Genomic DNA, 118643 nt, shown 5'->3' with positions numbered 1-118643 from the left:
TAGATAAATCATTAGTTTTTATACCGACAAATATGATAGCTTTTGTATTGATGACTATTTTTCTTTTTAGTCGCTTTTGACATGGTTATTTCTTTTCCTAGGGCTAGGCCAACTCGGTCACAACATCCACGACCCCCCCCCCCACCTCAGATGCTTCATATAAGAAGTATTTCCACCGTGGCTATAGACATATTTATTCCAGTTGGCTTTTCAGGGTTGAGGGGTGACCTAGTCATATTTTTTGTTGCTTTTGGTTTTTTATGATTGCTTTAAGACGGCTGCTTTCATTCTGCTGTTTTATTTTCAGCAGTTATATTGCTGTTGTACTCTGCTCAGCCTTTCCAGAGGATTATGGGGTTGGTGCTTTGCTGTTTTCTGTTTTCAAATTTTATGGATTAATTGTCGTAGATGCCCAACCCTTTCTACTTCTGAGACAATAGTGCCTGCACAGAGCAGGGGGGTTGGTTTAGAAGACCTCCAAAGGTGTCTTCCAACTCTAGTATTCTAGATCAAGCATTTAAAATGCACACCTTCAATTGCTTTGTTTTTCTTCCTGTTTGATCTGCACCAGATTCCCCTGCAACTATATTGTATTGTATTGGCAACCTTCAGTCTCGAAAGACTATGGTATCGCGCTCTGAAAGGTGGTTCTGGCACAGCGTCTAGTGTGGCTGAAAAGGCCAATCCGGGAGTGACAATCCCTTCCACACCGGGAGCAAGTGCAGTCTGTCCCTGCTCTGTCTCCCTGGCTATGGGCCTTCCTTCTTTGCCTCTTAGCCTCAGACTGTTGGCAAAGTGTCTCTTCAAACTGGGAAAGGCCATGCTGCACAGCCTGCCTCCAAGCGGGCCGCTCAGAGGCCAGGGTTTCCCACTTGTTGAGGTCCATCCCTAAGGCCTTCAGATCCCTCTTGCAGATGTCCTTGTATCGCAGCTGTGGTCTACCTGTAGGGCGCTTTCCTTGCACGAGTTCTCCATAGAGGAGATCCTTTGGGATCCGGCCATCATCCATTCTCACGACATGACCAAGCCAACGCAGGCGTCTCTGTTTCAGCAGTGAATACATGCTAGGGATTCCAGCACGTTCCAGGACTGTGTTGTTTGGAACTTTGTCCTGCCAGGTGATGCCGAGGATGCGTCGGAGGCAGCGCATGTGGAAAGCGCTCAGTTTCCTCTCCTGTTGTGAGCGAAGAGTCCATGACTCGCTGCAGTACAGAAGTGTACTCAGGACGCAAGCTCTGTAGACCTGGATCTTGGTATGTTCCGTCAGCTTCTTGTTGGACCAGACTCTCTTTGTGAGTCTGGAAAACGTGGTAGCTGCTTTACCGATGCGCTTGTTTAGCTCGGTATCGAGAGAATGTGTGTCGGAGATCGTTGAGCCAAGGTACACAAAGTCATGGACAACCTCCAGTTCATGCTCAGAGATTGTAATGCAGGGAGGTGAGTCCACATCCTGAACCATGACCTGTGTTTTCTTCAGGCTGATTGTCAGACCAAAATCTTGGCAGGCCTTGCTAAAACGATCCATGAGCTGCTGGAGATCTTTGGCAGAGTGGGTAGTGACAGCTGCATCGTCGGCAAAGAGGAAGTCACGCAGACATTTCAGCTGGACTTTGGATTTTGCTCTCAGTCTGGAGAGGTTGAAGAGCTTTCCGTCTGATCTGGTCCGGAGATAGATGCCTTCTGTTGCAGTTCCAAAGGCCTGCTTCAGCAGGACAGCGAAGAAAATCCCAAACAAGGTTGGTGCAAGAACACAGCCCTGCTTCACTCCGCTTCGGATGTCAAAAGGGTCTGATGTGGAGCCATCGAAGACAACAGTGCCCTTCATGTCCTTGTGGAAAGATCTGATGATGCTGAGGAGCCTGGGTGGACATCCAATCTTGGGGAGAATCTTGAAGAGGCCGTCTCTGCTGACCAGGTCGAAAGCCTTTGTGAGATCTATGAAGGCTATAAAGAGTGGCTGTCGTTGTTCCCTGCATTTCTCCTGCAGTTGTCTAAGGGAGAATACCATATCAGTGGTGGACCTGTTGGCTCGGAATCCACACTGCGATTCTGGATAGACGCTCTCTGCAAGTACCTGGAGCCTCTTTAGTACAACTCGGGCAAACAGCTTTCCTACAACGCTAAGGAGAGAGATGCCGCGGTAGTTGTTGCAGTCACCCCTGTCACCTTTGTTCTTGTACAGCGTGATGATGTTTGCATCCCTCATGTCTTGAGGTACTCCACCTTCTCTCCAGCAGAGACAGAGGATTTCATGCAGCTCAGTGACGATGATCTCTTTGCAGCATTTTAGGACTTCAGCAGGGATGCTGTCTTTTCCAGGTGCCTTGCCAAAGGCAAGGGAGTCCAGGGCCACGTGAAGTTCTTCTAGGGTTGGTTCACTGTCAAGCTCTTCCAGCACAGGCAGGCACTCAATGTTGTTCAGTGCTTCTTCGGTGACTACATTTTCTCTGGAATATAGCTCAGAGTAGTGCTGCACCCAGCGTTCCATCTGCTGCGCCCGATCCTGGATGACCTCGCCTGTGGCAGACTTCAGAGGGGCAATTTTCTTCTGTGTTGGACCTAGGGCCTGCTTGATACCATCATACATCCCCTTGATGTTGCCCGTGTCAGCTGCTATCTGTATCTCGGAACAGAACAACCACCAAACGAAACCAGGGAACATGGCGTTGGCTTTGCGGTCAGAAATACCCTGCTGAAATCCATCATCCCACCTACTGTGGGAAGTGAAAGAATTTTGTCCCTGCAGCTCCAGTCATCAGCAGGACCTATCACTCTCATCAGTGCTTATGCACCGACTCTGTCGTCTCCAGCAGAAGCCAAAGACAAATTCTATGATGACCTGGCCACCACTGTCAAGAAAATCCCTGTAAAAGAGCCATTGTTCATCCTCGGCGATTTCAATGCTAGAGTTGGTGCTGATAACAGTTCATGGCCCACTTGCTTAGGTCAGTTTGGCACTGGGAGGATGAACGAAAATGGCCAACGCCTGCTAGAGTTTTGCTGTCATCACGGTCTCTGTGTCAGCAACACATTCTTCAACACAAAGCCCCAACATAGAGTCTCTTGGAGACATCCAAGATCAAAGCACTGGCACCAGCTCGACCTGATCCTCACCAGACGCTCCAGCCTTCCCAGCATCAAGATCACACGCAGTTATCATGGTGCTGCCTGCGACACTGACCACTCCCTGGTGTGCAGCAGAGTGAAACTGCAAACAAAGCGACTGTATCACACGAAAAAGGAAGGAAGACCTCGCATTGATACCAGCAAGACCCGGGATCAGAGAAAAGTGGAGGAATTTGCACAAGCGCTTGAGGAATCTCTTCCAGGCCCGGCCGACGCAAACGCATCCAACAGATGGGAACATTTCAAGAATACCGTTTACAACACCGCCTTGTCCATATTCGGCAAGAAGACCAACAAGGCGGCAGACTGGTTTGAAGCCCACTCTGAGGAGTTGACACCAGTCATTGAGGAAAAGAGGAGAGCTCAAGCAGCATACAAGGCCTGTCCCAGTGAGCGCAACCTGCAGGTCCTCCGAACTGCTCGCAGCAAAGTCCAACAGACTGCCAGGAGATGTGCTAACGACTACTGGCCTGCAACTACTACTTATAATAAAGCAAACACCCAGACAGGGCCAAACAATGTGATGACCCCATTTCTGCCCAGCCCACAGGTGTACACATTTTGTTCCTGTTGCGTATATGCTGGGGGGAAATGGCTGTCACATCTAGTTGGACCCTAAAAGTCTTACCTATTCATACAGGTGTCACCACCACCCCACAACCTCTGCAAGGCTGTTCAGGATACACCTTCCAGGGCTGAGTGGCACCATTCTGGGGTGCTGTCCAGAGCCAGGGCTGTCCGGCCTGCACCCCGCTCACCTGTCAGTCATTCCAAGTCCAGAAACGGGCGCCCGTCCCACCAGTCCCCTTCCCCAGCTGGAGGGCTTTGCAGGACATGGAATCAGAGGGCTCAGGGATGCGACCCACTTTTGCCAGCCCCCTGCTGGGAGAAGGGGGAGCTCCACAAGCACAGACTTCACTTCTCCCCCGAGGGGGGGCTTGTCTTCAGGGCAGGGGGGCTCTTCAGGGGGGCTTCTTGTTCCCCACTTGGGCAAAGACCCAAAGCCCCCCAGTGTCGCCCCTTCCCCCAGCCAGCCTGCAGCCCCCGACGGTCCCAGGGAGGCGCCTCCTGCTGCCAGGTCCAGTGCGGAGACCCGGGGCGAGCCACCTACCGTTCGAGCAGGGGGTCGGGCTCCCGGCTCTGCCCTGCGGGTACCGAGGCGCCAGCAAGCGGCTCTCGCTCTGCTCCTGCCCTGCACTGCGGGATGCAGTCCCCCGGCGCTCTGCCGTCCCTCCTTCCCTGCTTGGCGGTCTCCCTGGTCCCTGCCTCGGCTCGGACTCCATCCCTCCGCCTTCTCGGCCACTCCCCGGCGCCTTTCGGGAGAGCCGCGCTCCCGCCCCGCCTGGTGCTGCCCGTTCCCACCCCAGGCGCCTGGACCCTCCCCAAGAGCAGCGCAGTCCGGACCCGCCCGCCCGCCCGCTGCTTTCCCACGCGGAGCCTGCCAGCCTCTTTCGCGCGCCCAGCCCCGCAGGCACGTCCCTTCCCTGGCCTGGCCTGCGGCGGGGTGACCCGGCCATTGCTTCGCTCAGTAGCCCCACACTGGGTGCAGGAGGGCACAGCCCGTGGCCACCTGCAGAGGAAGAGCAGCAGCAGCATTGCCTGCCTTTTGCAGACACAGCCAGGCTCCATCCTCGTCCTGTCTACTCAGAAGTCAGTTCCATCAGAGTCAATGGAGCTGACTCCCAGGAAAGCGAGGAAAGGATTGCAGTCTTATAGTTCCTGGCAATGTGAGACACACCCGTTTTTCTATGATCCTCCTGCCAGGAGGGATTTTATCCGGGGGTACAAAGATTCTTCTGGCCCCTTTGCAAAGGGGGAGGGGTGAAACAGTGGGGGAGGGTGGTGATGGGCTAGCAGAATGGGGGCAGGGAAGGGCAAAACAGGATTGGGGGGTGCAGAGGGCTGGAAAAGTCTTCGGAGCCCAGGTCTACCCACCCATGTGGCATTGGCAGCTAGATACATTAATATGGAAAACCAAGCACACTCCTAAGTCTCTCTAAAACCTTATAAATATAGAAAATCATGCAGAAAATGAGCGTCATATTTAGGCTCGCACTAGCATCAGTGGCGTAGCTAAGCCGTTTGCTACCCAGTGCAAAGAACATTTTGCCCCCTCCCTGAACTGCAAGGACATCAAATTAATTAAATTGGGTCTTTTTTATTTGTTAGAGTGAGTGAGAAATGTTAGCTAATATTTTGAAAAAGCAAGCGCTTGTTGAAAGTTAGGATTGGACCATAAGTTGTATGAATTAAAACTAAGTTGTGTTATCCCACTTTTTTTCTGAGGGCTTACAGCAAGTGGCTTACAATTTACATATGTATTCATCTAGAATAAAACTGTAAAATGCAATGTAAAAAAAAGCAAACAATTGCAGGCAGGTCCATTGATTAACACACCAGCGCATAAAATACAATAATAAATCATAAACGCATCAATAAAAGCAGCAGGTGTCAGGTGCTAAAGAGGACCAAAATCAGAAGGCTTGCTGAAATAGAAATGTTCTTAGAGCTCACTGGAGACTTCTACCACCACTACTCTTACTTCTGTAAGAGACCACAAATCTAAAAGGCATATCTAATTTAGAGCCCAATCCTGTGCCTGTCTACTCAGAAGTAAATCCCATTATAGTCAATGGAGCTTACTCCCAGGAAAGTGTGTATATACAAATTGAGAGGTGCAGGGGGCTGGAGACAATCATAATAGCCTGTGGCTTACGTTTAGGAACTGGAATAGAATAGGGATCCATGAATTACAAATAAATGATGAGATGATGATTACTACTACAAGGCCAGGCTAGGCCTGTACTGCTCAGTACTGCTCGTCTCACATGCCTTGCCTTGCCTTATGTGCTCTCCTCTTCAGCTTCCTGCCCAGGGAACCCATCACAGCCAGCCAGCCAGCCAGCCAGCCAGCCAACTGAGAGCCCAAGCCTATGCCTGTCTACTCAGAAGTAAATCCCATTATAGTCAATAGGTCTTACTCCAGGAAAGTGTGCATAGGAATGCAGCTTTGGAGCCCAGTCCTATGGGTGCCTACTTGGAAGTAAGTCCCATTATAGTTAATAGAGCTTACTCCCAGGTAAGTGTGGATAGGACTGCAGCCTTGGAGCCCAATCCTGTGCCTACCTACTCAGAAGTATGTCCCATTAGAGTCAATAGGGCTTACTCCCAGGTAAGTGTGGAAAGGCTTGTAACCCCAGTGAGCAACTTAGATTCAGCTGCAGTTATAGGCACACAAACTGTTGCCCCCTTCCCCAGCGGATTTGTGTGTCTGTCCCAGCGTTGTGTACGGTTTGCTAGCTTGTCTCTGACAATGTTTGGAGGGGAGGATCTTGGCGCACAAGCCCACCGAGGCAAGAGCGCAGCCAGGAAGGCAGGGAGGAGGGAAGGTGAGGGAGCAACATGCAGTTCCATCTCAGTTGCAAACTGGAGGGGATGGGGTGACATAGCCACACACCTGCAAGCAAACCTCAGGACAATCCTATCCACGCTTGCCTGGGAGTAAACTCCATTGACTATAATGGGACTAACTTCTGAGTAGACACGCATAGGGCTGGGCTTGTAAGTCTCTCCTCTGTCCTGTGTGCCTCCTTCCTGTGCGTGCCTCTGGAGGAGCTAAACTGTTTTTGGGAGGCTGCATTCATTGGATAGGGAGCATTCTGGTGTCATTGGATTCCTCTCCAACTGCCCTTTCTGACTGACTAAGGCAAGTCCACCTATTCGGGAGTAACCGCGCGCTATGGCTCGGTTTCACTTTCCATAGAGCTTCGTGCATTTTTGTTGTTCCAGTTTTTTGGCCATAACTTTTGATGAAAAGGAGATTTCCTTCGAGTTTGTCGCATTGCGTTCTGCTGGAAATTATGCACCCAATGGTATATGGCATGATGGGGTTACTTGTAACCTCCGCGAAGTTAGCGATGTTTATGTCATTTGTGGTGTCACCCCTCCCAAAGCTGGTACCTGAGATGAACTGCCCCCCCCGCCCCTCCCTAGCTATGCCACTGCCTAGGCCCTGTCTCCTGCTTCTTCTCCAGGTGAAAGAACATAGAAAAACAAACTTTCACTGCTGGGAGAAGTGAGAGTTCTCACGGGCATGCTGTAGTAGATGGAGGGCACACCACAAATGCCAACTATTGTTTTGAGGTTTAAATGTTACAGTTGCTGCTGGGTGCAGTGGGGCATTTCTAAGTACTTTCAGTGGTATCTGCAATGCAGCCATAATGCTTGAAGTGCCTTCCTAGTCTGGTGGTTCTGATGACTCTTAGGTAGGGTGACCAGATGCAAAGGGAGACAGAGTGACTCGACCTTTAACAATTGTATTGAAGAGGGAATGATGGCAAGTGCAGCTTTTGTCTCTGCACAAAGTCCTAACCCCCTTCCAAGCAATTCTAAAATTCCAGTTGTGATCGGTGGTAGTCCCATTTCACAGATTTTCTTTCATTTTCATGAGTCCTGGTAGCAAGCAAATCCAACTAAAGGTAGTTTGAAATGCCAACTTCAACCTGTGTGCTCTTTTCTCTCTTGTTCTAGTTGGATATCTTGCATTTTATTTATCATGCAATATCTCACACCCACAACATAAAAACTTTGCAGGCTTTCAGGAGAATGTCTTGGAAGTGTCTGAACTTTGGAATACGGTGTCCAGTTCTTGGCTCCACAGTTTAAGAAGGCTATTGATAAAATGGAGTGGGTCTAGAGGAGAGTTAGGGTTGGGGGTGTTAGACTCAAATCCCCACTCATCCACAAAGCTCCCTAGGTGGCCTTAATCACATGAAACACATTTAAAAATAAATATACAAATGAGATCAGAAGCCTTTTTACTGGGATTGACAGAGGAATGTGTGGAGAAAAAAATTGAAATTTTATTTCTATATGTAGTGTTTATGTGGAGGCGCTAGCTCCAAATAATATACTGGAACAAATATTTCCTCAATATTATTTATTATTATATAGTAAATATATTACTTTTAGTATATTAATATTAGAGCAGCCATTTTCAACCACTGTGCCATGGCACATTGGTGTGCTGCGAGTGGTCCACAGGTGTGCCACAGAAATTTGTGGGAAGGTCATTTATTAGTAGGGCCAATGGGGGATGTGAGCCCCCCTCTGGTAGCATGGTGTACCTTCTAAATGGTCAAAAATCTGATGGGTGTGGCTTGACAATTTTAATGCCATGAGATGAAAAAGGATGAAAATCACTGTATTAGAGGAACAAAACAAGTTCCCAGCCATTCTAGTGTCAGCTTTATATACATCAGTATTTGTTTATACAAATATTGATATGAACATAAACTAGAAGATAACCACAAATATTTAATCATGTAGATGAATAAATAATCATGTCTGATCATGTTTCTATATCAAATCAGAAGCTTTAAACCTCCCTGCTAGCCAAGCAGAAGGGAAGAGGGAGCCTCTGAGTCCAAGGTTTGCATCTAATCAAGCATATAACCATGTTTTAGCATTGTGCGTTCTATTTATGGGCTTCTGTGTTGCATCCAAATCTGTGTCACATTTTGTAATGTGAAGCCCTGCTATTAATTTGTCAGAAGGCACAGTCAAATCACATGTAATCAACATGTGTGTCATGGCATGGGAGACAAGTTCAGGCGAGGGGAAGTTATTGCTTTGTTTCATATTTATGCTCTCATTAGATACGGAGAGATACAAAGAGAATAGTGAGCCACAGGTGAACTTCAGCAAATACTTAGTTCAAGTCAGTTTGGGATTGCTTTCCAAAAAAAGATAGAAATAATTAAAAATACAATGACAGATATTTATTTAAAAGATTTATATACCACTGTTCTCGTACTCAACATCAAAGTAAAACATGTAGAAGATAAAACATCTGAATAAAAATATTTAACAATTAAACACTTAAAATTAAAAATATAAGAGTAGATTCAAATATAAAACAGCTATTTCATAATATAAAAGCAGCAACAGAAATTTAAAAAGAGGAACTCTAGATACAAGGAAACTAGTAGGCAGAGATTTAATCAGTAGGTGGAAATTAACATTTTGTGAGGAAACAAAGAACCCACACTGTAATCTTAAGTACAGGGTGGCCAACCCGCAGCACAAGATGTGCCACTTTTTATGTAGAAAATCTTGAACATGTCACTCCACTTTAATGTCTTTTTTTAGTGATTATCAAGCTAGCTAAATAGAGCCTCCAAGTTCAAGAGCAGTATGTCTCCAAGTACCAGATGGTACGGAGCAAAAAACATGAGAATGCTGATGCTTATTTGGGGCTTTCCAAAGACACCTGGCTGACTGCTGATGAGGCCAGAAAGACAGCTTGCATGGACCTTTAGTCTGGCCTTGTGGAACCCATTCCGAAGTCTATATAACATGTGTTCACTCCCCTTCTGCACAGCCCAGCCCCCCTCTGCTTGCTCACTTTCTTGTTATCAAAGATGATAACTTAGCCAGGACCTCTTTGTGACTGATTTTCTCAAAGATAGTATCTCCACACAGCTGGGCCATCTGGCCTTTGCTGATCTCATTGGTCATCTCTGCGCTGTCCCGCTTGTCCCCTGCTGCCTTCCACAGCCCACCCCAAGACTTCTTGGGTAAGCAAGTGACATGCCTGTTAGTGAAATGCAGCTCTCTAGCATTTGCCCTATTGACTTTCTCTCCTATTCAAAATTCTTTTCTTACCTTACTGCCTGTTTTTCAGTCAAAGCAAGTCAAGCACAGTAGGTGTGGCCACCCTTAGTGTGCACACTGCAGCATTAGAAACTTGAAGGTTTGTTGTGTAAGAAGTAGCAAAGAAAGCAAGCAAACTGTAAACTGCAGTTTTCTATCTTTGCTATTTTTTGTAATAATTCTTTGTTATCATTTAAAAGTTTTTCAAAATATATGGCAACTTCATGCATGCCAATCAGAAAGAGTCAGTGTGCCACTAGTAGCATTTGTGCTGCAGGTTGGCCACCCTTGCTTTAGAACATTATTTTTTCCCACCTGGGGGTCAAATTCTAACCTGTAACTACTGCCACAATTTCCATTAGTTTCAAAGCTGAAGAAAACATCATGCATACTAAAATAATATTTATAAGGTTGAGACTACCACAATATCTGCCCCTTACAAGTAATAATAAAATATTCAGGTAAATCTGATCAACATAAATTGCAATTATTTCATTTGCCTGGATAAATCTGAAGTGTTGTGATGATGGGAGGAGGGGCCACAGCTCAGCAGTACAGTACAAGGTTCATCCCTGTCCATACCTGTCAGGACTGAGAACCCTGAGGACTGAAACCCTAGAAAGCCAAAGCAAGCCACAGTGGACAATACTGGACTAATGGTCTGACTGAGTATAAGACAGTTTAATATGTTGGATGGGGACACATTATTTATTAGCTGCTGCTATTACTTTACAACACCTTGCCATTTAGTATTTTAACAGAATATTATACACCCATTTTCCAGTTATACTTAATGCTGCTTTGAACTTCAGAGCTGTCTTCACCTGTCAGTGAATAAGATGATGTAATCATGAGAGCACCTTTATGGTTAGATTTCAGTTGGGTCATGGCAATTGATGACATTTAGAAGGTGTTCCACATTCTGTGGTTTACTTTCAGACATAGGTTTTGTAACGTTTTGAAAGCGTCCTTCTTTGGAATAGCCTACAGAAAAAAAAAAACACAAATAAGTATTTTTTTGATTTTTACATTTCAGGCAACACACTCACGTATGCACTCAAGCACAATAATTTACCTCTCCTTCAGGTTCTCTAGGTACAGGTGGTTCTTCCATTGCAAATTGGTAAACCAGGTTCAAAGATGGAAACGGTAACACGTCATCCTCCTCCTCCTCCTCGTAACGCCTACATTTTTGCTTCTTCTTCATAGGTGCCTGTGGTAGGCTTTGAGAATCAGTGGGACTGTCTGGGGTCTCCGGCTAATCGCAGCTCTCCATCTTGAACAGCTTGCGAATGTAGTTTTGAGAATCCGCGGGGTCTGACCAGGGTCTCCCCCCCCCCTCAGAAGGCGGCACGTTCTCCTTCTCTTCTTCGGGGCTCTCCATCTTGGTCAATTCCCTAGCAGGGGATTCGCACTCCAACTGGGGAGTCTCGGTCCCAGAAGGCAAAGCGGGTGAGCTTTTCAGAGGGGAGGCCATGGCTGCATCAGGCTGATCGGCTTTCTCCCTCCCCACGAAGGCCAGGGCCTTAAAATACAGAGGGCATGCCCAGGCCTGTTCCCATTTCCTATTGGTCCCTGCGGTGGTCCGAGAACTACAAATTCCATTCCTATTGGTCATCAGTGATGGAACAAGCTGCTTGAGGGGTCACATGAATCCCTTTCCAACACTTTATTGGGAGGCTCCTTTTCCCACCTAACCAAATGTCGGGGTGCTACAAAACCCCTCTCTGGTGGTCGGTGGTAATGGGGCAAGTTGTTTGAGGGGTCACATGAACCCCTTTCCAAAACTTTATTGGGGGGCTCCCTTTCCCACCAAACCAAATGTCGGGGTGCTACAAAACCCTTCCCTAGTGGTCAGTGGTAATGGGGAAAGTTGTTTGAGGGGTCACATGAACCCCCTTTCCCACACTTCATTGGGGGGCTCCTTTTCCCACCAAACCAAACTTCGGGGTGCTACAAAACCCCTCTCTAGTGGTCGAGGGGAACGGGAGAAGTTGTTTGAGGGGTCACATGAACCCCTTTCCAACACTTTATTGGGGGGCTCCTTTTCCCACCAAACCAAATGTCAGGGTGCTAAAAAACCCTTCCCTAGTGGTCGGTGGTAATGGGGAAAGTTGTTTGAGGGGTCACATGAACCCCTTTCCAACACTTTTTGGGGGGCTCCTTTTCCCACCAAACCAAACTTCGGGGAGCTACAAAACCCCTCCCTAGTGGTTGACGGTCTTGGGAAGAGTTGTTTGAGGGGTCACTTGAACCCCCTTAGGGGGCAGGATTTCCAGTAAAAAGGGGCGGGACCAGCTATCAAAGATAGTTTTGACATAAGGTATGTACTTCCTACTACTACTGTTGGGATCAAGGACTTGATGGCTCTGTGGATCCTGAACATAGACTGCAGCAACCTGAGATCCTTTGCTTTTGTAATATTAAAATAACACAACTTTTACAAATATTTTAATTTTTTATATTAAAAAATCTAGCTCTTGTTATGGTTACAAAGGCAGATTTGGGTGTGCCTGAAAGGGCCTGGCATGCTTTTAACCAGAAAGGAACTAAGTCGGATTTTCAGGAGTCAGTGCCTAGGCTCTAATGTCTCTCATCTTGACAATCAGTGGAAGACCAAATTGGTAAAATGAGCAAATGTAAACAAACACACAGAATTAACATACATCATGCAGGTTGCAGACTTACACTTTTCTTGGTGCAGAATTTGGGTTACTCTGACAGGAAGTTTTATTTTGTTTTTGAAGCATAATACACAGCCATGACTAGACTCCTCAATTAAGAGTGTGAGCATGTGCTATGCAAATTTCAGAGATGGGAATCAAATATCAAGGAATAAGTATCATCTTCTTGCTTTGTGGAGGACAGCTAATTGGCCTCTGCTGAAAACTGTTGAACTAGAGCAGGTGTCTCCAAATGTTTTGGACAGAGGGCCACATCCAATATCTGACACCGTGTCAAGGGTTGGAAAAATTAATAAAGTTTAAATATAAAATTTAAATAAATAGATTAGAGATGGAACTTAGATGAATGAATAAGTGAAAGAACGGACTCCGTTCCAGGATTTTTCCAAGCACCACCACAGAAATAAAGCACTCACTCATGTGGACTCCCCAGCCCACAAGCAGGTTACTTACATGTACAGGAGTAAATACCTCAGAATCAGCACATCACAGAAAACATCTAAAGCTCTTCTGAGGGCCGGGGAGGCCTCCCCAACCCTCAGAAAGCCTTCTAAGGCCTCCAGAGGGTTCAAAAACACCAGAAAAGCTTTTTCAGAATAGCCAGGAAGAGATATTTTTATGCATTCTGAGTGCCGGACAGGCTGCACACATCCTCCCCAGCCCACAGAACACCCCTGATTGCATTCCTTTGAGAAGACCAGAGGCCCACAGGAGACAAGAGTCTTGCTACGGCCGGAGAGAAGATTGCCGTGTGCAGCGTCTGGCCCCTGGGCTACAGTTTGGAGACACCTGAACACAGGTGGATAATTTGGATAACACAGGAGGATAATTGACACCGCATGGCAGTGGTGAACAAAGACTCACGTACACCATTTGGCACCCGGGGCCCATAAATTTTTGGCAATCTCCCCATGACAAAATTATTTTTCGTAACAGTCATGATATGAAATGAATAATAATAACAGCCAGAGAACAAGCACAGACAGTGAACACTTCCTTTTACTGAACTCATATATAACACATTTCACATATGCAGTGAATATGAGAGATCATAACCCAAATCAGAACAGGGAAGAAACACCCATCAGGATAATATGCAGTGGGCTTGTGGTCTATCATACGTACAAAAGCAGTTGTGTTATAGAAGAAAGGAAAACATACGTACATTTATGAAGAATACTTTTGGTTTTCTGGAATGCTTGTAACAAGCTACGTATTCTAGTGGTAATCTCAGTGTAATCCACTTTTGTTACAGAACACACCTTTTGTTACATAAATCCCAGTGCAACCCACTTTTTGTTACATAAGGCAGTCAGTCAACAGTCAACAAAACCTTTATTAGGCATAACCATTTGATAGGTGAGGACTCTGTACAAAAATCGTAGGGAGTATAAATCGAAGTAGTACACAAATATATGCATATGTGCACATCTATGTGTACACACAGATACAACGTACATTACATTTTACAAACAAACATGAATTATTTAAAAGACAGAAACAATCAGTTACTCTGCGGATCTTGCCAGAACGTAGCCTACTCAGTGATTACAGAAAGCTTGGCTCGATTCAGAATACTCAAATTTAGGAACTGTGTGACTGAGAGGGTTGTATGTTCTACATCACCTGCAAGAAGAAATTGAATTATATCTTTCTCAGAATGCCCTGTTTTAGAATGGAGCAAAGGAGAGAGAAATTGCTGCCTTAGTACTTGATATTTGGGACAGTGCAACATGATGTGTGTGTATGACTCTACTTCGCCTAAATTGCAGCTACATAGACAATCTTCCCTGGCATACATAAGGCAGTTGTGTTTTCTTTTTCCTGCTTTTTGGCTGTAACATTTGATAGAATAGAGATATTTCCACACGGTTTGTTTCATTGCATTCTGCATGAAATTGCGCATGGAATGATATACTACGATGGTATCAAAAATACCAAGATTTTAAGAAGTGGGAGGTGGCCTCTGTCACCCCTCTGCAGCTTGGCTCCCAGGGCCTACGGCCTCCCATTTGTACACCACTGCAACATGGAACATCTTCTGATTTTTTTTACTCTTTCAGGCACACTGACTGCCTGTTTCTCATCTTTGCATCCTATTCAAGGCCAGATATAAAAACTGAAAATATTTCCTTTCAGCTAGTTTCTGGTTTGTTATAAAATAAGGTCTAGCTCAAAGAAAATATTTTCAAGTGTGCCTTTTGACAAACTGAAGGGAGGAGGTTCCAGGGCCACTGAGGATTCTTTTGGCAAGGAACGAGACACTGTTGTAGAAGAGCTGGAAAGAATCACCAAAGGCATCTGCCAAGAAGGTCTTTTGGAGCAAAGTGGGACTAGTTGGATTTCCAAAAGTGCCAGCAGTGGTGGTTTAGGTGTGGCAGGACCAGAATTGTGGGGTCACTATCCCCCAGAAAGTCCTCTGAAAGAAAAGGGGAAGCGGGTTAAATGAAACCAGAGAGAATCAGTGAGGGGAAAAATTCCTGTGGGTCAAAGGCTGTAGGAAGTCATGCTTATCCAATGTCCCTTGGGTTAGAGATAACCTAAGAATTGGGTCCAGAGAACAGCTAGGCAGTAGGCCCCCCAAAACAGTGAAGGGCCCACCTCCTCAAAAGCACCACCATCCTCACCCTATACAGAGAGGAGTCCTGAAGGTCAAACACAATGCGAGTGAATTTCGGTTTGCACACCTAGCCTCAGTCAGGTTAAGAGAGCCTGCTGTGAGTGCCTGACCGCAAAAGGGCTTTCAAAACCAGGGGGCTGGAAAACAAGTCCAATGAGTAAACTTTGAGAGAACTTGGTTATTTTAGCCTGGAAATGAAAATACTGAAGGGGGACATGCCTTTAAATACCTGCAGGGCTGTCAGGTGGAAGAGGGCAAAAATTTGTTCTGTTGCCCCAGAGAGCAGCTTGACCTAATAGGCTTAGGCTGAAGGGGAGATTTAAGTTGAATATCATGAACAAATCCTGAATGGTAAGAGCAGTTCAGCAATGCAACTTCTTACCAAGGGAACTGGTGGGTTTTCCTTTGCTGGAAGTCTTCAGGTGGAGGCTTGACAGGCACTTTTTGGAGTTGCTCTACAGGGAATTTTCCTGCACCTGGCAGGGGGTTAGCCCCTTCCCATCCCAATTGCTTGGACCCCCTCCCCAAGAGCAGGCACAAACCTTGCAAGCTGCAGCCCAGGCAGCCAGCAGAGCCAGGGCCACTGCCTTCCAATGCGGGGTGTGCAGCATCTCACTTGCAGCCAACAGGCACACCGCTCCTTTGAGCCGCCTGCATGTGGCAAGAAGGGAGGGAGTGCCTGGTCTGCCAGTAGGCACTGTTGGGTAACCAAGCCATTGCTTCACTCAGGCGACTGCTGGGTAGCCACACACTCAGTGCAGGAGGGAACAGCCCGTGGCCACCTGCAGAGGAAGAGCAGCAGCAACATTACCTGCCTTTTGAAGACACACCCAGGCCCATCCTAGGTCTGTCTACTCAGAAGTAAGTTCCATCAGAGTCAATGAAACTCCCAGGAAAGTGAGGATGGGATTGCAGCCTTAGGGTCCAGTCCTATCCAACTTTTCAACAGCGATGTAGCCATGCTAATGGGATACGTGCTGCATCCTGTGGTCGGGGAGCAATCACAGAGGCCTCCTCAAGGTAAGGGAGCATGTATTCTCTTACCTCGAGGCTGCATTGTGGTTACATAAGAACATAAGAACAGCCCCACTGGTTCAGGCCATAGGCCCATCTAGTCCAGCTTCCTGTATCTCACAGCGGCCCACCAAATGCCCCAGGGAGCACCCCAGATAACAAGATACCTCATCCTGGTGCCCTCCCTTGCATCTGGCATTCTGACATAGCCCATTTCTAAAATCAGGAGGTTGCGCATACACATCATGGCTTGTACCCCATAATGGATTTTTCCTCCAGAAACTTGTCCAATCCCTTTTAAAGGCGTCTAGGCTAGACGCCAGCACCACATCCTGTGGCAAGGAGTTCCACAGACCGACCACACGCTGAGTAAAGAAATATTTTCTTTTGTCTGTCCTAACCCGCCCACCACTCAATTTTAGTGGATGTCCCCTGGTTCTGGTATTATGTGAGAGTGTAAAGAGCATCTCCCTATCCACTCTGTCCATCCCCTGCATATTTTGTATGTCTCAATCATGTCTCAGGCATCTCTTTTCTAGGCTGAAGAGGCCCAAACGCCGTAGCCTTTCCTCATAAGGAAGGTGCCCCAGCCCCGAAATCATCTTAGTAGCTGTCTTTTGCACCTTTTCCATTTCCACTATGTCTTTTTTGAGATGCGGCGACCAGAACTGGACACAATACTCCAGGTGTGGCCTTACCATAGATTTGTACAACGGCATTACAATACTAGCCGTTTTGTTCTCAATACCCTTCCTAATGATCCCCAGCATAGAATTGGCCTTCTTCACTGCCGCCGCACATTGGGTCGACACTTTCATCGACCTGTCCACCACCACCCCAAGATCTCTCTCCTGATCTGTAACAGACAGCTCAGAACCCATCAGCCTATATCTAAAGTTTTGATTTTTTGCCCCAATGTGCATGACTTTACACTTACTGACATTGAAGCGCATCTGCCATTTTGCTGCCCATTCTGCCAGTCTGGAGAGATCCTTCTGGAGCTCCTCACAATCACTTCTGGTCTTCACCACTCAGAAAAGTTTGGTGTCATCTGCAAACTTAGCCATCTCACTGCTCAACCCTGTATCCAGGTCATTTATGAAGAGGTTGAAAAGCACCGGTCCCAGGACAGATCCTTGAGGCACACCGCTTTTCACCTCTCTCCATTGTGAAAACTGCCCATTGACTTCCACTCTCTGTTTCCTGGTCTTCAACCAGGTCTCAGTCCAGGAGAGTACCTGCCCTCTAATTCCCTGACTGTGGAGCTTTTTCAGTAGCCTTTGGTGAGGGACCTTGTTGAACGCCTTCTGAAAATCCAGATATTTAATGTCCACGGGTTCTCCCGCATCCACATGCCTGTTGACCTTTTCAAAGAATTCTAAGTGAGGCAAGACCTACCCTTACAGATGCCATGCTGATTCTCCCTCAGCAAGGCTTGTTTGTCTATGTGTTTTGAGATTCTGTCTTTGATGAGGCATTCCACCATCTTACCCAGTATAGATGTTAGACTGACCAGCCCATAGTTTCCCGGGTCCCCCCTCTTTCCCTTTTTAAAAATAGGCATGACATTTGCTATCCTCCAATCCTCTGGCACTGTGGCCGTTATGAGGGACAAGTTGCATATTTTAGTCAAGAGATCAGCAACTTCATTCTTCAATTCCTTAATAACTCTTGGGTGGATGCCATCAGGGCCCGGTGACTTATTGATCTTTAATTTATCAATGAGGTCTGAAACATCTTCTCTTTTAACCTCTATCTGACTTAATTCCTCGGTCAGGAGGAGCCGTTCGGGCAGCGGTATCTCCCCGAAGTCTTCTGCCGTGAAGACAGATGCAAAGAACTCATTTAATTTCTCTGCCATCTCTAAGTCTCCTTTTATTTCCCCTTTCCCTCCCTCACCATCCAGAGAGCCAACTGCTTCTCCGGTGGGTTTCCTGCTTCTAACATATTTGAAGAAGCTTTTATTATTCCCCTTAATGCTGCTGACCATGTGTTCCTCATAGTCTCTCTTGGCCTCCCGTATCACCTTCTTACATTTCTTTTCCCACAGTTTGTGTTCCTTTTTATTCTCCTCATTGGGGAAAGACTTCCATTTACGGAAGGAAGCTTCCTTTCCCTTTACAACCTTTCTATCTTGGCTTGTTAGCCATGCAGGCACCCTCCTGGACTTAGTCAAGCCCTTCTTCCTTTGCGGTATACACTTCCACTGCGCCTCTATTACTGTTGATTTGAGCAACCTCCATGCTCTCTGTAGAGACTGGACTCTTTTTGCCTTCCCTTTCAACCTCCTTCTAACCAGCCTCCTCATTTGAGGGAAGTCCACTCGTTGGAAGTCAAGGGTTTTTGTGAGAGATTTGCCTGGTATTCTTCCCCCAACGTGCATGTCAAAGCGGATCGCAGCATGATCACTGTTCCCCAATGGCTCAGTAACATTGACATCTCTAACCAGATCCTGAGTACCACACAATATTAAATCTAGAGTCACCTGTCCTCTGGTGGGCTCCATGACTAGCTGCTCTAAGGCACAGTCATTTAGCATGTCAAGGAATCCTGTCTTCTTTTCATGACCAGAACACAAATTGACCCAGTCAATATGAGGATAATTGAAGTCCCCCATGATTACAACCCTGTCCCTCCTTGTCACCTCGCTGATCTATTTCCTCATACTCTTGTTTGTGGGTTTCCTGGAGGGACCTGGGTGGCCATAGTTTGAATTGGGATGATGGACTTGTTGGACCTTGGGCTGGTGTAACCCTGCAGAGCTCTTCTTATGTTCTTAGCCTTAATTCTGGCAATTGTAAAAGGCAGTGGCATAGCTAAGGGGTTGGCAAATGCATTGGGCAACAAGCTTTGGGGGGGAGGTAACAAGCTGAGCTTGACACTAGTGGCCAAAATTGTGAAAACCTTGATATGTATGAATACCATAATCTTATATATCATTGGAAGGGTAATTCAATGCAGAATGCAGTGAAACAAACCACATTGGAATATCTGATTCTTTCAAAAGATAAGGCCAATTAACTGGAAGACTTTGTATTTACATACTTAATAAATTTCATCTTGAGGGACGGTTACAGTATCTTCTTTGATCCCAGGTAGCAGATGCCTTAGTTATGCCACTAGTGAAAGGCATTGGAGCAGAGGCAGTAAAAACAACAACCATAGCAACCTTCTTCAGAGTTGCAACTGTTGAGTGAACAAGACAGGGAAAATATGATTACCTATCCTGAATTTTAAGGCAAGTAGGCGATTGGAATACATGAAAAGATACTTATTGCTGGGATTGTACGTTGCTCCTTACCTGATTGAGCAAGTGATCTTCTTGTTCAGTAGGGGATAAGATGCTCTTTTTCTGACTCCTGCTCACCCCTTGCCCAGAAGCAAACCAGGTCTGAGAATTAACACTAATCATTACCTTCGGTGGATCCTTGCAGAGAAAAAGGCCAGTTGCGGGAAAAACCGGAAAAGAAAGTGTTCATTGCCCAACAGTCTTTGCTTGAGTGAGTATTTCTTGTGCCATCTTGCCAGCTGTGACAGGAAAGGTGGATGCTAAGAGAGAGAAGGTGGGAAATGGTGCCCAGTGATGTCAAAAGTACACCATATAAAAGTATGCTTATTGATATGACAGTGCAGATTGCTGCTCACCCAGGCAGGGCCATCCCAAGACTTCCTGACACAGGAGGTGGCTTGGCAAATGCTGCTTCCCCTCCTTAACTGATAATGTGCCAACCTCCTATTCTCCGATGTTCTAGCGAAGCACTCTCCTCCTGTCCACATTTCCTCTCTGACCCTCTCTTCCTTTTCTAGTCCAGGGAATGGAAGGAGAAGGAGGAGCAGCGGAGGCAAGTAGGTGGCCAGAGATGGGAACCTCCAGCAATCTGCTGAGTGAGGACCCAATTCTATCCTATTTTCCAGCATTGGTGCAGCTGTAATACAGCCCCAAGGTAAAGGAACACATGTTCCCATATCTTGAGGAGGCCTCAGTGACTGCCCCTCCATGGCAAGATGCAGCGCACGCCCCATTGGTACAATTGCACCAGCACAGGAAAATTGGATAGGATTGGGCCCTGAGGCAACCACTTCTGTTGGCCTGATGAATGGGCCGGCCCTGCACCTAGATCATCAAAGGGGCTTCTAGGATGAATTATCTTCTCATTTCTGACATGTGAGATGCTTGTTAAACAGGCCAGGCTGTTCAGCATCTTCTCTCAGAGGCAAGTAGCTTAGACTAGGGAGCTGAGCCCAGGAGAGTTCATAAATAGAGATAGAAAGTACCCCATTGGCTCCTTTGTCACCTGATTCATCTTGAGCTGGACTGCTGCATTTTCTCTTCCTATCACTGGTGGGAACTGGTGTGTCCTGTAGCACAGCAAAACTAAAGTCAGCCAGTTCTGCTCCCTGTGAGCTCTCTTGGTAGTGCAAAGAGTGAGTCCTTCTACCAGAATTGCTCCGTGGTTCAAGACCCCTAACACCACAGAGTGTGGCCCACAACCCTGCTGCTTGTGGCAACAATTCTGCATTCTGAGAAGGGGAGTAATCTGTATTCTAGGTTATTAGTCAAATCCCTTACCCGATGTCATGTTTTAGAATACTGTTGGTGCCACAAAGCAACATATAATATACATACTGTATGTTCACTTTGCACATTTACACAGTTTACATATTTAAAAACTTATTTTTTAAAAAATGGAGTATCTTTATTTCAAGCTGATTAAAGAGATATCCACCCCCCCCCCCCAGTTCTGGATAATGATGGGAACATGCAATGGCTTCTAGAGATAACATATAATAGCTCTGTGACCAGATCCAATTTGCCATCCATCCCGTCTTACAGCTTACCTGATGCCAACCCTGTCTCTTTTCTTTTTTCAGTGAGCTGCTGGAAATCAAACATTTCCGTTCCATCTACTACATATTTGTAGCCTTTCTTTGTGTGTTTGCTCTCAGCACAATCATAGTGGATTCCAGCGATGAAGGACGGTACGGTTCGGATGTGGAGCTGAGGGCTGGGAGACTTTCCATTTTTGGGTGGCAGACAGACATGGGCTTGCAACACTAAGGAGAGGTTTGGGTTGTTTCTTTTAAAGCACTAAGGGGCATGGAAATCACCATATGAGCATCACTTTCCAATCTCATGACCCTGTTGTCCAGCCTCTTGCTCTTTTCTTGCCCACTGTAGTATTTTGTTTCAATAGTGTGCTGATGACACAGTGTCAGTAGTATTCAGCACCCCTGAGAAAGCGCAAGTGAAGGCAATTGTTGATGGCACCAGAATAAATATTAGCAGGGGACACCAATGCGCAAAGTACATTTGTGGGGGTGATGAACTTCTTGTAGCTTAGAGTTTAGAAAGGAAAAATAAACAGTGTCTTTTACATCAGTGTTCCCATCCTACAAATACAAAAGTTAGCCCCTGGGGAATTACATATATATATCAATGGAGAAAAAGTATCCATGCGTTTCCACCCATGCAAGATTTGCAACCCTGTGTTCACTCCAATCTGGGGATTTCCTTATGGCACAAGCTGCGCTAGGCCTGCCTCTGGTGCCGCCAGTCATCCTTCAGCAGACATCCTGTAACTGCAGGTATCCCAGCAACAGTTGCTTACCAAAAGGGGTTAACATCTCCCCTGATGGGCTTCCTGAAAACTTCCGGGTTCAGGCAGGCCCAGACCAAACTAGCAAAAACCTATGTAGAAATCAGTATTTGCTGATCAGCCACTAGATCAGAGAGTAAAGTATCTGGGTGAGGTTATCAATAACCCCAGTTCAAGACCACCGGTACTTTACAGTCCCTTGTTAATGGTCCATTAATGATCCTCCGCTTAGAGATTATGTTCATATTGCCTATTTTTGTCTTCATGGCTGCCTGTCTTTCTTCCACAGGCTTGTCCTGGACTTCATCTCTTCAGCTCTTCATCTTTGCTTTTGGGAATCTGCCCAGGGCACTCTTTACCTGGCTCTGCATGTTCCTCTATACCTTGCTTGTGCCCTACAAGTTCCTGCAGATGTGGGCCAGCGCCTTGAGGACTGCAGTACACCCTAGGCTCTTCACAGCCACCACAGTTGTTGTTCTGCTGGTCTGCCATGCTGTTATGTTGGGCTTCTACCCCATCTATGCTATGGGCCACTACCACCTGGGACCTGCCTCCTGTTTGATTGTCATCCTTGAACAGGTGCAGCACCTTGACCGTCCTGGACCACGAACATAGCTCATTGTGTGGGAAAGAAGTTCCTAAGCAGTTTGGGTGGGGGAGGGGCATGATCTTAAGGGAGAACCAAATCAGATCTGTCGAGTTTTCTTTTGACATGGTATATCCACGTGTCCAAAAAATAGCTATACTTGGAGATCTACTAAAACAAAATCCAGATTCAGCACAGAGGTGGCCCAAATTGTTCAATCAGAATGTATTTTGTGTATTAAGCAAAACACCTTAATATTGCCATTCTCCTGCTGATTGATGATCGGCTGGGGAAGCACACATGCATCATCAGTGAACCTAAACAGGATCCAGTCTCTTGCAGCATGGCAGAGGGCACAGTTCTTTGTTCTGTATGTGCTCCATGCTGGTAGTACTGTGGCAGCTGGAGTGAAAACAGAGGTTTCCCAGACTGCATTGATGTCCTTGCTGTCCTTGCCCAGCTTTACAGGACCAGGTCGAATCTTTGTGACACACAATCTCTGCTGAGCTGGTAGTTAATAGCTTAACTAGAATTGGATCACAGCACCATTCAAAGGAATGTCCTCTGTTTTGCTCTAGCCATCCAGAATGACTCTGAAGGGGAGGAGAAAAGACATCTTGCATGGCATGTTCTGGTGCCTTCAAAACTTGATGCTGTGACCTCTCTCTAGCTATGCTACTGCTGGTAGCTGCAATACCACCCTCTAGTCATTTGCAGCAAACTGCAGGCCAGGAACACAGGCAAGGTACCATGATAGAGAGTGATATCTGAGTCTCTCTGCCCAAATGCCAGGTCAAGATCACCAAATAAGAAATTTTTTATTTTCATCTTGCATCAATGTTTGCTTTCCTTCCCCATTTAGGTCCGTTTCCTCATGAAAAGCCACTCATTTCTGCGGGAGTCAGTGCCTCCTATCCTATATGCCAAGTCAAAAGATGGTGAGTTTCATTTTGGACTCTTCTGCGTGGCTCTTTCCATGGCTCTCAACAATGGTGCAATTCTCCAGTGGTGCAATTCATCCGATTTCCAGTGCTTACCAATCCTGCTTCCCACTCTTTACTGGTCCTCCAAAAGCCAGGGCTGGTTCAAGACTTCCTAATGCATGAGACATGTGCCACAAGCTGCCCCTGCTTACAAGGTGATGTGCCAACATTTCCCACTCTCTGGAATGGATATGGAAAAGGATGGAGCAGAACAGGAAGTGGGGAGGAAAGATGGGCTAGAGCATTGGAGACACTCCTTCACACTTCCTCTTCTGCTCCACTCCCTCTTCATTTCCCAAACCAGGGAGTGGGTGGACAGAGATGGGTACCCCACCAAGCTGCTGTGTGAACTAAGTAACTCAGTCTCATGGATGGACCGGCCTTGTGAATGGCTACCAGAAATGAATTCCTCCTCTGCTTCTCAATCTTGCATAAAGCACAAGAAAAGACAACATCTTTCAGTACAAACTGAATTGATGCACTGTTTTTTCAATAAATGCATTCTTTCTCTTAGGGCCAAACTACAGGTCCAGTCTTGTTATATACGGATTTTTTATACACGGATTTGACTCAACACGAATGGCCCCTGCAAATGAGAAGGAATGTGCTGATCTCTGGAGAAGGGAAAAAAATGCATCCCTTTAAAATCAGTTTAAAACACTGAACAGTCCTTTAACAATAGCCTCCTTAATGAGGGGGGGGGGCAACCGGCTGACAATCCATCAGTCCTTCTCTTTCCAGCGGACCCCTCCCTTCCCCCTGAGCACATGAAAGAAAGGTGATCACTTTGCATTGGTGAAGGAAGGGGCTGAGTGAAGCACCATTGTAAGCGCTTGCAGGATGACTGATTGATGGATTGTCTTCCTAATGACTCTTATTTTACATCGCAAAGGTCAGCAAAGCTGTTTTTAAATCACTGGAGCAAAGAAACTTTGTTTTTTAAATTGATTTGCTATAGTACGTTTTTTGCCATCCAGGAGAGTGCTTGGAATGGAACTCACGTGAATAATGAGGCTCAACCTGTACATGTTCCATCAAGCATATCAATGTGCCCAGCATGTTTTGGGGTTTTTATCTACCTACTGGCAGCCAACATGTGTTGGGGAGGAGTGTTCAGTACAGATTAGGCCAGGGGTGTGAAAGCCCAGGGGCCAGATGTGGAAGCTTTTTATCTGGCCCTCAGGCTCTCAGCTGCTGAGTAGTGCTGAGGCGTTACTGCTAAAAGGGCAGCCCCCATGAAAACTGGGATCTCCAATATCTTGAAATATGATCAAGATTTGCATATTTTATCTTCTGTAATTTGCAGCTAATGAGTTCCTAAGTAAGTGAGAGAAAGTGTTTATTTTTGGTTATGACCTGTTTAATGCCATCACTTCCTGCCTAATGACATCTCTTCCTGACACCACTTCTGGCCCTTACCAGGCATCATGAATGCTGTTCAGCCCTTGATATGAAACAAGTTTGACACCCTTGGATTAGGCCATAGCATGACAGACTTCAGTTCCATCCCTATCCTACTTAGCTCACCGCATGCACAGAGCCGGGATAGTTTTTGATGAAACTATACAACTGCCAGGGCACAGGGTGCTGCCTGAACCTACACACCATGCTACTGTGTGCTCATATGCAGTCAATCCCTTTTCTTAGAATGCAGCACAAACTCGTGTCTCTCTGCTTCTCCCTCTGTGCTCTCAGCTGCTTCTTTGATTTTTATCTTCCAGGGAAGGTGCATCCACCTGAATTCTCAACTTACCTGTATTTTCTCTTCTGCCCCACACTGATCTACAGGGAGAGTTACCCAAGGTGGGTCTTCTCTATACCCCTGTTGGTTCTTTGGAAACTTCCTTTATCCCCAGCCCTAGTGCAGTTATTCTGTAAGCCAGGAAGTGGGCATGAAATTGAGAAGTGGGTCCATAGGGTTCCCAAATACTTACAGTGTAAGAACCCATCCTGTACACCAGGGCTTCTCAAACTAGGGCATCACAACCCCCCAGCCAGAGGGCCCTGGCCTCTGCCTGCTTAAGGGGTGGGGGTGGGGGGGAGGCATGACGCAATCCCCAGAATTGCATCACTAAGGGGGACACAGGGACTAGCATGCACTTACCAGTCCCTGCTGCAGCCTCCCCGGGGAGCGGGGAGCCCTACGGGACCTTCCGCAGAGCTCCCTAGCCTTCTAAAAGTGAAAGCGGAGCGATTGCGCTCCACTTCCGGTTTTGCAGAGGCAAAGCGTGATCACTCTGCTTTCACTTTCTGGAGGCTGGGAAGCCCTGCAGTGGGTCGCGCAGGGCTCCCCGCACCTCCAGGAGGCTACAGCAGGGACCAGTAAGTGCATGCCAGTCCCTGCACCCCCATTAGTTATGCGATCCTGGGGATCACGTTGCTGCCTCCCCCTGCCCCCGCAAAGAGTTAGTGTGGCTCAAACTCTCCCAGTACACTCACCCAATGTCTGCTCCTTTGTCTGCTGATCAAGTTCTTGGCAGATTTGGTGCTTCCCCCTCCCTACATTAACCTTATCCATCTATTCCCCAGGGACATTGCTGCTGCTGTTGGGTTTTTTTGGCTTCCTGCACTGTTGGCAAAATGCTTTTGCTGAGATGCTGCGCTTTGCCGACCGCGCCTTCTACAAGGTGATGGTGGGGCTGGGGGAGAGGGCAGGGAAGGGATGGGGTTGTGTCTGTGCTGTTCGTTCTAGGCGGACCCAGTGGCATACGAAGCCCATTTGGCACCCAATGACAAAATTTAATGATAAATAATAAAATTATAAAATAATTATTTAATCCAGATTCACCATTCCCAACATATCAGAGCATCCCCCAGCACATTTCCCCCTCACAAAAACAGCATCCTGCACTTAGCAGCCCCCCAACACATATCCAACAGTTTTTGTTCCACTCCTCCTGAGACACCCCCCCCCCCCAAATCTCAGTTCCACAATCGCCAAAGCACAGGCAAGCAGCCTGAGTAACCCGACTCTCCCTTGTTCCTCCTTACAGTCACAGAACCAGGCAAGCAGCCCCCAGCAGGCACTGGCTTCTTCTCCTTTCTCTGGTGCTGCACGAGGTTCCCTCCTTGCAGGAGCCACCAGGAGGAGAGGGAGAACAAGCGCAAGCTCCTTGCTCCTCCTTCCAACTTCAGACTGAGAACAGCACCAACCAATTAGGGGGTGTCACAAAAGGCCTAGCTGTGAGGGAGTAGGATTTCCCAGCTCCCACCCCCTTCCCCTTTGGCCAGGCCAATAATGTTGTTGGTGCTGGCCAGGGTCGCTCACCATATTGGCCCGCATCCTTTCTTACCTTCACGCTGGCTGGCTGGCTGGCTGGCTGGCTGGCTCATCCCTGGATCAGGGCCACCGCTGGCTGGCTCAGTGCCAAATTTTGTGCATGTCTACTCAGAAGTAAGCCCCATAATAGTCAAAGGGGCTTACTCCCAGGAAAGTGAGGATAGGATTGTAGCCTCAGCCACCTGCCCTTGGTGCTTCCAAGATCACTCCAAGAGTAGTTCCCACACTATTCAGCCCCCCCCCCCCGCATTGCTGTTTGTTGTGGGTGGGCATTTGCACCATTGCCAGAAGAACTGGCTGTGCTGTGGCTGCCGCATGGCTCAGCCTCTTCTTCCAGCTCCTCCACCAATCGGAGCTAGGACATGTACTGCCACACTACCTGGGAGCTCAGCTGCATTCTGTAGCAGCTTTCAGAAGCCGCACAGTTGCAGCAGGTGCCTGCTGCGCTGCTGCCACCATATAGGGAGGTGCGGAGGGGCTGGGGGCAGTTTGTCACCCTCTCAGAAGGTGGCACCTGGGGCCGACAGCCCCCTTTGCCCCCCCTTTGTAGGCCAGTGGCTGGACCTGGTAGGACACTTGTTTTCCTGTGTCAGCTTTCAAATGTTTCAAAGAAGTTTGTAGCCTTTGTGGTTGCAAAGAACACAGCTGAGCACACAAGCGTCATGAGTTCAGAAGGCTCTGAGATTAAAGGTGGAGTGTGTGACTAAGCAATGGTGCGGCAACATCTGTAGCTATGCAGAAGTATAGAGAGTGTTGTCCTTTCCTTTGAATGAAGGCATTCCTGTTGCAGACCTATCTGAACGCATGCAGCCAGCTCCTGCCGTGTCAGGCCCTTGGTCCATTTCGCTCCATATTGTCTGAACTGAGTGGCAGCTGCTGCTGCCCAGAGTTTCAGACAGGGGTGTTTCGCCTACATGGAATGTCAGAGATGGAAACTATCATTTATTTATTGATTTATATTTATTTATATTTATTTATATTTATTTATTTATTTATTACTACTACTACTACTACTACTACTACTACTACTACTACTACCCCGCCTTTCTCCCCAGAGGGACTCAAGGCGGCTTACAAACAAGGTTAAAACAAATTAAAAAACATATTTTAAAAACTGATAAAAACATAACGACATATAAAAACAGTATTCAGATAAAAAAAAGTAGTTAAGTAAAAGAGCATAGCGCAGCAAGTTATAAAAGGATCAGGTCTGTAACCAGATGTTAAAAAAGATATTAAAAGATGTTTAAAAGATATTTAAAAGGCCAGGAAGGCTTGAACTAGAAGCTGCTGCATTGAAACTACTGAACTGCAGCCCCCAAAAGTTCTGTGTGTTTTGCCAATGAAACCCATGTCAAGTGAACACTTTGCAGAAGACTGAATTTGAACTCTCTTGACTTGAAAAAACTGCTGGTCTGGGGCAAGGTGGAAGGAAGATAGCTGTGGGGGTCTTGGCAGATGTTTTGCAAAGAAACATCTGTACATTGAGTTGCAGAGAATGAACACAGCACCAGGGGATGCAGCTTATGATCTCGGCCCCCCTAAATAGATGAGGGTGACAGGTCTCAAGCCCACTGCAGAATTCCTTCCTAGTGTCAAAAGTGGTTTCCCCTTGGCACAAACTATGCTCTGATGGAACTGGCTATTGGTACTGGGCTGAGAGGACTGGTGGCAGAAGAAACTGGCCATACAGTACACAGTAAAGAGCCTCTCTTGCATGTTACAAGGTCCCAAATATGCAGCAAGATGGGCCAGGTGCTTTATGCAATTGTGGTTCCTCCCCTGTCCAAGCTCAACACTGTGTCTCTTGCTCTAGGACTGGTGGAATTCCACTGGATTCCCTTCATACTTTCGGACATGGAATGTGGTTGTGCATGACTGGCTCTACTGCTACATCTATCGGGAACTCCTGTGGGTAGGTAACCACACATGTGGGTAGTCAATGTGAGGCCCTGAGTACTTAATTCCCCCCCCCCCACAGGGCTTTCTATGCAGCCCCAGCATGTATAGCTCTCACTCTCAAGGAGCCCCTTATAATTATAAGGAGCCTTCTTATCTATTTTGAATGTTTATTTTTAAATAAATCCATGTTTTTATTTTATTAAATACAAACAGAAAAAAATAAAGATATTACAGATTGTGTGGCAAATGCGGAAATCTCAAACTACATTTCTCTGTTCTACTATAAAATCATACAAAAGTTTAGTTATCAATTCCTAAACAATCTACACTTATTGAAAAATACATTTTCAACACACAAAAAATGAGAAAAACATAAAAGTTAAATCCCCTGTCTATTCACCAAATCCATAGACTATTTGGCCTATTATGTCGAACTACATTTCTTTATTCTACTACAAAAGCATACAAAAGATTAACTATCAGATCTTAAACAGTCTAGATTTATTTAAAATTACATTGCATAAAGTCTCTGCATTTCTGCATAAATTTCTACATAAAGTCTCTTGCCTTTTGAACTGTATCCAGCCAGTAGATTTTTTGTTGTCTATAAACCTGCTCAACTTCTGAGCCAATGATTTGTTCATCTGTTTGCAAATACCGAGCTAGAACCTGTACCATTCGTTGTCTCAGATCTTCTCCAGCTTCTCCAAAATTCTTTGGTACGGTGCTTAGTCTCAATGTTTTTTCTTTATTTGCTTGTCCCATCAAAGATATCATGTCCAATATTTTCTCTTGTTCTGAACTCAGGACTTCCATTCTACAATCAGTGATATTGACTCTGTTCTGGATCTCCTGTGTCTCTTGTTTAATATGTTTGACAGATTCTTCCAGCTGAGCCATATCTTGTCTCAATTCGAATTTCAGGTCTTTAAGCTCTTGTTCAACTGACAGCCCAATCCTGAGCTGCCCAGGGCGCCCAGGCTTGGCGGCACTGAGAAGGGCTGCCGCCGGATCCTGTGCACCCTGGGCTACTGTGGGAGGCGCCTCGGGAGAAGGGGACGAAAGTCCCCTTCTCCCAGATAAGGTAAGCAGCCCCTCAATGGGGTTACTCACTTTACTGCCAACCAAAAGGTCGGTGGTAAAGTAAAGGCACGTGTAGGGCACGGAGCCCTCCATGAGCGCTTTGGATCCTGCGGAGCAGAGCTCTGCAGACCCACCTCCCTCCCTCTCCCCGGCACGCCTTCCCCCACCCCTTCTCCGCCCTCCGCCAGCCCCCCCCTCCCCAGAACGCCTCCTGCTTACTGTGCTATGGCTCGGTGGTCCGGGAGACCGCCCCGCGCTAGCACAGCCGCTGGTCTAGCATAAGCGGGAGCCCGGCGGTGAGGCTAGCAAATGTGCTTTACAGCACGGGCGGCACAGAGTCATGCTGCCACGCACAGGATTGGGCTCTTAGTCTATTTTTAACTCAATTTTAACCTGAAACTGCTGAAACAGGTGTTCCAGAAATTCCACATTAAGGTTTCTCTTCGGAGTCTGTATTAGTAACCTTGGCCGTTTTGTTTGTTCTTTTGCTTGCTCCGTAGTATTGGCTCTTGGTTCCAGTTTACACCAGCAGATGTAACTTCTAATTCAAACAATTCAAAAACTATCGTTTTGAAATAAATTTCTTCTGTTCTATAGTTCATATACCCAAATTTCTTAAGCTATGACTTATCACATAAAAGTAAAATATAAACACCCTTGATATCGTAATCATTAAAGTCAATAAAAAGTCATTAATCAGTAGAAAAGCATCCTAATAAAGCATCTGGAGACCATTTGACCATAAAAAACTTTTGAAACACATCTCCTCGTCACCACGCCTGCTGTGCACATCCCCAACATTCCATTCCTTCAGTAAGAGTTTCATCTCATTAAAATTGTTTCAGGTTCCTTTAATTAGCAGTCTTATCTTGAACGTCTTATCTAACAATTTTTATAAATACAGGCATGTAGAGCCACATGAGAGCTGTGAACTGTTTGCCACACACCTCTTGCACAGTGAAAACATACAGACCAAGCCAGAAACACATGGAGACATAAGTCGTTCAGAGGCAATTGGAGGGGGGGGGGGTGTTAAATAATGCCCAGGGAAAAGCAGAAAACACTTGAAGAGTATGAAAGGCCATGTTCTAACTTGGCCCACAACACATGTCTGGCAGTTGCAAATGGCAATCTTGGGCCAATGCGGACTCCAACAGTCTCCAAGGGGCTAGAGGCTCATTGGAGACTAGGGGATCCCTTTGGGCTGGTTGGGGGTCCCCGAAGGCCACAAATGGCCCCCAGTCTCAGGTTTGCCCATCCCTGAGATAGGACATAGTCTACCTTATGATAAGTTAATTGGTGTTTAAACCCCCCCTCCCTGTAGCCCCATTCTTACAGAACTTTGTTGTTCAAAAGCAGTATATAAATGTTCTCAACAATAACAAACCAACCATTGTGTTCCTCTGAACTTTTTTAAAAGGAAAAGAGTCCACCTGACCCAGTGATAGATGGGGCAAGAGCGCAGCCTGATCCAACATTTGGATCTATAGGTTCAGAATGCAAGCTGTCACCTTGGGTTGAAGTCTGAAGACCCCATTGTGAATTCTCTTTAAACACTAAACTCTTAAGCACTCTTTAAACACTACAGTGGACAGGTACTTTGGTGCAAAGCCTGTAACTCACCTGTGCTCTTTGCCTTCCAGCTCCTCCAAGGGAAGGCCCGGGTTGCAGCTATTCTGTCTACCTTCTTCACTTCGGCTGCTGTCCATGAGTATGCCTACAGCATGAGCTTAGGCTTCTTCTATCCAGTCATGTTCTTGGCCATCTTTGGAGGTCAGTGCTGTGGGGTTGAGATTCATTACAGCAGCCAAATTGTCTCCAGTTTTTGTAACTGCCTGGCTGATCTCTACTCCACTCTCCAAATACACAAGCTCTTCAAGGCTTTGTAAAAGCACACAATAAAACAATTTTTAAAATCCAAATGCAACCAGCCATAACCACCCCAATCACCTCTTTACTTGTATAAGATGCTGGATGGGCAGCAACACAGCCCACACTTTGGCCTGGTTCACATGTTCACCAGCTGAGGATCTGTCAGCAGTTGCCAGAGCTAGATCCATGGATCGGTGGCTCTGTATGGTTGCCTAGGTTGAATTGTGTCTCAAGGCAATTGAAGGAGAATTTTAAGGTATACCTTCAGGGATAATAAAGTATGATTAATCTTCAAATAAAAAGGCATTTGATTCCTTCCTCTGTGGCATGTAACAGCATATCCTTTCCCTGTAATCAGCAGATGCCTTGCCAAGTTATATATGCCTTTCCATTTTTGGACAGTTGTTTTCTCCTGCTTATTCACCATCTATAGGATCAAACTAGAGAGAACGGGCACAGTGTGGTTCTTTCAAACACCCCACTTCTATGCCTCTCTCCATGTGAATTGGGGTTCCCAAGCACTGGAGCATCACTACCCACATCCATGCAGGCTGGTCATTGGCTGTTGTCAGCAGGAGGGGTATTTTTCCATTGGGACTTTGCCTGGGCAATGGAATTGTTGCTTGCTCTGTTGTGACCCTCTTGGCTCTGACCTGTAGCATGGCTCTTGGCTCAGCCCTGAAAGAACAGACCTTGTGGCAGAGTGAGTGTGCACCCCTCAAACAAAATAACATGCAACATGAGCACTACATATGTATAGTCTTACATACAGGCATAACCTAATAATCCACGGATTTTTCTCCTGTGGTTTTATCTCAAGGCAATGAGAAGAACCCTTTAAATTAAAGGGGGAAAGTTGTTTAACAATAGACTTGTCAATGCAGGACAGGGCAGCCAGCTGACAATCCATCAATCATTCACTTTCCAGGTACTTAGAACAACTTCTCTTCAAGACAAGCAACCCCTTCCTTCCTCCTGAGCATGTGAAAGAATGCTCAGTGGCAGTGATTTTCACCTCCTCCATTCTCCCCCTCCCCCCCACACTGTGGCTCCTTTGTTCTTGTTTTTTTCCCCACACTGTGGCTCCTTTGTGAAGGGAGGGATTGCTATCTCAGAGTGAAGCCGTTCTGAGTGCCTGGAGAGAGACTGATAGTCTGCTTGATGAATTACAAAGGTCAGCAAGGCTGTTTTAAAATTGCTGAGCAAAGGGACATTGTTTTTTAAATGGATTTGCTTTAATGTGAGATTTGCCATCCACATCCATTCTGGTAATGGAGCCCTCATGGATAACAAGACTCTACCTGTACATAAGCCTGATTTGTGTTTTCTTTCCTCCCCCACCAGTTTTTGTGATGGAAAGGAACCCATGAATTAGTTCTCTGTGAGGGTAGAAATTGCTTCATGAATGAAATGAAAGGGAAACTGCTTTTCCTCCAGGAAAGAATGTGGATTGGGTTGGGTTGCTTCACTGTAAGGCAGGCTTTTGGAAATGTATAACTAAGAAGTTCTTTTGGTTCACAAGGGTCTGCCAGGGGTGCTCAATACGTCGATCGCGATCGACTGGTGGATCGCGAGGCAAAATGAGTCGATCACAGGCTTCTCTCCCGTCCATGCATCCCTGGGAGTGAGCCCCGTTGACTCTACTGGGACTGACTCGTGAGTAGACCTGGAGAGGAGCCGCTCGAAGGCTTCTCTCCTGTCCACACATCCCTGGGAGTGAGCCCCTGGCAGGCTTGTGAGCCCAGGGAGTGAGCCCAGGGAGTGAGCCCCTGGCAGGCTCGTCTCTGGGAGAGGAGCTGCTGGCAGGCTTCTCTCCTGTCCACGCATCCCTGGGAGTGAGCTCCGTTGACTCTACTGGGGCTGACTCGTGAGTAGACCTGGAGAGGAGCCACTGGCAGGCTTCTCTCCTGTCCACGCATCCCTGGGAGTGAGCCCCGTTGACTCTACTGGGGCTGACTTACCTTTCCCCTGTTTTTGCACTGGTATGTATGGAGATCTGCCCCCCCAACTTCCATCTGTTGGTTCTTTGTGCAAGGGGTTTTGCACTGGTCTTGCTGTGATGTCTATATAGAGATCTTCCCTCTCCCACACCTTTCCCCTGTTTTTGCACTGGTCTGTATAGAGATCTGCTCCCCCCACCACCACCACTTGTATTGGACTCGAGGAAGATCTGGTGAGGAGGTAGATGTGGTGTCAGCAGTGGCCCCTTTAAGGGTAAGGCCTGGGCATCCAGCAGAGTGTGCTGCATAGCTGCAGCCACTTGAAGGCAATAGGGCCCTCAGGGATATAAGAGCACCTGAGGCAGGAAGGGCTCCACTTATTTATGTGAGTCAGCCTTTTCCTACATGAAGATCATTAAGTCCAAGTACTTAATCAGTTCCACCATGACTGATGAACATTTGGAAGTGTGCTTGAGGCTGGCTGTCAGCAGCTACTGTCCAGACTATGCATCCTTGGCTGATTCACTTCAGTGCAAGTCATCAAAGTAAACTCAAGTAATTACAAAAAATGTTTATAGTTAATTATGTTGTGTTGTGCAATATTGGCTCATGCGGTTATGCAAGGTACACCAACATACATTCTACACATAAATGTTATATGTTATGATGGCGTGAACATTGTAAAAAAACTCTGGTAGATCTCCGGGCCTTGCTGGGTTTCAAAGTAGCTCTCGAGCCAAAAAAGTGTGAGCACTCCTGGTCTGGACCATACACAGCTAACCTCCTCCTATTTTCCATTTCTCCCCCCAGTGATCCTTGGTTTTATCATCCATGATAAGAGAACAAGCCCTGTCTGGAATGTGCTCTTTTGGGCCCTCATCCTTGTGGGCCAAGGATTCCAGGTTTGCTTGTACAGCCAGGAGTGGTTTGCTCGAATCCACTGTCCACTCCAGGAGGTGAGAATCACAAAATAATACAGTTGACAGGGACTTCAAAGCCATCTGGCCCAACCCCCTGCTAGGCGTAGGAAAATCCTCTCTAGAGCAGCTCCAGAAAGTGCCTGAAGCCTCTACCTGAAGACCTCCAGCAAGGGAGAACCCACCATTTCCCTTGGTAATCAGTTGCATTGTTGAACAGCTCTTATCATTCAGAATTTGTTCATAATATCCATGATATCTTCCATCCTGCAGCCTAAGACTGTTAGGTCTAGTTGCTCTCTGGGGCAGCAGAGAACAAATCTTCCACAAGACAGTCCTGCAGGTATTTGAAGGGCGCTATTATGTCTCTCCTCAGTATTTTCTTCTCCAGGCTAAACATACCAAGTTCTTGGAACCTTTCCTCATTAGTCTTGTTTTCCAGCCCCCTGATTTTGAAAGCTCTTTTGAGGTCACATAGCAGGCTCTCTTAGGGTGTGAAAAATTTTGTTTCACCTCCAGGACTCCTCTGTATAGAGTGAGAATAGTGGTGCTTTTGAGGAGGTGGGTCCCTCACTGTCTTTGGGGGTCTACTGCCTAACTATTCTCCGCACTTAGTCCTACAGTTATCACTAACCCTAGGTATAGTGGATAGTCATGACTTCCTACATTCTTTTTCCCACAGGAATTTTTCCCCTTCCTGATTCTCTCTGGCTTCATTTCACCCTCCCCCCTTTCTTTCAGAGGACTTTCTGGGGGATAGTGAGGCCACGCTCTTGGTCCTGCCACGTCTAGACCACTACTGGTGGCACTACCTTACCTGTGGAAATCCAACTTGTCCCACTTTGCTCCAGAAGACCCTCCTGGCAGATGCCTTTGGTGATTCTTTCCAGCTCTTCTACAACAGTGTCTCGTTCCTTGCCAAAAGAATCCTCAGTAGCCCTGGAACCTCCTTCCTTCAGTTTGTCAAAAGTTAAATTTGAAAATATTTTGTTTGAACTAGACCTTATTTGATAACAAAACTAGAAACTAAGGTCTAGGTGAAAGGAAATATTTTTAGTATTTTATATCTGGCCTTGAATAGGATGCAAAGATGAGACACCAGCAGTCAATGTGCCCCAAACAGTAAAAAAAATCAGAAGATAACGTTCCATGCTGCAGTGCTGTACAAATGGGGTTCGTAGGCCCTTTATGTCAAGCTGCAGAGGAGTGACAGAGGCCACCTCCCACTTCTTAAAATCTTGGTATTGTCAAGTAATACCATCATGGCGTATCATTCCATGCGCAATTTCATGCAGAATGCAATGAAACAAACCGTGTGGAAATATCTCTATTCTATCAAATATTATAGCCAAAGAGCAGGAAAAGGAAAACACAACTGCCTTATGTAACAAAAAGTGGGTTGCACTGGGATTTATGTAACAAAAGGTGTGTTCTGTAACAAAAGTGGATTACACTGAGATTACCACTGGAATACGTAGCTTGTTGCAAGCATTCCAGAAAACCAAAAGTATTCTTCATAAGTGTACGTATGTTTTCCTTTCTTCTATAACACAACTGCTTTTGTACGTATGATAGACCACAAGCCCACTGCATATTATCCTGATGGGTGTTCCTTCCCTGTTCTGATTTGGGTTATGATCTCTCATATTCACTGCATATGTGAAATGTGTTATATACGAGTTCAGTAAAAGGAAATGTTCACTGTCTGTGCTTGTTCTCTGGCTGTTATTATTATTTATTTCATATCATGACTCTTACTGAAAATTTTTGTCATGGAGAGAATGCCAAAAATTTATGGGCCTGGGTGCCAAATGGCATACAGTGCTGTGGGCCTTTGTACACCACTGCCATGCGATGTCAAGTCGATTATCCTTCTGTGCTCTAGTTCAGGTGTCTCCAAACTGTAGCCCAGGGGCCAGTCGCTGCTCACGGCAAGCTTCTGTCCAACCTGTGGCAAGTCTCTTGTCCCCTATGTTTTTGGGATTTTTTGGGCCCTCTGAAGGCCTTAGAAGGCTTTCTGAGGGTTGGGGAGGCCTCCCCTTCACACTCCCTTCTTACTTCAGAGACATTCCAAAGATCAAACTCTAATTGCCGCTGAACTTTGCTTAGCCAGATTTTGTGTTCAGCTTAACAAAATCTGGCTGAATGGCTTGACTACCTTTGCTGATTCTAGGGAATTTACATGCATTTCCCACAAGAGGTCCAGTGTGATTGATTATGTTTTGATATCACCTGCTTTTAGGCCCCATATTAAAGATTTTGCAATTGTGGATTATGTATTTAGTGATCACCTCCCCATTATGGTTTCAGTGGATATTAATCAATGTCTGGACAGAACCCCCCTGATTTGGATTATGATTGTGTTCATGATCCCTTGCTAAAAATTATATAATGAACAAAACTCACCATTTATTCAAGGTAGAGGTATGTTTGGATTTTAGATCCTGTATTATTAATACAAATAATTTTTCTATACAACTCAAAAGTATGAAGAATGAATATCATATATTCTATCAGACCTTAGCAGCAGTTTCCTGGTGAGAAATAGAAGAGGGGGGAATTCCAGCTATCTCTCGTTTGGTAGGGAGTGTAAGAATTTTAAAGTACAGTTGCATGATTGCTATCGTAACTATAGGGATTCCGAAATGACAAGACTTCCATCACATTATTTCACCTTAAAAAACCAACTGAGTCAGCTTATCAAGAGGAAAAGAATAGAGTTCATTAATGAACAAAGGGAAAGGCTACTACAAGCAATTTCCCAAAAGAACTCTAAACAATTCTGGACTATTGTGAATGATTCCTGCTGTGTGGCTAGTCCAGATTTGTCTATCATTGCCCCCCCCTCCCCGATGGTTGGCTTTAGCATTTTCAAATGCTGTTTTTTGAGAGGGACCTGAGGGACCTGACTTGCACTAACTCTTGGGTTCTCAGTTTAAAGGATCTTCCAGTGTGGCCTCCGGTATCACCGGAGGAAGTGAAAGAACGTATTTGTTCATTAAAAATAGGGAAGGCACCCACCAGATATGATACCAGTAGAACTTCTAAAAACTGACCCAAATTGGTGAGCACCTTTGCTGGCTGCCCTGTTCGCTATGGTTAATAGAACAGGTATTATGACAGAGTCATGGATAAATGCAATCGTGGTTCCAATTTTCAAAAAGGGTGACACAGGGACAGCTTCAAATTATAGACTGGTCAGCTTGCTCTCGACTATAGGGAAATTGTATGCTAAATATTTACAAGCTTATCGTTTAGATATCTGATCAGAAGATTCTGGGCCTGGAGCAGGCAGGGTTTCAACAGGGTAAATCTACCCTGGACCATTGTACCATCCTTCCACATTTTTTTGATAAATATATTAGAAAGGCAAGATCTAGGTTTTACACAGCCTTTCTAGACTTAAAAGCAGCCTATAGATAGGGAGATACTTTGGAATAAATTAGAAAAGCTACAGATGGACAAGAGACTTATATTCCTTATAAGGAGACTCCATCAAAACACCACATGCCAAATAAAGTGTATCTCTGCGGGGCACCTTACAAGGAAAATTGTGGCAAACAAGGGAGTCAAACAAGGGTGTGTTTTGGCCTCCACCCTATTTGGCTCCCTCTTTGACTGAGGTGGATGGGCACTGTCCCAGATTAGGGTCCACTCAGGTACTAATCCTCCTATATGTGGATGATAATAATGTCTCAGAATCATTTGGGTTTAAAACACCTTTTGAAAAAGTGTTTGAGTACTTGACTGAAAACCAGTTACAGCTGAATTTTGACAAGTCTAAAATACTTGTATTCTCTAGAATGTGGAAGTTGTATGATTGGCAACTAAATGGACACAAATTAGAACAAGTTAAGCAGTTTAAAAATCTTGGTCTAAATTTACATTATAATCTCTCCTGGGCTATTCACAGAAAAATGGCAATTTATGTAGCTAACGTTACCTCTCAATCTATTGCTCACTTTTTCTGTGCGAGAGGGAACCATTACATACCAGCAGCTCTTATCTCTGAGCAAGTGAAGATGCATGACTCCTTGTAGCACTTCATGTTTTTTTCTGCAGGAAACACCTGTGTATATGCTGCCAAGACAACTGTTTCCATAAAATGGGAAACTGCCCCGGGCAGCTCAGGATTTGGCTGCATGTCCTTTGAGGGTGATCTGAAGGAGATGGGATATGATAACTACGGCATCTAAAATTATTTGAGGGTCTGATATGGAAGATAGAGTGGATTTGTCAGTTTTTCTAGAGCAGTGGTTTCCAACCTTTAGGAACTCATGGCAAAAATTGCAATGGGCGTGGACCACATGTGGCACACACTGCTAATTCCCAACTGACTGAACTGACCCAAAGGAGTTGATGACCAGTGGCATCAAATGTTACAGACAGATCAAGAAGAATTAGAGTCACAATCCATTCCCCTTGTAGTTTCAGTCCCAAAGTCTGCTCTGACACTTGACTGATACTGGTCTTCTTTCAGAGATGCTGAAGTTGAGTCACCACTGCCTGATCATCACCTTCTCCAGAAATGGCAAATTTGATGTGGGCAGCAGGGTGCCAAAGAACCCCTATTTTTTTTATTTCCTAGATTCTAATCCCAGGCCCTCCCAGGACACTGACTGCAGACACCTGTGGGCTTCAGCCCCCACAAAGGGGCTTACTCAAAATTAAAGAAATTTTGAACTTGTTTTCTTCGAGCAGTGGACACATCACAATATCACATCACAAACATTGGGGCAAAACATCAAAACTTCACATATAGGCTGATGGGTTCTGAGCTGTCTGTGACAGATCAGGAGAGAGATCTTGGGGTGCTGGTGGACAGTTTGATGAAAGTGTCGACCCAATGTGCGGTGGCAGTAAAGAAGGCCAATTCTATGCTTGTGATCATTAGGAAAGGTACTGAGAACAAAACAGCTAATATTGTAATGCCGTTGTACAAATTGATGGTGAGGCCACACCTGGAGTATTGTGTCCAGTTCTGCTCACCACATCTCAAAAAGGATATAGTGGAAATGGAAAAGGTGCAAAAGAGAGCGACTAAAATGATTACTGGGATGGGGCACCTTCCTTATGAGGAAAGGCTATGGCGTTTGGGCCTCTTCAGCCTAGAAAAGAGACGCCTCAGGGGGAACATGATTGAGACATACAAAATTATGCAGGGGATGGACAGAGTGGATAGAGAGATACTCTTTACACTCTCACATAACACCAGAACCAGGGGACATCCACTAAAATTGAGTGTTGGGAGAGTTAGGACATACAAAAGAAAATGTTTCTTTACTCAGTGTGTGGTTGGTCTGTGGAACTCCTTGCCACAGGATGTGGTGACGGCATCTGGCCTGGATGCCTTTAAAAGGGGATTGGACAAGTTTCTGGAGGAAAAATCTATTACGGGTTACAAGCTATGGTGTGTATGTGCAACCTCCTGATTTTAGAAATGGGCTATGTCAGAAGGCCAGATGCAAGGGAGGGCACCAGGATGCAGGGCACCAGGATGCAGGTGTGCTCTCTGGGCATTTGGTGGGCCGCTGTGAGATACAGGAAGCTGGACTAGATGGGCCTATGGCCTGATCCAGTGGGGCTGTTCTTATGTTCTTAAGAACCTCCGTGTTAGGCAGTGAGCCCAACAAGGGGGCTCTGGATCTGGTTGAGCTTCGCTTTGCCGGTCCTGCCTCCCTCCCTCCCCCTGGAACGCCTCCTCCTTGCCCTCTCTCCACATCCCCCGAACGCCTCCTCTCTGCCCTCAGCTCACCTCCCCCTTCCCAGAACACTTCCTCTCCACCTCCCCCCATGCCCCCACCTACTTCTCCACTGCTCAGCACTCCACGCAACTGCTAAGCAGTGGAGCGCCAGAGGCTGCCCGGCAGTAGCCCAGCACCAGCCACTGCTGGGATACCACCAGCACTCGCCCAGCGCTAGGGCCTGCCAATGTGCCTTATGGCACGTTTGCAACAGTGCGCGCCATCGGTAAGCTGGATTGGGCTGATGGTCTCCAGCTCTGTCATGGTTCGAGTAACTCTCCTCTGGACCCACCCAGTTTGTCAATAGCCTTCTTAAACTGTGGAGCCCAGAACTGGACACAGAATTCCAAAGTTCAAACACGTCCAAGACATTCTCCTGAAAGCCTGCAAAGTCTTCATGTTGTGGGTGTGAGATATTGCATGATGGATAAAATGCAAGACCTCACAAAGCCAGATAATCTCTAAAACATAAGCGAGAAACAAGCACACACAGGTTGAAGCTGGCATTTCAAACTATCTTTAGTTGGATTTGCTTGCTACCAGGACTCATGAAGATGCCTGTCACGGGGTGGGGCAAGTCCCTTCCCCTTTAAGATGGGCTGGGTCAGGTGTAGGGTATTAACAACTAAGGAATAAAACCTGGGGTTGGGTGCCTGGAAAGGAGAGTGCAGGGGGAAGGAAGCTTACAGCTTGATAGTGGAAGCAATACTGAGATTTGTAAGTATAGTTTTAGCCTCTTTAAGATCTTTCTTGTTTTTAAAGCTATTGTGTTGCATATGGAAATGTTTTTATGGAGCAATTGAACTCCCTTAAGTTTAATAAAAATCTTTTATGTAAAACATTTGGTGCAGTAATTGACCAGGGCATGTATGTTATTGGGACCTGGCTTGGAGTAAGCAAAAAATAAATAAGCATTGCTCTTGAGGGTGGTGGAGGGGGGTTGAGTCCTGGCAGGGTTGGTGTCTCCCCTGGTCCTTCCCTACCCCAAGGGCAATGTTTGTTATATGGTGGCAGCCAGGGTTCTTAAGTGCCTGACATGGTAAATAGCAGTGGACTCTGCTAAGTGTCTGGCATGGTAATTAGTGGTGGGTACCTCCAGGGGTGAGTTGTTAGGTGGGTGTGGTGAGTCACGGTGTTTGGTGATGCACACCTGTACCTAACAGAAGGAATAGTGGTGCTGGTCACTTGGAATAGAACTGGGTGGTGCTAACCAATGATACATGGTCCTTGGTCAATTTGCACTGATTAATATGCAATTGCAATAGCTGTTTTTTGTTTTGTGGAGTGAGGAATGCAACAGGAAAATAGCTTAGGGAAAGGAGCTGCTAAGTTACTTCTGGGAGCAGTACAATTTTCAGCTGCTGAATTGGAGTTGTTGCAGAGTTTCCCTACTCCCAAGACGGAGCGTTTGAAGTTTCATTTTCTTCAGGAGCAGTCTGAAGGAGTAACAATGTCACTTCCTAAGTATTCTGGAGATCTGGATAATTTAAAGGAGATGGAAGAAGACAGTGATGGATATGATGGTGCTGTAGGAGGGGCTCGGGACTTTGGAGCTCGCCTGAAAGTTAAGCACAAAGTTTTGCCTGATACCTCCAATGACGGAAGTGCTTCTGAGGTTGCTGGGTCTATGAAGGGGGAGTTGAGTTTAATGTATCAGCTCCTGCAAGTACAGACTCAGATGTTACAGGACCAGCGTCAATTTTTTGAGGAAGATAGAAGAGATCGTAAAAAAGAGAGAGAGTACCAGCGTCGGTTAGAAATGGAGAAAGAACCACAGATTGATTCACGTACTCTACCAAGATGGACATCTAATGTGGATATTTTGGACTATTTGTGTTTGTTTGAAAGAGCTATGAGACAGAACAGAGTGGAACAAAGTAAATATTTAAAGTTTCTTACTCCTTTGGTTCAAGATAAAGTGGCTGTGAACATTTTGGCATCTTTATCAGAGGAAGCTACTTACCAACAATTTAAGGATGCTCTTACTCGCAGACTAGCCCTTACTTCTGATGGTCTGCATAGGAGGTTTCGTCAGTTCAAGAGACAGCCTGGAGATTCATTAGTAGAGGTTATATCTCAGCTTGAACACAGATTAGATTTATGGCTGCAGGCAGAAAAAGTTATGACCCTGCAGCAGTTAAGGAATGTGGTTCTTAAAGAACAATTTTATTCTTTACTCTCAGTAGATCTTACAGCTATGATAGAGGATCAGAAGCCGGATTCGCCCCAGAAAGCTGCAGATCTGGGAGATGCTATACTTGCAAGGAGACCAGGAAATTTTAATCTGCATCGAGTCCCAGAACAACGACCACGGTTTGATCGTGGGTGGGAGAAGAGACAGTATGATATAGGCTCACATAGAGAACAGCGGGAAGTGCGGCAGTTTCTCAGGAACTGTCAGCTCCTCGTGAGTCAAATCGTACTGTTTGTAAAGGGCTTGGACAGTCTAAGGAAAGAGGGAGACTTCCATTAGTAGATACTGTATCCCATATTACTTGTTTTTTGTAAGGAACCTGGCCATGTAAAAAGGGATTGTGAGCAGTATAAGGCAAGAGGGGATGCTAAGGGTGGTCGCCCACAGGTTCGATATATTAAGCATCCATTAGTGGAGGATGTGGCTGCTCTTACAGAAATTAGGGAACAGGAGGGTGTGGCCAAAGCCTTACAAGATGTTCATGAGGAAGTATCTACTTTTACAGGTTTGGGAGGCTCTATAGTAACTGCATTGGCAAATGGACAGTCTCAAAATTCAAATAAAGATGTTGTGCCAATGGTAGTTACAAGTCATCAGCGGGAGGTGGTTGCTGAGTCAGGAGTAGTGGCAGGAAGGATGAGTTCTGTTGAGAATACAGAGGTGGGTGTTCAAGAGGCCTTGGGGACAGTGGCACAGTGTTCAGTGAGAGTCAACACAATTTTTTTGAGAAAACCTGAAGGAAGGAGAGAGATTAGACCAGATGAGTGGATTACTCCTGAACAAAGGAAATGGGCATCTGAGCAAAGGGAAGAGGATGTGGAGTTGTTTCATGGACGAATGAAGGTTCGTGCTGTTTTGGATTCTGGAGCTGATGTGTCATGTGTATCTAGGACCTTGATTACAGAAGATATGATTTGTAAAGATGTTTGTATGGGTGCTAGGTCATATGCAACCTCAACACATTATTTTGAAGTTGCAAAAATTCATATTAAGTTTTGAGATTTTGAGGCTCAAGTTCCGGTTATAATACATCCTGAGCCCATACCACCTTTGATTTTAGGGGCTGATGTCCTTTGTCGTACTACGCAAATTTTAGCTATTACCCGTGCACAGGCTATATGTCAGGATGGAAGTAGTAATGTGGAGGGTGCAAGGGCAGCATTGTCTATAAGTACAGAAAGGGTAGAGGAGTTGGAAGATCAAGAACAACAACAATTGCGAGAGGCATGGACTATGGCATTGGAGAGTGAAGTTACTCAACGTGAGTTTAGGGAATTGGTACAATCTGATTTGTCATTGGCAAGTTGTAGAGAGAAAGCAGTATCAAGAGAAGAAGATATGGCAGAAATGAGTGAAGGTTTTTTTTTGGAAACAAGGCCTCCTTTATCGGGTCTATGTGCGTAAAGGTCATTCTTCTGAATGGAAACCTGCCAGACAACTTGTTGTGCCTGCTGCTTTTAGGGAACTCCTCCTGAATACTGCACATGCATCCACATGGGGAGCGCATTTGGCAGCTAAGAGGACTTTGGCTAGATTATCTGAGTGATTTTATTGGCCTGGAATTTGGCGAGATGTTCAGCAGAAATGTAAAGTATGTCAAACTTGCCAATTTTGAGGAATACCAACTGATGAAACTAGGGCTCCATTGCAATATTATCCATTTCCCTCAGCACCTTTTGAAACAATTGCTTTAGATATTCTCGGGCCTTTGAGTCCAACTAAGACTGGGAAACGTCATATTCTTTTGATTCTTGACCATTTTTCAAGGTATGTGGAAGGATTTGCATTATCATCCATTACTGCTCCAGTAGTAGCAAAGGTACTTCTTGATTTTTCAGCACGGTTAGGAGTGCCTCGCACACTGATTTCAGATCAGGGACCTCAATTTGTGAGTAAATTAATACAAAAAATGGCAGAGATATCAGGTATTCAACATCTTCCTGTAGCAGCGTATAATCAGCGTGGGAATGGGGTAGCTGAAAGAGCAATTCAGACCTTGACTCAAATGTTACACTCTTATGTTGCTGATCATGGAGCAGATTGGGACCTGGGGCTTCCACTTTTACTTTCTGCATTTAGGGAAGCACCTCAGGAATCACTGGCTTTTAGTCCTAATCAGCTTGTTTTTGGACGCTCATTGAGGACACCCTTGGATTTACTTAAAGAACATTGGCAGGGTAAGCTTCAGCATATGCCGGTTCCAGTGAAGGACTATTTGACAACTCTTCAGTCAACAATAAAAACTGTGAGGGAATGTGCTGAAAAGAATTTGATGGGGGCACGTGCCTCTCAGAAAGAACGTTATGATGCAAAATGTCGTATACGTTCATTTGTACCAGGATCTAAGGTTTTGGTGTTAAAACCGGATCGTCAAGATAAACTGCAGGGCAAATGGGAGGGTCCATATATTGTTAAAAAATGCTTGTCTGATGTTAATTGTTTGATTGTGCCAGTGGAGGGACATAAGAAACCAAAAGTTCTCCATGTTAATAGGTTAAAACCTTATTATGAACATGTTGTTTCTGTCTTAACCTTAAGATTGGAGGAGGAGGAGGACAGGATTGATAGAGATCTTCTTGCAGAGACTAAGGAACCAGATGGGGTGGAAACAATGGAGTTGCCTGAGGATGTGACATGGAATCAACAAGTCCAGTTACGAGAAGTTTTACAGGAACATTCTGTTGTTTTTAATAACAAACCAGGCAGAACCACTCTTGTTGAACATTCTATTTATACTGGTCATAGTGCTCCTATTCAGACTAAGTGTCGTCCTTTTTCTGGGAAATTAAAGCAGATTTTAGAAAAAGAAATACAGGAGATGTTGGAATTAGATGTTATTGAGCCTGCAGCTAGTCCATGGTCTAGTGTCCCAGTAGTGGTTGGCAAGAAGGGGTTGGATGAGAATGGAGATCCACAGTTTAGAATCTGTGTTGATTTCCGTCCAATTAATAAGATAACAACATTTGATGCTCATCCCTTACCAAGAGTGGATGATCTTTTGGACCAAGTTAGTGGAGCTCAGTATATTTCTTGCCTGAACTTATCTAAAGGGTTTTGGCAAGTACCACTAGCACAAGACAGTAAATGTAAAACTGCTTTCTCTACACCATTTGGACAATTCCAGTTTAAAGTTTTGCCTTTTGGACTTGCAAATTCTCCAGCGACATTTCAAAGGTTGATGAATTTAGTTTTGTGTGAATTTAGTACTTTTGCAATTGCTTATTTGGATGATATTTGTATATTTTCAAATTCATGGGAGGAACATTTGAAACATTTAGATTTGGTCCTCACAAAACTCCAGCAGGTGGGGCTTATGGTTAAGTTATCCAAGTGTCAGTTTGCTAAGTCATATGTAGATTTTTTGGGGTTTCGAGTAGGGAGAGGACAAATTCAACCATTGCAGGCTAAAGTTAAGAGTGTATTAGACTGGGAACCTCCAAAAACTAAGAAAAATTTGTTAGCATTTTTGGGCTTGTCGGGTTATTATAGGCGATTTGTACAGAATTATAGCCAGATTGCTGCTCCACTTACAGATTTAACAGGAAAGAATGCTCCTGAAAAACTTAAGTGGACTCTAGCTTGTCAGATAGCTTTTGATACTCTCAAGCAGTGTTTGGCTAGGGCACCTATTTTAACTGCACCAAACTATTCACAGCCTTTTATTTTACAGACTGATGCAAGTTCTTGTGGGCTGGGTGCAATTTTGGCCCAGTATGATCATCAAGGTCAACTTAAGCCTATTGTTTTTCTTTCTCGTAAATTGCTGAAGCATGAACAAGCATATTCCACTGTGGAAAAGGAAACATTAGCTGTAGTTTGGGCAGTAATGAAGTTACGCCATTTTCTTTTAGGCACCCATTTTCAAATCCAGAGTGATCATAGTCCCCTTCAGAGTTTGGAGCGTATGTCTTCTAACCAAAGGATTTTAAGATGGTCACTGATTTTACAAGATTATTCATTTTCTATCTCCCATATTCGGGGAGTTTTAAATTCTGTGGCCGATTCATTGTCACGGAGATGGGGTCCACAAGATGATTGACAGTCCTAGTATAGGCATAGTGCTGGCACTGTATCTTACAGGATAGTGAAATGTTTATGGTTTTAATTTTAATGTGGATCTCATTCCGTGGGTTGGAATAGTTCCAGTTTTGGCTGGAATCTCTTCCAACTTGGGAGGGGCGTGTCACGGGGTGGGGGCAAGTCCCTTCCCCTTTAAGATGGGCTGGGTCAGGTGTAGGGTATTAACAACTAAGGAATAAAACCTGGGGTTGGGTGCCTGGAAAGGAGAGTGCAGGGGGAAGGAAGCTTACAGCTTGATAGTGGAAGCAATACTGAGATTTGTAAGTATAGTTTTAGCCTCTTTAAGATCTTTCTTGTTTTTAAAGCTATTGTGTTGCATATGGAAATGTTTTTATGGAGCAATTGAACTCCCTTAAGTTTAATAAAAATCTTTTATGTAAAACATTTGGTGCAGTAATTGACCAGGGCATGTATGATATTGGGACCTGGCTTGGAGTAAGCAAAAAATAAATAAGCATTGTTCTTGAGGGTGGTGGAGGGGGGTTGAGTCCTGGCAGGGTTGGTGTCTCCCCTGGTCCTTCCCTACCCCAAGGGCAATGTTTGTTACAATGCCATTTCCTGGTGTTACCATCACTGGTTCAGTTCCTGTGTGTCAGACTTACAGCACCCTCAAGTAACTCTACGGAAACCAGGCAGAGGCATAATTAGAATTGTCACTGTTTACAGTGCATAAAGCCACTACAGAACAGAGTGAATGGGCTAGACACCGCTCCACTCACACACACCCCACATCCCAGATCACAAAATGAAAAGATGTTGGAAGATCCAATCATGGACTTCCTATGTCAGGCCCAGTTTGGCCCTCAGTCAGCAGAGAGGCTCACACATTTTTATATATGCAAGTATGGTAGGTGTTTATCAAGCCTGAGGGCTAATTTGCATGCTCCCTTGCCCTCCCCACCCACATAGACACACTTTACTTAATAGTTCCAGCATCTGGACCCTAACGGCTGATTCCCATTTTATGGACGCAGTTGTCTTGGCAGCATATACACAGGTGTTTCCTGCAGAAAAAACATGAAGTGCTACAAGGAGTCACGCATCTTCACTTGCTCACTGATAAATAGCAGGCACACTCCAGGCAGTGGCAACTGGCTGCAGCTCCCTGGCATGTGTTTTTGGCTGAAAGCCTGGAGTTGTGCCATCAGTCCACAGTACTTTCATTCAGAAACACTGCATGAACACGGCAGACATCCTAACACAGTGAATTTGCCCTCATATGAGGGACAGAACTCCCCCAAGGCGGTATTGGTGCTTGCATGATACCTGCTTTTCCATGGCACATCCAGAATACAACCAGGGAACACAGTGTGCTTAACTGGCTGATCACTAGGACAAAAGAGTAAGGGATTAAGGGTTCAATCCTATCCAATTTTTCAGCATTAATACAACCTTGGTTGTATTGATGACCTTGGTTGGGGAGGTTAGAGAACAACAAGACAAAGGCAGGAGAAGAAATTAAGAACATAAGAACATAAGAACAGCCCCACTGGATCAGGCCATAGGCCCATCTAGTCCAGCTTCCTGTATCTCACAGCGGCCCACCAAATGCCCCAGGGAGCACACCAGATAACAAGAGACCTCATCCTGGTGCTCTCCCCTACATCTGGCATTCTGACTTAACCCATTCCTAAAATCAGGAGGTTGCGCATACACATCATGGCTTGTACCCCATAATGGATTTTTCCTCCAGAAACTCGTCCAATCCCCTTTTAAAGGCGTCTAGGCTAGACGCCAGCACCACATCCTGTGGCAAGGAGTTCCACAGACCGACCACGCGCTGAGTAAAGAAATATTTTCTTTTGTCTGTCCTAACCCGCCCAACACTCAATTTTAGTGGATGTCCCCTGGTTCTGGTATTATGTGAGAGTGTAAAGAGCATCTCCCTATCCACTCTGTCCATCCCCTGCATAATTTTGTATGTCTCAATCATGTCCCCCCTCAAGCGTCTCTTTTCTAGGCTGAAGAGGCCCAAACGCCGTAGCCTTTCCTCATAAGGAAGGTGCCCCAGCCCCGTAATCATCTTAGTCGCTCTCTTTTGCACCTTTTCCATTTCCACTATGTCTTTTTTGAGATGCGGCGACCAGAACTGGACACAATACTCCAGGTGTGGCCTTACCATCAATTTGTACAACGGCATTATAATACTAACCGTTTTGTTCTCAATACCCTTCCTAATGATCCCAAGCATAGAATTGGCCTTCTTCACTGCCGCCGCACATTGTGTCGACACTTTCATCGACCTGTCCACCACCACCCCAAGATCTCTCTCCTGATCTGTCACAGACAGCTCAGAACCCATCAGCCTATATCTAAAGTTTTGATTTTTTGCCCCAATGTGCATGACTTTACACTTACTGACATTGAAGCGCATCTGCCATTTTGCTGCCCATTCTGCCAGTCTGGAGATATCCTTCTGGAGCTCCTCACAATCACTTCTGGTCTTTACCACTCGGAAAAGTTTGGTGTCGTCTGCAAACTTAGCCACTTCACTGCTCAACCCTGTCTCCAGGTCATTTATGAAGAGGTTGAAAAGCACTGGTCCCAGGACAGATCCTTGGGGCACACCGCTTTTCACCTCTCTCCATTGTGAAAATTGCCCATTGACACCCACTCTCTGCTTCCTGGCCTCCAACCAGTTCTCAATCCACGAGAGGACCTGTCCTCTAATTCCCTGACTGTGGAGTTTTTTCAGTAGCCTTTGGTGAGGGACCGTGTCAAACGCCTTCTGAAAGTCCAGATATATAATGTCCACGGGTTCTCCCGCATCCACATGCCTGTTGACCTTTGGGAAAATTGGGAAAGGTAGCGTGATGGGATGTGATAGACGGTTTGGCACAATGAGAGGATGCGGGGACAAAGGAGCGAATAAGCAGCCCATCCTGGGGCATTCCGTGTACAAATGCTTTTATGCGAATGCCCGAAGTCTACGAGCAAAGGTGGGAGAACTGGAATGTCTGGTGACAAGGGAAAATATTGACATAGTGGGCATAACGGAAACCTGGTGGAATGCGGAGAATCAGTGGGATATCGCAATCCCGGGCTATAAACTCTACAGGAGGGACAGGCAGGGGCGTGTTGGAGGTGGGGTGGCCGTTTATGTTAAGGAAGGTATAGAATCCAGCAAAGTAGAGATTGAAGGTGGGTCCGACTCCACCGTAGAATCTCTGTGGGTTAAATTACCAGGCTTGTGCAGCGATGTAATACTGGGGGTGCGCTATCGTCCTCCAGACCAGAAATCGGATGGGGACCTTGAAATGAGGAAACAGATCAGGGAGGTGACAAGGAGGGACAGGGTTGTAATCATGGGGGACTTCAAACATCCTCATATTGACTGGGTCAATTTGTGTTCTGGTCACGATAAGGAAACCGGATTTCTTGACATGCTAAATGACTGTGGCTTAGAGCAGCTAGTCACGGAGCCCACCAGAGGACAGGTGACTCTGGATTCAATATTGTGTGGTACGCAGGACCTGGTTAGAGATGCAAACATTACTGAGCCATTGGGGAACAGTGATCATGCTGCGATCCGCTTTGACATGCACGTTGGGGGAAGAATACCAGGCAAATCTCTCACAAAAACCCTTGACTTCCGACGGGCGGACTTCCCTCAAATGAGGAGGCTGGTTAGAAAGAGGTTGAAAGGGAGGGTAAAAAGAGTCCAATCTCTCCAGAGTGCATGGAGGCTGCTTAAAACAACAGTAATAGAGGCCCAGCAGAGGTGTATACCGCAAAGAAAGAAGGGTTCCACTAAATCCAGGAGGGTGCCCGCATGGCTAACCAGCCAAGTTAGAGAGGCTGTGAAGGGCAAGGAAGCTTCCTTCTGTAAATGGAAGTCTTGCCCTAATGAGGAGAATAAAAAAGAACATAAACTGTGGCAAAAGAAATGTAAGAAGGTGATATGGGAGGCCAAGCCAAACTATGAGGAACGCATGGCCAGCAACATTAAGGGGAATAATAAAAGCTTCTTCAAATATGTTAGAAGCAGGAAACCCGCCAGAGAAGCGGTTGGCCCTCTGGATGGTGAGTGAGGGAAAGGGGAGATATAAGGAGACTTAGAGATGGCAGAGAAATTAAATGAGTTCTTTGCATCTTTCTTCACGGCAAAAGACTTCGGGGAGATACCGCTGCCCGAACGGCTCCTCCTGACCGAGGAATTAAGTCAGATAGAGGTTAAAAGAGAAGATGTTTTCCTGTCTTGTGTTCTTTGCAACCACAAAGGCTACAAACTTCTTTAAAACATTTGAAAGCTGACACAGGAAAACAAATGTCCTACCAGGTCCAGCCACTGGCCTACAAAGGGGGGGCAAAGGGGGCTGTCGGCCCCAGGTGCCACCTTCTGAGAGGGTGACAAACTGCCCCCAGCCCCTCCGCACCTCCCTATATGGTGGCAGCAGCGCAGCAGGCACCTGCTGCAACTGTGCGGCTTCTGAAAGCTGCTACAGCCTGCAGCTGAGCTCCCAGGTAGTGTGGCAGTACATGTCCTAGCTCCGATTGGTGGAGGAGCTGGAAGAAGAGGCTGAGCCATGCGGCAGCCACAGCACAGCCAGTTCTTCTGGCAATGGTGCAAATGCCCACCCACAACAAACAGCAATGCGGGGGGGGGGCTGAATAGTGTGGGAACTACTCTTGGAGTGATCTTGGAAGCACCAAGGGCAGGTGGCTGAGGCTACAATCCTATCCTCACTTTCCTGGGAGTAAGCCCCTTTGACTATTATGGGGCTTACTTCTGAGTAGACATGCACAAAATTTGGCACTGAGCCAGCCAGCGGTGGCCCTGATCCAGGGATGAGGGGGAAGCCAGCCAGCCAGCCAGCGTGAAGGTAAGAAAGGATGCGGGCCAATATGGTGAGCGACTCTGGCCGGCACCAACAACATTATTGGCCTGGCCAAAGGGGAAGGGGGTGGGAGCTGGGAAATCCTACTCCCTCACAGCTAGGCCTTTTGTGACACCCCCTAATTGGTTGGTGCTGTTCTCAGTCTGAAGTTGGAAGGAGGAGCAAGGAGCTTGCGCTTGTTCTCCCTCTCCTCCTGGTGGCTCCTGCAAGGAGGGAACCTCGTGCAGCACCAGAGAAAGGAGAAGAAGCCAGTGCCTGCTGGGGGCTGCTTGCCTGGTTCTGTGACTGTAAGGAGGAACAAGGGAGAGTCGGGTTACTCAGGCTGCTTGCCTGTGCTTTGGCGATTGTGGAACTGAGATTTGGGGGGGGGGGGTGTCTCAGGAGGAGTGGAACAAAAACTGTTGGATATGTGTTGGGGGGCTGCTAAGTGCAGGATGCTGTTTTTGTGAGGGGGAAATGTGCTGGGGGATGCTCTGATATGTTGGGAATGGTGAATCTGGATTAAATAATTATTTTATAATTTTATTATTTATCATTAAATTTTGTCATTGGGTGCCAAATGGGCTTCGTATGCCACTGGGTCCGCCTAGAACGAACAGCACAGAAACAACCCCATCCCTTCCCTGCCCTCTCCCCCAGCCCCACCATCACCTTGTAGAAGGCGCGGTCGGCAAAGCGCAGCATCTCAGCAAAAGCATTTTGCCAACAGTGCAGGAAGCCAAAAAAACCCAACAGCAGCAGCAATGTCCCTGGGGAATAGATGGATAAGGTTAATGTAGGGAGGGGGAAGCACCAAATCTGCCAAGAACTTGATCAGCGGTATACCAAGAATGTTGGTATACACCGATCCTCATTTTGGAAGAGACCAGGCTGTCATGGATATGTACAGTTCAGGCCTAGTAGCATTGCAAGGCCTGAACTAAGCTAAAACAGTAACACAGAAGTGGCTTGCATTTCCTAGCTGCTAGGATTTACAACTCAATGGAAGGTGATTATGTAGCACCTAGGCAGCCAGAAAGACGCCCATCAAGGATGGAATGCAGCTGCAGATCTCCAGGGGGAGGGAAGAACTGAGAGGGGGAGCTTCCAGCCCCATTTCCTGAGGACAGGGTCTTTGTTCCTTGTCTCTTGGTGAGAGAGGTGGTGGGTGCACATCCTGCCCGCCAGGACCATGTGGCCATAGGTAACTGGCCTAAGGATCTACAAAAGAAGCTGACCCAGGTGAGGGTTAGGAAATAATAGTGTTAGCCAGTTAGCTTTGTTGTTTTATGCTGATATGTTTCCTAGAAGTTTTTAAGCCTCTAGCATTTGCTGCCTTTTGTAACCTTTTTGTAACCCTATGTATTTAATAAAGTAGAAAATCTTTTTACCATGTTGGTTCATTGTCTGTTGGGGACAAAGGTTCAGAATCCTGCCTAGCCGTTCAGCAAGCTACCAAAAATCCTCATTGTGGACTAGTAACTTGAAGACTGAGACTTTAAGTAAAGAAAGTGCTCAGTGCCTACAAGGGATATAGTAAGCCTAGAGGGTCTTGGTTTCCCTGTGCTGAGGCACTGGCTCTTACAGGGTGGTGGCAGTACTACCAAACAGGGATCTTTGAGGGCTCTAGGGTTCAGAACCAACAACCGAGCACCCAAAACCCTGGGAGTGAGACCCAAGTCTACGACACCGGCCTCAGCATTCAGCTACACACAAAATATGCATAACGTGCCCATGGGGTGTTAGTTTTATGTATAAATAGCGCCTGGAAATGGGTATAAAATATGGCAAAGGTAGGGAGTAGGGAGGCTGTAGTGTAGTACTTTGTCCCTGACCTGGTTTGGATGCTGATTGCAGGCTCAACCCCTGCAAAAAAAACAAACTCTCCTACTGTTTGGAAACAGAATACTACATTGTATTGTACTATGTGGATCAGGAGTTGGGCAGCCCAGTCCTAAAAGCACTGCCACCACTGGGTGCAGCAATGCTGACACCAGCTACAGCGCTGCCAAAGTGGCTCCCACTGTAACCTGCAGCCCCATAGCAGCCATCGGAGATCTCCTTGCGAAAAAAGGACTTTCATCTCCTTCTCCGGGGAAAGTCCCAAGCCCTGCAATGGGGCTTCTCAAGTCTGCACCAGCTATTTTGCTGGCACAGATTGTGTTGGGCCTTCTAGCCAGCCACAGATTTCAGGATTTGGCAGAGTAGAGCTCTGCCGCTCCCACCCCCTTCTTGACCCAGTTCCCCTGCCCTGGAATGCCTCCCACACACCACCACCCACAGCTGTTACCTAATTCTGTGCAGCATCTGGCTGGCACTGGTCTCGGTGTCAACTGGCACCAGCCAGATTTGGTGCGGGTGTGCCTTATGGCAACATATTTGCAACACCCAACACGAGCAGTACACTTATACTACAAGCACTTAAGAGTTCAGGATTGAGCTCTGACTCAGTAAGGCAGTTCTTATTTCAATAGGCCGTTTCAGGTTTGGAAAGAGATTTTCTCCCAGGTCATATAGCCATAGGTCCTGGAGATTTCATGCCCTGGCTGTAGCTATTTGGCTTGGCTTACATGGCTGAATCAACTGGGGATACCTGTTCTGCAAACACCTTTCCTGTGGTGTGCCTGCTTTTATGGAGTGCTATAGCTTGACTTTTCAAGGTTGATTTACCGTTCATGTCCTCCTTTCTTAGGGGCAGGGGTAGACCAAGATGGCTAAAAAGGATCCTAGTTGGGATTCAACGAGGGATCCTAGTTGGGAACTAGAGGGAGATAATTTCAGATTTATGCAAGTAAAATTGAAAACTCTGCAATACATTGCTGCTCATTTCACAGGCAGGAGGGTAGGATCTGCGGTCAAATACACAACACAAGTGAATAGGTTGCAAACAGAGCACTGCTATATGAACTCCATCCTAATAATACAATGAATCAGAATTCTGTGCCAACACAATCCTAAATCCTGTGACCATAAACGTTATGAAAAATAAATTGTATGATTTCTCACATTTTGCATATTTTTTATTTTTCTTTTTTCTGTTATCTATGACATTCAATAGAAAAAGGAGTGGAGGAAATGCTGGGGGTGGGATCCACTGAGAAGAATTAAGAGACAGAAGGCTGCTTTGGAGGTATGGCTGATGGGGCCTCTGGAATGTCCCACCCAAAAATGAACAATAATGGATTCAAGTTCCCTTTATTCCATCCCACAACTCATTTCACCACGCAAACTAGACCACTCTGCCCATATACCTGGCAATATGGCATTGAAGATTGAGAGCACCAGGGTTTTGAGGCTGAAAGGCTGCTTGCTCATATTGCTGAAGAAAGGAATGCAGTGACGATCCATGACCAAGTAAATGAAAAACATGCAGCCAAGGAACTGCAAAAGAGAGAGGGGGAAAATAAACCTCCTGCCCAAAGCAATGGGTGTGTCTTACGCTTGTTGGCCTGTCCCTAAGTATCTTCCTCATCTACAGAGAGGCCAGGCATGACTTATCAACCTCCTAAAACACCACTCTGCATCTCTCACCTGAGCAAAGTTCTTGATGACATAGCTCCAGCGCACATAGGGTGTTCTGCAAGGAAAGGAGCAGACATTGGGTGAGTGTACTGGGAGAGTTTGAGCCACACTAACTCTTTGCGGGGGCAGGGGGAGGCAGCAACGTGATCCCCAGGATCGCATAACTAATGGGGGTGCAGGGACTGGCATGCACTTACTGGTCCCTGCTGTAGCCTCCTGGAGGTGCGGGGAGCCCTGCGCGACCCACTGCAGGGCTTCCCAGCCTCCAGAAAGTGAAAGCAGAGTGATCACGCTTTGCCTCTGCAAAACCGGAAGTGGAGCGCAATCGCTCCGCTTTCACTTTTAGAAGGCTAGGGAGCTCTGCGGAAGGTCCCGTAGGGCTCCCCGCTCCCCGGGGAGGCTGCAGCAGGGACTGGTAAGTGCATGCTAGTCCCTGTGTCCCCCTTAGTGATGCAATTCTGGGGATTGCGTCATGCCTCCCCCCCACCCCCGCCCCTTAAGCAGGCAGAGGCCAGGGCCCTCTGGCTGGGGGGTTGTGATGCCCTAGTTTGAGAAGCCCTGGTGTACAGGATGGGTTCTTACACTGTAAGTATTTGGGAACCCTATGGACCCACTTCTCAATTTCATGCCCACTTCCTGGCTTACAGAATAACTGCACTAGGGCTGGGGATAAAGGAAGTTTCCAAAGAACCAACAGGGGTATAGAGAAGACCCACCTTGGGTAACTCTCCCTGTAGATCAGTGTGGGGCAGAAGAGAAAATACAGGTAAGTTGAGAATTCAGGTGGATGCACCTTCCCTGGAAGATAAAAATCAAAGAAGCAGCTGAGAGCACAGAGGGAGAAGCAGAGAGACACGAGTTTGTGCTGCATGCTGAGAAAAGGGATTGACTGCATATGAACACACAGCAGCATGGTGTGTAGGTTCAGGCAGCACCCTGTGCCCTGGCAGTTGTATAGTTTCATCAAAAACTATCCCGGCTCTGTGCATGCGGTGAGCTAAGTAGGATAGGGATGGAACTGAAGTCTGTCATGCTATGGCCTAATCCAAGGGTATCAAACTTGTTTCATATCAAGGGCTGAACAGCATTCATGATGCCTGCTAAGGGCCAGAAGTGGTGTCAGGAAGAGATGTCATTAGGCAGGAAGTGATGGCATTAAACAGGTCATAACCAAAAATAAACACTTTCTCTCACTTACTTAGGAACTCATTAGCTGCAAATTACAGAAGATAAAATATGCAAATCTTGATCATATTTCAAGATATTGGAGATCCCAATTTTCATGGGGGCTGCCCTTTTAGCAGTAACGCCTCAGCACTACTCAGCAGCTGAGAGCCTGAGGGCCAGATAAAAAGCTTCCACATCTGGCCCCTGGGCTTTCACACCCCTGGCCTAATCTGTACTGAACACTCGTCCCCAACACATGTTGGCTGCCAGTAGGTAGATAAAAACCCCAAAACGTGCTGGGCACATTGATATGCTTGATGGAACATGTACAGGTTGAGCCTCATTATTATTGTGCTCAGGGGGAAGGGAGGGGTCTGCTGGAAAGAGAAGGACTGATGGATTGTCAGTCGGTTGCTCCCCCCCTCTCATTAAGGAGGCTATTGTTAAAGGACTGTTCAGTGTTTTAAACTGATTTTAAAGGGATGCATTTTTTCCCTTCTCCAGGGATCAGCACATTCCTTCTCATTTGCAGGGGCCATTCGTGTTGAGTCAAATCCGTGTATAAAAAATCCGTAGATAACAAGACTGGACCTGTAGTTTGGCCCTAAGAGAAAGAATGCACTTATTGAAAAAACAGTGCATCAATTCAGTTTGTACTGAAAGATGTTGCCTTTTCTTGTGCTTTATGCAAGATTGAGAAGCAGAGGAGGAATTCATTTCTGGTAGCCATTCACAAGGCCGGCCCATCCATGAGACTGAGTTACTTAGTTCACACAGCAGCTTGGTGGGGCACCCATCTCTGTCCACCCACTCCCTGGTTTGGGAAATGAAGAGGGAGTGGAGCAGAAGAGGAAGTGTGAAGGAGTGTCTCCAATGCTCTAGCCCATCTTTCCTCCCCACTTCCTGTTCTGCTCCATCCTTTTCCATATCCATTCCAGAGAGTGGGAAATGTTGGCACATCACCTTGTAAGCAGGGGCAGCTTGTGGCACATGTCTCATGCATTAGGAAGTCTTGAACCAGCCCTGGCTTTTGGAGAACCAGTAAAGAGTGGGAAGCAGGATCTGAAAGCACTGGAAATCGGATGAATTGCACCATTGGAGAATTGCACCATTGTTGAGAACCATGGAAAGAGCCACGCAGAAGAGTCCAAAATGAAACTCACCATCTTTTGACTTGGCATATAGGATAGGAGGCACTGACTCCCGCAGAAATGAGTGGCTTTTCATGAGGAAACGGACCTAAATGGGGAAGGAAAGCAAACATTGATGCAAGATGAAAATAAAAAATTTCTTATTTGGTGATCTTGACCTGGCATTTGGGCAGAGGGACTCAGATATCACTCTCTATCATGGTACCTTGCCTGTGTTCCTGGCCTGCAGTTTGCTGCAAATGACTAGAGGGTGGTATTGCAGCTACCAGCAGTAGCATAGCTAGAGAGAGGTCACAGCATCAAGTTTTGAAGGCACCAGAACATGCCATGCAAGATGTCTTTTCTCCTCCCCTTCAGAGTCATTCTGGATGGCTAGAGCAAAACAGAGGACATTCCTTTGAATGGTGCTGTGATCCAATTCTAGTTAAGCTATTAACTACCAGCTCAGCAGAGATTGTGTGTCACAAAGATTCGACCTGGTCCTGTAAAGCTGGGCAAGGACAGCAAGGACATCAATGCAGTCTGGGAAACCTCTGTTTTCACTCCAGCTGCCACAGTACTACCAGCATGGAGCACATACAGAACAAAGAACTGTGCCCTCTGCCATGCTGCAAGAGACTGGATCCTGTTTAGGTTCACTGATGATGCATGTGTGCTTCCCCAGCCGATCATCAATCAGCAGGAGAATGGCAATATTAAGGTGTTTTGCTTAATACACAAAATACATTCTGATTGAACAATTTGGGCCACCTCTGTGCTGAATCTGGATTTTGTTTTAGTAGATCTCCAAGTATAGCTATTTTTTGGACACGTGGATATACCATGTCAAAAGAAAACTCGACAGATCTGATTTGGTTCTCCCTTAAGATCATGCCCCTCCCCCACCCAAACTGCTTAGGAACTTCTTTCCCACACAATGAGCTATGTTCGTGGTCCAGGACGGTCAAGGTGCTGCACCTGTTCAAGGATGACAATCAAACAGGAGGCAGGTCCCAGGTGGTAGTGGCCCATAGCATAGATGGGGTAGAAGCCCAACATAACAGCATGGCAGACCAGCAGAACAACAACTGTGGTGGCTGTGAAGAGCCTAGGGTGTACTGCAGTCCTCAAGGCGCTGGCCCACATCTGCAGGAACTTGTAGGGCACAAGCAAGGTATAGAGGAACATGCAGAGCCAGGTAAAGAGTGCCCTGGGCAGATTCCCAAAAGCAAAGATGAAGAGCTCGAAGTCCAGGACAAGCCTGTGGAAGAAAGACAGGCAGCCATGAAGACAAAAATAGGCAATATGAACATTAAGCGGAGGATCATTAATGGACCATTAACAAGGGACTGTAAAGTACCGGTGGTCTTGAACTGGGGTTATTGATAACCTCACCCAGATGCTTTACTCTCTGATCTAGTGGCTGATCAGCAAATACTGATTTCTACATAGGTTTTTGCTAGTTTGGTCTGGGCCTGCCTGAACCCGGAAGTTTTCAGGAAGCCCATCAGGGGAGATGTTAACCCCTTTTGGTAAGCAACTGTTGCTGGGATACCTGCAGTTACAGGATGTCTGCTGAAGGATGACTGGCGGCACCAGAGGCAGGCCTAGCGCAGCTTGTGCCATAAGGAAATCCCCAGATTGGAGTGAACACAGGGTTGCAAATCTTGCATGGGTGGAAACGCATGGATACTTTTTCTCCATTGATATATATATGTAATTCCCCAGGGGCTAACTTTTGTATTTGTAGGATGGGAACACTGATGTAAAAGACACTGTTTATTTTTCCTTTCTAAACTCTAAGCTACAAGAAGTTCATCACCCCCACAAATGTACTTTGCGCATTGGTGTCCCCTGCTAATATTTATTCTGGTGCCATCAACAATTGCCTTCACTTGTGCTTTCTCAGGGGTGCTGAATACTACTGACACTGTGTCATCAGCACACTATTGAAACAAAATACTACAGTGGGCAAGAAAAGAGCAAGAGGCTGGACAACAGGGTCATGAGACTGGAAAGTGATGCTCATATGGTGATTTCCATGCCCCTTAGTGCTTTAAAAGAAACAACCCAAACCTCTCCTTAGTGTTGCAAGCCCATGTCTGTCTGCCACCCAAAAATGGAAAGTCTCCCAGCCCTCAGCTCCACATCCGAACCGTACCGTCCTTCATCGCTGGAATCCACTATGATTGTGCTGAGAGCAAACACACAAAGAAAGGCTACAAATATGTGGTAGATGGAACGGAAATGTTTGATTTCCAGCAGCTCACTGAAAAAAGAAAAGAGACAGGGTTGGCATCAGGTAAGCTGTAAGACGGGATGGATGGCAAGCTGGATCTGGTCACAGAGCTATTATATGTTATCTCTAGAAGCCATTGCATGTTCCCATCATTATCCAGAATTGGGGGGGGGGGGGATATCTCTTTAATCAGCTTGAAATAAAGATACTCCAGTTTTAAAAAAATAAGTTTTTAAATATGTAAACTGTGTAAATGTGCAAAGTGAACATACAGTATGTATATTATATGTTGCTTTGTGGCACCAACAGTATTCTAAAACATGACATCGGGTAAGGGATTTGACTAATAACCTAGAATACAGATTACTCCCCTTCTCAGAATGCAGAATTGTTGCCACAAGCAGCAGGGTTGTGGGCCACACTCTGTGGTGTTAGGGGTCTTGAACCATGGAGCAATTCTGGTAGAAGGACTCACTCTTTGCACTACCAAGAGAGCTCACAGGGAGCAGAACTGGCTGACTTTAGTTTTGCTGTGCTACAGGACACACCAGTTCCCACCAGTGATAGGAAGAGAAAATGCAGCAGTCCAGCTCAAGATGAATCAGGTGACAAAGGAGCCAATGGGGTACTTTCTACCTCTATTTATGAACTCTCCTGGGCTCAGCTCCCTAGTCTAAGCTACTTGCCTCTGAGAGAAGATGCTGAACAGCCTGGCCTGTTTAACAAGCATCTCACATGTCAGAAATGAGAAGATAATTCATCTTAGAAGCCCCTTTGATGATCTAGGTGCAGGGCCGGCCCATTCATCAGGCCAACTGAAGTGGTTGCCTCAGGGCCCAATCCTATCCAATTTTCCTGTGCTGGTGCAATTGTACCAATGGGGCGTGCGCTGCATCTTGCCATGGAGGGGCAGTCACTGAGGCCTCCTCAAGATATGGGAACATGTGTTCCTTTACCTTGGGGCTGTATTACAGCTGCACCAATGCTGGAAAATAGGATAGAATTGGGTCCTCACTCAGCAGATTGCTGGAGGTTCCCATCTCTGGCCACCTACTTGTCTCCGCTGCTCCTCCTTCTCCTTCCATTCCCTGGACTAGAAAAGGAAGAGAGGGTCAGAGAGGAAATGTGGACAGGAGGAGAGTGCTTCGCTAGAACATCGGAGAATAGGAGGTTGGCACATTATCAGTTAAGGAGGGGAAGCAGCATTTGCCAAGCCACCTCCTGTGTCAGGAAGTCTTGGGATGGCCCTGCCTGGGTGAGCAGCAATCTGCACTGTCATATCAATAAGCATACTTTTATATGGTGTACTTTTGACATCACTGGGCACCATTTCCCACCTTCTCTCTCTTAGCATCCACCTTTCCTGTCATAGCTGGCAAGATGGCACAAGAAATACTCACTCAAGCAAAGACTGTTGGGCAATGAACACTTTCTTTTCCGGTTTTTCCCGCAACTGGCCTTTTTCTCTGCAAGGATCCACCGAAGGTAATGATTAGTGTTAATTCTCAGACTTGGTTTGCTTCTGGGCAAGGGGTGAGCAGGAGTCAGAAAAAGAGCATCTTATCCCCTACTGAACAAGAAGATCACTTGCTCAATCAAGTGAGGAGCAACGTACAATCCTAGCAATAAGTATCTTTTCATGTATTCCAATCGCCTACTTGCCTTAAAATTCAGGATAGGTAATCATATTTTCCCTGTCTTGTTCACTCAACAGTTGCAACTCTGAAGAAGGTTGCTATGGTTGTTGTTTTTACTGCCTCTGCTCCAATGCCTTTCACTAGTGGCATAACTAAGGCATCTGCTACCTGGGATCAAAGAAGATACTGTAACCGTCCCTCAAGATGAAATTTATTAAGTATGTAAATACAAAGTCTTCCAGTTAATTGGCCTTATCTTTTGAAAGAATCAGATATTCCAATGTGGTTTGTTTCACTGCATTCTGCATTGAATTACCATTCCAATGATATATAAGATTATGGTATTCATACATATCAAGGTTTTCACAATTTTGGCCACTAGTGTCAAGCTCAGCTTGTTACCTCCCCCCCAAAGCTTGTTGCCCAATGCATTTGCCAACCCCTTAGCTATGCCACTGCCTTTTACAATTGCCAAAATTAAGGCTAAGAATATAAGAAGAGCTCTGCAGGGTTACACCAGCCCAAGGTCCAACAAGTCCATCATCCCAGTTCAAACTATGGCCACCCAGGTCCCTCCAGGAAACCCACAAACAAGAGTATGAGGAAATAGATCAGCGAGGTGACAAGGAGGGACAGGGTTGTAATCATGGGGGACTTCAATTATCCTCATATTGACTGGGTCAATTTGTGTTCTGGTCATGAAAAGAAGACAGGATTCCTTGACACGCTAAATGACTGTGCCTTAGAGCAGCTAGTCATGGAGCCCACCAGAGGACAGGTGACTCTGTATTTAATATTGTGCGGTACTCAGGATCTGGTTAGAGATGTCAATGTTACTGAGCCATTGGGGAACAGTGATCATGCTGCGATCCGCTTTGACATGCACGTTGGGGGAAGAATACCACGCAAATCTCTCACAAAAACCCTTGACTTCCAACGAGCGGACTTCCCTCAAATGAGGAGGCTGGTTAGAAGGAGGTTGAAAGGGAAGGCAAAAAGAGTCCAGTCTCTACAGAGAGCATGGAGGTTGCTCAAATCAACAGTAATAGAGGTGCAGTGGAAATGTATACCGCAAAGGAAGAAGGGCTCGACTAAGTCCAGGAGGGTGCCTGCATGGCTAACAAGCCAAGTTAGAGAGGCTGTAAAGGGAAAGGAAGCTTCCTTCCATAAATGGAAGTCTTTCCCCAATGAGGAGAATAAAAAGGAACACAAACTGTGGGAAAAGAAATGTAAGAAGGTGATACGGGAGGCCAAGAGAGACTATGAGGAACACATGGTCAGCAGCATTAAGGGGAATAATAAAAGCTTCTTCAAATATGTTAGAAGCAGGAAACCCACTGGAGAAGCAGTTGGGTCTCTGGATGGTGAGGGAGGGAAAGGGGAAATAAAAGGAGACTTAGAGATGGCAGAGAAATTAAATGAGTTCTTTGCATCTGTCTTCACGGCAGAAGACTTCGGGGAGATACCGCTGCCCGAACGGCTCCTCCTGACCGAGGAATTAAGTCAGATAGAGGTTAAAAGAGAAGATGTTTCAGACCTCATTGATAAATTAAAGATCAATAAGTCACCGGGCCCTGATGGCATCCACCCAAGAGTTATTAAGGAATTGAAGAATGAAGTTGCTGATCTCTTGACTAAAATATGCAACTTGTCCCTCATAACGGCCACAGTGCCAGAGGATTGGAGGATAGCAAATGTCATGCCTATTTTTAAAAAGGGAAAGAGGGGGGACCCGGGAAACTATGGGCTGGTCAGTCTAACATCTATACTGGGTAAGATGGTGGAATGCCTCATCAAAGACAGAATCTCAAAACACATAGACAAACAAGACTTGCTGAGGGAGAATCAGCATGGCATCTGTAAGGGTAGGTCTTGCCTCACTTAGAATTCTTTGAAAAGGTCAACAGGCATGTGGATGCGGGAGAACCCGTGGACATTAAATATCTGGATTTTCAGAAGGCGTTCAACAAGGTCCCTCACCAAAGGCTACTGAAAAAGCTCCACAGTCAGGGAATTAGAGGGCAGGTACTCTCCTGGACTGAGACCTGGTTGAAGACCAGGAAACAGAGAGTGGAAGTCAATGGGCAGTTTTCACAATGGAGAGAGGTGAAAAGCGGTGTGCCCCAAGGATCTGTCCTGGGACCGGTGCTTTTCAACCTCTTCATAAATGACCTGGAGACAGGGTTGAGCAGTGAGGTGGCTAAGTTTGCAGACGACACCAAACTTTTCTGAGTGGTGAAGACCAGAAGTGATTGTGAGGAGCTCCAGAAGGATCTCTCCAGACTGGCAGAATGGGCAGCAAAATGGCAGATGCGCTTCAATGTCAGTAAGTGTAAAGTCATGCACATTGGGGCAAAAAATCAAAACTTTAGATATAGGCTGATGGTTTCTGAGCTGTCTGTGACAGATCAGGAGAGAGATCTTGGGGTGGTGGTGGACAGGTCGATGAAAGTGTCGACCCAATGTGCGGCGGCAGTGAAGAAGGCCAATTCTATGCTGGGGATCATTAGGAAGGGTATTGAGAACAAAACGGCTAGTATTGTAATGCCGTTGTACAAATCTATGGTAAGGCCACACCTGGAGTATTGTGTCCAGTTCTGGTCGCTGCATCTCAAAAAAGACATAGTGGAAATGGAAAAGGTGCAAAAGAGAGCGACTTTGGGGCTGGGGCACCTTCCTTATGAGGAAAGGCTACGGCGTTTGGGCCTCTTCAGCCTAGAAAAGAGACGCCTGAGACATGATTGAGACATACAAAATATGCAGGGGATGGACAGAGTGGATAGGGAGATGCTCTTTACACTCTCACATAATACCAGAACCAGGGGACATCCACTAAAATTGAGTGGTGGGCGGGTTAGGACAGACAAAAGAAAATATTTCTTTACTCAGTGTGTGGTCGGTCTGTGGAATTCCTTGCCACAGGATGTGGTGCTGGCGTCTAGCCTTGACACCTTTAAAAGGGATTGGACAAGTTTCTGGAGGAAAAATCCATTATGGGGTACAAGCCATGATGTGTATGCGCAACCTCCTGATTTTAGAAATGGGCTATGTCAGAATGCCAGATGCAAGGGAGGGCACCAGCATGATGTATCTTGTTATCTGGGGTGCTCCATGGGGCATTTGGTGGGCCGCTGTGAGATACAGGAAGCTGGACTAGATGGGCCTATGGCCTGAACCAGTGGGGCTGTTCTTATGTTCTTATGTAACCACAATGCAGCCTCGAGGTAAGAGAATACATGCTCCCTTACCTTGAGGAGGCCTCTGTGATTGCTCCCCCACCACAGAATGCAGCACGTATCCCATTAGCATGTCTACATCGCTGTTGAAAAGTTGGATAGGACTGGACCCTAAGGCTGCAATCCCATCCTCACTTTCCTGGGAGTTTCATTGACTCTGATGGAACTTACTTCTGAGTAGACAGACCTAGGATGGGCCTGGGTGTGTCTTCAAAAGGCAGGTAATGTTGCTGCTGCTCTTCCTCTGCAGGTGGCCACAGGCTGTTCCCTCCTGCACTGAGTGTGGGGCTACCCAGCAGTCGCCTGAGTGAAGCAATGGCTTGGTTACCCAACAGTGCCTGCTGGCAGACCAGGCTCTCCCTCCCTTCTTGCCACATGCAGGCGGCTCAAAGGAGGGGTGTGCCTGTTGGCTGCAAGTGAGATGCTGCACACCCCGCATTGGAAGGCAGTGGCCCTGGCTCTGCTGGCTGCCTGGGCTGCAGCTTGCAAGGTTTGTGCCTGCTCTTGGGGAGGGGTCCAAGCAATTGGGATGGGAAGGGGCTAACACCCTGCCAGGTGCAGGAAAATTCCCTGTAGAGCAACTCCAAAAAGTGCCTGTCAAGCCTCCACCTGAAGACTTCCAGCAAAGGAAAACCCACCAGTTCCCTTGGTAAGAAGTTGCATTGCTGAACTGCTCTTACCATTCAGGATTTGTTCATGATATTCAACTTAAATCTCCCCTTCAGCCTAAGCCTATTAGGTCAAGCTGCTCTCTGGGGCAACAGAACAAATTTTTGCCCTCTTCCACCTGACAGCCCTGCAGGTATTTAAAGGCATGTCCCCCTTCAGTATTTTCATTTCCAGGCTAAAATAACCAAGTTCTCTCAAAGTTTACTCATTGGACTTGTTTTCCAGCCCCCTGGTTTTGAAAGCCCTTTTGCGGTCAGGCACTCACAGCAGGCTCTCTTAACCTGACTGAGGCTAGGTGTGCAAACCGAAATTCACTCGCATTGTGTTTGACCTTCAGGACTCCTCTCTGTATAGGGTGAGGATGGTGATGCTTTTGAGGAGGTGGGCCCTTCACTGTTTTGGGGGGCCTACTGCCTAGCTGTTCTCTGGACCCAATTCTTAGGTTATCTCTAACCCAAGGGACATTGGATAAGCATGACTTCCTACAGCCTTTGACCCACAGGAATTTTTCCCCTCACTGATTCTCTCTGGTTTCATTTAACCCGCTTCCCCTTTTCTTTCAGAGGACTTTCTGGGGGATAGTGACCCCACAATTCTGGTCCTGCCACACCTAAACCACCACTGCTGGCACTTTTGGAAATCCAACTAGTCCCACTTTGCTCCAAAAGACCTTCTTGGCAGATGCCTTTGGTGATTCTTTCCAGCTCTTCTACAACAGTGTCTCGTTCCTTGCCAAAAGAATCCTCAGTGGCCCTGGAACCTCCTCCCTTCAGTTTGTCAAAAGACACACTTGAAAATATTTTCTTTGAGCTAGACCTTATTTTATAACAAACCAGAAACTAGCTGAAAGGAAATATTTTCAGTTTTTATATCTGGCCTTGAATAGGATGCAAAGATGAGAAACAGGCAGTCAGTGTGCCTGAAAGAGTAAAAAAAATCAGAAGATAACGTTCCATGTTGCAGTGGTGTACAAATGGGAGGCCGTAGGCCCTGGGAGCCAAGCTGCAGAGGGGTGACAGAGGCCACCTCCCACTTCTTAAAATCTTGGTATTTTTGATACCATCGTAGTATATCATTCCATGCGCAATTTCATGCAGAATGCAATGAAACAAACCGTGTGGAAATATCTCTATTCTATCAAATGTTACAGCCAAAAAGCAGGAAAGAGAAAACACAACTGCCTTATGTATGCCAGGGAAGATCGTTTATGTAGCTGCAATTTAGGCGAAGTAGAGTCATACACACACATCATGTTGCACTGTCCCAAATATCAAGTACTAAGGCAGCAATTTCTCTCTCCTTTGCTCCATTCTAAAACAGGGCATTCTGAGAAAGATATAATTCAATTTCTTCTTGCAGGTGATGTAGAACATACAACCCTCTCAGTCACACAGTTCCTAAATTTGAGTATTCTGAATCGAGCCAAGCTTTCTGTAATCACTGAGTAGGCTACGTTCTGGCAAGATCCGCAGAGTAACTGATTGTTTCTGTCTTTTAAATAATTCATGTTTGTTTGTAAAATGTAATGTACGTTGTATCTGTGTGTACACATAGATGTGCACATATGCATATATTTGTGTACTACTTCGATTTATACTCCCTACGATTTTTGTACAGAGTCCTCACCTATCAAATGGTTATGCCTAATAAAGGTTTTGTTGACTGTTGACTGACTGCCTTATGTAACAAAAAGTGGGTTGCACTGGGATTTATGTAACAAAAGGTGTGTTCTGTAACAAAAGTGGATTACACTGAGATTACCACTAGAATACGTAGCTTGTTACAAGCATTCCAGAAAACCAAAAGTATTCTTCATAAATGTACGTATGTTTTCCTTTCTTCTATAACACAACTGCTTTTGTACGTATGATAGACCACAAGCCCACTGCATATTATCCTGATGGGTGTTCCTTCCCTGTTCTGATTTGGGTTATGATCTCTCATATTCATTGCATATGTAAATGTGTTATATATGAGTTCAATAAAAGGAAGTGTTCACTGTCTGTGCTTGTTCTCTGGCTGTTATTATTATTCATTTCATATCATGACTCTTACGAAAAATAATTTTGTCATGGGGAGATTGCCAAAAATTTATGGGCCCCGGGTGCCAAATGGTGTATGTGAGTCTTTGTTCACCACTGCCATGCGGTGTCAATTATCCTCCTGTGTTATCCAAATTATCCACCTGTGTTCAGGTGTCTCCAAACTGTAGCCCAGGGGCCAGACGCTGCACACGGCAATCTTCTCTCCGGCCGTAGCAAGACTCTTGTCTCCTGTGGGCCTCTGGTCTTCTCAAAGGAATGCAATCAGGGGTGTTCTGTGGGCTGGGGAGGATGTGTGCAGCCTGTCCAGCACTCAGAATGCATAAAAATATCTCTTCCTGGCTATTCTGAAAAAGCTTTTCCGGTGCTTTTGGTCCCTCTGGAGGCCTTAGAAGGCTTTCTGAGGTTTGGGGAGGCCTCCCCGGCCCTCAGAAGAGCTTTAGATGTTTTCTGTGATGTGCTGATTCTGAGGTATTTACTCCTGTACATGTAAGTAACCTGCTTGTGGGCTGGGGAGTCTATTTGAGTGAGTGCTTTATTTCTTTGGTGGTGCTTGGAGAAATCCTGGAACGGAGTCCATTCTTTCACTTATTCATTCATCTAAGTTCCATCTCTAATCTATTTATTTAAATTTTATATTTAAACTTTATTAATTTTTCCAACCCTTGACACGGTGTCAGATATTGGATGTGGCCCTCTGTCCAAAACATTTGGAGACACCTGCTCTAGTTCAACAGTTTTCAGCAGAGGCCAATTAGCTGTCCTCCACAAAGCAAGAAGACAATACTTATTCCTTGATATTCCTTGATATTCCTTGATTCCCTTCTCTGAAATTTGCATAGCGCATGCTCACACTCTTAATTGAGGAGTCTAGTCATGGCTGTGTATTATGCTTCAAAAACAAAATAAAACTTCCTGTCAGAGTAACCCAAATTCTGCACCAAGAAAAGTGTAAGTCTGCAACCTGCATGATGTATGTTAATTCTGTGTGTTTGTTTACATTTGCTCATTTTACCAATTTGGTCTTCCACTGATTGTCAAGTTGAGAGACATTAGAGCCTAGGCACTGACTCCTGAAAATCCGACTTAGTTCCTTTCTGGTTTCAAGCATGCCAGGCCCTTTCAGGTACACCCAAATCTGCCTTTGTAACCATAACAAGAGCTAGATTTTTTAATATAAAAAATTAAAATATTTGTAAAAGTTGTGTTATTTTAATATTACAAAAGCAAAGGATCTCAGGTTGCTGCAGTCTATGTTCAGGATCCACAGAGCCATCAAGTCCTTGATCCCAACAGTAGTAGTAGGAAGTACATACCTTATGTCAAAACTATCTTTGACAGCTGGTCCCGCCCCTTTTTACTGGAAATCCCGCCCCCTAAGGGGGTTCAAGTGACCCCTCAAACAACTCTTCCCAAGACCGTCAACCACTAGGGAGGGGTTTTGTAGCTCCCCGAAGTTTGGTTTGGTGGGAAAAGGAGCCCCCCAAAAAGTGTTGGAAAGGGGTTCATGTGACCCCTCAAACAACTTCTCCCATTACCACCGACCACTAGGGAAGGGTTTTGTAGCACCCTGACATTTGGTTTGGTGGGAAAAGGAGCCCCCCAAAAAGTGTTGGAAAGGGGTTCATGTGACCCCTCAATCAACCTCTCCCATTCCCCTCAACCACTAGAGAGGGGTTTTGTAGCACCCCGACGTTTGGTTTGGTGGGAAAAGGAGCCCCACAATGAAATGTGGGAAAGGGGTTTCATGTGACCCCTCAAACAACTCAACCCATTACCACCGACCACTAGGGAAGGGTTTTGTAGCACCCCGACATTTGGTATGGTGGGAACGGGAGCCCCCCAATAAAGTTTTGGAAAGGGGTTCATGTGACCCCTCAAACAACTCGCCCCATTACCACCGACCACTGGAGAGGGGTTTTGTAGCACCCCGACATTTGGTTTTGTGGGAAAAGGAGCCCCCCAATAAAGTGTTGGAAAGGGGTTCATGTGACCCCTCAAACATCTCGTTCCAATAGGAAATGGGAACAGGACCAATAGAAAATGGGAACAGGCCTGGGCATGCCCTCTGTATTTTAAGGCCCTGGCCTTCGGGGGGAGGGAGAAAGCCGATCAGCCTGATGCAGCCATGGCCTCCCCTCTGAAAAGCTCACCCGCTTTGCCTTCTGGGACCAAGACTCCCCAGTTGGAGTGCGAATCCCCTGCTAGGGAATTGACCAAGATGGAGACCACCGAAGAAGAGAAGGAGAACGTGCCGCCTTCTGAGGGGGGGGGAGACCCCGGTCAGACCCCGCGGATTCTCAAAACTACATTCGCAAGCTGTTCAAGATGGAGAGCTGCGATGAGCCGGAGACCCCAGACAGTCCCACTGATTCTCAAAGCCTACCACAGGCACCTATGTAGAAGAAGCAAAAATGTAGGCGTTATGAGGAGGAGGAGGAGGATGACGTGTTACGGTTTCCACCTTTGAACCTGGTTTACCAATTTGCAATGGAAGAACCACATGTACCTAGAGAACCTGAAGGAGAGGTAAATTATTGTGCTTGAGTGCATACGTGAGTGTGTTGCCTGAAATGTAAAAATCAAAAAAATACTTATTTGTGTTTTTTTTTTCTATAGGCTATTCCAAAGAAGGACGCTTTCAAAACGTTACGAAACCTATGTCTGAAAGTAAACCACAGAATGTGGAACACCTTCTAAATGTCATCAATTGCCATGACCCAACTGAAATCTAACCATAAAGGTGCTCTCATGATTACATCATCTTATTCACTGACAGGTGAAGACAGCTCTGAAGTTCAAAGCAGCATTAAGTATAACTGGAAAATGGGTGTGTAATATTCTGTTAAAATACTAAATGGCAAGGTGTTGTAAAGTAATAGCAGCAGCTAATAAATAATGTGTCCCCATCCAACATATTAAACTGTCTTATACTCAGTCAGACCATTAGTCCAGTATTGTCCACTGTGGCTTGCTTTGGCTTTCTAGGGTTTCAGTCCTCAGGGTTCTCAGTCCTGACTGGTATGGACAGGGATGAACCTTGTACTGTACTGCTGAGCTGTGGCCCCTCCTCCCATCATCACAACACTTCAGATTTATCCAGGCAAATGAAATAATTGCAATGTATGTTGATCAGGTTTACCTGAATATTTTATTATTACTTGTAAGGGGCAGATATTGTGGTAGTCTCAACCTTATAAATATTATTTTAGTATGCATGATGTTTTCTTCAGCTTTGAAACTAATGGAAATTGTGGCAGTAGTTACAGGTTAGAATTTGACCCCCAGGTGGGAAAAAATAATGTTCTAAAGCAAGGGTGGCCAACCTGCAGCACAAATGCTACTAGTGGCACACTGACTCTTTCTGATTGGCATGCATGAAGTTGCCATATATTTTTGAAAAACTTTTAAATGATAACAAAGAATTATTACAAAAAATAGCAAAGAAAGAAAACTGCAGTTTACAGTTTGCTTGCTTTCTTTGCTACTTCTTACACAACAAACCTTCAAGTTTCTAATGCTGCAGTGTGCACACTAAGGGTGGCCACACCTACTGTGCTTGACTTGCTTTGACTGAAAAACAGGCAGTAAGGTAAGAAAAGAATTTTGAATAGGAGAGAAAGTCAATAGGGCAAATGCTAGAGAGCTGCATTTCACTAACAGGCATGTCACTTGCTTACCCAAGAAGTCTTGGGGTGGGCTGTGGAAGGCAGCAGGGGACAAGCAGGACAGCGCAGAGATGACCAATGAGATCAGCAAAGGCCAGATGGCCCAGCTGTGTGGAGATACTATCTTTGAGAAAATCAGTCACAAAGAGGTCCTGGCTAAGTTATCATCTTTGATAACAAGAAAGTGAGCAAGCAGAGGGGGGCTGGGCTGTGCAGAAGGGGAGTGAACACATGTTATATAGACTTCGGAATGGGTTCCACAAGGCCAGACTAAAGGTCCATGCAAGCTGTCTTTCTGGCCTCATCAGCAGTCAGCCAGGTGTCTTTGGAAAGCCCCAAATAAGCAACAGCATTCTCATGTTTTTTGCTCTGTACCATCTGGTACTTGGAGACATACTGCTCTTGAACTTGGAGGCTCTATTTAGTTAGCTTGATAATCACTAAAAAAGACATTAAAGTGGAGTGACATGTTCAAGATTTTCTACATAAAAAGTGGCACATCTTGTGCTGCGGGTTGGCCACCCTGTACTTAAGATTACAGTGTGGGTTCTTTGTTTCCTCACAAAATGTTAATTTCCACCTACTGATTAAATCTCTGCCTACTAGTTTCCTTGTATCTAGAGTTCCTCTTTTCAAATTTCTGTTGCTGCTTTTATATTATGAAATAGCTGTTTTATATTTGAATCTACTCTTATATTTTTAATGTTAAGTGTTTAATTGTTAAATATTTTTATTCAGATGTTTTATCTTCTACATGTTTTACTTTGATGTTGAGTACGAGAACAGTGGTATCTAAATCTTTTAAATAAATATCTGTCATTGTATTTTTAATTATTTCTATCTTTTTTTGGAAAGCAATCCCAAACTGACTTGAACTAAGTATTTGCTGAAGTTCACCTGTGGCTCACTATTCTCTTTGTATCTCTCCGTATCTAATGAGAGCATAAATATGAAACAAAGCAATAACTTCCCCTCGCCTGAACTTGTCTCCCATGCCATGACACACATGTTGATTACATGTGATTTGACTGTGCCTTCTGACAAATTAATAGCAGGGCTTCGCATTACAAAATGTGACACAGATTTGGATGCAACACAGAAGCCCATAAATAGAACGCACAATGCTAAAACATGGTTATATGCTTGATTAGATGCAAACCTTGGACTCAGAGGCTCCCTCTTCCCTTCTGCTTGGCTAGCAGGGAGGTTTAAAGCTTCTGATTTGATATAGAAACATGATCAGACATGATTATTTATTCATCTACATGATTAAATATTTGTGGTTATCTTCTAGTTTATGTTCATATCAATATTTGTATAAACAAATACTGATGTATATAAAGCTGACACTAGAATGGCTGGGAACTTGTTTTGTTCCTCTAATACAGTGATTTTCATCCTTTTTCATCTCATGGCATTAAAATTGTCAAGCCACACCCATCAGATTTTTGACCATTTAGAAGGTACACCATGTTACCAGAGGGGGGCTCACATCCCCCATTGGCCCTACTAATAAATGACCTTCCCACAAATTTCTGTGGCACACCTGTGGACCACTCGCAGCACACCAATGTGCCATGGCACAGTGGTTGAAAATGGCTGCTCTAATATTAATATACTAAAAGTAATATATTTACTATATAATAATAAATGATATTGTGGAAATATTTGTTCCAGTATATTATTTGTTGACATTTAATTCATAAAATAGGCAACGGAGTCCATGTACCTTTATTTGTTTGATTTATTTGTGAGATTTACAAATAAATTTGTGAGATTCACCTGTGAGATTTATTTGTTTGATTTGACCACTTTTCCAACTCTGTTTGAAGTTATACAGTGTGAGCAATAGTATCTTACTTTGAACGAATCAGGGATTGGGCTCTCCAACCACTTACACAGGTACAGAGTCCATCTCTGCAGGGCACCAACCCTGGATCTCACAGGTCTGGGAAGTGGCACTGTAATTAACACCGCGGCCAGTCAGTATCCCTGTGGAAGGAAACAACAGCCTGTCATGCCAACATTACAGTAAAAACCAAAGTTCAGTGTAATATGAAGCTACCTCTTTTCTCAAATCCTTTCAATGAATTTTGTGTCTCAAATACGGACACTATTTGCAATTCTTCAGTTCATGTTAATATGCCTAATATAGCCCTTAGCACTGAACACATTTGCTCACCCACAAATTAGACCACGCTTAAGACCAAACCATCAGAGATCTGATCCACATAGCTTTCTGAGAAGTGTGTTGCCATCATCGGGTTGATTGGTTGTTGAGTTGTTTTTTGTCAACTCATTTGAAGTTACCTACTAGCTGCTATTGCTATTGGAATGCAATCCTTCAGGATTAACCCCCAGTTGTTGACCTGTGTCTGGCTGAGAGAAGACTGCATTTCCAGAAACGTGAAGAAATTCAGATAAGCAATCCATTCAAACCCTGGTGTTGAAGATTCTGTTATTTGCTTTGGGGGGAAAACATAAATAGTACTGAATATGTTAGCACAGCAGCTGTACTTTATAATCCTAGTATTGTATAACACTAAATAAAAAGCAAGGGAATAAGAAAACATCCGTTTTGTTGCCATTAACATTTCTTTTTCATTTTCTTACAGTGATTAGAGCAAAAAATTTCAAGTGAAAAGGTGGTTCCAGCAAGTGATGATCCACTTGACACTCACAAAATGATCCGGTATGAAATCAAACAAATAAAGGTACATGGACTCCGTTGCCTATTTTATGAATTAAATGTCAACAAATAATATACTGGAACAAATATTTCCACAATATTATTTATTATTATATAGTAAATATATTACTTTTAGTATATTAATATTAGAGCAGCCATTTTCAACCACTGTGCCATGGCACATTGGTGTGCTGCGAGTGGTCCACAGGTGTGCCACAGAAATTTGTGGGAAGGTCATTTATTAGTAGGGCCAATGGGGGATGTGAGCCCCCCTCTGGTAACATGGTGTACCTTCTAAATGGTCAAAAATCTGATGGGTGTGGCTTGACAATTTTAATGCCATGAGATGAAAAAGGATGAAAATCACTGTATTAGAGGAACAAAACAAGTTCCCAGCCATTCTAGTGTCAGCTTTATATACATCAGTATTTGTTTATACAAATATTGATATGAACATAAACTAGAAGATAACCACAAATATTTAATCATGTAGATGAATAAATAATCATGTCTGATCATGTTTCTATATCAAATCAGAAGCTTTAAACCTCCCTGCTAGCCAAGCAGAAGGGAAGAGGGAGCCTCTGAGTCCAAGGTTTGCATCTAATCAAGCATATAACCATGTTTTAGCATTGTGCGTTCTATTTATGGGCTTCTGTGTTGCATCCAAATCTGTGTCACATTTTGTAATGTGAAGCCCTGCTATTAATTTGTCAGAAGGCACAGTCAAATCACATGTAATCAACATGTGTGTCATGGCATGGGAGACAAGTTCAGGCGAGGGGAAGTTATTGCTTTGTTTCATATTTATGCTCTCATTAGATACGGAGAGATACAAAGAGAATAGTGAGCCACAGGTGAACTTCAGCAAATACTTAGTTCAAGTCAGTTTGGGATTGCTTTCCAAAAAAAGATAGAAATAATTAAAAATACAATGACAGATATTTATTTAAAAGATTTAGATACCACTGTTCTCGTACTCAACATCAAAGTAAAACATGTAGAAGATAAAACATCTGAATAAAAATATTTAACAATTAAACACTTAACATTAAAAATATAAGAGTAGATTCAAATATAAAACAGCTATTTCATAATATAAAAGCAGCAACAGAAATTTAAAAAGAGGAACTCTAGATACAAGGAAACTAGTAGGCAGAGATTTAATCAGTAGGTGGAAATTAACATTTTGTGAGGAAACAAAGAACCCACACTGTAATCTTAAGTACAGGGTGGCCAACCCGCAGCACAAGATGTGCCACTTTTTATGTAGAAAATCTTGAACATGTCACTCCACTTTAATGTCTTTTTTTAGTGATTATCAAGCTACCTAAATAGAGCCTCCAAGTTCAAGAGCAGTATGTCTCCAAGTACCAGATGGTACGGAGCAAAAAACATGAGAATGCTGATGCTTATTTGGGGCTTTCCAAAGACACCTGGCTGACTGCTGATGAGGCCAGAAAGACAGCTTGCATGGACCTTTAGTCTGGCCTTGTGGAACCCATTCCGAAGTCTATATAACATGTGTTCACTCCCCTTCTGCACAGCCCAGCCCCCCTCTGCTTGCTCACTTTCTTGTTATCAAAGATGATAACTTAGCCAGGACCTCTTTGTGACTGATTTTCTCAAAGATAGTATCTCCACACAGCTGGGCCATCTGGCCTTTGCTGATCTCATTGGTCATCTCTGCGCTGTCCTGCTTGTCCCCTGCTGCCTTCCACAGCCCACCCCAAGACTTCTTGGGTAAGCAAGTGACATGCCTGTTAGTGAAATGCAGCTCTCTAGCATTTGCCCTATTGACTTTCTCTCCTATTCAAAATTCTTTTCTTACCTTACTGCCTGTTTTTCAGTCAAAGCAAGTCAAGCACAGTAGGTGTGGCCACCCTTAGTGTGCACACTGCAGCATTAGAAACTTGAAGGTTTGTTGTGTAAGAAGTAGCAAAGAAAGCAAGCAAACTGTAAACTGCAGTTTTCTATCTTTGCTATTTTTTGTAATAATTCTTTGTTATCATTTAAAAGTTTTTCAAAAATATATGGCAACTTCATGCATGCCAATCAGAAAGAGTCAGTGTGCCACTAGTAGCATTTGTGCTGCAGGTTGGCCACCCTTGCTTTAGAACATTATTTTTTCCCACCTGGGGGTCAAATTCTAACCTGTAACTACTGCCACAATTTCCATTAGTTTCAAAGCTGAAGAAAACATCATGCATACTAAAATAATATTTATAAGGTTGAGACTACCACAATATCTGCCCCTTACAAGTAATAATAAAATATTCAGGTAAACCTGATCAACATAAATTGCAATTATTTCATTTGCCTGGATAAATCTGAAGTGTTGTGATGATGGGAGGAGGGGCCACAGCTCAGCAGTACAGTACAAGGTTCATCCCTGTCCATACCTATCAGGACTGAGAACCCTGAGGACTGAAACCCTAGAAAGCCAAAGCAAGCCACAGTGGACAATACTGGACTAATGGTCTGACTGAGTATAAGACAGTTTAATATGTTGGATGGGGACACATTATTTATTAGCTGCTGCTATTACTTTACAACACCTTGCCATTTAGTATTTTAACAGAATATTACACACCCATTTTCCAGTTATACTTAATGCTGCTTTGAACTTCAGAGCTGTCTTCACCTGTCAGTGAATAAGATGATGTAATCATGAGAGCACCTTTATGGTTAGATTTCAGTTGGGTCATGGCAATTGATGACATTTAGAAGGTGTTCCACATTCTGTGGTTTACTTTCAGACATAGGTTTCGTAATGTTTTGAAAGCGTCCTTCTTTGGAATAGCCTACAGAAAAAAAAAAAAACACAAATAAGTATTTTTTTGATTTTTACATTTCAGGCAACACACTCACGTATGCACTCAAGCACAATAATTTACCTCTCCTTCAGGTTCTCTAGGTACAGGTGGTTCTTCCATTGCAAATTGGTAAACCAGGTTCAAAGATGGAAACGGTAACACGTCATCCTCCTCCTCCTCCTCGTAACGCCTACATTTTTGCTTCTTCTTCATAGGTGCCTGTGGTAGGCTTTGAGAATCAGTGGGACTGTCTGGGGTCTCCGGCTAATCGCAGCTCTCCATCTTGAACAGCTTGCGAACGTAGATTTGAGAATCCGCGGGGTCTGACTGGGGTCTCCCCCCCCCTCAGAAGGCGGCACGTTCTCCTTCTCTTCTTCGGGGCTCTCCTTCTTGGTCAATTCCCTAGCAGGGGATTCGCACTCCAACTGGGGAGTCTCGGTCCCAGAAGGCAAAGCGGGTGAGCTTTTCAGAGGGGAGGCCATGGCTGCATCAGGCTGATCGGCTTTCTCCCTCCCCCCGAAGGCCAGGGCCTTAAAATACAGAGGGCATGCCCAGGCCTGTTCCCATTTCCTATTGGTCCCTGCGGTGGTCCGGGAACTACAAATTCCATTCCTATTGGTCATCAGTGATGGAACAAGCTGTTTGAGGGGTCACATGAATCCCTTTCCAACACTTTATTGGGGGGCTCCTTTTCCCACCTAACCAAATGTTGGGGTGCTACAAAACCCCTCTCTGGTGGTCGGTGGTAATGGGGAAAGTTGTTTGAGGGGACACATGAACCCCATTCCAAAATTTTATTGGGGGGCTCCCTTTCCCACCAAACCAAATGTCGGGGTACTACAAAACCCTTCCCTAGTGGTCGGTGGTAATGGGAGAGTTGTTTGAGGGGTCACATGAACCCCCTTTCCCACACTTCATTGGGGGGCTCCTTTTCCCACCAAACCAAACGTCGGGGTGCTACAAAACCCCTCTCTAGTGGTCGAGGGGAATGGGAGAGGTTGATTGAGGGGTCACATGAACCAGATGTTTGAGGGGTCACATGATCCCCTTTCCAACACTTTATTGGGGGGCTCCTTTTCCCACCAAACCAAATGTCGGGGTGCTACAAAACCCTTCCCTAGTGGTCGGTGGTAATGGGGCGAGATGTTTGAGGGGTCACATGAACCCCTTTCCAACACTTTTTGGGGGGCTCCTTTTCCCACCAAACCAAATGTCGGGGTGCTACAAAACCCCTCCCTAGTGATCGACGGTCTTGGGAGCAGTTGTTTGAGGGGTCATATGAACCCCTTAGGGGGTGGGATTTCTGGTAAAAAGGGGCGGGACTTTCAGCTGTCAAAATAGTTTGACATAAGGTATGTACTTCCTACTACTCCCAGCTAAAGACCCAATCCTATTCAGTGCGCGCTGGCTCATCACTTGCATGTACTGTCTCAAATATGCCATAAAGCACGTTTGGGGGCCTTAGTGCCAGTGGAGTACTGGAGCTCCACTGCAAGGCGGTCACACGGACCACCAGGCAGGTAGATGGGGGCGTAGGGGGAGGCAGGGAGGTGGCATTCCGGGGGGGAAGTGAGGGAGGGCGGGTAGAGGACGGGGGCACGTTGGGGAGGGGGTGGGGCAGGAGAGAGCTTCACTCTACCAGATCCTGAGCCTCCGTGTCAGACTGTCTGAATTCTACACCTCCCTAATGCTTAGAATGTTGACTTAGAATGTTGAGAAAAATCGGACACTAAGCACTTCCGGGTTGCTTGGCGACCAGTTTTTCTCAATGTTCTAACATTCTAAGTGAACATTCTAAGCATTGGGGAGCCCTGCGGGGGGCTGCTCGGGGCTCCCCGCAACTCCTGCAGCTGCCAGCAGCCCTCAGTAAGTAAAAATAGACCCCTTTCACCCCCATTACTGACACGTCCTGTGTTGCTACCTCCCGCCTTTCCCCGCCCCTTAAAGGGATGGGGAAGCTTGACACAAGCTGGTGAATTGCAACCAGCCAGTCTGAGAACCACTCATCTAAAGGTTAAGTATAGCAAGAATGAAGCAGTATATTATATCCCTACTCTATGTACTTCTGATTACATAATGCAAATCTCTATCAGAGTGAGTTGCATTTGTGATTATGTCTAAACTTTTTTTCTATAATTGAGTTTATTTCTGCTACTCTTTTTCATCAAATCCACAAATCATTGTCTCAGGTTTTTCCCCGCTTCGTTTACAGAAAGTCAATGAGTGGTTTCCAATTGAGTTACTGATTTTTCTTTGAGCAAGGTCGTCCGTTTGCCCATTTCTGCCATGTCCAAAATTTGATCCAACATTCTTCCACCGATGGTGCTTCTGTTGTCTTCCATCACTGTGCAGAAAGTATTCTCACTGCACTTGTCATATATAGTGTAGCAGCGCAAGATGCTGCTTTGGGGAGCACTCAAGGCTTTAGGGGGCCTTGGTGCTTGGTGGGAGACACACAAGACTGTATCTTGTTGCCTGAAAGAGAGTGTTAAAGCAGAAGCACTCTGAGGGTTTGAAAGTTAGAACTTGAGGAGCAAAGAGTTAGAGCAATGAAAACAACAACAGACATGTATAGAAGCGAGATGCAGAAGGAAGGCTTGATACAGAAGAAAAGTTTCTGGGATTCAGCCTTCTCTGACTTTTATTCCCTCAAACAATACACAACAGACTGGGGTTTTCCATTCTCTGATCTTGTTTACAATACTAAACTATGAGTCAGAGGTCTGTGTAATAGAGAAATTACAAAAGGATACTGAGATTCACACTGGCTATAACTAGCTGGCTCTCTAGCTTAACCGCAATCCACATTCCTAGATATGATTCTCTATAACATCTTCTTGTTGACAGGCTACAGAGTTTCAGACTCAGCATGTCACCAAGGTCGTGCAAGTTTGCTCTGTGCAAGTGCAAAGTGTGCTTTGCTTTATTGCCAACATACTAAGGCTAAGGCTAGCGCCTCCACATAAACACTACATATAGAAATAAAATTTCAATTTTTTTCTCCACACATTCCTCTGTCAATCCCAGTAAAAAGGCTTCTGATCTCATTTGTATATTTATTTTTAAATGTGTTTCATGTGATTAAGGCCACCTAGGGAGCTTTGTGGATGAGTGGGGATTTGAGTCTAACACCCCCAACCCTAACTCTCCTCTAGACCCACTCCATTTTATCAATAGCCTTCTTAAACTGTGGAGCCAAGAACTGGACACCGTATTCCAAAGTTCAGACACTTCCAAGACATTCTCCTGAAAGCCTGCAAAGTTTTTATGTTGTGGGTGTGAGATATTGCATGATAAATAAAAGGCAAGATATCCAACTAGAACAAGAGAGAAAAGAGCACACAGGTTGAAGTTGGCATTTCAAACTACCTTTAGTTGGATTTGCTTGCTACCAGGACTCATGAAAATGAAAGAAAATCTGTGAAATGGGACTACCACCGATCACAACTGGAATTTTAGAATTGCTTGGAAGGGGGTTAGGACTTTGTGCAGAGACAAAAGCTGCACTTGCCATCATTCCCTCTTCAATACAATTGTTAAAGGTCGAGGCACTCTGTCTCCCTTTGCATCTGGTCACCCTACCTAAGAGTCATCAGAACCACCAGACTAGGAAGGCACTTCAAGCATTATGGCTACATTGCAGATACCACTGAAAGTACTTAGAAATGCCCCACTGCACCCAGCAGCAACTGTAACATTTAAACCTCAAAACAATAGTTGGCATTTGTGGTGTGCCCTCCATCTACTACAGCATGCCCGTGAGAACTCTCACTTCTCCCAGCAGTGAAAGTTTGTTTTTCTATGTTCTTTCACCTGGAGAAGAAGCAGGAGACAGGGCCTAGGCAGTGGCATAGCTGGGGAGGGGCGGAGGGCAGTCCATCTCAGGTACCAGCTTTGGGAGGGGTGACACCACAAATGACATAAACATCGCTAACTTCGCAGAGGTTACAAGTAACCCCATCATGCCATATACCATTGGATGCATAATTTCCAGCAGAACGCAATGCGACAAACTCGAAGGAAATCTCCTTTTCATCAAAAGTTATGGCCAAAAAACTGGAACAACAAAAATGCACGAAGCTCTATGGAAAGTGAAACCGAGCCATAGCGCGCGTTTACTCCCGAATAGGTGGACTTGCCTTAGTCAGTCAGAAAGGGCAGTTGGAGAGGAATCCAATGACACCAGAATGCTCCCTATCCAATGAATGCAGCCTCCCAAAAACAGTTTAGCTCCTCCAGAGGCACGCACAGGAAGGAGGCACACAGGACAGAGGAGAGACTTACAAGCCCAGCCCTATGCGTGTCTACTCAGAAGTTAGTCCCATTATAGTCAATGGAGTTTACTCTCAGGCAAGCGTGGATAGGATTGTCCTGAGGTTTGCTTGCAGGTGTGTGGCTATGTCACCCCATCCCCTCCAGTTTGCAACTGAGATGGAACTGCATGTTGCTCCCTCACCTTCCCTCCTCCCTGCCTTCCTGGCTGCGCTCTTGCCTCGGTGGGCTTGTGCGCCAAGATCCTCCCCTCCAAACATTGTCAGAGACAAGCTAGCAAACCATACACAACGCTGGGACAGACACACAAATCCGCTGGGGAAGGGGGCAACAGTTTGTGTGCCTATAACTGCAGCTGAATCTAAGTTGCTCACTGGGGTTACAAGCCTTTCCACACTTACCTGGGAGTAAGCCCTATTGACTCTAATGGGACATACTTCTGAGTAGGTAGGCACAGGATTGGGCTCCAAGGCTGCAGTCCTATCCACACTTACCTGGGAGTAAGCTCTATTAACTATAATGGGACTTACTTCCAAGTAGGCACGCATAGGACTGGGCTCCAAGGCTGCATTCCTATGCACACTTTCCTGGAGTAAGCCCTATTGACTATAATGGGATTTACTTCTGAGTAGACAGGCATAGGCTTGGGCTCTCAGTTGGCTGGCTGGCTGGCTGGCTGGCTGTGATGGGTTCCCTGGGCAGGAAGCTAAAGAGGAGAGCACATAAGGCAAGGCAAGGCATGTGAGGCGAACAGTACTGAGCAGTACAGGCCTAGCCTGGCCTTGTAGTAGTAATCATCATCTCATCATTTATTTGTAATTCATGGATCCCTATTCTATTCCAGTTCCTAAACGTAAGCTGCAGGCTCTTATGATTGTCTCCAGCCCCCTGCACCTCTCAATTTGTATATACACACTTTCCTGGGAGTAAGCTCCATTGACTATAATGGGATTTACTTCTGAGTAGACAGGCACAGGATTGGGCTCTAAATTAGATATGCTTTTAGATTTGTGGTCTCTTACAGAAGTAAGAGTAGTGGTGGTAGAAGTCTCCAGTGAGCTCTAAGAACATTTCTATTTCAGCAAGCCTTCTGATTTTGGTCCCCTTTAGCACCTGACACCTGCTGCTTTTATTGATGCGTTTATGATTTATTATTGTATTTTATGCGCTGGTGTGTTCATCAATGGACCTGCCTGCAATTGTTTGCTTTTTTTTACATTGCATTTTACAGTTTTATTCTAGATGAATACATATGTAAATTATAAGCCACTTAGTGGGATAACACAACTTAGTTTTAATTCATACAACTTATGGTCCAATCCTAACTTTCAACAAGCGCTTGCTTTTTCAAAATATTAGCTAACATTTCTCACTCACTCTAACAAATAAAAAAGAAAGACCCAATTTAATTAATTTGATGTCCTTGCAGTTCAGGGAGGGGGCAAAATGTTCTTTGCACTGGGTAGCAAACGGCTTAGCTACGCCAGTGATGCTAGTGCGAGCCTAAATATGACGCTCATTTTCTGCGTGATTTTCTATATTTATAAGGTTTTAGAGAGACTTAGGAGTGTGCTTGGTTTTCCATATTAATGTATCTAGCTGCCAATGCCGCATGGGTGGGTAGACCTGGGCTCCGAAGACTTTTTCAGCCCTCTGCACCCCCCAATACTGTTTTGCCCTTCCCTGCCCCCATTCTGCTAGCCCATCACCACCCTCCCCCACTGTTTCACCCCTCCCCCTTTGCAAAGGGGCCCAGAAGAAACTTTGTACCCCCGGATAAAATCCCTCCTGGCAGGAGGATCATAGAAAAACGGGTGTGTCTCACATTGCCAGGAACTATAAGACTGCAATCCTTTCCTCGCTTTCCTGGGAGTCAGCTCCATTGACTCTGATGGAACTGACTTCTGAGTAGACAGGACGAGGATGGAGCCTGGCTGTGTCTGCAAAAGGCAGGCAATGCTGCTGCTGCTCTTCCTCTGCAGGTGGCCACGGGCTGTGCCCTCCTGCACCCAGTGTGGGGCTACTGAGCGAAGCAATGGCCGGGTCACCCCGCCGCAGGCCAGGCCAGGGAAGGGACGTGCCTGCGGGGCTGGGCGCGCGAAAGAGGCTGGCAGGCTCCGCGTGGGAAAGCAGCGGGCGGGCGGGCGGGTCCGGACTGCGCTGCTCTTGGGGAGGGTCCAGGCGCCTGGGGTGGGAACGGGCAGCACCAGGCGGGGCGGGAGCGCGGCTCTCCCGAAAGGCGCCGGGGAGTGACCGAGAAGGCGGAGGGATGGAGTCCGAGCCGAGGCAGGGACCAGGGAGACCGCCAAGCAGGGAAGGAGGGACGGCAGAGCGCCGGGGGACTGCATCCCGCAGTGCAGGGCAGGAGCAGAGCGAGAGCCGCTTGCTGGCGCCTCGGTACCCGCAGGGCAGAGCCGGGAGCCCGACCCCCTGCTCGAACGGTAGGTGGCTCGCCCCGGGTCCCCGCACTGGACCTGGCAGCAGGAGGCGCCTCCCTGGGACCGTCGGGGGCTGCAGGCTGGCTGGGGGAAGGGGCGACACTGGGGGGCTTTGGATCTTTGCCCAAGTGGGGAACAAGAAGCCCCCCTGAAGAGCCCCCCTGCCCTGAAGACAAGCCCCCCCTCGGGGGAGAAGTGAAGTCTGTGCTTGTGGAGCTCCCCCTTCTCCCAGCAGGGGGTTGGCAGTAAAGGGTCGCATCTCTGCGCCCTCTGATTCCATGTCCTGCGAAGCCCTCCAGCTGGGGAAGGGGACTGGTGGGACGGGCGCCCGTTTCTGGACTTGGAATGACTGACAGGTGAGCGGGGTGCAGGCCGGACAGCCCTGGCTCTGGACAGCACCCCAGAATGGTGCCACTCAGTCCTGGAAGGTGTATCCTGAACAGCCCTGCAGAGGTTGTGGGGTGGTGGTGACACCTGTGTGAATAGGTAAGACTTTTAGGGTCCAACTAGATGTGACAGCCATTTCCCCCCAGCATATACGCAACAGGAACAAAATGTGTACACCTGTGGGCTGGGCAGAAATGGGGTCATCACATTGTTTGGCCCTGTCTGGGTGTTTGCTTTATTATACGTAGTAGTTGCAGGGGAATCTGGTGCAGATCAAACAGGAAGAAAAACAAAGCAATTGAAGGTGTGCATTTTAAATGCTTGATCTAGAATACTAGAGTTGGAAGACACCTTTGGAGGTCTTCTAAACCAACCCCCCTGCTCTGTGCAGGCACTATTGTCTCAGAAGTAGAAAGGGTTGGGCATCTACGACAATTAATCCATAAAATTTGAAAACAGAAAACAGCAAAGCACCAACCCCATAATCCTCTGGAAAGGCTGAGCAGAGTACAACAGCAATATAACTGCTGAAAATAAAACAGCAGAATGAAAGCAGCCGTCTTAAAGCAATCATAAAAAACCAAAAGCAACAAAAAATATGACTAGGTCACCCCTCAACCCTGAAAAGCCAACTGGAATAAATATGTCTATAGCCACGGTGGAAATACTTCTTATATGAAGCATCTGAGGTGGGGGGGGGGGTCGTGGATGTTGTGACCGAGTTGGCCTAGCCCTAGGAAAAGAAATAACCATGTCAAAAGCGACTAAAAAGAAAAATAGTCATCAATACAAAAGCTATCATATTTGTCGGTATAAAAACTAATGATTTATCTAGACAATATTGTTTGACTAAAATTATCTATCCAGTCATAGAAAGGCTTCCAACATCTTCTTACTCTACCTAAATCTCTCTCTTTCATTCTTTATGTTAAAACCTCCATTTCTGCTATTTCATAAATTTTATCTATTAAATTTTCTCTAGTTGGAACGTCTGCAGATTTCCACTTTTGTGCATACAATATTCTTGCCGCTGTAGCGATATGTACAGTAAGGTGTTACTTACATTGGTCTTTAATTTCTGATGTCACATTTAGGAGGAATATTTCTGGTTTGAATGGTAATACACAATTCAATATCTCTTGCAACAATGATATTTTGTATCATTTTCCAATATTTCTTTGCTTTTTCGCATGTCCACCACATATGATAAAAAGTTCCCTCAATCTCTTTACATTTCCAACACTTGTTTGATGACCCAGAATGCATTTTTGCTAATTTCTCTGGAGTTAAATACCATCCATAAAACAGTTTATATAAATTCTCTTTAAAAGACACCGCTTTAGTTATCTTAATATTTATATTCCAAATTTGTTTGCAGTCGTCAATTGGTATATTATATCCAAAATTTTTTGCCCAGAGTACCATTGCATCTTTAACTGTCTCATCCTCCATTCTTATCTCAAGGAGAAAAAAGGGCTGTCGCCCCACTCTCACTTTCCCTGACCCAGGGAGCCCTGCAGGCTCTGGCGCCGGGCTGCTGCAGGGACTGGAGGGTGTTCCCCAGTCCCTGCAGCCTGGTCAAAAAGGAACGTGGAGCTTCGATCGCTCTGCTGTCACCTTCCCTGACCTCAATCCTGGTGGAGAGGAAAACAAGAAGAGGGAATAGACTGAGAGCCCAATCCTAGGCATGCCTACTCAGAAGAAAGTCCCTTAATAGTCAGTGGGGCTTACTTCCATGAAAGTGAGGATAGAATTGTAGCCGTAATGGTTTTAAATGCTCTCTCTCTCTCTCTCTCTCTCTCTCTCTCTCTCTCTCTCTCTCTCTCACACACACACACACACACACACACACACACACAAGCTTTTCCTTTGATAAAAGTTAACTCTTCTTCCCCCCCCCCCAGTATGACTTCATCAGTGGTGAATGATTATGGAGAGAGGGATTAGCAATCCTCAACTTTGCAACTGAGAGTTTAAAGTGTAGATTCAGTAAGGGGGGAGGGGGCAGAAAAAACCCTTTCAATGGCTTGAGAAACAAAGGTACAGGCTTCTGCAGGCTGCCCCCCCTCTCTTTAAAAAGATCACTCCCCCCTTCCCCTAGCTTGTCCAGCTTCATCTGTGGGGAGATGGGAAGGGGGTTAGCAAGCTGGGCTTCCCAAGGAGTGCTTGAAGTTTATATACAGTAGGAAAGGTGGGAAGGGGGAACAAGAAGGAAAGAGGGGATGGACTCAGCCCTTTCAAATGACTGCTTCTCCCCCTCCCGCACACACAGCTCATTGTCTCCTGCATGTCCTGCTTCTCCAGAGGGGAGCTGCCCCTCCCGCCTTATTGATGCCTCCATGGGCGCTGGTGCTGAGCGAGGGGGGGCTGCTGATGGCTGCTGTGGCAGATGCCCCTGCCCTGCCCTGCCCAGCCCAGCCCATCCTGCAGCTGGACGACAGCCTGAAGGAGCACATGGAGCGCAGCCGCAGGCAGCTGTGAACACTCAGCAACAGCCCCAGCCTGCACAACGCCTCCTCTCCAAAGATCACTTTCTTTCTTTCACTTTCCCACTTTCCTACTGCTCGCTCCCTCCTCCCTCCTTCTAGGCGAGTATCTACAGCGCTTAAAATCTCTCAACGAGTCGCTATATATTCTATTTTTGTCTTTTTAAATCCAGTTTGGATTCGTTGCTATTTCAAGCAGTTTTATCCACCTGGATAATTAGGAACCCAATCCTGCGCTCGGCGGCACGGCTCCGTGCCACCGAGCCAGTTGCAAACGTGCCATAAGGCAGTTCACAGAGCTCGCCACTGGGCTCCTGCCGGTGCTAGCCCAGCTCCGGCGCAGCTTGGTGGTCTCCTGGACTGCAGAAGGCAGGACAAATGTCCCCTTCTCCCAAGGTGCCTCCCGTGGTAGCACAGGAGGCGCTGGATTTGGCAGCAGCCCTCCTGGGTGCCCCGGGCAGCTCAGGATTGGATTGGGCTGTAAGAGTATATTTTGCATTTTATCTGTTCCCATATCCAAATTAAAGATCTTCTTAAAATGTGTTGTCCATTTTATCCATGCTGTTTAACTTCATCATAAAACAGGAATATGTGCCAGCCTATTTGTAAATCACGGGCTTCTAATATTAAAATTTTGGAATTCCCCAGTCTTTTATGCAGTTTAAGGCTGCTGCTTGGTAATATAATTCCCAGATTGGTAATCCAAATCCTGCTCTCTCTTTTTTTTTTTATCATCTTGAAGTAATTTCAGTCTTGTTCTCCGTTTTTTACCTTGCCAGATGAATTTTGTAGTAATTTTATTCAATTCTTCAAAAAAAGTTCTCTTCAAAATAATTGGAATAGTCTGAAATAAAAACATTAATTAGTCATTTTTGACTTCTTGATTGGAACAATTCATGTTGTAATCCATGGCCAATACCCCCATGTGTAACCTGTGTAGTCCCAGCCCCTAGTCTAACCCATTTTCCTCACCTGTATCTGTAATAAATAAATAAAATAATATAAAAAGAAGAAAAGAAATAACCATGAACTCTAGGGTCTGTGGCTGCCCCCAGAGCTCTTCTGCAAGCACTTCCCAGCAGAGGCAGAAGCCCCATGAGATGTATTCCCAACAAGTTTATCAGTTGAAACAAGACTGAGATGTGGGTGCCAGGGCAGGAGCTAAAATCAAGGAAGACATTTTGGCTCTGATTATGACGTAGTGATCTATGTAAGTTCTGCCGGAGGAGCTTCAGAGACCCCTTGTCGACAAGCACCCCTAGGCTCTCTGCAAGGCAGGAGGATTGGTAATGTAGATCTCCAACAGGTTGGATGGCCAGAGTAAGTGGGACCACATCATGGGCTGCTGTCTGTCACCACAGCAGGAAGGGCTATCACCAAGTGGGGAGACTACCACCCGTTGGCGCCCGTTTCTGGACTTGGAATGACTGACAGGTGAGCAGGGCCGGACAGCCCTGGCTCTGGGCAGCACCCCAAAATGGTGCCACTCAGTCCTGGAAGGTGTATCCTGAACAGCCTTGCAGAGGTGACGCATGGGAGGGGTGACACTTGTGTGAGTAGGTAAGACTTTTAGGGTCCAACTAGATGTGACATTAATCTCATTGTTTGGCCCTGTGTGGGTGTTTGCCTTATTATAAGTAGTAGCTGCAGGGGAATCTGGTGCAGATCAAGACTTATTTTAGGAAAAGGAAAAAAACAAAACAAAACACCAGCGTGCCTCAAGTGCCTTCCCAAGGTTGGAGGTTCTCTGCCAAAGGGCAGAGATCAGTCCTGTGGTCCAATGTCTTTGCCTGGATGAGGGTCACTGCCCTAATGAGCGACAAAACCAACATTTCACATGGGGACCTTACTCCCCTCCAGATTCAAGAGGGTATCTCTGCTTAATATTACCTTGGGCCTGGGGTGCAGCTATAGCCTACAATTGCAGCAACTGATTGAGAAGTGGAGATGGAGGGAGGTTAGGGGAATACAACAGGTGGTCATTGGCTGGTCCAGCTTAGAGAACAAGAGAGGTTGGAGGAGTTGGTATTGCCTGGAAATGGGGTTAGCCTTGATGTGTGTGGAAGGTGTGCATTTTTAATACTTGGCCTAGAATCTAGCATATTAGAGTTGGAAGACACATTTGGAGGTCTTCTAATCCAACCCCCCTGCTCTGTGCAAGCACTATTGTCTTGGAAATAGAAAGGGTTGGAGGTCTAGGATAATTAATCCATAAAATTTGAAAACAGAAAACAGCAAAGCACCAGCCTCATAATCCTCTGGAAAGACTGAACAGATTAAAACAGCAGTATAACTGCTGAAACAGCACTGCAAATTAAAACAGCAGAATGAAAAGAGCAGTCTTAAAGCAGTCATAAAAAACCAAATGGCTTAGTCCACAGTGCAGAGGCTCCATGAATGAGAAGTGTGCCTGGACTAAAAAGGAAGAGCAGAGGAAAGCCCCCAGTGGCATAGCTAGTGGGGGGAGGTCCTCCCCAGGTACCAACCTTGGGGGGGGGTGTAACACCACAAATGCCCCAACATTGCTAACATCGCGGAGGTTATGAGTAACCCCATCATGTTATAATACCGTTGGAAGCGGAATTTCCAGCGGAATGCAATGCAAAAGACTGGATTGAAATATTTCCTTTCCGTCAAAAGTTATGGCCAAAACACCGGAAACAAAAAAATGCACAATGGAAAATGAAGCTGAGCATATCGCGCGTTTACTCGTGAGTAGGCGAACTTGCCATACTTCTTCGGAAAGGGCAGTCTGAGAGGAATCCAATGACACCAGAATGGTTCCTATCCAATGAAAGCAGCCCCCAAAAAACACCCAAGAAGGAAGTCACTCCCTCCAAGCAGACAAATGAATTGAGTCCTATGGAAAGCAAAAGTAAGCCACAAGGTCGCATTTACTTGCGAGTAAGCAAACATGCCTTGGCTCCTGGTCAAGTCAGGCAAAGGGGAATGCAAGGCTAGCTGCATGGTCCCCATCTGATGAAAGTGGAGCTCAACAAATGCTCCAGAAGGCAGCCCCCCCCCCACCAAGAATAAACCAGAGGCTTGAGCTGGTAAGGTGCACACTGGGGAGGACTGAAAATCTCACTGATCTATTTGTGTGTGTGGGGGTGTGTGTGTGTGTTATTGCAGGTAGAACCCCCCCCCCTCAAAAAGAATAAACAGAGGCTTGAGCTGATAAGGTGGGCACTGGGGAGGGCTGAAAATCTCACTGCTTTATCTGTGTGTGGGGGGGGGAGGTGTTATTGCAGGCAGGCTACAGAGAAAATTCACTTGGTGAAACAGGTGAATTTATTTATTCTCCTTATTTATCTGTTTTTCTTTAATTTAAATATTTATAATTATTTTATTTTGCTTGATGATGTCACTTCCAGCCATGACATCACTTCTGGTGGATCCTGGACAGATTGTCATTCTAAAAAGTGGGTCCCAGTGTTCAAAGTTTGAGAACCACTGCCTTAACTCAAAACAGGCCAATGAGACATCGGGGGGGGGGGGGACACCCTAGTGACCAAAATTCTGGAAATCATAGTTTTTAGGAATAATACCATCATGTTATATACCATTAGATGCAGAATTTCATCCATTGCTTGTGGGGAAATATTCACTGCATTTATTTTTCTGGCCATTGTTATTATTCATACCATCTCATGAGTATTACTATCTGTCTCACCTACCTCACAGGGTTGTTGTGAGGACAAAATAAGGGGAGGAACCATGTACACCACCCTGAGCTGCTTAGAGGAAGGGTAGTATAAAAAGCGAATTAATTAATTAAACAATATTATGGGGTGACAAAAATTTATGGGCCCCGAGTGTCAAATGACCTAGCTGCGCCTCTGGAAAGCCCCCTTTCCTCCACTGCCCCAATCATTAGCAAAGGAACTCAGCTGGTTGAAGAGGAGCAGATCAAGAGATGCCAGCAGAAGGGGAGGGGATTTCATCCCCAAAGAGCCGCCTGTTCCACCCATCTGTACTTTCGTATATAATCTCTTTTTTACTGGAAGTTAGAACTTGTTTGCATGCACTGTATCAAAGCAATTTTATTGGACAGGTTATAATTTTTAATATGTTGGCAGTGCATCTTTGACTACACTTCTTAATTTTCAGTGTTAAATGTTATACTATATTGAGCTGTTCCTGCATTCTGTGTTGTGTAGTTGGTGCACCAAAACTTTTTTAAAAATGACAGTTATTTACATCAAAATTATGAGTTTAAAATTTCCCGTTTTGTGCTCCCCTTATGCACTAAACCATGACATTTGCTAGAGCAAGCGACTTCTTCAAATCTTCCTCCAGAACTTCCTCCATATCTTCTGAAAGTGTGTGTGTTAGGAAATGCTGGTTTTTGTAATACCCTGTGATACCTTAACTGTTCTATTAGGTTCATTAAACAAGACTGGATTGGCAATTGATCTTTTCTCAGCTCTGAAAAATTTGGAATTTTTGGCCAGCAGTTGGAAGGTGTGTAATGCTCACTGCCCCACTGTTTCTGCCCAGGAGAGCAGAAGTAGTTATGCTCCACCAAGAACGATCCATGCTTTCTCTGTCAAGTATTCTTTTGTAAATGTCAGAGGAACTACTACTGGATCCAACTGTAGTTGCTTATTTACTGATGTGCACATGTGAGCACTGTAGTAGCAGGGACACATTCAGCAGTAGTTCCAGCAGTGAACTGCCAGTGTCCTTTCACCCAATGTCAAATCATGCTCTTGAACCTGCTGTCTTCACTTCTCTAGGGGAGGCCAAACACCTGGACCATATGGCTGCACTCATCCAATGGAAAAGACATAGGAAATAACAATGGTGGATTTCATCAGAAGCCAGGAGATTGATTGGTGATGGAGGGTTTAGTGGATCTTCTTTAAAGGGAATATTCAGTGTCCAGTTCTGGTCACCACATCTCCAAAAGGATATAATGGAAATGGAAAAAGTACAGAAGAGAGCAACCAAAATGATTACTGGGCTGGGGCACCTCTCTTACAAGGAAAGACTACAGCATTTGGGGCTCTTCAGCCTAGAAAAGAGGTGCCTGAGGGAACCACTGCTCTAATGTTTGCAGAGCTTCCCCATTTACAATGAGAAAGGGAGGATAACCTCTCAAACACCAACATAAGCCCACCTCCTAAATTGCTCTTTATACACCAAGAATCCAATGAAGAGACCAGCCCTATGTCTCCTGACTGAATGATGTAATCCTCAGGGTCACTACAGATCACTTTTTGATTCATTAAATGGTACCTACATAGCTGCAATAAGTTTGTAATAGAGTAATATCCTTGGTACCATCACTATTACTCCCTCTTCATTCACTTAACCAAAAGGAACACTGATAAGGGCAAAGTGCTTTTTGTTTTCACAGGTCAAAATGATTTCCTATTAGCTCATACCTAACATTACTGCCTTCTAGCAAATGAATACCACTTCCAAAATAAAGTCAGACTTAGGCCTAGTCTGGCTTGTTCTTTACAGCAAACATAAAGAGGATACACTGGAAATAAAAACCAGCTGAAGTGTGCAGCAGTAAGTATGAATGGAAGCTCTGAATAAAGGGGATGCAAGGGCTTTCAGGTGTCACTGGGGTTATAGGGCAATCCCCTGCCCACTCCAATGAAATTCTAAGCAGGAAGTCTCCAATTCATTGAGAAATATGTGTGGGTCAACCTTGACAAAGAGCAGCTAAGATGAGAAGAATGTGTCTTCTACCGAATAGATGGGTAATCTTTTTGTGTTCTGTTGACAGGTGATAAAGTCTGAGCTGCTGGAACAGATACATTCACAACTTAGTGACCTGTTTGACAAAGCCTTGGAAGAAGCTGCACAGTCCTTTTCCCAGCCTTTGAGGAAGGGCTCAGCAGAGATGCAAAGCAGGTGAAAGACCTTCTTAGTTGCTATGCTTACAACTCTCTTGCTGTCTCCAATCATCCCCCTTAGTAGGATGCATGGGCCTGGCAGTTTTCTTGTAACAGACGATATCACACAGGAGAGAGGTTATGGCAAGAATGCAGGATGACCTTTTCACACATGAAGTGATGAGAAATGCTTTGCGCAGGATAACAACATGAATAAAAAAATCTAGTGTCACACCCTTGTACAAGTTTATGGTGCAGCTGCATTTGGAATACTGTTTGTCCCATCTCAAAAAGGATATCGTAGAGCTGGAAAATATGCAAAAGGGGGGGGGAGAGAAAGCCACCTAAGTGATCAGGAGACTGGAGCATTTTGCCTGGTAGGGTCCTTTAAGTTGAAAAAAAAGCAGATGAAGGGTGGAGGCATGAGGATGATTATAAAATTCTGCATGGAGTGGAGAAAGTGGAGAGAGAGAATTTTTCTCCCTGCTCTCACAACACTAGAACTAAGGAGTCATCTAATGAAACAGAGGGCCCAATCCTATCCAACTTTCCAAAGTTGATGCAGCCATACCAACAGGGCATGTGCTGCATCGAGGAGTGGTGGAGCAATCATGGAGGCCACCTCAAGATAAGGGAACATATTTTCCCTTACCTCAGGGCTGCACTGCAACTGCATCAGTGCTGGGAATTTGGATAGGATTGTGCCCTAATTGGCAGATGTTTCTGGATGGACCAAGAGAGAGAACTTTGTCACACAAGCATTATACAGGTTGAGCCTCATTATTCGTGTGGGTTCTGTTCCCAGAACTCACAGGGATGGCAAAAAATGCACTAAAGCAAATCCATTTAAGAAACAAAGTTCGGGTGATTTAAAAACAGCCTTGCTGACCTTTGTGATGTAAGATAAGAGTCATTAAGAAGACAATCCATCAATCAGTCCTCCTCCAAGTGCTTAGAAAGGTGTTTCACTCAGCCTCCACCAATGCAAAGTTATCACCTTTCTTTCACTGCTGAGGGGGAAGGGAGGGGTCAGCTGGAGAGAGAAGGACTGATGGATTGTCAGCCAGCTGCCCTCTCTCTCTCTCTCTCTCTCTCTCTCTCTCTCTCTCTCTCTCTCTCATTAATGAGGCTATTGTCAAAGGACTGTTCAGTTTTTCAAACTGATTTTAAAGGAGTGCATTTTCCCCCTTCTCCAGCGACCAGCACATTCCTTCTCATCTGCAGTGGCTATTCGTGTTGAGTCAAATCCGTGTATACCTGTATACTCGACCTCGACCTCGACCTGTATACTTTTCTGGCATTTGTGCCCTATGTGGTGAATGGCCATTGGCTCAGATGGTTTTAAAAGAGAGTTAAATTCATGGAGGTTCAGCTTATCTTCCATGGATTTATCAGTCATGATGGCTAAATGGAACCCTGTCTTTCATGACTCTGCACCTCTGTGTACCAGTTCCTGGAGTGGAAAGGGCCTGTTTCCTCAATAAGAACATAAGAACAGCCCCACTGGATCAAGGCCATAGACCCATCTAGTCCAGCTTCCTGTATCTCACAGTGACCCCACCAAATGCCCCAGGGAGCACACCTGATAACAAGAGACCTGCATCCTGCTACCCTCCCTTGCATCTGGCATTCTGACATAGCCCATCTCTAAAATCAGGAGGTTGCACTTACACATCATGGCTTGTAACCCGTAATAGATTTTTCCTCCAGAAACTTGTCCAATCCCCTTTTAAAGGCATCCAAGCCAGATGCCGTCACCACATCCGGTGGCAAGGAGTTCCACAGACCAACCACACGCTGAGTAAAGAAATATTTTCTTTTGTCTGTCCTAACTCTCCCAACACTCAATTTTAGTGGATGTCCCCTGGTTCTGGTCTTATGTGAGTGTAAAGAGCATCTCTCTATCCACTTTATTCTTCCCATGCATCCTTCCGTACAATCTGGCTCGTCCTCTTAGGTCATCAGAGAAGGCCTTTTTACAAGTGCCACCGCCTAGGGAGGTACGTGGGGCGGCGGCAAGAAATAGGGCCTTCTCAGTAGTGGCACCAACGTTATGGAACTCCCTTCCCCTTGACTTCAGAATGGCTCCCTCTCATGAGACTTTTCAGCGGGGCCTGAAGACCCTTCTGTTTAAACAAATCTTCTAAGTTCATGGCCTTTTTAACATCTTTTCTACATCTCTTAGTATTTTTTACAGGCCTGATTCCTATGATCTGCTGCTCTATGCTCCTTTTACCTGATTTTTTATCTGATTACTGTTTTTATGATATTTGGTAATATGTTAATGTTTTTCTCTGTTTTTTAATATTATGTTTTAATCTATTTTTAACTTGTTGTAAGCCGCCCTGGGTCCCTTTGGGGAGAAGGGCGGGGTATAAATAAAGTTGTTTTATTATTATTATTATTATTATTATTATTATTATTATTATTATTATTATTTTGTATGTTTCAATCATGTCCCCCCTCAGGCGTCTCTTTTCTAGGCTGAAGAGGCCCAAATGCCGTAGCCTTTCCTCATAAGGAAGGTGCCCCAGCCCCGTAATCATCTTAGTCGCTCTCTTTTGCACCTTTTCCATTTCCACTATGTCTTTTTTGAGATGCGGCGACCAGAACTGGACACAATACTCCAGGTGTGGCCTTACCATAGATTTGTACAATGGCATTATAATATTAGCTGTTTTGTTCTCAATACCTTTTCTAATTATCCCAAGCATAGAATTGGCCTTCTTCACTGCTGCCACACATTGGATCAACACTTTCATCAACTTGTCCACCACCACCCCAAGATCTGATCTGTCACAGACAGCTCAGAACCCATTAGCCTATATGTGTTTTGATTTTTTACCCCAATGTGCATGACTTTACACTTACTTACATTGAAACGCATCTACCATTTTGCTGCCCATTCTGCCAGTTTGGAGAGATCCTTCTGGAGCTCCTCACAATCACTTCTGGTCTTCACCACTCAGAAAAGTTTGGTGTCGTCTGCAAACTTAGACAACTCAACCCTGTATCCAGGTCATTTATGAAGAGGTTGAAAAGCACCGGTCCCAGGACAGATCCTTGGGACACATCGCTTTTCACCTCTCTCCATTGTGAAAACTGCCCATTGACTTCCACTCTCTGTTTCCTGGTCTTCAACCAGGTCTCAGTCCAGGAGAGTACCTGCCCTCTAATTCCCTGACTGTGGAGCTTTTTCAGTAGCCTTTGGTGAGGGACCTTGTTGAACGCCTTCTGAAAATCCAGATATATAATGTCCACGGGTTCTCCCGCATCCACATGCCTGTTGACCTTTTCAAAGAATTCTAAGTGAGGCAAGACCTACCCTTACAGAAGCCAATGCTGATTCTCCCTCAGCAAGGCTTGTTTGTCTATGTGTTTTGAGATTCTGTCTTTGATGAGGCATTCCACCATCTTACCCAGTATAGATGTTAGACTGACCAGCCCATAGTTTCCCGGTTCCCCGCTCTTTCCCTTTTTAAAAATAGGCATGACATTTGCTATCCTCCAGTCCTCTGGCACTGTGGCCGTTATGAGGGACAAGTTGCATATTTTAGTCAAGAGATCAGCAACTTCATTCTTCAATTCCTTAATAACTCTTGGGTGGATGCCATCAGAGCCCGGTGACTTATTGATCTTTAATTTATCAATGAGGTCTGAAACATCTTCTCTTTTAACCTCTATCTGACTTAATTCCTCGGTCAGGAGGAGCCGTTCGGGCAGCGGTATCTCCCCGAAGTCTTCTGCCGTGAAGACAGATGCAAAGAACTCATTTAATTTCTCTGCCATCTCTAAGTCTCCTTTTATTTCCCCTTTCCCTCCCTCACCATCCAGAGAGCCAACTGCTTCTCCGGTGGGTTTCCTGCTTCTAACATATTTGAAGAAGCTTTTATTATTCCCCTTAATGCTGCTGACCATGTGTTCCTCATAGTCTCTCTTGGCCTCCCGTATCACTTTCTTACATTTCTTTTCCCACAGTTTGTGTTCCTTTTTATTCTCCTCATTGGGGAAAGACTTCCATTTATGGAAGGAAGCTTCCTTTCCCTTTACAGCCTCTCTAACTTGGCTTGTTAGCCATGCAGGCACCCTCCTGGACTTAGTCGAGCCCTTCTTCCTTTGCGGTATACACTTCCACTGCGCCTCTATTACTGTTGATTTGAGCAACCTCCATGCTCTCTGTAGAGACTGGACTCTTTTTGCCTTCCCTTTCAACCTCCTTCTAACCAGCCTCCTCATTTGAGGGAAGTCCACTCGTTGGAAGTCAAGGGTTTTTGTGAGAGATTTGCCTGGTATTCTTCCCCCAACGTGCATGTCAAAGCGGATCGCAGCATGATCACTGTTCCCCAATGGCTCAGTAACGTTTGCATCTCTAACCTGGTCCTGAGTACCGCACAATATTAAATCCAGAGTCACCTGTCCTCTGGTGGGCTCCATGACTAGCTGCTCTAAGGCACAGTCATTTAGCATGTCAAGGAATCCTGTCTTCTTTTCATGACCAGAACACAAATTGACCCAGTCAATATGAGGATAATTGAAGTCCCCCATGATTACAACCCTGTCCCTCCTTGTCACCTCGCTGATCTATTTCCTCATACTCTTGTTTGTGGGTTTCCTGGAGGGACCTGGGTGGCCATAGTTTGAATTGGGATGATGGACTTGTTGGACCTTGGGCTGGTGTAACCCTGCAGAGCTCTTCTTATGTTCTTAGCCTTAATTCTGGCAATTGTAAAAGGCAGTGGCATAGCTAAGGGGTTGGCAAATGCATTGGGCAACAAACTTTGGGGGGGTGGTAACAAGCTGAGCTTGACACTAGTGGCCAAAATTGTGAAAACCTTGATATGTATGAATACCATAATCTTATATATCATTGGAAAGGTAATTCAATGCAGAATGCAGTGAAACAAACCACATTGGAATATCTGATTCTTTCAAAAGATAAGGCCAATTAACTGGAAGACTTTGTATTTACATACTTAATAAATTTCATCTTGAGGGACGGTTACAGTATCTTCTTTGATCCCAGGTAGCAGATGCCTTAGTTATGCCACTAGTGAAAGGCATTGGAGCAGAGGCAGTAAAAACAACAACCATAGCAACCTTCTTCAGAGTTGCAACTGTTGAGTGAACAAGACAGGGAAAATATGATTACCTATCCTGAATTTTAAGGCAAGTAGGCGATTGGAATACATGAAAAGATACTTATTGCTGGGATTGTACGTTGCTCCTCACTTGATTGAGCAAGTGATCTTCTTGTTCAGTAGGGGATAAGATGCTCTTTTTCTGACTCCTGCTCACCCCTTGCCCAGAAGCAAACCAGGTCTGAGAATTAACACTAATCATTACCTTCGGTGGATCCTTGCAGAGAAAAAGGCCAGTTGCGGGAAAAACCGGAAAAGAAAGTGTTCATTGCCCAACAGTCTTTGCTTGAGTGAGTATTTCTTGTGCCATCTTGCCAGCTGTGACAGGAAAAGTGGGTGCTAAGAGAGAGAAGGTGGGAAATGGTGCCCAGTGATGTCAAAAGTACACCATATAAAAGTATGCTTATTGATATGACAGTGCAGATTGCTGCTCACCCAGGCAGGGCCATCCCAAGACTTCCTGACACAGGAGGTGGCTTGGCAAATGCTGCTTCCCCTCCTTAACTGATAATGTGCCAACCTCCTATTCTCCGATGTTCTAGCGAAGCACTCTCCTCCTGTCCACATTTCCTCTCTGACCCTCTCTTCCTTTTCTAGTCCAGGGAATGGAAGGAGAAGGAGGAGCAGCGGAGACAAGTAGGTGGCCAGAGATGGGCACCTCCAGCAATCTGCTGAGTGAGGACCCAATTCTATCCTATTTTCCATCATTGGTGCAGCTGTAATACAGCCCCAAGGTAAAGGAACACATGTTCCCATATCTTGAGGAGGCCTCAGTGACTGCCCCTCCATGGCAAGATGCAGCGCATGCCCCATTGGTACAATTGCACCAGCACAGGAAAATTGGATAGGATTGGGCCCTGAGGCAACCACTTCTGTTGGCCTGATGAATGGGCCGGCCCTGCACCTAGATCATCAAAGGGGCTTCTAGGATGAATTATCTTCTCATTTCTGACATGTGAGATGCTTGTTAAACAGGCCAGGCTGTTCAGCATCTTCTCTCAGAGGCAAGTAGCTTAGACTAGGGAGCTGAGCCCAGGAGAGTTCATAAATAGAGGTAGAAAGTACCCCATTGGCTCCTTTGTCACCTGATTCATCTTGAGCTGGACTGCTGCATTTTCTCTTCCTATCACTGGTGGGAACTGGTGTGTCCTGTAGCACAGCAAAACTAAAGTCAGCCAGTTCTGCTCCCTGTGAGCTCTCTTGGTAGTGCAAAGAGTGAGTCCTTCTACCAGAATTGCTCCGTGGTTCAAGACCCCTAACACCACAGAGTGTGGCCCACAACCCTGCTGCTTGTGGCAACAATTCTGCATTCTGAGAAGGGGAGTAATCTGTATTCTAGGTTATTAGTCAAATCCCTTACCCGATGTCATGTTTTAGAATACTGTTGGTGCCACAAAGCAACATATAATATACATACTGTATGTTCACTTTGCACATTTACACAGTTTACATATTTAAAAACTTATTTTTTAAAAATGGAGTATCTTTATTTCAAGCTGATTAAAGAGATATCCACCCCCCCCCCCGTTCTGGATAATGATGGGTACATGCAATGGCTTCTAGAGATAACATATAATAGCTCTGTGACCAGATCCAGCTTGCCATGCATCCCGTCTTACAGCTTACCTGATGCCAACCCTGTCTCTTTTCTTTTTTCAGTGAGCTGCTGGAAATCAAACATTTCCGTTCCATCTACCACATATTTGTAGCCTTTCTTTGTGTGTTTGCTCTCAGCACAATCATAGTGGATTCCAGCGATGAAGGACGGTACGGTTCGGATGTGGAGCTGAGGGCTGGGAGACTTTCCATTTTTGGGTGGCAGACAGACATGGGCTTGCAACACTAAGGAGAGGTTTGGGTTGTTTCTTTTAAAGCACTAAGGGGCATGGAAATCACCATATGAGCATCACTTTCCAGTCTCATGACCCTGTTGTCCAGCCTCTTGCTCTTTTCTTGCCCACTGTAGTATTTTGTTTCAATAGTGTGCTGATGACACAGTGTCAGTAGTATTCAGCACCCCTGAGAAAGCACAAGTGAAGGCAATTGTTGATGGCACCAGAATAAATATTAGCAGGGGACACCAATGCGCAAAGTACATTTGTGGGGGTGATGAACTTCTTGTAGCTTAGAGTTTAGAAAGGAAAAATAAACAGTGTCTTTTACATCAGTGTTCCCATCCTACAAATACAAAAGTTAGCCCCTGGGGAATTACATATATATATCAATGGAGAAAAAGTATCCATGCGTTTCCACCCATGCAAGATTTGCAACCCTGTGTTCACTCCAATCTGGGGATTTCCTTATGGCACAAGCTGCGCTAGGCCTGCCTCTGGTGCCGCCAGTCATCCTTCAGCAGACATCCTGTAACTGCAGGTATCCCAGCAACAGTTGCTTACCAAAAGGGGTTAACATCTCCCCTAATGGGCTTCCTGAAAACTTCCGGGTTCAGGCAGGCCCAGACCAAACTAGCAAAAACCTATGTAGAAATCAGTATTTGCTGATCAGCCACTAGATCAGAGAGTAAAGTATCTGGGTGAGGTTATCAATAACCCCAGTTCAAGACCACCGGTACTTTACAGTCCCTTGTTAATGGTCCATTAATGATCCTCCGCTTAGAGATTATGTTCATATTGCCTATTTTTGTCTTCATGGCTGCCTGTCTTTCTTCCACAGGCTTGTCCTGGACTTCGAGCTCTTCATCTTTGCTTTTGGGAATCTGCCCAGGGCACTCTTTACCTGGCTCTGCATGTTCCTCTATACCTTGCTTGTGCCCTACAAGTTCCTGCAGATGTGGGCCAGCGCCTTGAGGACTGCAGTACACCCTAGGCTCTTCACAGCCACCACAGTTGTTGTTCTGCTGGTCTGCCATGCTGTTATGTTGGGCTTCTACCCCATCTATGCTATGGGCCACTACCACCTGGGACCTGCCTCCTGTTTGATTGTCATCCTTGAACAGGTGCAGCACCTTGACCGTCCTGGACCACGAACATAGCTCATTGTGTGGGAAAGAAGTTCCTAAGCAGTTTGGGTGGGGGAGGGGCATGATCTTAAGGGAGAACCAAATCAGATCTGTCGAGTTTTCTTTTGACATGGTATATCCACGTGTCCAAAAAATAGCTATACTTGGAGATCTACTAAAACAAAATCCAGATTCAGCACAGAGGTGGCCCAAATTGTTCAATCAGAATGTATTTTGTGTATTAAGCAAAACACCTTAATATTGCCATTCTCCTGCTGATTGATGATCGGCTGGGGAAGCACACATGCATCATCAGTGAACCTAAACAGGATCCAGTCTCTTGCAGCATGGCAGAGGGCACAGTTCTTTGTTCTGTATGTGCTCCATGCTGGTAGTACTGTGGCAGCTGGAGTGAAAACAGAGGTTTCCCAGACTGCATTGATGTCCTTGCTGTCCTTGCCCAGCTTTACAGGACCAGGTCGAATCTTTGTGACACACAATCTCTGCTGAGCTGGTAGTTAATAGCTTAACTAGAATTGGATCACAGCACCATTCAAAGGAATGTCCTCTGTTTTGCTCTAGCCATCCAGAATGACTCTGAAGGGGAGGAGAAAAGACATCTTGCATGGCATGTTCTGGTGCCTTCAAAACTTGATGCTGTGACCTCTCTCTAGCTATGCTACTGCTGGTAGCTGCAATACCACCCTCTAGTCATTTGCAGCAAACTGCAGGCCAGGAACACAGGCAAGGTACCATGATAGAGAGTGATATCTGAGTCCCTCTGCCCAAATGCCAGGTCAAGATCACCAAATAAGAAATTTTTTATTTTCATCTTGCATCAATGTTTGCTTTCCTTCCCCATTTAGGTCCGTTTCCTCATGAAAAGCCACTCATTTCTGCGGGAGTCAGTGCCTCCTATCCTATATGCCAAGTCAAAAGATGGTGAGTTTCATTTTGGACTCTTCTGCATGGCTCTTTCCATGGTTCTCAACAATGGTGCAATTCTCCAATGGTGCAATTCATCCGATTTCCAGTGCTTACCAATCCTGCTTCCCACTCTTTACTGGTTCTCCAAAAGCCAGGGCTGGTTCAAGACTTCCTAATGCATGAGACATGTGCCACAAGCTGCCCCTGCTTACAAGGTGATGTGCCAACATTTCCCACTCTCTGGAATGGATATGGAAAAGGATGGAGCAGAACAGGAAGTGGGGAGGAAAGATGGGCTAGAGCATTGGAGACACTCCTTCACACTTCCTCTTCTGCTCCACTCCCTCTTCATTTCCCAAACCAGGGAGTGGGTGGACAGAGATGGGTACCCCACCAAGCTGCTGTGTGAACTAAGTAACTCAGTCTCATGGATGGGCCGGCCTTGTGAATGGCTACCAGAAATGAATTCCTCCTCTGCTTCTCAATCTTGCATAAAGCACAAGAAAAGACAACATCTTTCAGTACAAACTGAATTGATGCATGTTCTGCCAAATTCTCGACTCCTGCCGACCACGGCAATTTGTCCCGTCCAAATATCCCAACTCTCTTTTAATGCCCGCTTTTTGGCTAATTAACACCCTCCTTTTCCAGGAACAACAGCTGCAGTGTGCAATGGAATGAACACAGAACTCCTTATCTATAGCAAATAACAAGAATTTATTGCTACAAACACAGCCACTCCCTGCAAGTCCCCTTGTCAACAACAACAACAACAGTATTTATATACCGCTTTTCAACTAAAGTTCACAAAGTGGTTTACAGAGAAAAAAATCAAATAACTAATGGCTCCCTGTCCCAAAGGGGCTCACAGTCTAAAAAGATGCAAAAGAACACCAGCAGGCAGCCACTAGAAAAGACACTGCTGGGGGTGAGGTGGGCCAGTTACTCTACCCCTGCTAAAAAGAGGAGCACCCACTTGAAAGAGTGCCTCTTACCCAGTTAGCAGGGGTTTCCAGAGGCTTTCCCTCTCCAAAACTCCACTTAACTCCGGGGGTAACGTCTGAAGCCTCCAAGTCCAATCCGTCTCCAAAACACAGTCCAGTCTTCTGCAGTAGAGTTCCTCCTCTCCAGCAGTGTGTCTCCTCCAGCAGGGTCCTGGCAGTCCTCTCTTCCTGTAGGTCTGGGTCAGGTAGCCCTCTTGGTCAGCATCCGGCTTCTGGCTGGGTCAGCGTCCTGCTTGGCCAGCCCTTTGCTCCTTCTGAAGCTACCTTTTATCCTGCAGCCCCTTGTTAAATCCAAATCCAGCTCAGCTGTGAGAAGTCCAAGTTAGGCTCAGCTGAGCCATCTCTTCAGTCCATTCAAAGTCTCATCAAGGTCAAATGAAGCTCAGGTGTCCATCAGAGTCTCCATTGGCCTTGATTGATTACAGCTGTGGAGCCAGCCCTGCCCTTCCCAGAGCTGTCAAACAGCTGTCAAAACAGGGAATCGCTGTCAACACCACATCATCCACCTGATGATCTTCTGATCTTCCATTACAATGCACTGTTTTTTCAATAAGTGCATTCTTTCTCTTAGGGCCAAACTACAGGTCCAGTCTTGTTATATACGGATTTTTTATACACGGATTTGACTCAACACGAATGGCCCCTGCAAATGAGAAGGAATGTGCTGATCTCTGGAGAAGGGAAAAAAATGCATCCCTTTAAAATCAGTTTAAAACACTGAACAGTCCTTTAACAATAGCCTCCTTAATGAGGGGGGGGGCAACCGGCTGAAAATCCATCAGTCCTTCTCTTTCCAGCGGACCCCTCCCTTCCCCCTGAGCACATGAAAGAAAGGTGATCACTTTGCATTGGTGAAGGGAGGGGCTGAGTGAAGCACCATTGTAAGCGCTTGCAGGATGACTGATTGATGGATTGTCTTCCTAATGACTCTTATTTTACATCGCAAAGGTCAGCAAAGCTGTTTTTAAATCACTGGAGCAAAGAAACTTTGTTTTTTAAATTGATTTGCTATAGTACGTTTTTTGCCATCCAGGAGAGTGCTTGGAATGGAACCCACGTGAATAATGAGGCTCAACCTGTACATGTTCCATCAAGCATATCAATGTGCCCAGCATGTTTTGGGGTTTTTATCTACCTACTGGCAGCCAACATGTGTTGGGGAGGGGTGTTCAGTACAGATTAGGCCAGGGGTGTGAAAGCCCAGGGGCCAGATGTGGAAGCTTTTTATCTGGCTCTCAGGCTCTCAGCTGCTGAATAGTGCTGAGGCGTTACTGCTAAAAGGGCAGCCCCCATGAAAACAATAGCCTTTAACAATAGTCCTTTAACAATAGCCTCCTTAATGAGAGGGGGGGAGCAACCGACTGACAATCCATCAGTCCTTCTCTTTCCAGCGGACCCCTCCCTTCCCCCTGAGCACAATAATAATGAGGCTCAACCTGTACATGTTCCATCAAGCATATCAATGTGCCCAGCATGTTTTGGGGTTTTTATCTACCTACTGGCAGCCAACATGTGTTGGGGAGGAGTGTTCAGTACAGATTAGGCCAGGGGTGTGAAAGCCCAGGGGCCAGACGTGGAAGCTTTTTATCTGGCCCTCAGGCTCTCAGCTGCTGAGTAGTGCTGAGGCATTACTGCTAAAAGGGCAGCCCCCATGAAAACTGGGATCTCCAATATCTTGAAATATGATCAAGATTTGCATATTTTATCTTCTGTAATTTGCAGCTAATGAGTTCCTAAGTAAGTGAGAGAAAGTGTTTATTTTTGGTTATGACCTGTTTAATGCCATCACTTCCTGCCTAATGACATCTCTTCCTGACACCACTTCTGGCCCTTAGCAGGCATCATGAATGCTGTTCAGCCCTTGATATGAAACAAGTTTGACACCCTTGGATTAGGCCATAGCATGACAGACTTCAGTTCCATCCCTATCCTACTTAGCTCACCGCATGCACAGAGCCGGGATACTTTTTGATGAAACTATACAACTGCCAGGGCACAGGGTGCTGCCTGAACCTACACACCATGCTGCTGTGTGCTCATATGCAGTCAATCCCTTTTCTTAGAATGCAGCACAAACTCGTGTCTCTCTGCTTCTCCCTCTGTGCTCTCAGCTGCTTCTTTGATTTTTATCTTCCAGGGAAGGTGCATCCACCTGAATTCTCAACTTACCTGTATTTTCTCTTCTGCCCCACACTGATCTACAGGGAGAGTTACTCAAGGTGGGTCTTCTCTATACCCCTGTTGGTTCTTTGGAAACTTCCTTTATCCCCAGCCCTAGTGCAGTTATTCTGTAAGCCAGGAAGTGGGCATGAAATTGAGAAGTGGGTCCATAGGGTTCCCAAATACTTACAGTGTAAGAACCCATCCTGTACACCAGGGCTTCTCAAACTAGGGCATCACAACCCCCCAGCCAGAGGGCCCTGGCCTCTGCCTGCTTAAGGGGTGGGGGTGGGGGGGAGGCATGACGCAATCCCCAGAATTGCATCACTAAGGGGGACACAGGGACTAGCATGCACTTACCAGTCCCTGCTGCAGCCTCCCCGGGGAGCGGGGAGCCCTATGGGACCTTCCGCAGAGCTCCCTAGCCTTCTAAAAGTGAAAGCGGAGCGATTGCACTCCACTTCCGGTTTTGCAGAGGCAAAGCGTGATCACTCTGCTTTCACTTTCTGGAGGCTGGGAAGCCCTGCAGTGGGTCGCGCAGGGCTCCCCGCACCTCCAGGAGGCTACAGCAGGGACCAGTAAGTGCATGCCAGTCCCTGCACCCCCATTAGTTATGCGATCCTGGGGATCACGTTGCTGCCTCCCCCTGCCCCCGCAAAGAGTTAGTGTGGCTCAAACTCTCCCAGTACACTCACCCAATGTCTGCTCCTTTGTCTGCTGATCAAGTTCTTGGCAGATTTGGTGCTTCCCCCTCCCTACATTAACCTTATCCATCTATTCCCCAGGGACATTGCTGCTGCTGTTGGGTTTTTTTGGCTTCCTGCACTGTTGGCAAAATGCTTTTGCTGAGATGCTGCGCTTTGCCGACCACGCCTTCTACAAGGTGATGGTGGGGCTGGGGGAGAGGGCAGGGAAGGGATGGGGTTGTGTCTGTGCTGTTCGTTCTAGGCGGACCCAGTGGCATACGAAGCCCATTTGGCACCCAATGACAAAATTTAATGATAAATAATAAAATTATAAAATAATTATTTAATCCAGATTCACCATTCCCAACATATCAGAGCATCCCCCAGCACATTTCCCCCTCACAAAAACAGCATCCTGCACTTAGCAGCCCCCCAACACATATCCAACAGTTTTTGTTCCACTCCTCCTGAGACACCCCCCCCCCCCAAATCTCAGTTCCACAATCGCCAAAGCACAGGCAAGCAGCCTGAGTAACCCGACTCTCCCTTGTTCCTCCTTACAGTCACAGAACCAGGCAAGCAGCCCCCAGCAGGCACTGGCTTCTTCTCCTTTCTCTGGTGCTGCACGAGGTTCCCTCCTTGCAGGAGCCACCAGGAGGAGAGGGAGAACAAGCGCAAGCTCCTTGCTCCTCCTTCCAACTTCAGACTGAGAACAGCACCAACCAATTAGGGGGTGTCACAAAAGGCCTAGCTGTGAGGGAGTAGGATTTCCCAGCTCCCATCCCCTTCCCCTTTGGCCAGGCCAATAATGTTGTTGGTGCCGGCCAGGGTCGCTCACCATATTGGCCCGCATCCTTTCTTACCTTCACGCTGGCTGGCTGGCTGGCTGGCTGGCTCCCCCCTCATCCCTGGATCAGGGCCACCGCTGGCTGGCTCAGTGCCAAATTTTGTGCATGTCTACTCAGAAGTAAGCCCCATAATAGTCAAAGGGGCTTACTCCCAGGAAAGTGAGGATAGGATTGTAGCCTCAGCCACCTGCCCTTGGTGCTTCCAAGATCACTCCAAGAGTAGTTCCCACACTATTCAGCCCCCCCCCCGCATTGCTGTTTGTTGTGGGTGGGCATTTGCACCATTGCCAGAAGAACTGGCTGTGCTGTGGCTGCCGCATGGCTCAGCCTCTTCTTCCAGCTCCTCCACCAATCGGAGCTAGGACATGTACTGCCACACTACCTGGGAGCTCAGCTGCAGGCTGTAGCAGCTTTCAGAAGCCGCACAGTTGCAGCAGGTGCCTGCTGCGCTGCTGCCACCATATAGGGAGGTGCGGAGGGGCTGGGGGCAGTTTGTCACCCTCTCAGAAGGTGGCACCTGGGGCCGACAGCCCCCTTTGTAGGCCAGTGGCTGGACCTGGTAGGACACTTGTTTTCCTGTGTCAGCTTTCAAATGTTTTAAAGAAGTTTGTAGCCTTTGTGGTTGCAAAGAACACAAGACAGGGAAACATCTTCTCTTTTAACCTCTATCTGACTTAATTCCTCGGTCAGGAGGAGCCGTTCGGGCAGCGGTATCTCCCCGAAGTCTTTTGCCGTGAAGACAGATGCAAAGAACTCATTTAATTTCTCTGCCATCTCTAAGTCTCCTTATATCTCCCCTTTCCCTCACTCACCATCCAGAGGGCCAACCGCTTCTCTGGCGGGTTTCCTGCTTCTAACATATTTGAAGAAGCTTTTATTATTCCCCTTAATGTTGCTGGCCACACGTTCCTCATAGTTTGGCTTGGCCTCCCATATCACCTTCTTACATTTCTTTTGCCACAGTTTATGTTCTTTTTTATTCTCCTCATTAGGGCAAGACTTCCATTTACAGAAGGAAGCTTCCTTGCCCTTCACAGCCTCTCTAACTTGGCTGGTTAGCCATGCAGGCACCCTCCTGGATTTAGTGGAACCCTTCTTTCTTTGCGGTATACACCTCTGCTGGGCCTCTATTACTGTTGTTTTAAGCAGCCTCCATGCACTCTGGAGAGATTGGACTCTTTTTACCCTCCCTTTCAACCTCCTTCTAACCAGCCTCCTCATTTGAGGGAAGTCCGCCCGTCGGAAGTCAAGGGTTTTTGTGAGAGATTTGCCTGGTATTCTTCCCCCAACGTGCATGTCAAAGCGGATCGCAGCATGATCACTGTTCCCCAATGGCTCAGTAACGTTTGCATCTCTAACCAGGTCCTGCGTACTGCACAATATTGAATCCAGAGTCACCTGTCCTCTGGTGGGCTCCGTGACTAGCTGCTCTAAGCCACAGTCATTTAGCATGTCAAGAAATCCGGTTTCCTTATCGTGACCAGAACACAAATTGACCCAGTCAATATGAGGATGTTTGAAGTCCCCCATGATTACAACCCTGTCCCTCCTTGTCACCTCCCTGATCTGTTTCCTCATTTCAAGGTCCCCATCCGATTTCTGGTCTGGAGGACGATAGCGCACCCCCAGTATTACATCGCTGCACAAGCCTGGTAATTTAACCCACAGAGATTCTACGGTGGAGTCGGACCCACCTTCAATCTCTACTTTGCTGGATTCTATACCTTCCTTAACATAAACGGCCACCCCACCTCCAACACGCCCCTGCCTGTCCCTCCTGTAGAGTTTATAGCCCGGGATTGCGATATCCCACTGATTCTCCGCATTCCACCAGGTTTCCGTTATGCCCACTATGTCAATATTTTCCCTTGTCACCAGACATTCCAGTTCTCCCACCTTTGCTCGTAGACTTCGGGCATTCGCATAAAAGCATTTGTACACGGAATGCCCCAGGATGGGCTGCTTATTCGCTCCTTTGTCCCCGCATCCTCTCATTGTGCCAAACCGTCTATCACATCCCATCACGCTACCTTTCCCAATTTCTTCTCCTGCCTTTGTCTTGTTGTTCTCTAACCTCCCCAACCAAGGTCATCAATACAACCAAGGTTGTATTAATGCTGAAAAATTGGATAGGATTGAACCCTTAATCCCTTACTCTTTTGTCCTAGTGATCAGCCAGTTAAGCACACTGTGTTGCCTGGTTGTATTCTGGATGTGCCATGGAAAAGCAGGTATCATGCAAGCACCAATACCGCCTTGGGGGAGTTCTGTCCCTCATATGAGGGCAAATTCACTGTGTTAGGATGTCTGCCGTGTTCATGCAGTGTTTCTGAATGAAAGTACTGTGGACTGATGGCACAACTCCAGGCTTTCAGCCAAAAACACATGCCAGGGAGCTGCAGCCAGTTGCCACTGCCTGGAGTGTGCCTGCTATTTATCAGTGAGCAAGTGAAGATGCGTGACTCCTTGTAGCACTTCATGTTTTTTCTGCAGGAAACACCTGTGTATATGCTGCCAAGACAACTGCGTCCATAAAATGGGAATCAGCCGTTAGGGTCCAGATGCTGGAACTATTAAGTAAAGTGTGTCTATGTGGGTGGGGAGGGCAAGGGAGCATGCAAATTAGCCCTCAGGCTTGATAAACACCTACCATACTTGCATATATAAAAATGTGTGAGCCTCTCTGCTGACTGAGGGCCAAACTGGGCCTGACATAGGAAGTCCATGATTGGATCTTCCAACATCTTTTCATTTTGTGATCTGGGATGTGGGGTGTGTGTGAGTGGAGCGGTGTCTAGCCCATTCACTCTGTTCTGTAGTGGCTTTATGCACTGTAAACAGTGACAATTCTAATTATGCCTCTGCCTGGTTTCCGTAGAGTTACTTGAGGGTGCTGTAAGTCTGACACACAGGAACTGAACCAGTGATGGTAACACCAGGAAATGGCATTGTAACAAACATTGCCCTTGGGGTAGGGAAGGACCAGGGGAGACACCAACCCTGCCAGGACTCAACCCCCCTCCACCACCCTCAAGAACAATGCTTATTTATTTTTTGCTTACTCCAAGCCAGGTCCCAATATCATACATGCCCTGGTCAATTACTGCACCAAATGTTTTACATAAAAGATTTTTATTAAACTTAAGGGAGTTCAATTGCTCCATAAAAACATTTCCATATGCAACACAATAGCTTTAAAAACAAGAAAGATCTTAAAGAGGCTAAAACTATACTTACAAATCTCAGTATTGCTTCCACTATCAAGCTGTAAGCTTCCTTCCCCCTGCACTCTCCTTTCCAGGCACCCAACCCCAGGTTTTATTCCTTAGTTGTTAATACCCTACACCTGACCCAGCCCATCTTAAAGGGGAAGGGACTTGCCCCCACCCTGTGACACGCCCCTCCCAAGTTGGAAGAGATTCCAGCCAAAACTGGAACTATTCCAACCCACGGAATGAGATCCACATTAAAATTAAAACCATAAACATTTCACTATCCTGTAAGATACAGTGCCAGCACTATGCCTATACTAGGACTGTCAATCATCTTGTGGACCCCATCTCCGTGACAATGAATCGGCCACAGAATTTAAAACTCCCCGAATATGGGAGATAGAAAATGAATAATCTTGTAAAATCAGTGACCATCTTAAAATCCTTTGGTTAGAAGACATACGCTCCAAACTCTGAAGGGGACTATGATCACTCTGGATTTGAAAATGGGTGCCTAAAAGAAAATGGCGTAACTTCATTACTGCCCAAACTACAGCTAATGTTTCCTTTTCCACAGTGGAATATGCTTGTTCATGCTTCAGCAATTTACGAGAAAGAAAAACAATAGGCTTAAGTTGACCTTGATGATCATACTGGGCCAAAATTGCACCCAGCCCACAAGAACTTGCATCAGTCTGTAAAATAAAAGGCTGTGAATAGTTTGGTGCAGTTAAAATAGGTGCCCTAGCCAAACACTGCTTGAGAGTATCAAAAGCTATCTGACAAGCTAGAGTCCACTTAAGTTTTTCAGGAGCATTCTTTCCTGTTAAATCTGTAAGTGGAGCAGCAATCTGGCTATAATTCTGTACAAATCGCCTATAATAACCCGACAAGCCCAAAAATGCTAACAAATTTTTCTTAGTTTTTGGAGGTTCCCAGTCTAATACACTCTTAACTTTAGCCTGCAATGGTTGAATTTGTCCTCTCCCTACTCGAAACCCCAAAAAATCTACATATGACTTAGCAAACTGACACTTGGATAACTTAACCATAAGCCCCACCTGCTGGAGTTTTGTGAGGACCAAATCTAAATGTTTCAAATGTTCCTCCCATGAATTTGAAAATATACAAATATCATCCAAATAAGCAATTGCAAAAGTACTAAATTCACACAAAACTAAATTCATCAACCTTTGAAATGTCGCTGGAGAATTTGCAAGTCCAAAAGGCAAAACTTTAAACTGGAATTGTCCAAATGGTGTAGAGAAAGCAGTTTTACATTTACTGTCTTGTGCTAGTGGTACTTGCCAAAACCCTTTAGATAAGTTCAGGCAAGAAATATACTGAGCTCCACTAACTTGGTCCAAAAGATCATCCACTCTTGGTAAGGGATGAGCATCAAATGTTGTTATCTTATTAATTGGACGGAAATCAACACAGATTCTAAACTGTGGATCTCCATTCTCATCCAACCCCTTCTTGCCAACCACTACTGGGACACTAGACCATGGACTAGCTGCAGGCTCAATAACATCTAATTCCAACATCTCCTGTATTTCTTTTTCTAAAATCTGCTTTAATTTCCCAGAAAAAGGACGACACTTAGTCTGAATAGGAGCACTATGACCAGTATAAATAGAATGTTCAACAAGAGTGGTTCTGCCTGGTTTGTTATTAAAAACAACAGAATGTTCCTGTAAAACTTCTCGTAACTGGACTTGTTGATTCCATGTCACATCCTCAGGCAACTCCATTGTTTCCACCCCATCTGGTTCCTTAGTCTCTGCAAGAAGATCTCTATCAATCCTGTCCTCCTCCTCCTCCAATCTTAAGGTTAAGACAGAAACAACATGTTCATAATAAGGTTTTAACCTATTAACATGGAGAACTTTTGGTTTCTTATGTCCCTCCACTGGCACAATCAAACAATTAACATCAGACAAGCATTTTTTAACAATATATGGACCCTCCCATTTGCCCTGCAGTTTATCTTGACGATCCGGTTTTAACACCAAAACCTTAGATCCTGGTACAAATGAACGTATACGACATTTTGCATCATAACGTTCTTTCTGAGAGGCACGTGCCCCCATCAAATTCTTTTCAGCACATTCCCTCACAGTTTTTATTGTTGACTGAAGAGTTGTCAAATAGTCCTTCACTGGAACCGGCATATGCTGAAGCTTACCCTGCCAATGTTCTTTAAGTAAATCCAAGGGTGTCCTCAATGAGCGTCCAAAAACAAGCTGATTAGGACTAAAAGCCAGTGATTCCTGAGGTGCTTCCCTAAATGCAGAAAGTAAAAGTGGAAGCCCCAGGTCCCAATCTGCTCCATGATCAGCAACATAAGAGTGTAACATTTGAGTCAAGGTCTGAATTGCTCTTTCAGCTACCCCATTCCCACGCTGATTATACGCTGCTACAGGAAGATGTTGAATACCTGATATCTCTGCCATTTTTTGTATTAATTTACTCACAAATTGAGGTCCCTGATCTGAAATCAGTGTGCGAGGCACTCCTAACCGTGCTGAAAAATCAAGAAGTACCTTTGCTACTACTGGAGCAGTAATGGATGATAATGCAAATCCTTCCACATACCTTGAAAAATGGTCAAGAATCAAAAGAATATGACGTTTCCCAGTCTTAGTTGGACTCAAAGGCCCGAGAATATCTAAAGCAATTGTTTCAAAAGGTGCTGAGGGAAATGGATAATATGCAATGGAGCCCTAGTTTCATCAGTTGGTATTCCTCGAAATTGGCAAGTTTGACATACTTTACATTTCTGCTGAACATCTCGCCAAATTCCAGGCCAATAAAATCACTCAGATAATCTAGCCAAAGTCCTCTTAGCTGCCAAATGCGCTCCCCATGTGGATGCATGTGCAGTATTCAGGAGGAGTTCCCTAAAAGCAGCAGGCACAACAAGTTGTCTGGCAGGTTTCCATTCAGAAGAATGACCTTTACGCACATAGACCCGATAAAGGAGGCCTTGTTTCAAAAAAAAAAACCTTCACTCATTTCTGCCATATCTTCTTCTCTTGATACTGCTTTCTCTCTACAACTTGCCAATGACAAATCAGATTGTACCAATTCCCTAAACTCACGTTGAGCAACTTCACTCTCCAATGCCATAGTCCATGCCTCTCGCAATTGTTGTTGTTCTTGATCTTCCAACTCCTCTACCCTTTCTGTACTTATAGACAATGCTGCCCTTGCACCCTCCACATTACTACTTCCATCCTGACATATAGCCTGTGCATGGGTAATAGCTAAAATTTGCGTAGTACGACAAAGGACATCAGCCCCTAAAATCAAAGGTGTTATGGGCTCAGGATGTATTATAACCGGAACTTGAGCCTCAAAATCTCGAAACTTAATATGAATTTTTGCAACTTCAAAATAACGTGTTGAGGTTGCATATGACCTAGCACCCATACAAACATCTTTACAAATCATATCTTCTGTAATCAAGGTCCTAGATACACATGACACATCAGCTCCAGAATCCAAAACAGCACGGACCTTCATACATCCATGAAACAACTCCACATCCTCTTCCCTTTGCTCAGATGCCCATTTCCTTTGTTCAGGAGTAATCCACTCATCTGGTCTAATCTCTCTCCTTCCTTCAGGTTTTCTCAAAAAAATTGTGTTGACTCTCACTGAACACTGTGCCACTGTCCCCAAGGCCTCTTGAACACCCACCTCTGTATTCTCAACAGAACTCATCCTTCCTGCCACTACTCCTGACTCAGCAACCACCTCCCGCTGATGACTTGTAACTACCATTGGCACAACATCTTTATTTGAATTTTGAGACTGTCCATTTGCCAATGCAGTTACTATAGAGCCTCCCAAACCTGTAAAAGTAGATACTTCCTCATGAACATCTTGTAAGGCTTTGGCCACACCCTCCTGTTCCCTAATTTCTGTAAGAGCAGCCACATCCTCCACTAATGGATGCTTAATATATCGAACCTGTGGGCGACCACCCTTAGCATCCCCTCTTGCCTTGTACTGCTCACAATCCCTTTTTACATGGCCAGGTTCCTTACAAAAAAACAAGTAATATGGGATACAGTATCTACTAATGGAAGTCTCCCTCTTTCCTTAGACTGTCCAAGCCCTTTACAAACAGTACGATTTGACTCACGAGGAGCTGACAGTTCCTGAGAAACTGCCTGCACTTCCCGCTGTTCTCTATGTGAGCCTATATCATACTGTCTCTTCTCCCACCCACGATCAAACTGTGGTTGTTGTTCTGGGACTCGACGCAGATTAAAATTTCCTGGTCTCCTTGCAAGTATAGCATCTCCCAGATCTGCAGCTTTCTGGGGCGAATCCGGCTTCTGATCCTCTATCATAGCTGTAAGATCTACTGAGAATAAAGAATAAAATTGTTCTTTAAGAACCACATTCCTTAACTGCTGCAGGGTCATAACTTTTTCTGCCTGCAGCCATAAATCTAATCTGTGTTCAAGCTGAGATATAACCTCTACTAATGAATCTCCAGGCTGTCTCTTGAACTGACAAAACCTCCTACGCAGACCATCAGAAGTAAGGGCTAGTCTGCGAGTAAGAGCATCCTTAAATTGTTGGTAAGTAGCTTCCTCTGATAAAGATGCCAAAATGTTCACAGCCACTTTATCTTGAACCAAAGGAGTAAGAAACTTTAAATATTTACTTTGTTCCACTCTGTTCTGTCTCATAGCTCTTTCAAACAAACACAAATAGTCCAAAATATCCACATTAGATGCCCATCTTGGTAGAGTACATGGATCAATCTGTGGTTCTTTCTCCATTTCTAACCGACGCTGGTACTCTCTCTCTTTTTTACGATCTCTTCTATCTTCCTCAAAAAATTGACGCTGGTCCTGTAACATCTGAGTCTGTACTTGCAGGAGCTGATACATTAAACTCAACTCCCCCTTCATAGACCCAGCAACCTCAGAAGCACTTCCGTCATTGGAGGTATCAGGCAAAACTTTGTGCTTAACTTTCAGGCGAGCTCCAAAGTCCCGAGCCCCTCCTACAGCACCATCATATCCATCACTGTCTTCTTCCATCTCCTTTAAATTATCCAGATCTCCAGAATACTTAGGAAGTGACATTGTTACTCCTTCAGACTGCTCCTGAAGAAAATGAAACTTCAAACGCTCCGTCTTGGGAGTAGGGAAACTCTGCAACAACTCCAATTCAGCAGCTGAAAATTGTACTGCTCCCAGAAGTAACTTAGCAGCTCCTTTCCCTAAGCTATTTTCCTGTTGCATTCCTCACTCCACAAAACAAAAAACAGCTATTGCAATTGCATATTAATCAGTGCAAATTGACCAAGGACCATGTATCATTGGTTAGCACCACCCAGTTCTATTCCAAGTGACCAGCACCACTATTCCTTCTGTTAGGTACAGGTGTGCATCACCAAACACCGTGACTCACCACACCCACCTAACAACTCACCCCTGGAGGTACCCACCACTAATTACCATGCCAGACACTTAGCAGAGTCCACTGCTATTTACCATGTCAGGCACTTAAGAACCCTGGCTGCCACCATATAACAAACATTGCCCTTGGGGTAGGGAAGGACCAGGGGAGACACCAACCCTGCCAGGACTCAACCCCCCTCCACCACCCTCAAGAGCAATGCTTATTTATTTTTTGCTTACTCCAAGCCAGGTCCCAATATCATACATGCCCTGGTCAATTACTGCACCAAATGTTTTACATAAAAGATTTTTATTAAACTTAAGGGAGTTCAATTGCTCCATAAAAACATTTCCATATGCAACACAATAGCTTTAAAAACAAGAAAGATCTTAAAGAGGCTAAAACTATACTTACAAATCTCAGTATTGCTTCCACTATCAAGCTGTAAGCTTCCTTCCCCCTGCACTCTCCTTTCCAGGCACCCAACCCCAGGTTTTATTCCTTAGTTGTTAATACCCTACACCTGACCCAGCCCATCTTAAAGGGGAAGGGACTTGCCCCACCCCGTGACAGGCATCTTCATGAGTCCTGGTAGCAAGCAAATCCAACTAAAGATAGTTTGAAATGCCAGCTTCAACCTGTGTGTGCTTGTTTCTCGCTTACGTTTTAGAGATTATCTGGCTTCGTGAGGTCTTGCATTTTATTCATCATGCAATATCTCACACCCACAACATGAAGACTTTGCAGGCTTTCAGGAGAATGTCTTGGACGTGTTTGAACTTTGGAATTCTGTGTCCGGTTCTGGGCTCCACAGTTTAAGAAGGCTATTGACAAACTGGGTGGGTCCAGAGGAGAGTTACTCGAACCATGACAGAGCTGGAGACCATCAGCCCAATCCAGCTTACCGATGGCGCGCACTGTCGCAAACGTGCCATAAGGCACATTGGCAGGCCCTAGCGCTGGGCGAGTGCTGGTGGTATCCCAGCAGTGGCTGGTGCTGGGCTACTGCCGGGCAGCCTCTGGCGCTCCACTGCTTAGCAGTTGCGTGGAGTGCTGAGCAGTGGAGAGGTAGGTGGGGGCATGGGGGGAGGTGGAGAGGAAGTGTTCTGGGAAGGGGGAGGTGAGCTGAGGGCAGAGAGGAGGCGTTCGGGGGATGTGGAGAGAGGGCAAGGAGGAGGCGTTCCAGGGGGAGGGAGGGAGGCAGGACCGGCAAAGCGAAGCTCAACCAGATCCAGAGCCCCCTTGTTGGGCTCACTGCCTAACACGGAGGTTCTTAAGAACATAAGAACAGCCCCACTGGATCAGGCCATAGGCCCATCTAGTCCAGCTTCCTGTATCTCACAGCGGCCCACCAAATGCCCAGAGAGCACACCTGCATCCTGGTGCCCTGCATCCTGGTGCCCTCCCTTGCATCTGGCCTTCTGACATAGCCCATTTCTAAAATCAGGAGGTTGCACATACACACCATAGCTTGTAACCCGTAATAGATTTTTCCTCCAGAAACTTGTCCAATCCCCTTTTAAAGGCATCCAGGCCAGATGCCGTCACCACATCCTGTGGCAAGGAGTTCCACAGACCAACCACACGCTGAGTAAAGAAACATTTTCTTTTGTATGTCCTAACTCTCCCAACACTCAATTTTAGTGGATGTCCCCTGGTTCTGGTGTTATGTGAGAGTGTAAAGAGTATCTCTCTATCCACTCTGTCTATCCCCTGCATAATTTTGTATGTCTCAATCATGTTCCCCCTGAGGCGTCTCTTTTCTAGGCTGAAGAGGCCCAAACGCCATAGCCTTTCCTCATAAGGAAGGTGCCCCAGCCCAGTAATCATTTTAGTCGCTCTCTTTTGCACCTTTTCCATTTCCACTATATCCTTTTTGAGATGTGGTGAGCAGAACTGGACACAATACTCCAGGTGTGGCCTCACCACCGATTTGTACAACGGCATTACAATATTAGCTGTTTTGTTCTCAGTACCTTTCCTAATGATCCCAAGCATAGAATTGGTCTTCTTTACTGCCACCGCACATTGGGTCGACACTTTCATCAAACTGTCCACCAGCACCCCAAGATCTCTCTCCTGATCTGTCACAGACAGCTCAGAACCCATCAGCCTATATGTGAAGTTTTGATGTTTTGCCCCAATGTTTGTGATGTGATATTGTGATGTGTCCACTGCTCGAAGAAAACAAGTTCAAAATTTCTTTAATTTTGAGTAAGCCCCTTTGTGGGGGCTGAAGCCCACAGGTGTCTGCAGTCAGTGTCCTGGGAGGGCCTGGGACTAGAATCTAGGAAATAAAAAAAATAGGGGTTCTTTGGCACCCTGCTGCCCACATCAAATTTGCCATTTCTGGAGAAGGTGATGATCAGGCAGTGGTGACTCAACTTCAGCATCTCTGAAAGAAGACCAGTATCAGTCAAGTGTCAGAGCAGACTTTGGGACTGAAACTACAAGGGGAATGGATTGTGACTCTAATTCTTCTTGATCTGTCTGTAACATTTGATGCCACTGGTCATCAACTCCTTTGGGTCAGTTCAGTCAGTTGGGAATTAGCAGTGTGTGCCACATGTGGTCCACGCCCATTGCAATTTTTGCCATGAGTTCCTAAAGGTTGGAAACCACTGCTCTAGAAAAACTGACAAATCCACTCTATCTTCCATATCAGACCCTCAAATAATTTTAGATGCCGTAGTTATCATATCCCATCTCCTTCAGATCACCCTCAAAGGACATGCAGCCCAATCCTGAGCTGCCCGGGGCAGTTTCCCATTTTATGGAAACAGTTGTCTTGGCAGCATATACACAGGTGTTTCCTGCAGAAAAAAACATGAAGTGCTACAAGGAGTCATGCATCTTCACTTGCTCAGAGATAAGAGCTGCTGGTATGTAATGGTTCCCTCTCGCACAGAAAAAGTGAGCAATAGACTGAGAGGTAACGTTAGCTACATTAATTGCCATTTTTCTGTGAATAGCCCAGGAGAGATTATAATGTAAATTTAGACCAAGATTTTTAAACTGCTTAACTTGTTCTAATTTGTGTCCATTTAGTTGCCAATCATACAACTTCCACATTCTAGAGAATACAAGTATTTTAGACTTGTCAAAATTCAGCTGTAACTGGTTTTCAGTCAAGTACTCAAACACTTTTTCAAAAGGTGTTTTAAACCCAAATGATTCTGAGACATTATTATCATCCACATATAGGAGGATTAGTACCTGAGTGGACCCTAATCTGGGACAGTGCCCAGCCACCTCAGTCAAAGAGGGAGCCAAATAGGGTGGGAGCCAAAACACACCCTTGTTTGACTCCCTTGTTTGCCACAATTTTCCTTGTAAGGTGCCCCGCAGAGATACACTTTATTTGGCATGTGGTGTTTTGATGGAGTCTCCTTATAAGGAATATAAGTCTCTTGTCCATCTGTAGCTTTTCTAATTTATTCCAAAGTATCTCCCTATCTATAGGCTGCTTTTAAGTCTAGAAAGGCTGTGTAAAACCTAGATCTTGCCTTTCTAATATATTTATCAAAAAAATGTGGAAGGATGGTACAATGGTCCAGGGTAGATTTACCCTGTTGAAACCCCGCCTGCTCCGGGCCCAGAATCTTCTGATCAGATATCTAAACGATAAGCTTGTAAATATTTAGCATACAATTTCCTTATAGTCGAGAGCAAGCTGACCAGTCTATAATTTGAAGCTGTCCCTGTGTCACCCTTTTTGAAAATTGGAACCACGATTGCATTTATCCATGACTCTGTCATAATACCTGTTCTATTAACCATAGCGAACAGGGCAGCCAGCAAAGGTGCTCACCAATTTGGGTCAATTTTTAGAAGTTCTACTGGTATCATATCTGGTGGGTGCCTTCCCTATTTTTAATGAACAAATACGTTCTTTCACTTCCTCCGGTAATACCGGAGGCACACTGGAAGATCCTTTAAACTGAGAACCCAAGAATTAGTACAAGTCAGGTCCCTCAGGTCCCTCTCAAAAAACAGCATTTGAAAATGCTAAAGCCAACCATCGGGGAGGGGGGGGCAATGATAGACAAATCTGGACTAGCCACACAGCAGGAATCATTCACAATAGTCCAGAATTGTTTAGAGTTCTTTTGGGAAATTGCTTGTAGTAGCCTTTCCCTTTGTTCATTAATGAACTCTATTCTTTTCCTCTTGATAAGCTGACTCAGTTGGTTTTTTAAGGTGAAATAATGTGATGGAAGTCTTGTCATTTCGGAATCCCTATAGTTACGATAGCAATCATGCAACTGTACTTTAAAATTCTTACACTCCCTACCAAACGAGAGATAGCTGGAGTTCCCCCCTCTTCTATTTCTCACCAGGAAACTGCTGCTAAGGTCTGATAGAATATATGATATTCATTCTTCATACTTTTGAGTTGTATAGAAAAATTATTTGTATTAATAATACAGGATCTAAAATCCAAACATACCTCTACCTTGAATAAATGGTGAGTTTTGTTCATTATATAATTTTTAGCAAGGGATCATGAACACAATCATAATCCAAATCAGGGGGGTTCTGTCCAGACATTGATTAATATCCACTGAAATCATAATGGGGAGGTGATCACTAAATACATAATCCACAATTGCAAAATCTTTAATATGGGGCCTAAAAGCAGGTGATATCAAAACATAATCAATCACACTGGACCTCTTGTGGGAAATGCATGTAAATTCCCTAGAATCAGCAAAGGTAGTCAAGCCATTCAGCCAGATTTTGTTAAGCTGAACACAAAATCTGGCTAAGCAAAGTTCAGCGGCAATTAGAGTTTGATCTTTGGAATGTCTCTGAAGTAAGAAGGGAGTGTGAAGGGGAGGCCTCCCCAACCCTCAGAAAGCCTTCTAAGGCCTTCAGAGGGCCCAAAAAATCCCAAAAACATAGGGGACAAGAGACTTGCCACAGGTTGGACAGA

At 45.6% G+C, this 118643-nt stretch overlaps 2 protein-coding genes and 1 pseudogene across 2 annotated transcripts; 2 read left to right on the top strand and 1 right to left on the bottom strand.

Moving 5' to 3' along the window:
• The first annotated feature begins 18820 nt into the window (after positions 1-18820).
• LOC136638780 (sterol O-acyltransferase 2-like) lies at positions 18821-35050 on the top strand (annotated as a pseudogene).
• Positions 35051-42355: 7305 nt separating this feature from the next.
• Positions 42356-76390, bottom strand: LOC136638779 (sterol O-acyltransferase 2-like). The gene is made up of 10 exons (XM_066612809.1): positions 76209-76390; positions 60552-60617; positions 59074-59181; positions 57891-58173; positions 56946-57021; positions 55332-55413; positions 54625-54670; positions 54345-54474; positions 51766-51863; positions 42356-42448 (listed from the first exon to the last, which is right to left on the bottom strand). The coding sequence occupies exons 1-10, from the start codon at positions 76388-76390 to the stop codon at positions 42356-42358; spliced, it is 1164 nt and encodes a 387-aa protein (XP_066468906.1).
• Positions 76391-85336: 8946 nt separating this feature from the next.
• LOC136638778 (sterol O-acyltransferase 2-like) lies at positions 85337-104947 on the top strand. Its single transcript, XM_066612808.1, has 7 exons — positions 85337-85482; positions 96706-96771; positions 98141-98248; positions 99155-99437; positions 100307-100382; positions 103509-103590; positions 104863-104947. Exons 1-7 carry the CDS (start codon positions 85337-85339, stop codon positions 104945-104947), a joined length of 846 nt encoding a protein of 281 aa, XP_066468905.1.
• The last annotated feature ends 13696 nt before the right edge of the window (positions 104948-118643 follow it).

Source organism: Tiliqua scincoides, chromosome 2, assembly GCF_035046505.1.
Source record: "Tiliqua scincoides isolate rTilSci1 chromosome 2, rTilSci1.hap2, whole genome shotgun sequence".
NCBI classification, from domain to species: Eukaryota; Metazoa; Chordata; class Lepidosauria; order Squamata; family Scincidae; genus Tiliqua; species Tiliqua scincoides.
The sequence above is the reverse complement of the archived record's forward strand: the minus strand, read 5'-3'. Positions and strand labels throughout refer to the sequence as shown.

Excerpts from the sequence above, each read along its gene's own strand:
- LOC136638778 (XM_066612808.1), top strand. The coding sequence starts at position 85,337 with ATGCCTCCATGGGCGCTGGTGCTGAGCGAGGGGGGGCTGCTGATGGCT. Across the intron at positions 85,483-96,705 it reads GAGCGCAGCCGCAGGCAGCT|AGAAAAAGGCCAGTTGCGGG; the intron begins GTGAACACTCAG and ends GGATCCTTGCAG. Across the intron at positions 103,591-104,862 it reads TACAGGGAGAGTTACTCAAG|GAGCCACCAGGAGGAGAGGG; the intron begins GTGGGTCTTCTC and ends CCCTCCTTGCAG.
- LOC136638779 (XM_066612809.1), bottom strand. The coding sequence starts at position 76,390 with ATGGCCTCCCCTCTGAAAAGCTCACCCGCTTTGCCTTCTGGGACCGAG. Across the intron at positions 55,414-56,945 it reads ATATGCCAAGTCAAAAGATG|GGAAGGTGCATCCACCTGAA; the intron begins GTGAGTTTCATT and ends TTTATCTTCCAG. Across the intron at positions 54,671-55,331 it reads TACAGGGAGAGTTACCCAAG|AACACCCTATGTGCGCTGGA; the intron begins GTGGGTCTTCTC and ends CTTTCCTTGCAG.